The 116,550-nt window shown below is 45.6% G+C and overlaps 3 protein-coding genes across 7 annotated transcripts; 1 reads left to right on the plus strand and 2 right to left on the minus strand.

The window, feature by feature from the left end:
* The first annotated feature begins 29,477 nt into the window (after positions 1–29,477).
* Myog (myogenin) lies at positions 29,478–31,995 on the plus strand. Its single transcript, XM_046464989.2, has 3 exons — positions 29,478–29,948; positions 30,696–30,777; positions 31,281–31,995. The coding sequence occupies exons 1-3, from the start codon at positions 29,478–29,480 to the stop codon at positions 31,400–31,402; spliced, it is 675 nt and encodes a 224-aa protein (XP_046320945.1). The 3' UTR covers positions 31,403–31,995.
* A 5,070-nt stretch (positions 31,996–37,065) lies between these two features.
* Positions 37,066–87,694, minus strand: Ppfia4 (PTPRF interacting protein alpha 4). Of its 5 annotated transcripts, none has more exons than XM_046463732.2 (31): positions 87,540–87,694; positions 75,670–76,304; positions 72,023–72,124; positions 71,463–71,627; positions 71,127–71,201; positions 70,817–70,906; positions 70,057–70,248; positions 69,624–69,770; positions 69,223–69,357; positions 67,140–67,223; positions 66,695–66,826; positions 66,321–66,383; positions 65,562–65,653; positions 63,647–63,755; positions 61,624–61,832; positions 59,760–60,000; positions 59,084–59,119; positions 58,707–58,840; positions 58,245–58,411; positions 55,928–56,021; positions 55,383–55,464; positions 54,208–54,408; positions 53,455–53,517; positions 52,832–52,858; positions 50,442–50,617; positions 46,915–47,012; positions 46,218–46,393; positions 43,779–43,847; positions 39,955–40,132; positions 39,585–39,692; positions 37,066–39,336 (listed from the first exon to the last, which is right to left on the minus strand). In XM_046463732.2, exons 2-30 carry the CDS (start codon positions 75,901–75,903, stop codon positions 39,634–39,636), a joined length of 3,630 nt encoding a protein of 1,209 aa, XP_046319688.1. In that variant the 5' UTR covers positions 75,904–76,304; positions 87,540–87,694; the 3' UTR covers positions 37,066–39,336; positions 39,585–39,633. The 5 variants fall into 5 exon arrangements, with proteins under 5 accessions (XP_046319688.1, XP_058441765.1, XP_046319695.1 ...); XM_058585782.1 differs by lacking the exon at positions 87,540–87,694 and adding an exon at positions 76,463–76,487; XM_046463739.2 differs by lacking the exon at positions 52,832–52,858.
* Positions 87,695–88,979: 1,285 nt separating this feature from the next.
* On the minus strand, positions 88,980–101,870 carry Tmem183a (transmembrane protein 183A). The gene is made up of 8 exons (XM_046463759.2): positions 101,667–101,870; positions 101,389–101,478; positions 100,408–100,575; positions 98,352–98,511; positions 97,106–97,286; positions 94,615–94,695; positions 92,473–92,628; positions 88,980–91,008 (listed from the first exon to the last, which is right to left on the minus strand). Exons 1-8 carry the CDS (start codon positions 101,773–101,775, stop codon positions 90,823–90,825), a joined length of 1,131 nt encoding a protein of 376 aa, XP_046319715.1. The 5' UTR covers positions 101,776–101,870; the 3' UTR covers positions 88,980–90,822.
* Between the last annotated feature and the right edge of the window lie 14,680 nt (positions 101,871–116,550).

Genomic DNA, 116,550 nt, shown 5'->3' on the forward strand with positions numbered 1-116,550 from the left:
GGATTGAACCCAGTGCCTCACGCATGCAAGGCAAGTACTTTACCACTGAGCTACAGCCCCAATCCTGCTTTTGACCTTTTGGATGTTAACCTCTATGGAGTGTTTATGGCCCAGTCACAATTCCTGGTACGTCACCTGCATTGGTTCATTGGAACCTCTCAACAAATCTATGTGGGTAATTTCTAGTATTATTTCAGTTTCACAAATGATAAAACTGAGACTCACAGAAGTTCAGAGGCAAAGACTCTGAATTGGAGCTGGGCACCATGGCCCATACCTGTAATCACAATGGCTCTGGAGGTTGAAGCAGGAGGTTCATGAGTTCAAAGCCAGCCTCAGCAACTTAGTGAGGCACTCAGCAACTTAGCAAGACCCTGTTTCAAAACAAAATATAAAAAGGGCTAAGGATGTGGCTCAGTGGTTAAGCACCCCTGGGTTCAATCCATAGCGAAAAAAAAAAAAAAGTCCCTGTTACCACTTTGTGTACAAACTTGAGAATATGCCTACATTTCCAGGCATCAGCCCTCTCGGTAGGGCTTCATTTCCAGGGAACTTATTAAGGCTCACCAAGAAGACTCAGCTTTCCTAGAATTTTAGACAACTCTGAATAAGTACCAGACATGACCTATTGTGTGGCCTAACTCTGGACATCTAGGTGTATTTTTCTCTTTCATGAAAGGACAGAGACCCACACTAAGAATCAACAACCCAGGGATAGAACTCTGGAGCCTGTATTGAGATGTTCCCAGACTATGCACACAACATGGCTCCGTCTGTTATACACCTGTTATGGTTTACATATTAGGTGTCCCCCAAAAGTTCATGTGTGAGACAATGCAAGAACATTCAGAGGTGAAATGATTAAGCTATGAAAGCCTTAACCCAATCAGTGAATGAATCCCTGATACAGATTGAGTGGTAACTGAAGATGGGTAGGGTATGGCTGGAGGAGGTGGATCTGGGGGAGTGGCTATAGGGTATATATTTTGTATCTGGAGAATGGAGTCTTCCTCTTCTTTCTGATCATCATATGAGAGGCTTCCTTCCGTCACACTCTTCTGCCATGACGTTCTGCCTCACCTCAAGCCCCAAGGAATGGAGCGGGCTGTCTATGGACTGAGACCTCTGAAATGGCAAGCCCCCAAATAAAATTTGTTCTTGTCAGGTCTTTTAGTCACAGCAGTGAAAAAGCTGTCTAAAACAATACCTGTTTTTGTGGGCTGCACTAATGGTTTCAAAATCGACCCACACCTAGCATAGGCCTCTAAGAGAGCGCCTCTGCATACATTTTCAATCCAACTGCTGGTAACAATCCAACTTTGTTCAGTTGGCTTACTATTGTTATTAATATTTAAAAGTTATAGACTTTGGTTCTGAGGTGTAACAGAGTACACTGAATAATCCTCACAGTAAAGACAACAATAAATACTGAACCAAATATTTAAACACCTTTTTAAATGCATCAATAAACTGGAAAAGAATGAAAGGCAAACCTAGAAGCCTAAAATTATGTGAAAGCAGGCAGCCAGAGAGGAGAGCCTGACACAGATGCCATTGACACTGAGCTTCAATTTACACAACTCAGAGGGTTTACCAGCATTGGGGAGTCTGATGGAAGACCACACCCCCAGCATAAACCCAATACACCTGGAACACAAAGAGTGAATTCAAAATACATAGGTGCCCTGCCTGTCTGTCTTGAATTTGACACTCAGTAGAGGGGAGAAAACACCTCCCTTGGAATTAATTACTGCCAGCTACACTTGTTTAGGTTTGAAATCCCAATTCATACCATCTTGGTCATCCAAAAAATCGAAAGCCAGGAGTTTGCTTTCTTATAACTCTGGGCTGCAAGTGCCCTCAGTTGTCTGCAATAGCAAATAAAAAATGCTCCTGGAGAAAAGGAAAGCACCCTCAACTCAGGCATCAGAGAATTCCCACAGATATGTTCTTAGAAACCTGAACATGTATCAGAGCCAGATGGCTCACCTGATGGCCAGGGAGCTGACTTAGTCAGCTTTCCATTACTCTGACAAAATGCCTGAGATGAATCACCTTGAAGGGCTGAAAGGTTTATTCTGGCTCACAGTATCAGAGGTTACAGTCCATGGCCACTTGGCCCTGTGTTCTGGGTCTGTGGCAAAGCAGAATAGTGTAGTGGGGAGTACATGGTTGAGCAAAGCTCCTCACCTCATGGTGGCCAGGTAGCAAAGAATGAAGAAGGGTATTTTGGTCAAGGGCAAGACCCCAATGACCTAACTTCCTTCCATTAGGAACCACTTCCTAAAGTTTCCACAACCTCCTAACAGCGCCATCACTGGGGACCAAGCCTTCAACACAGAGCCTTTGGAGAATATTTATGATCCAAACCATGACAATAAACTCACAGTAAAAAATACATACGTAAGTAAATCACGAAACACAAGGAAGTAAAACACCATGAGCAAGAGTCCACTGAGGAATAAAACTGAGAGCATGGTGGTTCACAGCCCAGAGCAATTTGCCCTCTCAAGGACATTTTTGATTGTCATACTGGGCGAGTGAGTGAGATGGGTGCTACTGGCATTTGGTGCGTGAAATCCAGGGATATTGTTAAACATCTACAATGCATGGGACAGCCTGTTACACCAAAGATGTATCTGGCCCAAGACAACAATAGTGCCAAAGTTGAGAAACCCTGAGATACAAATTTATCTGCTTGTGCAAAGTTTCTGTATTGGAAAAGCATTAACTTAAGGATATAAAAGAAGAAATTTAAAATGAATAAAGAGAAAGGAAATATATATCAAGCAGATTTGAAAAAGAACCAAATAAAATTTCTAAAAACAGATTAAAGTAAAAATAATTGGGATTAAAATAATCATTTTGGAGAATAGTTTGGAATTATCTAGATAATCTATGACCTAACATTCAATGTCTAGTATATAACTCAGAGAAACTCATGCACGTGTGTTCAAATATACAATGATGTTCATAGCAGCATTGTTAAAACCGCTTCCCACAAAACAGGGGAAAAATAAACTCGAATATCCACCAAAAATAGAATGAAAAATTATAATATACAACTGAACACTTCACGGCACTGAAAATAGAGGAATCACAGATGCAAATATGGATTAACCTTTAAACATAACATTGAATAAAAGAAGCAGACCCAAAATATACACACAGTAGTAGTAGTTTACAAAGAACAAGCAAACAAAATCAGATATTGCAGACAAACTGATTTAAAAAAAAAACAAAGAAATAATGACATAACAGATAGGGTGGTAGTTTTTGCTGAAGAAGGAAGGGGTTGGGGTTCAGAAGGAAGGGGTTCAGGAAATTATACACTGTGGGTCAGGGCTGTTGTTAATATTCCATTTCTACTTGGGTAATTGTTTATAATTAATTATTGAGTTTGATAATATATAGTCAATAACATATATTCATATCTTTGCGCCTTTCTGAATTCTGTTATATTTTTCACAACTTAAAAAGTGTTTTTAAAATTAGATGGACAGTTTTAATAGCAGATTAGACAAAACAGAAGTGAGAATTATTGTACTAAAAGACAGATCTGAAGAAATTATCCAGAATGCAGCACCAAGAGCCAAAGAGATAGAAAGTATGAAAGATTTAATCAGAATTCTAGAGGACAAGAGAAAGAGAAAGGGTAGAGGCAGTATTTAAAGAGTGGCTAACTGGAAATTTCTCAGAATTGAAGAATAGATCACTGGTAGTGGTCTACTAAATTGGAAAGTTCAACTAATCACAAGCAGCATAAACAATGTATAATCCACACCTAGAACACATCACAGTATTCTAGAACTTCCAGAATGTTTAAATGTTTTTAAATTTAAAAAATAAAATATATTAAAAATAGAAAGAAAAGATGTACAGTCATGAATCACTCAAATGGTGGTACATTCTGAGAACTGTGCCATGAGAACATTTTATCATTGTATGAACATCATAACATGCCCTTACACATACCAGATGGTATAGGCCAGACCCTTGATGTGGCCTCTTGATGCACTCAAGAGGCTTAATAAACATGAGGTGTTTGAGGCTGCTGCTGGTATTCATGTGGCAAACCCTGTAAACATTTTTTTAATAAGTAGAAGGAATAAATATTGATAAAAATACAGCATAGTAAATGCATAAATAAGTAACATTTTTTTATCCAGATTCTCATCACTATAACAAAATGTCTGAGATAATGAACTTATTGAGAAAAAGCTTCTTTTGGCTTAGAGTTTTGGAGATTTCAGTCCATGATCAGTTGGTGCCGTTGCTCTTGGACCTATGGCAAGGCAGCATAACATGGTAGGAACATGTGTCAGAGCCAGATGGCTCACCTGATGGCCAGGGAGCAAAGAAAGAACAAAGAGGAGGCCAGAGTCCCACAATCCCCTGAAGGCAAACTTTCAGTGACTTAAAGACCTCCCACTAGGCTCCACCTCTTAAAGGTTCCAACACCTCCCACTAGCACCACACTGAGGACAAAGCCTTTAACACATGGGCCTTTGGGAGACACTCAAGATCCAAATAGTAGCAATAGTCATTTAACATCATTATCAAGTATTATGTATTATACTTTAATAATTATGTGTTATGCTTTTGTATCACTGGCAGCACTGCAGATTTGTTTACACAAGCATCACCACAAACTTGTGAGTGATGTGGTTGTGCCATTATGTTACAACAGCTATGTCTTCATTAGGTGATGGGAATTTTGCAGCTCCATTATAATCTTAGGAGACCATCATTGCATATATTGACTAAAATATTGTTATGCAGTGAATGACTATAGAAACAGTCAAGAATGACAATTATGCTGATTGTTTTTCATCCATTATGAAATCCCAGGGATAATGGAATAATATCTTTAATATGGTTTAATATATAAATCTCATCCTGGATATGTGTGTGGGAGTGTACTGGGATTGAACCCTGGCCTCATGCATGCTAGGCAAGTCTATAGAATTTTTATGCCTGTGAAAATCAAAACAAAACAAACAAAAACCTACACAAAAATTAAATAACTCAATGAATTAAAGAGTAAATCATAATGGAAATTCAAAATATTTACAAGACCTTAAAAACTACATGTCAATTTTATGAAATACAATTACTTACTCATAGATACATTAAAAATAAAACAGACTGAAAATTAATGTGCTAAACATTCAACATAGGAAATTCAAGGGGCTGGAGTGGTAGCTCAGTGGCAGAGCACTTGCCTAGCATGTGTGAGGCACTGGGTTTGATTCTCAGCACTGCATACAAATAAATAAAATAAAAGTATGTTGTCCATCTACAACTGAGAAGAAGGAGGAGGAGGAGGAGGAGGAGGAGGAGGAGGAGGAGGAGGAGGAAGAGAAATTAAAGAAAAGACCCAACAAATTAAACTCAAAGAAAGTAGAAGGGGGAAAGCAACTTAGAAACCAGATTAATAAAATAGAAAACAATAGAGAGGATCAATAGTGCCAAAAAATTAGCTTTTGAAATATAATTAAAAAAAAATATTGGCAAGAGTGATCAAGTAAAGAACAGAAGGCACAACTCAAAAAATATTTGAAATGAGAAGGGTGGATTAAACAAGATACAAAGATTTTAAAAGATGTAAGATCAGATTGAGAAAAACTTTTATGGCAAAACATGGAAAATTTAGATGAAATGGAAAAAATTCTTAGAAAAATTTAATTTACCACAACTAACCCAAGAAGAAATAAACTTAAGTAGCCTTATGACTAATAAAGGAATTAAGTTAGTATTTCTACCACAAATTCAAGAAACAATCTCAGTCTTACAAATACTTCTCCGGAAGTATAAAACAAGAAACAATACCCAACTCATCTTACAAACCTAGCAGAACCTTGATACCAAAATCAGATCAAGGCCATTTTATCAAGAATGTTGATGCAAAATCTAAATAAAATATTGCAAACCAAATTCAGCAACATTAAAAATGTATTACATCCTGACCAAAATGAATTTATTCAGGGAATGAAAGTTGCTCTATTGTTTTTTAAAGAAAGCAATTAATGTAATTCACTTCATTAATAGATTAAAGGAGAAAAATCATCTCATTTGTTGCTGAAAAATATGTATTTTACTAGATGTATATCCACTAAATCCACATCCTTGACAAAAACCTTTAGTGAACTCAAAGCAGAGGGAAATTGATTAAAATATAGCTTTTAAAAACTTGCAGTAAACATTATATTTAATAGTGAATTCTCTAAAAAAAATTTTTTTTTTTTTGCAGTGCTGAGGATAGAACCCAGGGTCTCCTGCATCCTAGGCAAATATTTTACCACCAAGCTATATCCCCCCAAAATTAAAATTCCAATTACTTGGAATTTTAAACAAGCTGCAGAAAAGGGGAAGGAAAATAAAGGAGGGAGGGAGGAAAGGCATAAGAATTGAGATGAAGGAATCAAAATTGTCATTTTTCATGTATGATAAGATATCTATGTGGCAAATCCTAAATAATCCACAGATAAATGACTAGAATAAATTGAAGCACTTGACATATTTACTGGACACAAAATCAATATACAAAAATCCAATTCACCAAGTCAATTCTATTTCCATGAACAAAAATCAATTCATTTCCAGTAAAAAAAAAAAAAGCCAGAAAATGTAACTTATACTATAATCATTTAAAACTAGGTAACTAAAAATAAGTCTTTAAAAAGATATGCAAGATTTCTTATGAAGAAATATTTAAAGCTTTATTGAAAAACATTAAAGAATTATCACTTAGTATAAGAAACACTTGTGGACTGGGGATATAGCTCAGTTGGTAGAGTGCTTGCCTCACATGCCCAAGGCCCCAGGTTCAATCCCCAGTACCACCAAAAATATAAAGAAAGAAACACTTCTGTAGAACCTACTATATGTCAAGTGCTTTTAATCTTTTACAATTAGTAACCTAAAAAGTCCTCATAACCGAGGCTGGGATTGTGGCTCAATGGTAGAGCACTTGCCTAGCAAGAGTGAGGCACTGGGTTCGATTCTCAGCACTGCATATAAATAAGTAAAGTAAAGGTCCATTGACAACTAAAATTTTTTTTTAAATCCTCATAACCACCCTAAGAGAAGTGCACTATTATTGTCATCATCCCATTTATAGATGAGGAAACTAGAAACTATTTCAAAGTCACAAACATATATATTGGAACTTGAACCCAGGAATCTAGGTACAGGACACATGCTCTTAATTGTGTATTATATTGCCTCTCATACTGAGTTAAATAAATGAAGACAGGCTTCCTATTTATGTTTTGGAATACATAAATTAGAAAGATCACTTCTAACCAAAACTGATCTGTATCAAAACCCCAAGAGGTGCCACAGGTTCAGGAGCAGCATCTCCCAGGATTTTGAGATTCACTTGCTGTTCAGAGGGCAAATCAAATTATTGCTGGGACCCATGTTGAAGCCAAGAACTGGACTGTCCTATATTAAGCACCTATTATGCTGCCCCTACCTGTGAAAAAAAATAGTTGGTATCAGATTATTCTTCACACCCAAGATTTTAAATGCTGGATATAACTGAAGGCACAAAGAGCAACAATTGCAGCCAGGACTTCAAGGGCTTGAAGAAAAGGGAAAATGCATTGAATTGAGCCCAATAGTCTAGAGATATTTTCCCACGAAGGCATTTGCTTAAAGGTGTATACATGAAGCAATGCTACAAGAAATCAGCAGAATTTTGGCAATGTTTATGGTTCATGGAAGACAAAACTGGAGCTCAGGATCCCAGGGCTTTCAATTTAGATACTAGAATATATTTTAGAAGTAAGGGTGTCATGGGAACAGAGAAGTCTCAACTGGATAAAGTTTTTCTAATAACAACCCATCTACCTGGTAGATGAAAATTAAATCCTTATCCAGAGGAAGTTAACATCATATAGAGCTTCTGAAATTTATCAAACAATAACCAAAAATCAATCAAAACTGATAGCACATAAAAGATTAAAAGACAAGAGAGGGATAAGAAAACTGAGACCCATAGTTGGTTCTGATTTTTTAATTTATCAGATTCAGACTTTAAAATATCAACGAGTAATGTGTCCAGGAAAATGCATTAAAGATAGCATATGTCAGTTGAGAATTAGAATCTTTCAAAAAGCATTGAATAGAAATCCTAGGACAAAAATACAATAACGAAAATTAAGAATCCATTCAATGTATTTGACAGCAGATTAGACACAGTGAAAGAGAGTATCCATAACTGGAAGATGAAACAATAGAATATATTCAGATTAAAATAAAGACCTCTAACAAAGAATGGGAAATACATGAGAGACGTATAGTTCATGGTTAAAAGCCCTACATATGTGCAACTGGAGTTCCAGAAGATAGGAAAAAAAGCTAATGTGATGCAGTATGTGAAGATACTAGTCTAGAATATTTCAAAATGGAGCTACAGATTCCAGAATATCTACAACTTCCCCCACCAAAAGTACATCATTGTAAAACTGGAGAAAAGTATCATATCAACATTGAAAAAAAGTACATCATAGTGAAACTGGAGAAAACAAAGAGAAATTGTTTACAAACAGGAAGAGTCCAGAGACATTGTTGCAAAGGAGCAACTATAATACTGTCAGATGATTTTTCAACAAAAATATTGAAAGCCAAAAGGGATGGAATGACATATTTAAGGTGCTAAAAACAAATAACCATAAATTTAAAATTCTATAAACAGCAAAAATAATCTTAAAAAGATGTAGGTTAAAGGTTCTCAAACTAAATAGAGTTTATCACCAGCCCACCAACACTAAAATACACATAAAAGTAAAATGATCCCAGAGGGAAAGATGATAATTCAGGCAGAAATGAAGAACAACATAAAGTAATAAAATGTGAGTAAATCTAGAAGGAAATTTATTACTAAAACAAATAACAGTAATGTCTTACAGGGTTTTATATATGTGTAGAGTTAAATGGAAAAAAGGAGGTACTTAAAAGAAATTAAAGTGTTGTCAGTTCCTTATTATGTAAAAAATAGTAAAAATAGTAATTGAAAGTACAGTAAGCCAAAGGCACATGCCATAATTAAAATAATAATAAAATAATACATCAAAAATAATCCTAATGGAGAGTAAGAGAGTAATGGAATAGTAAATAAATTGATTAATTCAAAAGGAGGCAAGAATTTTTTTAAAAAAGAAATGAATATGGGGAAAATAGAAAACAAAGAGCAACATGATATATTTAAACCTCATATCTGTAATTGTTTGAATAATAATGAACTGAATATCCCACATAAAGACAGACTCAAGTTTTTAAATGCTGCTTATATTTAAAACTTATTTTAATATATAAGTTCAGAAAAAGATTAAAAGTAAAAGGATGGGAAAATATGCCTTATTAGCCCTAACCAAAGAAAGTTGGTATAACTACACTAATTTCAGACAAAGTAGAACTTAAGGCATAATTGTAGTGGTGCCCCCTCCTCCACCAATGCATTTTAATTAAGCTTCTCCAGAGACCCTTACCATAATTGTTCTTGTTAACAGAATAACAGCAAAGACTTCTGCAAAAGAGCTCAGTGTGGTTAGAACTTTCTATTTCCTGTTGCTCTGTCTTGCAAAAGCTAAGTTTAATCACAGATTTGATGATGTTATTCTGGCTTTTGTGTTAAAGTGTGTAAAATCTTTGACTATTCTAAAAAATGAGACAAAATGCACTTTCTGAGAACTCAAAGAAAAAAAAGATACTTTAATGTAAACTCCTGCAAAAATGTAAACCTCCAAGTCCTCCCCTCAACAAAGTTCAAGAATTTCTAGACTCATTTTCCAGAGAGTTTTAGGCAATACCCCCTCTGGACCCTGCAGCCAATAAATCTGCTCCCTGTTAATTCTTCAGGTATCCAGCCTCATTTGTCCTACATCAATAATTTATTATCAGAAATAAATAGGTTAACAATGAAAGAATGGATTCAATAAAAGACAAAATAATTCTATGTTTATGCATCTACTAGTTACAACCTTAAAATATATGAAGCAAGCAAAAATCAACAAAATGAACAGATAAATACACAATTCTAATTGGAAATTTTAATGGGAATTTTTACCACATCTCTATTAGTAATTCATAGATTAAAAAGTCAAAAACTCTGTAGTATAGAGAAATTTTGAGTGGCATGATTAACAAACCTGACCCAAATATTAAACTTGCATAATGTATGTGCTTTTCAAGTACACACAGGTCATTTACCATAAAGTATTCCTACAAGCCTCTAAAAGCTAAAACCACAGAGTATGTGCTCTGACAACAGAGGAATTGTCTTAGTTTGTTTTCTGCTGCTGTAACAGAATACCACAGACTGGGTAAATTATAAACACTAATTTATTTGGTTCACAGTTTAGAAGCTAAAAAGTCCAAGATGGAGTGCTGCATTTGGAAAGGGCCTTCTTGCTGAATCATAATGTGGTGGAGGGCATGAGAGTGAGGAGGGAAGGGAGGTTCGAACTTATCCTTTCATCAGGAGGAGCCCATTCCAAGGTAGCAGCATCAATCCATTCATGAAGGTTTTGCTCTTGTGACATAACCATCTCTTAAAGGCCTTGCCTCTTAATACTATTACAATGGCAATTAAATGTCAATGTAAATTTTGGAGCAGGTTTTGAAATCATACAAGTAATTAAGAAAAGTAATAATGACAAAAAGATAAAGAGAATATCACCAAATGTTTAGAAATTAAACACATTTTGAAATCACCTACAAATGATAGAGTGATAATTCACAATGGAAATTAGAAAACATTGCGAAGTGAATGATTATAGAAATCCAAAATATCAAAACATTTGAGATGCAACTAAAGCAGTGTTCAGAAGGAAATTTATGTTCATATTTTAGAAATGAAGCTTTAATACATACATTACAAATAAAATCTGAAAAAAATAATCCAAACATCCAAGAACCAGTCAAAGAAGAAAAAATTAAACCCAAAGAAAGTCTAAGAAATAGTATAATAAGGATAAGAGCAAAAATCAATGATATGGATTTAAAAAAAGGCATATAACAGAAAGTCAACAAAGCCAGAAGTTAATTCTTTGTATGACTAATCAAGTTAATAAATACTTTGTGAAACTGATTACAAAGAAAACATATATTCCAATATCAAGAATTTTAAATCATATGCTACAAATGCTAAAAATATAATAAGAGGATGTTTTAAACAACTGCCAATACATTTGAAAATTGTCATTAAAGGAAAAAGTTCTTGAAATGCACAAGTTACTAAAATTAACACTAAAAGAAATAGAAATTATTATTCTTCCTATTTCTAGTAAAGAACATAAATCTGTCATTTGAAAACTTCTTATGAAGAAAACTCTAGGACTGTATGGATTCCCAAGTGAACTCTTCTAAGTATTTAATGAAGAATTGAGCACAAATCTTATACAAAATCTTCAAGATAATAGAAAGAGAAAAAATTTTCTCAGTCTGTATTATGAGGGCAACATAATCATGGTACCAAAACCTTGTAGGAAAGAAAAATTGGAAAGTTACACATCAGTCTCCCTCATGGACATGCTTGAGAACCCTAAACCTAATATTAGCTTAATTAGCTTATGAAATGCAATGCTATATCAATTACATACTATGAACTCTTACAACTTGTAAGGAAATGATGATGTGTTACAGTTTGAATCCTAATTGTTCTCCAAAAGACTCGTGCTAAAAGCTTGATTGCCAAATTGTGGCACTATTAGAAGGTAACAGCTTTAAGAGGTGGGGCCTAGTGGGAGGGGATATGGGGACCCCTGGCCTCTTTTCTTTGCTTCCCAGCCACCATGAGGTAAGAAGCTTTGCTTCACCATGTGCTCTGCACCAGGATATTCTACCTCACCACAGGCCCAAAAACATCAGATCCAAATGACCATAGATCGAAACCTCTGAAAACCAGAAGGCAACATAAAACTTTCCTACTTTTAAGTTGATTATCTCATCCATGACAATGGAAGAGGCATAATCCAATAGAAATGGATAAGATACTTGAGTAGGAATTTCACAAAGAAGACTGAATGACCAATAAACATTTGAAGAAATGCTCAACTTGATTAGTCATCAGGAACATTCAAATTTTAAGCAGGAGATACCATTTTATTCTCTCCACATATACAACAGCAACAAAAAATTTAAGTTTGACAACATCACTAATCTAGAAGTGTTAATTGGCGCAATCATCTTGGAAAACAAATTTTACATGATCCAGCAATGTTTAGGAGGCAAGGACTCTGTGACTTAGCAATTCCACTTCTCTGCACAGATCCCAAAGCAATTCTTCCATATAGGAAATCAAGCAGCATGAAGTAGAATACTCCCTGAGGCATAGTGCTCCAAATCTGGGGGGAAACTACTTTCCATAAGCAATGGAATTGAGAAATCACTAGTATGTTCACACAATCGAATTCTGCACTATCATGAAAAGGAAACGTATTGTAACATATACGATGCACAACACACACAACACAGATGAAAAAGTCGGCACAAAAGAAGACACAGGCTCGATTCCATTAATACAAATTTTAAAAACATGTAAAATCAAACAATATGTCATTTAGAAATAGAAATGTGCTAATTCAGTAAAGAAAAGAGAATTTTATATGCAAAATTAACCACGAGAGTTACCTCAGCTCCAGGAGAGAGGAAACTGTGTTTGCATATTGAACATGCTGCCATGTTCTCTTTCTTAAACTAGATGGCAGGGATATGAGTGTTGTTGAATTGTTATTCTGTACATATGATTTATAAATATGACTTTTTATTTTGAAGAACTTGGTACAGCAATTAATACTTTTCACACATATTGATTCCTGATCATGTGGTTCAAGATGGGAAAAACATGGCTGCCTCTGCACCAAGATTCACTAATGGAGCAAACCACAGTCATCAGGAAGCCCCTGATGAGATGCTCTTCCTGAGGAGAGGGCATGTCCTGGCCATTCTGTTAATGTAGTATATTAGTCAGCTCAGGCTGCCCAAACAAAATATTACAAACCTGGGTGCTTAAACAAATAAAATTTACTTTTTCATATTCTGGAGGCTTGAATCTGGGATCCGTCTGCCTATGTGCTTGGGTCATGGTGAAGGCTCTCTTCCTGGTTTGCAGTGGTCACATGGCCATTCTTTGGTATGCAAATACTGTTGCCTCCACTTATAAGGGCACTAATCCCACCATGAGGGCCCCACTCTTGTGATCTCATGTACCACTAATTATCTCTCAAGGTTACATCTCAAAATAAAATCCCAATGGCTTCTGTGCACATTGGGAGTTGGAGCTACAATATATGAATTGGTTGGGGCAGCAGGCGGCAAGCATTCAGTCCACAGCATGTAACCACCTAGAATTATCACTTTGTGAGCTGAGAGGGACCAGAGCACTTGGGACTCATGAAGAGTACAGCGGGTGGGACTGAGAATGAAGATCTCAAAGATTCTGACCTCGGTCCCCCCGGCAGCAAGGGTGAGGACTGGCTTGGCCCTGGAGGCTCAGGAAGCCACTGTTCCTGAGCTCCATTGCTGAATGGTGCCTGCCTCACAGTCCCCTCATGTTTCCTGGGCACATTCCATCCGCTTTGCAGCTGCTGGCCCCGCCAGCCACGAGCTGAGGAGGGAGCACATGGCTTTTGTGCAATTTCTTTAAATGAGCTCTTCCTTCCAAGAGAACTGTTCCCCCGGGAGTTCCCCGACACGTGCAGTGATGGCGAATCTACACGCAGGCCTGGTGTTGGGGGAGGCAGTGCAAAAAGAGGAGCTTTAAATTCTAAAGCAGAGAGAATAAAAATCCTGCCAGAAGCAGAGGGAGATGGGGAAGGATGGAGGCAGGGCTCTAGGAAGCTTCTGCTTTTGGTCTCACTATTGGGGTTTCATAGAACAGATGGACAGAGGTTATTTATAACTTGCAACATGCAGAGTTGAGATCCGTGAAATGTAGGAGGCTTGGCTGACAATGGTTTGGGCCAGGGAGGACCTGAGACCTCCACCAAGACTCCTAGAATGCAGGGCTGGGGGAGGATGGGTACCATCACGGAAAAGGTACATACAGCCCAAGCCCCGGCCCCCAGGCTGGGTGAGAATTCCTCCAGAGAACCACCACTTTCAGGAATAATCATAATCACACTAATGAAAGCAAATCATTGTTGACATTATCTATTAGCTTGCTGGGGTGCCAGGTACTAAGCTAAGTGCCTTATTACCCTGATTTTCAAAATGACCAAACTAAGGCTTGGCGAGGGTTCCTAACAACCTAAGGCCTCATAGCTCTAAGCATCAAGGTTCTCTGACTGCTTTGTGCAGGAAAGACAAGAGGCCAGTGGTCTAGACATCTCACACCATGTCCCATTAGCTCCTTGTCACCTAACAGAAACAAGGTCTCAGGAGGCAGAAAGCTGGATAAGGAACTTTGATGGTGGTGGGGATGGTGACAGGGATGTGGAGGGACCCGGGGTTTGGCAGGTCCAGGAGAAGTACAGAGGGAAGCTGAATGTGTGTGTGTGTAGGGGTATGTGTGTGTGTGTGTGTGTGTGCAGGCGCCACCCAGGTGATCACTGGCATAAAGACAGTGTGATTGGATGTAGAAGACATTAGTGTGTCTTCAATGAATATTCCTGGTTCTTGAGGACAAGGCAGGCCGACCGCTGAAGTCCAATATGGCTCACTGCACTCTACCATCTGTCACCTTAGAAAAGTCTCTCCCTCCTCCCTCGTTCTCAGTTTCTTCTTGTTAAAATGAGACAGTTGGTCTAAGATGCTTCTCAGCTCTGATAATTTATGCATCTATGAATTCACTGCGGTTAACAAGTGTGGGAGAGGGGAGGTTGGCAGTGTCAAAGGCCAGAGGTCGGTTCCCAGCATCCAAGGCCAAGAGCCAAGGCCTGGCAAGGACGGCCAGTCAAACGAAAGCGAGTCAGCAGGCACCGTCTGCTCGCCAGCCCCTGCCTGGGATCAGCATGTGGCAGGGAGTGAGGCTCCATGAGCCCACTGATCGTGCCAACACCCACTCCCAGAGCTGCAGGCGCCGGTGCCAGGCACCCCCTCCAATGGTTAGGTGGAATGTTCAGAAATTCCCAACTCCAGGAGCAAGCCTGCCTGCCTCAGAACAAACAAAGCCCCGGGCGACTTGATGAAACTCACCTACTTTTCAGGCCACAACAACCCTTTTGAAGGTCAAGGCATTTGGACATGGACTCTGTTAGTTTACAATTCTGTGCCCTTTCAAATAGCATACTTGTCTTTTCCCAGTGGATACCCCAAGATCCACGGGCCAGGAATTCACCCCAGGTCATGATTATGAGGTCTACCCAGGGAAGGAGAAATGGTCCTGAAATCTCACTCTGTGACGTAGAAGAGACTTGCTTTAGTGATGTGGGCTCCATCACTTAGCTTAGTTAATCGATAAGTATGTAGTGAACACTCACAGTGTACACTTGCAGAGTGCCTACTGTTTACACACTCTGATCACCAAGGTGATCCAAGGTCTGAGTCTGAGACCTTAGATCTTAACAGACAAGACTGTCCACTGACTCTGGAGAGAGTCAGGCTGGGTTGCTCTCTTGCCTCCATCTTCCATTAGCACCATTACCAAGTTCCTTAACCATGAGTCCCGGTCTGGAAATGCTGATAACACCCAGTTCATAGAATCATCATGGAGACTCAATAGTTAATGTGTCTAAAACATTTTTCCTGGTGCTTGATGAACAACAATGTCCTGAATGATGATGTAGCTCTAGATAACACGGTTAGGATGATCACACTGCCCCGCCCCATGCAATCCTACACTGGCCCATGGTGCTTTCCCTGGTCCAGCTCCTACGAGTGACACTGGTCAGGTGGCTCTGGGTTCAAGTATCCAAGAAAACATTGCTCCTGGCCCTAGAACCAGGAAGTGTGAGCAACTTACTAGCCAGCAAAGTAACACCTGCTTTCAAATACCTGTTTAGAGTCAAGAAAGATAGGACCAGGCAGCCAGGACTTGAAAAGACAGACCGTGTTGTGGAGGCAATGCTACTGGAATGGGGGCAGTTTCCTGAGTTCCTGTCCCAAGGCGGTCCTCTGGCACACATTCCAAGGCCTCAATGTCCCCATCCACAAATGCAGAAAAGCAAATCATAGGCTGAGGGGGTGCAGCTAGAAATCTAAAGTCAGGGCTACATCTCCACTAAGGGTACAGATCATGGCCACGAGTGAATGTCCAGCTATATGAACTCCTTCGGTGGTCTCGGGGTACCAGGAAAAGCCCCCAAGCCTGGGAAGCCAGTGCAGTTCCTCCACCCACACTCCCTGGAGGCCATCTGCTTCCGGAGGCAGAGTAGCCAGTGGGTCTTGCCTGGGGCTGGCTCAGGACCCCACAGGAAGGGGAATGCGGACTGGCCCCGAGGCTCAAGGAAAACACTCTAGGCACCAGGGTCCTGGGGGCGGAGTGTGGCGTTCCCACAGCCAGCTATGCAGGGAACGCAGCAGATGGACTACCCTGACACCAGGGAAACATTTGGTTCCTTGTCTCACACAGACTCCCTGGAAAGGCTGGTGAGGAGGGCCTGAGAGAGACAAAGGAGAAGGTCAGGGAAAGGCAGGGAAACTCAGCCAAGAAGCTGAGCAGAAATTTCCTGAGCTCCTTCCAGAGGCCTTGAGCAGGTGGCAGCAAAATACCAACACTAAAAGGCCCTTCTCGAACACTGAATCCAATTCCCTTATTTTACAGATAGGAAACTGGCCTGCAGAGAAGTGAGCACTGAGCTGTGGAAATGAACTGAGGAATCAGGGATCCGTGCACTCACCACTTAGTAGCTGTGTGATGTGGTGCAACTTCCTTAACCCCTCTGAGCCTCAGATTTCTCCTTTGTAAATGGGGAGCACATAGCACAGGCTCTATTGATATCAGTTTCCAATTCCCAAGGTCACATGGGAATTAATGGCAGAGCTAGAACTAGAATCCAGAGGATCTGACTCTTGACCCCCTGAGTTATGCCACATTCCTCATTCTGGCTACAGAAAAGAGTCAAAGAAATGACATGCCTGGGATGTGCCATTGGGGGCAGGAAGGGAGGGGGCAATGTGATGTTAGAAGGGACTTTCTCATGACCAAAGCTCAGGAATGCATTACCAAGGGTTCCATTTTGGGAGCTTATTTAAGTGTGTGCCTGGGATGGATTAAAGGCTGAGAATGAATTAAATGTCATCTCGATGACCTGTTCTGCCCGCAGATGCTAGAATTCAATTTATCAGAGACAGGGCTGGATATACGGCGCCTAAACTGCCCAAAAGAAAGGAAATGAATATGCATTCCTTCATTCAACCAGCACTTACAGAGCACATGATATGCCCAGAGAAACAGGTTTTCCTGTTAACATTTTGAGTATGAGGAAACGAAGGTTCCAAGATATTAAATGAAGAAAAGTTTACCCAGCTAGCAAGTGGCAGAGCCAGGATTCCATGCCAGCTCAGTTCTCTCTGTGCCCCTTGCCATTCTGCACCCCCTGAGCAAAAGTAAGGTAGCCTCTCCCGGAACAGTGATGTGGGTAGACAGGGGGTGTTACCCCAGCCCGCCTCTTCAGGGAGGTAGAACTGTCCCCTGGAGACTGCCTTGTGGCCTTGTTCCAGGAGCTGCTCAGCTCCCTCTGGGAGTCACTGCCTTAAGCAGGAATCCATCTGGAATCCCATGGCCCCTCACTAGGCTCAGACCTCTCCACAGAGTGAGCTTCCAGAGACGGCCCCAGAACATCCTCACCACGGTGCTGCTCTGCCAGGCCTCCTGTACCCACAGCCTGTGACAAGCGCCTAGAGGCGAGAGCCTGGGAGCAGACAGTGCCTGCTGTGGGGAGCCTCCGTTCTTCAGGGGTGATGAAGCCCTCCCCCCAGGATGATGGAGTGATAGGAGAAATACTACTTCTGCTCTCAGGAAGCTCCCAGTCTCTTGGGAAGACGTGGGCAGAAGAAGGTGGATTTAATAATAATAATAATAACAGAGCTCATGTTTACTGAGTGCCAGGCACTAAAACATGACCTCATTTAATCTGTACAGGAGCCTCGTGAGACAGGTCTTATTTTTATCCTTATTAAACAGAGAGGTAAAGTCACTTACATAAGATCACAAAGCTAGAAAGTGATATTGCCAGGATTAAAATCCAGGAAATCTGGCTCAAGGGTCTCTCCTTTAAAAGAAAAAGAGAAATGGAGCACTGGATAGTCTGGGGATGCTCTGACTACTGGTGGGCTCCAGGTGACCAGCGAGAGTGGGTTTGTGTTGAGGAGGGAGTCTGAGGAGCATAGTGTCTTGGGTCTTGCTTGCACAGAAAGCAGGCCTGCTGGGGTCAGGATGGGGGAGCAGGAGTGAGGGTGGGGGTGGGACCCCTAGACGAGGAAGGCCAGGAGGGTTGGGGAGGAGTTTCGACAGAGCATCTAAGAAAGCCAGTGAGCTGCCAAGCAGAAAGTTCACTGGGGACAGAGAGTCTCAAATGGGTTGGAAGGACACAAGGCTCCAGTCGGGGGCCCTGAGCACCAAGCCTGGAGTGGATTTATGGGCGGGGCCTGGGGAGGAGGCCAGCTCCCCAAGGTCAGAGGGTAAAAGCTCTAACTCATTGACTGTGGAATGACACCCAGACCATGCGCTTGGGCCCTGGCAAGAGAAAGACCTGAATTTCTGCTCCTGGCTTCCCAGCTGCCTACACCTCTGCATGCTGCAGATCCCAATAATGGTCATCACCTTATGGAGAGGATCAGATGAGTCACAGTTTCTGACTCATTCAGTGCAGGCCCTTGTTTTTACTTAGCTCAGTAATCAATGACCCATGAGTTGTACAGAATTATAATTTCCAAAGATTTCCAGATTTTTCCAGAAATTTATTAAATATTGATTTCTAATTTTATTCCATTATTGTTAGAACACATGCTCTTTCTAGTGAATGTTTTTTAAATTTATTGAGACTTGTTTCATGGCCCAGCATGTGACATTGATGAAAGTTTCATGTACACTTGGAAAAAATAAGTATAAAGTTATTGCTAGGTAGAAAATTCAACAGTAAAATTGATAGAGTTGCTTAACTAATTTTGTCCCATTGAACCAGATGTGGAACACCTTTAAAAACATAAATTGAGTAACAAATATACCACTCATGGTACCTTTGAAATAACTATTATGTTTTAGAGGTCTTTTTGGTTTTTTTTAGAAAAATAACAGGTGCATGATTAGAGCACTAGAATGTGTGTGTGTGTGTGTGTGTGTGTGTGTGTATATATATATATATATATATATACAAATTATATATATATTTGTATGTATGTCCACATATATAATAAAAATACTAAGTATATATAAGCTCTAGGTTATTATTTCCAACCTATTTTAATGCACCCATGTCAATTTCATTGAAATATTCACAGAATTGGAAACTTGAGAATTAATGGATTAAGTCTTCTATTTCCATATTGATTCATCTACTTGTTCTGTGAATTAACAAGAGGCATATTGCAGTCTCTAACTAAAATTTTGGATTTGACTATTTCTCCTTTCAGTTTCTTCAGTTTTTGTTTCACAGTAGATATAGAATTATATGCCTTATTCATTGATCCCTTATCATTATATAATCTACCTCTTTATCTGTGACAATACTCCTCATTCATAAATCTACTTTTTTCCTGATATTAACTTAACCACTTCAGGCTTCTTAGGATTATGTTTGCATCCCATATATTTTTCTATCCTTTTACTCTCAACCTATCCTATGTGCTTAGTTAGATGTCTTTATGTGTCTAGTTAGATCCTCATAGACAGCCTTGTAGTTGAGTGTTCCTTTTTAAAATCTAGTCTATTTATATTTAATATAGTTATGTATGTTGTTACCATCTTCCAAATTATTTTCAATTTGCCCCATCCCCTCCTCTGCCTCTTTTCTTCTTTTAGATTAATCTTGTTTTTTTTTCCTTTTCTTTGTTTAATTGTGACCTGAATGCTTCATGTGGACACCTACACATATTCATATTTGCTTCTTTTTTTTCATTTCTAGCATTTTTTGAAGGCAGTTATTTTTCATGGGTCAGTATTTTAAGGACTAGGATGTTAGATTAGTATATTTCAGTTTTGTTTTGTATTCTTTTTAAGTTTTATATATTTTTTTCTCTCACTTATCTGTTTCCCTTGATTCTCTTTCTCTCTTTCTTCTGCTAACAGCCAATCTCTATTGTTCTTTCACTCTTCCTTTAACTTTTTACTCTATCTTCTCTCCTCTTAATAATCACTTCTGTTTTCTCTCTGTTCACCATTTGAAATTGTAAACCCTTTTGCAAACTTACTGTTTTTACTGTGGGCAATAACTGATCGCATCATTTTTGCTTACTGTGACAATTAACGCTATAGATGTCATAGCAGGAACTATTTGATTTAATGCTGTATGTTGTTTGCATTGGTTGTTGTTATTATTTGTCTCCTGCTAAATGGTGAGGTACTGGAAACCTTCAGGGACACTGTAAGTCCACAGGTCAGAAACTCTACTGCCTCAGATCCATACTGTTAGATGGGTAGACACACAAATAAATTAACCATTTTTAAATACCCCAATTTATATCCAGTATGGGCTTGTTAATTATACATCTATCCTTTATTTTTTAGTATTTGTCAACAATCTGCATCTTTGGGCTATCACGGTCCATCTTGGGTATTACACTACTTACATATGTGAGAAACTTACAACAGTACACTGTCATTACACTCCCATCTTTTGTTCTACTGTTGTCAAACATCTTTTTCTGTTTTATAAACCCAATAACACATTGTTATTATTTTTGCTTTAAATAGCCAACTACCTTTTAAGGAAAAATTGAAGAGGGAAACATTTTTTTTTTATGTTTTATATTATAGCCATGCATTTACCATCTCTGCTGTTCTTCATTCTCTTAGGTACCTCTAAGTTTCCAACTGGTACCATTTTTCTTCTTCTTAAAAAAACTTCCTTTAACATTTCTTGTCATAAAGATCTTCTGGTGATGAATCCTGTCTCTCCTCTTTGTCTGAAAGAGTCTTAAGGTCACCTTTATTCTTGAAAGCTGTTTTCATTGGATATAGAGTTCTTGCTTGACAAGATGTCTTTTCTTTGAGCACTTTAAAGATGTTGTATTGTCTCCTGGCATTCATCGTAACAGATGAAAAATCAGTGGTAATTTTTTATCTTTATCCTCTCTATATAATATGCCTCTTTTTCTCTGGCTATATTTAAATTTTTTTCTGGCACTGGTTTTCAGCAATTTGATTATGCCTTGGTGTGCTTTTCTTTATTTATCCTTTTGGGAGTTTATTGAATGACTTAAATCCATGAATTACTGTTCTTATCAAATTTGGAAAATAGGTAGCCATTGTTTCTTCTAATATTTTTCTGCACCTTTCTGGCACTTTAGTTACATGTATGTTAATTCACTTGGTATAGTATTATCTCATAGGATACTGAAGTCCTCTTTGTTTTGTTTTTAGTGATTTTTTTCCCTGTGTTTCATTTTGGATCGTTCTATTGCTTTATATTCATAGTCAGTAAACATTTTTCTGCAGTGTATAACCTGCTGTTCTATTATGAAGTGAATATTTATTTCCTCTCAAAATTCATGTTAAACCCCTAACCCAGTGAGCTAGTGTTTGCAGATGGGAATTTGGGGAGGTAATTAAGTCATGAGGATGGAGCCCTAGTCTAATGGGACTAGTACCTTTAGAAAAAAGAAAAAATACCAGAGACCTTCTCTCTCCACCTCTATCTCTCCCTCTCCCTCCCTTTCTACCCACCCCCTCCATGCATAGTCCAAAGAGGAAATGTTATGTAAGCATGAAAGTAGGTACCTGCAAGCCAGGAGAAGGGTCCTCACCAGAATCTAACTATACTGGTACCCTTCTCTCAAACGTCTAGGCTCCAGAACTATCAGAAAACAAATGTTCATTGTTTAAATCAGCCAGTCTACGGTATTTTGTTACGACAGCCCAAGCAAACTAACACATACTCCCATCCATAAAACTTTCACTTTTTCTGTCTTCCATTTATTTTCTTCTCTATGTTCATGTTTTTCTTTAAATTCTTGAGTATATTTACAATAGCTATTTTAATAGTCCTAATTATTATTTCTATCTTCCCTATAATTTCTAGATCAATTTCAATTAACTTAATTTTTTTTCAATTAACTTAATTTTTTAAATTTTCTCCCCCCATGGGTCACATTTGTTCCCACTTCTTTGTTATCTACTCATTTATTATGGAATAACTGTCATTGTGAATTTTTTACAACAGGGTGTTAGATTTTATTATAATCCTTTGAAGAGTATTGGACTTTGGGCAGACAGTTAAATTTATTTGATGTTTTTGAGATTTGTTTTTAAATGTGTGTGTGGAGGGGCGTATTTTGCTAGGGATCAAACCCAGGGCCTCACACACGTTAAGCAAGTGCTCTACCACTGAACTATTCCCCCCACCCCCAGTCCTTTTAAACTTGCTGAAGGCAGATTTGGAGTAATCTTTATTGCTAAGGTTGCAATATCTGTTAAATGTTCCATGTCTTTAATGAGGTCTCGCCCTCTGGCTAGTGGAAACTGAAACAATTTCTGACCTTGGTGAGTCTAGGAATGGATTGACCGTGGAAACTTGAATGATTGGATGTGGATGATAAGAGACGCTGAAAAATTATTGGGTGGGTGGTGGTATCAATTAGCAAGAAGAGAAATACTGGAATGGAGGAGAATGAGTAGATTTCATATCAGATACCTATAACTTTAGGAGCCTATAAGACAGATAAGTAGAAATATCTACCAAAACCTTGGTTATATGATCTACAAGTCAGGGAAGAGATTGAGGCTAGAGTATAGAATTGGGAGTAATCGCTACATAACAGTTAGGAGCAGCTAACATTCTCCAAACATTGTTACACATAGTAGTTAAAACCTTGATGAGAGATGAGATCGCCAGGGAGACTATAGGAAAGATGACTAAATCCTCTTACAAGTTGGGCAGAGGTGGAGTTTGTGAAGAGAGAGTAGAAGAGAGGGGAGAGGAAAGAAAGAGGAGAAGTGGTGAGAAAAATCAGAGAACCAGGAGATGGAGGGGTCATGGAAGCTAAGAGTGAAGAGAATGTCAAGGACATGGCTAACATTGCCAGATGACACAGACCAACCAAGTCAGATTAAAACTGGGAGGTTCCTTCTGGAATTAGCACCTACGGAGGGAGTCTAGTGATATGTGAAAGAACAGTTCTAGTGACCCAGGGAAGATGGAAGCCAATGAGTAGACAATTGACTGGAAGGTGGAAAGACTAAGTATAAATCCTCTTTCTAGAAACTTGGTGAAGAAAGGAAGATCAGTGACTGAGCCATATTTGAGAGGGTTTCATGAAAAATGGATGGATATTTCAATGGGATGTTCATGGGCTCAGAGGAAAGGCCAGTAGGGAGAGGCGACGTAATGAAGTGCTCAGAGAAGACAAGAGCATGGAATCAATAGCACTGGGAGAGGTCAAGTCTCTTCAGCTGATAGTTGGCAAAGGGACATACAGTTGGCAGGGAGGGGATTACTCATCACCCCCATTTTAAGGATAGAAAAGTAAAGCCCAGAGGAAATGCCTCAAACCACACAGCTTGAATCAGGCAGAAGAGGTCCCAGCCCCACCCCTGGACACATGACTTTTTGTCCCAGAAGACCCCCTTTGCATAATTCTAGATCCCTGGCCAATCCTTCAGAGACCTAGGAAAAGCTAGATGTCTGAGTTCCAGAGGGAGAATGCAGGGAGGTCTCAGGGCACATTCTGGGAAGGGGAAGCTGTTGGGAGAGGGACTGGGGAAGAGAGGTCGGAGCCGGGAGAAAAGCAAAGGCATCTCCACCCAGGCAGCAGCTGCTCCCAAATATGTCACAACTTGTCAAAGAGGCAGAAATAGAAGCAGTTCATGGAGTGGGAGGGGGTGGAGTGGCATGCTATGGCTTCTGAACCCACAGAGAGGGTTCAGGGGGCGACTAGCAGGGGAAGGGGGACAGACAAAGGGGCTAAGTGCAGAGAGAGTGTGACGAGCACATGGCTCAGTTCTAGGTAGGCTGCAGTGGGTCCGAGAACCTTCTGGTAGCCTTTCCGTGAGTTTGAGCATGGGAAGAGAAGCGAAGACGGGACAAAACTCCTCAAGGAACACTGCCCTCTGATCCTGTCGGTCCATTCTTCAGGGCTAGGACTGGCTCAAACAGCCCTCAGAACTGCAGCGCAGGGAGGAGGGCTTGCCTAGTGTGCACGCCAGAGGCCTGGTTCAATCCCTAGCACCACAAAACCAACAAACCAAAGAAGCCAGTCCTCCTGCCCAGACCCCATTAGCACTTCCCCCACTGAGTTAGGGGGACAGAGGGTGCTTGGATCATTCAGTCCAGTATCTTGGTTTACAGATGAGTAAACAGAGACCCAGAGTAAGGACTTGACAGCAGCATGCTCTGAGTCTTTCTCCAGGGTTCTTTCCTCTGACCTAACCAGAAGTTGAAGGCCCTATCCTCGAAGGGACATGGAATTTTCTTAAGAAATCCCCACACATATTTCCAAAGCCCCCCCCCCCCCCAGAGCCAGGTCCCCAGGTCCCCATTGCCACATGTTCTGCTGAGCCCTGTTCTGGTTATTTTTAAAACCAACTCTCTGCTCTGTCTCCACCTATCACCTCTCCTTGACCCCCACTCTCCCAGGACCCAACCTCTTCGGCCTCCAGGCCCACACCTTCCCCCACCCCAAAGCCAGAGATTCTTAAAGGATGATCCTGCCTCTGAGCGCTGGATTCCAGGCAGGGACAGGATTTCCCAGTGGTTACCCGATGCTCAGTCCTCAACGGAAACAATGTGACCCAGAGGCCTGAGGCCCTCCCTTCCTCTCCACTTCTCAGCCCTGGTCCTATCCGCTTGGGACCTCTTCTCCCATCTGCAGCCCTCAAGCCTCCCCCTGGCCTCTCCTCACACCTCCCTTTTCCCCTTCTCCATCAACTCACCTGAACTCACACGACATTGGAGCTCTCAGCCTCTCACTGTCTGTCTGCCTGTGCCCCCCACCCCCACACCCCTCCTTGCCTGCCAGTCTCCCAGGATTCAGCCCTAAGGCCTAAGCTCAAGCCATCCAAGAGCAGACACCCTTCCTCCTTCCAACCCTAGTCCTCTGCACCCTCAGGCAAGTCACGTCCCTTCTCCAGTCTTGTTTCCAGTGTGTAAAGGAAAGGTGAGCTAGCTGATCCTGGAGCCCCTCACACCTCTGACATCCCATGGTGGCTCTGATCTCTTCTCACCCTGATGTAAAGTGACTGCCTTGCAAATAATCAATGCTCCCGAGCATGTCGTGTTGGTGCACCTGTTTCCTATGGGAATGCACATGTATTCCCAACACCAGGCCCCACTAGTCCTCATCAAAAACACTCAGAGAACCAGCCCTGGAAAACCAAAGTGGGACCTGTTTGAAGAAGCCAGAAGCTGCTACCTCTCCAGACCTCTTGCTTTTTGTTTCCAAATACAAGAGACTACAGAATGAGAAATCTGCTTTGATTTTAGCCGGGCAACCTGGCAGCCTAAGTCAGCCTACCTGCAAGGTCTGCAGGGACTAGAACAGACAGCTAGGATTAGGTGTGGAGCAGAAGGGGAAGGCAGAAGCAGAGGGCAGGTGAGGGGGATTTCTACCACGCAAATGAGAGGGACCCAGCATGCAAATGCAGGGCAGAGTCAAGTTGAAATATTCAGGGTAGGGAACCAACAGCCTGGTCCCCGAGCCCCGCAGGGGATAAGGGCTGCCTCCAGCGAGAGCAGGACTGCTGGAAGAAGAGGCTGCAGTCAGGGCAGGGGGCCTCTGTGCCCAAGCGACAGGGGTGGGGATTAGGGCCGGACGCCCTGCTGTCAGGTTAGAGCTGATGGATCACCGCCGGTGGCGGAGCACAAAGGCTGTTCTGTGCTTGGCATCAATGTGTCCCCGTCCATCAGAGGGCAGCTTGCAGGGGGGAGGGGTGTAAGGGAGGAAGACCAAGTCCCTAGACGAGGCTTCTCCACAGCTTTACTGAGAGAACAAGGTGGGTAAAAGGCCAATGTGCCCACTGGGGATTTGAGAGGTCAAAGACTCCTGGACACCTTATCGTCTCAGTCTTTGCAAGATCTGTGCCCCCACAGGGAGCCCTGACAGGGTCCCCAGGGGCCAGCTTACTCAGACATGCACAAACATATCCACAGACAGGGATTCATAGAGACCCAGACACCCGAGGTCACCCTAACCTCCCAGTCCTGCCCTGGTGTTAGGTCAGAGGCAAACATCACAGGACACAAGGCCAAGCTCACAACCGGCAGAGCTTCCTGCAGACAGTGTTTCCACTGCTCTCTCCCACCAACACAGTGGGGACCCACACAGAGTAGGTCCTCAGACAATATGTGTCGAGCAGAGAACGGAGCAGGTGAATTACTTCCTTCCCGGGATTATATTGGCACTTCTACCCTTCCCCTTATCACCTAACACTTTCACCTTGGATAGGTGACTTTGTGTTCTCCTCTCCCTCACTCAACTGTGAGCACAGTGACAGCAGAGACACCATGTCCTATTCACATCAGTGACCCTGGCACCTGGGACATGTTGTTCAATACATGGGCTTGTTTTGTTTTTTGATTGAAAGAATGAACAAGTGAATATGCACACATGGAGAGGAAGACAGATTTTCCCTCCTCTATTCCTGTTCCTGTGGTCCCTGGAGGCAATAAGGACAGTACAGTGGAGGATCAAGGGGCTAAGAGTGAGGGGGGTGGTCAGGAGTGGAGAAGAGGACCTGGCATTTCCAGGTACCAGGTGCCCTTTTATGCACTACAACAACCATGCCTCTCTCTCTCTCTCTCTCTCTCTCTCTCTCTCTCTCTCTCTCTCTCCCCCACACTCTCTCTTCCTCTCTCCAGACAGAAACATGCATCCTCCATGCATCCTCTCCTGGTCAAATCCACCCTCCTGCCCCTAGGTGGGTTCAGACCCTCATCATCTCACTCCTGAATACTGTCATGGTGGCATGGTGGTCTTCTTGCCTCAGTGTCCAAGTCCCTCCATGCCCATCTGGAACTCCTCCCTCTTCACAGACTTGTTTCCAACCACTCCCTGTACCTGAATCCTGAGCTCCATACAGGCTAACCTAGCCAATGCCCCTACCTCCCCTCTTCTCATCCAAATCCCACCATTCTCTGAGACCCAGCCCTGTGCATCCCTCTTCCCCAGGTCCTACGCAGAGGCCCCATCCTTGGATGGTTTTGCCATTCTACTAAACTCCTGGGACACCTCTTGATAGATCCACACATTTGCAAGTATTCAGAGCTCTCTCGAAGACTGTGGAATTAACAAAGCTCACCCTCACCTTGTATTCGAGTGTTGGGTATTCAGGGTCCATGCTGGCTCAGTAGACAGTCAGGTTTTAGGAGACATCACAAATCAAGCCCATTTTGCTTCCATTTTAGAGGAAAATGCATCATTTAAGGTTAAGTCAGACTGGATCCCAAATTGACAAAAGATGCCACTTCTAGGTTTCTATAACTTTTGATATCTCCCCAGAGTTCATGGGATTGGAGTGTGAACTGAGGCAAAGTTGTTTTAGTTTAGTTTTTTTTTTTTTTTTTAATTTTCCTTTTTGGGTGGAGGTGTGTTGGAAATAGAGATTCTTCTTCAACCCAGCTGGTCAGGGTCCAAGCAAGGTTTAGAAGCCACACTAATATCACACTGTACCTTCCACCACTCTGGTGAAGCCAAGTACCAAATTAAGGCCTTGCTGCTCTCCCTCAACTTCCTTGGGTTCTTTTATTTTCCACCTCTGTCCCCTCCTCACCCTTCTTTCCCACCCGTGGCTCCTCACTGTGGATAAAGAGAGAAGGGAACACAGTTCTCCAAACTCCATGCAGATGACCCTCCACTGAGAAGGTCTCCAGGAGTCCCTGCATGATTCTACTTCCTGTTATTGTCCTTGCTGCTGGTTTTAACTTATCAGTTTCATCTGCCATTGGGATAGGGACAGCAGGATGGATCAGACTTCGTCTACAGGCTCCTGGAAAGCATTGTGACCCAAGGGTAAAAGATTATAGCTTAAAGCTCAGGATTCCTGAAGCTACGGATCAATGGAATGGGCTGTCCTGTGACACAGTATAAACTGAACAATGGCCACCCGGAAGGGGATTTGGGTATCAGAGATTGAGATAAAAGAGGTGACCAACATGGCCCACTAGATGGTAAGGTGGAAGGTAGGGATGTCACCTTAGTTGTCCCTGGCTCTTTTAATCCCCAGCCCTAAGACTGAGCCTTGCTCACTGCTGCTGAGACCTGCCCACTGCATTGGGAAGAATGAGTCCCCCCAGACCCCAGACCTCTACTAAGAAGTAACCATGGATTAAGATGCCTGAAGATTAAATAGTCCCTCCTCCACCTGACCTATATAATGCATTTGAAACCTGCACATGGGTACAAACTGATGTCTCAGGCAGGAAAGGGCAGAAGAACCCACACAGGTGGTCCAGGTGAGGGAAGGTGTAAACTGAGCTTAAAGGGCTCTGTTTTCTCTCCTCTCCTGCTGCCATCCACCGGAAGGAGTCAGTGAGATTTGGGTGTCCAAATGGGGCAGGAAACATTTGAGGACTGAGAAAAGAGGCAGAAGGCTTAACACCTGTGACCTGGCCATGTGTGGGATGTAAGTTCTAACCCCAACTCTGACCCTACCTTATATATTACAAAGAAAACCTCCCCCATTCCTACTAAAAAAGAAAAAAAATCTCTTGACTCTATTTTCCCCCAGTCACATGATTCTCTAAGAGAAAGTGCAGGGTCAAGGCCAATTGGAAACCCAGAAATTGAATCCATTTGCCACTCTGTTTTTGTCCTCCTTTGGGGGACCCACAGATCCTCCAGATTCCAAGAAGCCCCATTCTTTGGAGAGGGTCTTTAAGAGTCTCATTGGAAGGATAGAGTATGGTTAAGGTGCTGTCAGGCAGCAGGGAGGTGGACAGAATGACTCAAGTTCCTTTCCAGCCTAAACTGCCCCCTTCCTTGTTCCCTCCTCCCCCTACACCCACCCGCTGCTTCGGGACCAGCAAGGAGAGAGCAGGCAGGCCGCCCGCCCGGCTAGGAGTAATTGAAAGGAGCAGATGAGAGGGGGAATGTGTCCTCCCCCACCTTCCCTGTCCCACTGGGGCTGCGGAGAAATGAAAACTAATCAAATTACACCCAACGGCCTCCCGACCCGTGCACAGGAGCCGCCCTGGCCATGGGGCAGGCTGGCTGGGTGGGGTGGGGGCCACGGGAGAGGGAAGGGGAATCACATCTAATCCACTGTAAACGTCTTGATGTGCAGCAACAGCTTAGAGGGGGCTCAGGTTTCTGTGGCGTTGGCTATATTTATCTCTGGTTCCATGCCAGCGGGGAGGGTTTAAATGGCACCCAGCAGTTGGCGTGAGGGGCTGCAGGAGCTTGGGGGCCAGAGGCAGGAACAAGTCTTTTCCGACCCCATGGAGCTCTATGAGACATCCCCCTATTTCTACCAGGAGCCCCGCTTCTATGACGGGGAAAACTACCTACCTGTCCACCTCCAGGGCTTCGAGCCACCGGGCTACGAGCGGACTGAGCTCAGCCTGAGCCCCGAGGCCCGGGGGCCCCTGGAAGACAAGGGGCTGGGGACCCCCGAGCACTGTCCAGGCCAGTGCCTGCCCTGGGCATGTAAGGTGTGTAAGAGGAAGTCCGTGTCGGTGGATCGGCGGCGGGCAGCCACGCTGAGGGAGAAGCGCAGGCTCAAGAAGGTGAACGAGGCCTTCGAGGCCCTGAAGAGGAGCACCCTGCTCAACCCCAACCAGCGGCTGCCCAAGGTGGAGATCCTGCGCAGCGCCATCCAGTACATCGAGCGCCTGCAGGCTCTGCTCAGCTCGCTCAACCAGGAGGAGCGCGACCTCCGCTACAGAGGAGGGGGCGGGCCGCAGCCCCCGGTAAGTGGCCGGTGCACCTGCCTCAGGGGTAGGGCCCAGAGGGAGGCGCCTGGATGGTCTCTGGATGCCATAGATGGGCTCAGACACAGGGTTGGAGCAGGTGCCAGGCAGGGCCTTGAGAGGCCACAGGACCCCCTCTTTTGTCAGGGCTAGGCTGTGCAGCTGACCTCCTGTGTCCCCAGGCTCTTAAGACAAGATAAAGGCATTGAACAGGAGATACAGATGGGGTGGGGGCCCACTGGCACAGGACTGCAGAGGAGTTTAGGAACAGGTCCATAATGATCCTAAGTGGAGAATGAATCCCCATCCCTGAGTCACAGCCTAAAAAGCCAGGCCACTACAGCCAAAGCAGCCTACTTTGCTCCTTACCCCATCCCTGTCCCAGGTATGGTTGAACAGATAAAATCCACCCAGTGTCACTGGGACCCTAGCAAGCCTGCTGAGAAGTCACCCTAGTCAGGTCAGATACTCTGCCTGGTCATCCTTATCTCCAGGTACAGGGAAGCCAGAGACCCTTTTTGCTGGTGTTCTGTGAAGGCAGAACCATCATCTAGGACGGGAGCCAGGACAGGCCTGGAAGCAGGGTCTCTGTAGTGCAAACATTCTGGAGTGGGGGTATCCCGGGCTGGAGGGTCCCAGCTTATGGTCCACCCTCCAATCCCACCATGGTTCTGCCTATTCCTTGGAGGCAAAGACACATCCAAGGATGGCTGTGCCCTGACCTTGGGCCTTGCCTCTGACTTGCAGGTGCCCAGTGAATGCAACTCCCACAGCGCCTCCTGCAGTCCAGAATGGGGCAGTGCACTGGAGTTCGGCCCAAATACGGGTGGTAAGTGAAGCCTGACTCTGGTTCTGATCCCTCCACCCTTCCCTAGGGGTTCTCCCCTCTTACCTCAATCCTTGCTCCAGTCCTCTTCCTGTGGCTTCTCCAGGGACCTGCTGACCTCAGGGCCCCAAATAGTGGGCTGGAAGGCCCTGTGCCTCCTTGAAGCCTTGACCAGCTAAAGAGTAGCAGTTGCAACCTCCTGTAGCTCCCTAGCTGGTGCCTGGTGACTGACCTCAACCACAGGAGACTGTCCCTGCCCCAAGGGTCCCTGGGAATTGCTGAGTCAGTGTTGCACAACTGGGCCCAGCAAAGGGCAATTCCAGTCTCCTGGGATACACTATCCTGGCTTCACCTTGGAATAGTTGCTTCCAAATCCTCTGCTAGGGGAATTCAGAGATCAGGCACACGCCTGAGGTGCATTCCTCTGTCCTAGTAAACCTGTATCACTCCAAAGGCCTCATCCCACTTCCTCACCTAGGTAACCCCTCCCCACCTTCTCCTTACAGATCATCTCCTTGCGGCTGACCCTACAGATGCTCACAACCTGCACTCCCTCACCTCCATCGTGGACAGCATCACAGTGGAGGATGTGTCTGTGGCCTTCCCAGATGAAACCATGCCCAACTGAGATTGTCTGCCAGGCTGGGTGTCCATATGAGCCCCCAAGCTGGCCATAGGTGCCACCACTTCTGCAGCGGTGGCCTTCTAAGCCAGGTTGTCCTGATGCCAGGAAGACAGCCTTGGGCTGCCACAGGCCAGACTATCCCCTTCCTCATCCATATAAGGTTTATGCACCTCCCAGCAAGGGAACGGATGCCCTCAGTTAGCTGACTCCTTAAGAGCAGAGGGCATCCCCTTTCCAAGGAGATACAGCAGGGGACCAGAGCGCCCCCTTGTGGATACCTCCCGCTCAGGGGGGCAAACTCAGGAGCTTCCTTTTTATCATAATGCAGCCTTTAATTCCACCCCTCAAATGAAATGGTTTGAGAGAAAAAGACAGTGTCCTGACCTGGACAAGTGTGCACATCTCCTGTCCTGGTCTCTTCCTGATGCCAGTGGCTGGGCTGGGCCTGCCCTGAGTTGAGAGAGAAGAAAGGGAGAGGAACAACCCTCTGTTCCCAAGTCCCTGGGGGGCCAAGCTTTTGCAGTGAATATTGGGAACCTTCCAGCAGTTTTATGTTTTGTTTTGTTTTGTGTGTTGTTTGTAAAGCTGCCATCTGACCAAGGTCTCCTGTGCTGAAGTTGCCAGGGACAGGCAGGAAAAGGGGGCGGGGACTCTTGGGGTGATTTCTTTTGTTAACTAAGCATCGTGTGGTTTTGTAATTTTTTTTTTTTTTGCTAACTTATTTGGATTTCCTTTTTTAAAAAATGAATAAAGACTGGTTGCTAGAAGAGTGTCCGTGATGATGTAGAGGGAGGGGGGTGACTGACAGCCCCAACCTCTCCCACTCAGCCATCCCAACACCCTCCAGGGGCAGGGCTTCCAAAGATTCCAAAGACTGCAGTTCCAAAAGCGCTGTGGGCACCCCCTTGAGAGGGTCACTAGGCACTGGGGAACCTGCTTTCTACCATTACAAGGGGAGCTGGGAGGGTGTGATTCATAGCCTGGATGAAGACCAGACTCCACAGAAATGCTTACAGGACACAGAGGAAGACCTTCTGAGTGTTCCACTGCTCTTTAACTTATAGATATTGCTCAAGTCTGCTGCATTCTAATTTTTATAGCCCAGTAGCCTGGCCTTCAATTAATTAAGCATGCTTGTATGCTCACATGCCCAGAGCACCCACAGCCAGGGCAAGGGGCGTATCACTAGAATTTGTGGGTATTTCCTCTCTAATCCCTGTCTCTCCCTCCGTTCCACATTATCAGAATCCCTATAGAGAAGTGGGAGGTGACTAAATCAGAGCAAGGGGCAAATACTCTCACTTCCTTGTTGGCCAAAGAGCACAACCCCTCATCTTCCCTTCCCTCCAGGCAGAGGAGGATTCCTGTCCCTACCTTCAGCTCAGAGATGGAGATTCTGCTGGGGAAAGGGGGTCACAAAGAACCATCAAAGGAAGAGAAGCTGGGTTTCTCTTCATTTGGGATGCTGTTTTTCGAAGATTGGCTTCCTAAGGGGGGAAGGTGGGTGGGAAACTGAGAACAAAGATTTATGGATAGAGATTACATAAGGATTATCTGGGGAGTTAACAGAAATTTAGAATTGAAATGGACCAAGAACACCTACTAAAAACTTATATTAACTCCAACTGCTTGGGGCTAAGTTTGTACGATTTATTGCAAATTATAGGTTTCAGAATCATTACAGAACAGGTATTCAGAGCGTGGTATGTTCCAGCCCCCATTCAATTCTCTGGGGCCCTTGACAACTGACTCGACCCAGTTTAAACTATCAGGTGCTGATGACCATCTGTACTTGCTCTGGGCTTAGGTGGGCCATCTCCCCACACTTGCCCTCCTGACCTTGCACCTAGAGGGGGACGGGGCTAATACCCTGACCCCAGTTTCTCTAAAAGCTCTGCCTGAGAATAGGAACAAAGCCTCAATGGAGCCTAAGAGAACTTGGGTTAGGATATAGAAGGTAGGCTCTTGCTGAGGCCTGCCTGTCCCAAGTAACAAGTGAGGGCCGCTCCTACTGGGAATCACAAGTTGGCCTAATCTGCCCCAGTGGTAGGATTTTCTTTTTGAGTTTGGCACTGAGTTTAAAGTCTCTCTAGGTCATTTCCATGACTCTTAGCCCTGACTCCCTGCCCTAGGGTGAGGAAGGCAACTAGCTGGCCACCATGCCTTGACTCTAGAATCCACATTCACCCCCTCACTACCCACCAAAATACTCAACTATGAAGGGAAGGGGTTCTTCTCCCCTTGGGTTCATTTCCTCTGCCCTGGCACCTCCCAAGCTCCTAGGGAGGATACAACCCCACTGCATCATTCAATGGTGACCTTCCTATCCCTTGTCCTGCTTCTTCCTGGGACCTAGAGCTGGCCAAGAAGAAGGGTACTCAACAACACTAAGGAGCTGATAGGCTCTGGGATTGCTGGAAGCTATTTTTTTTTTTTTTATAGTGCTGGGGATTGAATCCAGGGCTTGCACGTGCTAGGTTAGAGTTCTACCATTGAGCTACATCCTCAGCGCAGGATTCATTTTCAAAATCCATTCCTCTCCAGTTACCACGTCAGTTGGAAACTGAGGTTCATACTCACACAGTTGGGCCTCAGCAATAGAGTCAACAGGTCCTGCCCTTGTCACCTACCTACTTCATCACAGTCTTTAAGTCCACGGGGAGAAACAATTTGCTGAAGCTGCACAGGTGTGAATGGCAAACAGTGACACAGAGGAGGCCCGGCTCACTCAGCATTTTCATAGAATAAACAACTGCCATCAAAGGAGCTTTCTTAAATTAACAAATCCTTAACCTTCACAATAGAATTACAGATAAAACTCCAATTAATGAATAATGAGGTGGAGTTCTTTAGGGAAATTAGCTCAATCTCCTTCTTCAGTGGAAGCACCTACCATAAATCAAGCTAGGTTAATCAAATGTCACCTAATTATGGACATTAGGGAATACGCTAGAATGAAAAAGATAAGAATTACTTGAAATTGGCATAGCAGTTGTTAGTATGGAAACAGGAACTTCTTAGATAATTAGCGGGAATTACAGAATGCTTTAAGTACTATTTGTACACTCCAATAAACATTCTTGGTATCCAACTTCTCCAGGTAATTTATTTGGCAGGCTGGAAAACCTTTTTAATGCTGGTGTAGTCGGTGGTTGGACCAACTGGAGAGGGAGATTAGGGGGCTACAATGGAGGGTGAGAGGAGAGGAGCCCCCTCAACTCAGATATCTGTTGAAGGGTAAGACACCATCCCAACATGTCATGGTTCTTGGACTTCTTTAAATTCCTGGTTTCCCGGGCTCCGGGCTGGTGACTAGAACATTCCAGGCTGAGCCGGGGTCTTGGCTAAGGAAGCACAACCTAGGCCTGGGTGGGAACCCACATCACCACCCCTAGCCACTTGGCTGTGCCTCCTCCCTGACCTCCAAAGACCCAGACTCCCTGCCTCTCAGTCTGCTTAGAACCTTCCTAGAGGGGGAAAGACAAGGATCCCTGGAAAGAAACCTAGAGTCTTCTTTCTTTTCTACAAATCCTAAGACAAACATGATGCTGGGGGTCTCATCTCAAGCTCAGCATGTCCCAAATCAAACCCACATTTCCACATGAGCCTGCTCCTCTGCATCCCCACCCCAGTGGTTGGCAATAGGAGGAAGACATGGTTTTCCCAGCCCCTCAGAGCTCATTCCTGTAGACAGCTGGTCACCAAGGCTCACGAATTCTGACGGGAGGGGGAGAGGCCCGTATGCGCTAGGCCAGCACCTTCCCTCACCTTCCCTCAACTCTGTCTGCCCTTCCTGGCTGTGTCACGTTGCTTTGTCTTGCTCCTCTCCAGTCACCTGTGCTATGGACTCTGCCACCCTTGCTCCATCAGTGTTGGGGTACTGGTGACCATGAGAGGAGATGAGGATACACCATACATTATGCTGAATGTAAGGGAGTTTGCCATTTAGATGAACAGAGCAAACGTGGCCCCGTGACAACTGATAAGCCATCTGAGTGGCACAGGCCATCTGGGAGGTGGGGAAAGAGCTGGGGAAGCTTGGGGAAAGCATGAGTTCACTTAAAAAAGAAGCACATAATATTGCCAAGCTCTCCTGGTCCTGGGTCAGGATTTTTAACATCTGGATTGTGGTCAAGGACCCCACAGTTAGGCAGACCAAGTTTGACAACTCTCTCTTCCCAGCTCTGTGATATTAGCCTTAAAATTTCTTGTTCTATATAAATACAGGTTTGTAAAGATTAAATAAATTAATCTACTTGGTATGTGCTATGGGTAAAGTTTGTTTCTCCAAAAATTCATAGTCCCCAATGCAACAGTATTAACAGGCCTGAGCCAAGACCAGCGGCACACACCTATAATCCCAAATACTTCAGGCTCAGGAGGCTGAGACAGGAGGATGGCAAGTTTGAGGACAGCCTCAGCAACTGAGAGAGACCCTGTCTCAAGACAACAAATAAAAAAGGGTTGGGGTTATGGCTCAGTGGCAGAGAGCAGTTGGATTCAATGCCCAGCACTGCAAAACAAATCAAAACAGGCCTTTAGAAGGTGATTAGGTCACAAGGGTAGAACCCTCATGCATGGCATTTGTGTTCTTATAAAAGATCTGGGAGCCCAGTTAGCCCTTCCGCCCCTTCCACCGTGTGCAAATGTTTCAAGAAAGCGCCATCTCTGAGGACTGGGCCCTTGCCAGACCCCCACTCTGCTGGCTTGATCTTGGACTTTCCAGACTCCAGAACTATAAGGAATAAATTTCTGCTATTTATAAATGACCCAGTCTAAGGTATTTTGTCATAGCATCAGAACAAACTAAGAAAGAATGGCTAGAACAGTGTCTGGCACACAATACCCACTAATTTTCAGCTCTTACTAATATTAATCCTTTAACAACCCTCTGAGATAAGGTTGGTTCATCATTCGAATATGTACTTCTAGGAATGCAGAGAGCAATGAGACTGACCTATAGGAGTGTCCTCAGCCCAGTATGGAGATAGGCCAGGAGACCACAATGACCCTCAGTATGACAATGTGCTATGAGCTGGGGGGCTAAGGACTGCTGGTCATCTATTACGCTTGGGAGGGGCAGGCATTATCTCCCGGGTGATGCTCGAAATGGCCTGAAGACTTGAAGCTGCAAAGGCAATAAAAATAGTGGGGCTGCATTCTGGTGAGGGGCTGGGTGGACTCGAGACTGACAGAGAAGAGGGCCAAGGAATCCAGTCATGCATGGCTTCATATGGCCACCAGGAGGAGGAGCTGGGTCCCTGATTTAGAGGTGGCAGGGATTTAGAGGTGGCAGGGAGCTGCTGAAAGGGCAGACAGCAGCAGCTCTGGGAGCGCTGTGAACAGCACGAGCCGAGGAAGCCTGGGCAGGAGATTCAGAGATGAAGGAGGAAACAGTCAAGCCCGGGAGTCGGGCTCCTCACCCCTTTCTCTTGGCCTCTTCTTTTGTGGCCCAAGCAACCTAAACATGAACTTCCCCATCAATCCTGTGGTTGTATAAGTAAACAGAAGGTTATCAACTACAAGTTTTGAATTGATACTTCCTTTCCAGAATATAGCAGCCCTTGGGACTCTGAAAGGAGTTGGACCATCAAGTGAGCTCAAAGTTTGTTTGTTTTTTTGTTTTGTTTTTAAAAAAGGAAAAAGGACCAGAGGCCATTTGTACATTGTCTTAAAACCAGGTTGTTTATTGGTACGCACATACCCACACTCACACCCACACACACCCACACACCCACTCCTGATGCACTGAGCCAATACAGTACTGAGAAGGGGCCTGGTGAGACACAGGAGGCTGGTGAGGAGGGCTCGGGTCACTGGTGACTCTCAAGGAAAAAAATATATTGACTATGAGGCAAGGGGTACACCGAGACAACCGCCTTCCATCACTGTGTAGATGCCGCTTCATGGTCTCCCTGCAACACTCTTCAAGGGGCCCAGCTGCCGCCTATGACAAGGCCAACCACGACAAGGTGAAGATGCAGAGACAAGAGGCCAGAGCTGCCTCTCCTACGCTGCGAGCCATGAGACTCCCCTGCGGGAGGCAGATGGCCTTCTGCTGCTCCACTCCACCCATCTCAGGAACCTGGAGTATGTTCATAATTTCAACATCCGTTACCCAAGAATAGGGGCGTGTTCTCTCTACCCGATTCATTGTATGCTCTGTCTCTACTCCTAGAAGCCTGATGGCAGAAAGGGCAGGAAGCAATGACAGAGAGCAAGGGCAGGTGGTTGCCTGGCCCAGCCCAGGGGAGAGGCCCCTAGACACACCACTGGACAAGCTCCCTCTACTAAGAGGTAGCACCAGGCTCTAAGTCCCAGTACAGCTCCAGGTTCCAGCAGTCCTTCAGGACAGGGTGCTGTGGCCCATTACTCCACCTGCTAGCCTAGCCCTGCTCAGAGCCAAGTGGAACAGGCTGCAAACCAGCTGCTCCGGCCACCTGTAGGAGGGCGCTGCACTGGCATCTCTCCAACTAACACGCCCAGACACCCTCCCTCTCCTCTCACTTGGATGAAGCCCTAGATCCCATCAACCCATGAACTTGAGTTCCAAGCACTTTCAGGCACCTTGGTAGGATGAAGGAATGGGTAGGGAAGAGAGATTTCTGGGAATAGTATTCCTCCCAAACCGGGACCTGCAGCCCTCTGCCCATTCCCACCATGCTGATAGGGGAAACAAAATGGTGAAAGCTGGGTGGGTCTCAGAAATTTCTGGAGGTGACAGTCCCTGCACAGCAAAAGAGTCCTGAAGAGGGTTGGATGATTTAGGGACAAGCAGGAATGATTTCCTTCATCAACACTACATTTCCTAGGCCTGGGACATGATTCTCAGAAGGGGAAGCTTTTTCTTCTCAGCAGGTCAAAGGAAGAAAGCTTCAGACTGTCTTTTTCCCAAATCTGCTTTTAGGGTCAATGTATATTCAATCCACTCATCGGGTTCATTTTTAGGGGGCTGGGATTACTGAATAAGTAAGGCAGAGGATGATGGGGAAGAGATGCTGGGGTCACAGTGGGCAGAACCCAGTGGGATCTGTTCTGCCCCAGGGTTATGATGCACTCCTCCCAGCCCAGATGAAGCTCCACCCTTTGGTTGGGGCTGGTATCATTCCTACTGTCCTTTGAGCTTAAGGCTACCAGAGGTCATCAGCTCTCCTACTAGCTTGCCTGCCTACCCGGCTTACTGGGCATGGGGCTAAGAGTTTCCCCACCCTGACCTTAGCCCAAAACTGAGGTCCATTTTGCTCTGATTCTTCCCAAACTCATGTTTGGGATTCAGTTTGAGTGGGGACTCAGAATTTCTACCTCAGGTTTCCTAGATCCTCTCCTAGCCTCAGCATCCTGAGCCCCAAGCAAGTCCTCAAGGCAGAAGCTGCAAGTGGTGGTGATGGACTGGGGGAGGGTGGAGCTGAGGGTGCCAAAACCAACCCTCAGACAATCTGGCACAACCAGAGTGGACAGGGACCAAAAGACCAAATAGCCCAAACAGGACAGTGTGAAGTGCCACCTTTTTTGAAAGGGCCATCTCAGTCCTTGGCCCAGGATCCTCCTGGTGGAGGGCGCAGTCCAAACCAGGCCAGGTCCAGAGGGAGGGTGAGGTCACAGCCACTGCGGGCTGCCCTTCTCTCTTCCCCCAGAATCCCAAGCATGGACAACCTGAGTGCCTCCACAACACGGGAGACCCCAGCCACAACCACGAGACTTACAAAGGACACGCAGTGGGACTCAGGAGTAGTGGGATGTCGAGGGGATAGATGAATATATTCTGAGATCCAGGGCAACCGGAAGGTCACAGACGAGACTAGGAGCCGTGGGAAGAAGGGGAACGAGCAGGAGGGGTCAGGGCCGGCTGAGCCTGTGAAACCAGAAGGACGCCGGCCCAGGCCGTGGCTAGTCCCGGAAGGCGGAGAGCATGTGTCCGTAGAGATAGTGGGAATGAGCTGAGAGAGAAGAAAGGCACGCGCTGTGGGCGGGCAGGCAGTCCCTGGGAGGCAGCTTGCGAGGGGTCTGCGGCATGCTCCCAAGCACAAAGCGCCCCAGGCCACACGAAGCAGGAAGGGGCAAGCCGGGCAGTGCTGGCGAGCGGGGCTGGGGTGGCAGGGCCGGGTGGCAGGGCCAGGCCGGCGGCCAGGGGCAGGCGCGTGGGGCCGAGCGCAGCAGCAGGCGCCGGCGTCCCAGGCCCACTTACCCCGAGCCAGGGGCACACCCCCGTCAGACCCGGGGCGGGAGGGTGGGGGTCAGCAGGAGTAGGTCCGAACCGTGGAGGTCTCCAGTCTCTGCGCCCCCGCCGGCCCGGCTGGGAGGAGTCGGCAGCGGGAGAACACACAGAGCGCGGGGTTAGTGTGCGCACACGCTCGCTCGAGGGCCGCAGCGACACACTCCTCGGCAGGGGCTGCCCGCAGCGCCCCCCGCGGCAGCCGTTAGTGCAGTGTCAGCCCGAGGGTGCGAGGGGCCGCCAGCTCCGGCCGCGCACCCTCCACCCGGCTTGGCCCGGGACTCCTGGTCTGGAGCCCGCGCCCAGCGGGGCCTCGGCCATGCCCAGCCAGCCGGTCACTCACCTTCAGGCATGACTTTCTTGGGAGGGCCGGGAGGGGGCTGCAGGGTCCCCAGGGAGGACACGCGGAAGCCTGCCGGGAGCGTCTCTGCCGAGGTGCCCAGCATGCCGCCGCTGTGGTGGTCCCGCGGCCGGAAGCGTTTCCTCCAGGAGGGCGCGCGGCGGAACACCTTGTCCTCCCCCTGCAAGGTGGAGACACGCAGAGGCCCAAGGAGGTTGTGATTGTCACTCACTCCTTGCCCCAGGAAGGGCAGTTGTGGCTAGTTCTGGAGATACTAACTACTCCCTTTGGAAAGAAGAGACAAGGTCACTTCCCCCTTTCTAGTCCTCAGTTTTTCCACCAGTGGATAAATCTGGAGTTGAAGTGGATGACTCCCATGGGTCCTTACAACTCTCTAACGTCTCCCTGGGGGAAGAACGGGAGAGCCTTCTGGTCAGATCTGTCATCTGGCATTGGACTCTGCTTCTCTACCCACATTAATCTTCTAAGCCTGAGTTTGGGGTGCCCATTGGACTTTCAAGGTGTTCCTCTTCTCAGCCTCCCATAGAAACGCACCGGACAGTCCTCACACATGCTCTCCTGTCCTTCTGCGTCCTAAGACTATCACCCAGGTATTCTGGAAGAGCACTGTGTCGGCAGTCAGGATACCTGACTTCCAATCTTGACTCCTTCCATATTACCCGCTGTGTGCCTTTGGGCAAGTTAAGTGACCTCTCTAAGCCTCAGTTTCCTCCTCTGTAAATCAGGAACACCAACATCTGTCCAACTACTTCTCAGATTACCTATCCAACAGGATTAGATGAGAGAACCCTTTGACAGTGATGGGTGATGACCAGAGACATACTCCAAAGGACATGACTGGCAGTCCCCAGCCATCTGCCACCTCACAGATGACACCAAGTCTCCAAAATAACTATCTCTACTAGAGGGCACCAGGGCCACAACCCTACAGGATGCTACCCTGCAAAGGCCTCCCACTCCACCCTTTAGAGCCACATCCACCCTGCTTTGTAGTCACACCTCATTACCCCCCCCTCCCCGTGTGGGAGAAAGAGCCCCAGGGTGCAGGCACAGTGATCCCAGCAGGGAAAAGGACACTAACCCTTTGCTTTTCTCCCAACTACTCCTGCCAACCCCTCAGGATTTGTTTTTGTTTTATTTTGAGACAGAGTCTCCTTGCTTAGTTTCTCAGGCTAGCCTTGAGTTTGCAATCCTCCTACCTCAGCCTCCTGAGTAACTGGGATTATAGGTATGTCACCTGGCTTGGCTAAGATTGTTGTTTAAGCCCTTGGAGGCCAAACATTCTAATAGATTCTTAGCACCAGGTATCTCTGTCACAGCACTAGTTCCAGTAGCATTTTTTATGGATTTAGGAGATTATTTCATTATTTTCTTCCTCTCCTTCATTTACCTCCTCAATCCCTCCCTCCCCCTACCCTTTCACTTTATCCCTCTTTTCCTCTCTCTCAAATTCTATGCTCCATGATTGCAGAAACCGTGATCTTTTTTGTTCCAACCAATGTCTCTCCAGCTCCTGAGTAGTGTCTGGGAATACTGTAGGCGTTCAACAGATACTTGTTAAATAATAGGTGGCAGTGGTTCCCTACACAGGAGTCCATTCCTGAACTTGGCAGGGACCTGCGGCTTCCTCATATCCTGCTCTTAACTAGCCTGGAGCCCTTTCTCTCAGCCCCCATTTCCACTTTCAGCCAATCCTAAGGACTTCCTGCTGTATTCCTCCTCTGTCCCCTAAGAAGCACATGTTCTTCCTGTCCCTCCGGATTTCCCTTCGGTCCTGATCTCCATGGAGAGGGAGAACTTGCTACAGCTTTTCAGAGCCTTGAAGTTGGAGAAAGGAAACAGAACCAGAACTGACAGGACTAGTAGCAAGAGACAGCTCCAGGTTGTTGGAGAAGCACTAGACAGCTAGATAGGAAGCAGCTTCCACAGGTCTCTGCCCAGCCCCCTCATCAAATTTCACCCTTTCCCAGGACTTGGCTTCTGCTTTAAGCTCCCTGCAAGAACCAGTCCTCTATAGTCCCACATGGAGTTGCATCTCAGAAACCTCACTTTACTGACCAACGGCATCACCCACTCAATTCCATAACTCCACCCCAAAGTCTTATAGATCAGCCAGCCATGCCAGCTTCCAGTAGGTGGTGGGATGCAGGGGAGAGAGCACAGGAATCAACACACATCTATTCCAGTTCTGTTCTCTACATCTCAACTCTGCCCTTTTCCTTTTCAGTGCTGGGGATTGAACCCTAGCACATGCTAGGCAAGTGATCTACCACAGAGCTACACCCCAACCCAGTAAAGTATTTCTTTAAGCTTCAATGTCTTCATCTCTAAGATGGGGATAGTAACCCATTCCTAGATGGGGATAGTAATCCATTCCATAGATGACTGTTAGCACAAAGTGAAACATCTGGAACATTGTGCCACTCTGCCTGGCCTATCCCTGGAACACAGCAGGCCTTCTGAGTATTTCTGTAAGAACTGAAGGAATAGAAAATTTTCTAAATTAGAAGCACCGTGCTAATATATATGGGGCTCATTTTTCCAGATAGCAACGAAGAAAGCCAAGATCCTATCCAGGTGTGTGTGTGTGGGCTAAGTGGTAGGCAATGGGAAAATTAAGATCTCTGAGAGTGGGGACAGTTGGGGAGTACGAATTTATCTCCTTGATTGAGATACAAAGACACACACAGACACGCACGCGCACGCACACACACACACACACAGAGTTACCACCACCCCCACCCCCCCCACCCCCCGACAACTTCAAGGTACCTCTGTGAAGAAAGCATACCTCCACAAATTCTGTGTATTCCCCAGTGTGTCCTGTCTACTAGGGCAGGGCAATCACTCTACAAAGGTGGTTTTTAGCCTTGTTAAACCCAACTAAGAAACAATGATCTGACTGAAGATGGAGAAGCTAAAAATAAATAAATAGTCTGGGCCCTTTTTAAAACTTGTTTGGAGCCAAATCAGCTACGGCAGCCATGACAGCCAAGGGCAAGCAAGGTTGGTGAAAGGAAAGTGAGTGGGGGCAGGGAAGGTGGGGCTGAGGAGGAGTGGGTCCTCAGGAAACAGGTGTGCAGAAGTAGCATCTCTAGGGGAGCACTATGGCTCAGGATGTCAGGGTTGTCCCTAAACCCAAAGGGAAGGCCTGAAGAAACTAGGGGCAAAGGACTGTGTCTTCAGCGGCAGGAGGGCTGCAAGAGGGAAACTTCCACGTGGAGTGAAGGGAGACAGAAAAGTGCAGCTAGAAAGCTGGGATGGTAAAGCCCGAACCAGTTTTCACTGCATCAGGCTGCACTGAGGAACAGGGAGCACGGCTGCCATTCAGCAGCCTCAGCAGAGCATCTGTCCCCAAACAACCACACTACAGTGGGTGGGCTGCAGTCTTACTCTGCAGGCCAGAGACATGCTGGCTGTCAACACTGAAGACATGGGGTCTCAGAGACCAAGGCAAAGGTATGATCCCAAAGATATGACCTTGGGGGAAGACCTTGGACCCTGCAGAGTTAGGAAGGCTGGGCCCAGAGTTGGAAAATTCTAGAAGTATAATTATAGGGGCCTTCAGCCTATCAGAAAGGAGTTTCATAGACTTCTTCACAGCCCATTGCTACCCAAGACAAGCCCAGCTAAGCCTGGCCTGCCACCCCAACCCCCAACCCCCTATCATCATCTCTATCCACTCTGGCTCCCCTCCCTTAGGCTAGCCCACCAATGATCAGTCAGGGAAAGAAGAATTCATGAACTTCAACCCAACTGACCATGACCAAATCCCCAAGGCCCTGAATTCATAACCATGTACTCACATCATCCAGCTTCCGGTCTGTGCCCAAGGCCAAGAGGTTATTGAACTCTCTCTCCATCACCTGGCGGGCCTGGAGTCCACAGGGTGAGAGAAGGGAAGGTGAACAGGGCATAGTTAAGGACCTTTATGTCATCTTTCACCTGCTTCCTAGGGTCCAAGGGCAGAGATGTGGCAGGGCTTGATACACTTAGTCCTTCACACTTCTGAGGTTACTCCTCCAAGCAAACCTCAGTGTCCTCTTGGAAATGTTAAGCTTTAGGTTCTTTCATATGGTGAAAACAGAAAAAAAATGTAAAATTTTTTTAAAAAAATAGGATCCCAGAACATATGGATGGAAAGGCTTTACCTACTGGGAAAACAAGCAAATATTTTGTCTACAAGGGGAAAATCATGTCTGACTACCTTTGGAGGCGATTGGGGGATAAGTATGCAGACCACAGATAACCAAAACAACTTATCTGGATTAAATAAATCTATGTGCAAGGTTCCATATCATGAATTTAAACCAACAGCTCAGTCATGGCTGTTGGTGGCCCTGGGCTACATGATGTACAGAAGCTTTCTCTAGACCTCCTAGAAATGAACTCATAAAGAACATTGCCAGAAACAGGAATGTTTTCAAAATTTTATGCCAACAGATATTTTTGACCATTTTAAACAATGGACTCCATATTGGATCAGATAGCATTTCCCCCAACAGCTAATATGCTAAATGAATGAGTCAGGAAATAAGAAAGGCTAGAAAGCCATAGAAATGCTGCTGCTACAATTTTCAGGAATATTGCCATCTACAAAAACTGGAGGCAGCTGGGCACAGTGGCGCACACCTGTAACTCCAGCAGCTTGGGAGGCTGAGGCAGGAGGATCACAAGTTCAAAGCCAGCCTCAGCAATTTATTGAGGTCCTAGGCAGTTTAGCGAGACCCTGTGTCAAAATAAAATATAAAAAGGGCTGGGGATGTGGCTCAGTAGTTAAGCACCCTGGGTTCAATCCCCAGCACTCCCCCCAAAAGAAAACAAACAAAAAATAACTGAAGGCATTTTGAGATAGGAAGGAAAAGAAAGAGAAAAGCCCATTTCGTGGTGGATAAAATTAACCATAGCTTTCTGCATCAGTCTTTACAGTCTAATACTGTCTTTATCGGTATTGAGAACATGACAGTCCTACACATGATCTTAAAGGAGAAGCCTGATAATATTTTCAAGGATCTCATGATGTTGTTCCTCTGGGTTGTGAATGGTCAAGTGGACAGGTATCAACTTCAGAAACACCTTGCAGAACTGTATGAGTGAGCAGGAAGGTAGCAAGTGAGTTTGAGGTGGGCAAGTGTAAGGAAATTGCATTTGAGGGGACATCTGAGATCTTCTTAGAGAAGAGGGGATCTGCACTATCTATTTTGACTGGTTAGGAGGGGTACAATAGGACACACTGGCCCAGTGTGCTACTATCACCCCCAAAGGCCAACACACACCCCAGAACTACAGCACAACACAGCACCACCCTCCCTCAAGCTAAAACACATCTGCTCCCAGAATAGCCTGTGCAGCCCTGGTGGCTGAATTTCAAAAGCGATCTGACAGCTGCAAACAGTCCAGACAAGGGCAGCTAAAATGATCAGGGACAGAGGCAAGTCTATATGAGGAAAGGCTAAAAGAATTAAGACCACTCTGTCTGGAGAGACAAAGGCTTGGGCCCAGAGGCAACATACTCAGAGTTTATAAAATTTACAGTTCTCACAAAAGGTGAGAACTGATCAAATATAAACATCCTTAAAAAATCTAAACTAAGAGTTCCTTCCCCAGGGGAAGCCTGACAGGGTCATTTTTAGGACAAATAAAATCAGGAAGTACTTTATACAACTGTTAGTACTTCTAGAATCCATTATCCACAGGAAGTTAGAAAGGCCAAAAATATAAATAGGTTCAAGAGAATTTAGATACATTCTTGGATGACAGCTCCATAGTAATTATGAAAGGTAATTTAAGGAGATGTCTAATCTTTTGAGTTGTTGCTGGGCAGACAAAGCCCTGGCGCTGAAAGGCTCTGGGCTGTGCTAGCAGGTATATTTAGCTTTCTTAAGCCTGAGAGGCCAGGAGCAGGTCCCTAGGATGGCAGACAAAAGAGATATGGGCTTTCTGATCCCCATGGGGACCAAAGCTAGTTCTCCTGTAAGAAAAGTCAGGTCAGAGAAGTTGGTCAAGGAAAAGGAATGCAGAGTGTTGGCATGGAGGTCCCCCGCAGTGTGGGGACAAAAACAACATCTCCTCATGTGAAAAATCATATTCCCATGAGCCTTCGCCAGGCATAGGGACCACTCTTGGAGGTTTGAGGGCATTACAATCCCTCTGGGGCATGCCCCAGAAAAGCACCCTGCACACATACACACCAGGAAGAAAGAAAAGAAAAAAGAGTGAGACCAATTGATTAAAGGGCTGCCCACCTGGGTGTTCTGCGTGGGGATCTGGAGGACCAAGGCCAGTGTGTTGTGGTCAAAGTTCTCATCCAGAGCCAGCAGGGCACCATGGACACCACTCTCTTGCAGGTTTCCTGCATAGTCCCGAAGCCCAATAGACTGTACCCAATGAACCACCTGGTCATTGGTCCAAACCAGCACATCTGGAGAGCAGGGTAATAAAAGGAACAAAAAGAGACATAGGTTTGGCCCAACCTCTCCTCCAGGGGTTTCTTGACTCAATGTCCCATCACTCTGCTGTTTCCCACCCTTCCCCCAACCTCCCATACCTTGTCTCTGTCATCCCTGATACCTTGGCTCCTGGAGAACTAGCCCCACTTCACTGTACCCCTGCCAGCCTGCAGGACTTGGGATAAGGCCACTCCAGAGCCTCTGCAAGAATCTTCTGCCTACCCAGGCCAAAGTGGCCTTTTATTCTCCCACCTTCAAAGTCTCTTCTAAAACCTGCCTCTGTTTCTCATCCAACCCCCCCACCAGATCACCAAGTTCCATGAGAAGAAGCCCAGTCTGCAGCACTGTCCCAGGTTAGGACTGCACCTTCCTCTCCAATTGGGAGCTTCCCCGAGCTCAGAATGCTCCTTCTCTACCCCGCCCAAGGAAGGGACCAGCAGGCCAGGCTGCTCCCGCACCCTTCTGAGGCCCCCACCAGGCCTGACCAGCTTACCCTTGATCTCGTGCTGGCTCTCTTCCCGCCTCTTCTCCAGTTCCTTCCGGTCGTAATTCAGCCTCTTCAGACACATGATGCCGTACTGAAGGCTGGTCCTGCAGGCACACAACCCCCAAGCCAGACCCTCAGCAGGGCCACGTCTCCCATGGGCCCAACATTCCGCAGCAGCCACAGCAGATCCAGGCCTGCTGCCTCTGCACAAGAGTGCCCCAGCCACCTCGTGCTTTTCCAGCTGCAGAGGCCTGCATGTGACCCTGCAGAGGTTATGTCGTGCTCTCTGCTACCCTGCGTCCTCCTTCTCAGCCAGGGATTGGACCTGACTTTTAGAACAAAAGTGCTTTGAACATGTCCTTTCTCTCCAGGCACTGGAATGACAAGACCTCTACCACCCATAATCCGAGTCTCACCCTCCCTCTGGCTACTCTTCCCTTGCTCTCTCTGCTGTAGCCACACTGACACCCCTGCTATTCCTCAAACACAGCAGGCTCCCTAGGTCAGGGTGCCTCAGGGTCTTTGCACTGGCTGTTCCCTCTGCTTGGAACACTCCTCCCCAGTCTGCTGCACAGCTCACTGCTTCCTGTCCTTTAAGCATTGCTCAAATATCACCTTCTCAGCCCAATTTACCAGTCACCTTGTTCATCAGATTGGAAACTGCACCATCACACCCGGCCCAAACTCCCAATCTCCCTTATCCTTAGACTAATTTTTTTCCTACCACTTTTTATCTAGTAACTTACCATAGTTTATTGTTCCTGAACTGTCTCTCCCAGTTAAAATGTAAGCTCTATGACGTCAAGGAGCTTTGATTTGTCCACTGATTTTAAACATCTAGTACATAAGAGGCCCTATATAAACGCTGAATGAGTTAAATGGAATAATTCACATAAATTACTGAGAATACTTAAAGAGTATGAGGTCATCATAAGCACTGAATAAATAATAACTAAGCCAGACTAAGATGAGAGCTGCAGGTTAGAAGGGACCCTACAATCAACAGTCCCAGCTTTTCCTAAGGCAGGCATGGTCTCCACAGCATCCTCCAGAGCAGTCACAGAGCCAAGACCTGAACATGCCCAGTGACAGGGGACTCACTACCTTCTCAGGGGAGCTTACTAGGAGAACAGCAGATTCTTGCTTAACTTAAATACACTTTTGTCCCTCATTCTTTCTTTCCCCAACCAGAAAATAGAATAGAAGTTTCCTCCCAAATGCAGCTTTTGACTCTACTATTGAGGCACTGTAAGATTAAATTATGCAGATTATTCTCATTTTTCTTCTCAGTTCTACTCAAGAAGTATCTCTTCCACAGCTCAGAGACACCATTTCTAGGAACCCTTTTCCGGCTGAGCCACCGTTTAATGCTCAAATCACTGATTTAAGTCCTGGTCCCTGCAAGGGACATGAATACAAACAGCTCATGATGGCAAATACCCTCTAATTTTAATTTTGCTATAATTCTCACTGCAATTACTGAGACTTTGAAAGCTGTTGCATGGCACCGCAAAACCATAAGCATAAAGACCTTAAGTTTGGCCGCACTAGGTTTCAATAGCAGTTCTGCCACCTGTTAGCTGAGAGGCACTGTGCATCTGTGAGATGGGTCCTATCTCTATATTGGAGTTGTGGTGAGGACAAAGGTGAGTGACTGGAAGGGTTTGGTCCAGCCCCTGGAACATCGCAGGTGCTCAGAAATGGGACCACTGTTAGGACGGCAGTTCTGATTATTGCGTATGCGGGTTCTACCCAACAGGAGCTCCTTGGGTTCACCTGCTCAACAGAATGCCCTGTCCCAAAGAAAAGTGCTGGGTGTCAAGAGATGAGGGCTTTATTTAGCCCATTGTCACCACCTGGCTGAGTGGCCTGATAGAACTCACCCTCTATTGGGCTTGTTTTCTCTGTAAAATAGTTTTGAAATATCTCCTTCTTGTCATAAAAATCATAATGTCAAAGGCTTTTCCAAGACCTAAGAACTTGCTGATCAAAATGTTGAGTGGAATCAAAGCAGCAAGCGCACAGCTGAGGTGAGGCGTGTGGAGCTGGGCCTGTGACCATGTGGCCGGCTGGGCTCTGGGCAGAGGGCCATGGGGAGGACTTCCACAGTCCTCTAGCAACCCAGGCGTATCCCAGCTCTAGCCCTTCTCCCCAATCCCATCAATCACCGAGGAGGGGACAGGTGCAGCTGGGCCTGGCAGCCTCCTACACAGAGACAAAAGATTCCCTTTCAGTGGGGTGGGGGAAGGGAGGACAGAGGCTTCCTTCACAAGTTGGCCCTTATAAGTCCCGTGGAGTAAGGAGGGATGAGGGGTCCAGGACAGAAGTCTCTGCAGGGTGGTGGCAAGAGCACTGGATGAGTCAGCAGATTCGGTTCCACTGAGCGGCCTTGGCCTACTCCTTCCTATGCCTCAGTTTCCTCATCCACACAATGAAGAGACCGACTAGATCCATTCCAGATTTAAATTTGCATGGTATATGAGTTGAAGGACAGCCACATTTCCACACATTTTGGGGGATATCCACAGAGTCCTGAGGGAAGCCTGAAAAGCCACTTATCCCTGGTTCCACCCCATGTCTCATTATTCACTCAAGGGAAAAGACCAGACTTAAATAGCAATCCGAGCTACTTGCAGCTAGATGCTGTGAAGCACTTCATAAAAACTGTCAACTCCTGGAACGATCACCACCCACCTGGCTCTCCAACCCAAATGCCTCTTGGGACCAGGCAGGTAATTAAGTGAGGGAAGCAGGAAGGAGGGGCTGGGAAGATCTGGAGAAGGACTCCCCGGTCCTGGAGAAGCAACCACTCTCTAGCCACAGCTGGTTGTTTCCCAGCTAAAATGTACTGATAGCACTTTCAAGTTTTCAGGAGAAGCCAGAAATCCAGAAGTTTGCATAAAATCTCCTACTGTTGAAGTATTGGCAACTAAACTCACGATTTTTAAAATACATGTGGGCCAAACAAAACATATCAGTAGGCCAAATCCTGCCCACAGGCTGCCAGTTTGGGACTTCAGCCATGAAACTTTTGAACAAAAGATCCCTTCAGTAAAGAAGAGGAGAGGACTGGATACCCTGTACAAAAAGACATGAGTCCAAAGCTGAAGGGCTCCCAGCTGGGACGTTGGCAGGGCAAAGTCCCAGAAAGTTCTTTCCCCTCAACTTGGAAGGAATGAGACTCCTAAATCAAATGCCAGATTTGGTTTGAGCCTCCTCAGGGTAAGCACAGAGAATTCAGGAATCCCGAGACAAGCAATGAAATGCAGACTTAGGAAAAAAATCGCAAAGAAGATGATGCTAGCAAGAAATGACTTTTTGTGCCCTAAGGGTTAGCATTAAGAGAACCAAATCCTCAAATTGCAGGATGAGGCAAGAACTCAAAGAGGAAGACTTTCCCAATAGGAGACCTGTTACCACCCAGAACAGGCCATAGAAAGAGGTGAGAGGGGCCTCTATTCCTGGAGACAGACCCCAGTCCTTTGTCAGGAGACCAGTGTCAGGGAGGGGGCCCTGGCTCCAGCCTGGCTCACCGATGGAAGCTGTCCACCATCTTCAGGTGGACGCGCAGGTCCTTCTTGGTGAGGTGGTCCAGCATGCGTGCATCCACCAGACACTCCATGAAGTAGCTGCGGTACTGGGGGAGCCCCAGGCTGGGCAGCCATTCGTTCCCAATCCATTCATGGTTCATGTCTCCATAAGCCAGGGTCTGTGGGATGAGAAGGGGCAGGCTGTGGGGGGGGGGGGGCAGTGGGGCCATCAGATTGCGCCTGGAATACCTGGTCCAGAAACATTACTCCATCTTCCACCCACGAGGGAGGGAGAGCAGTTCAATGAAATTTCAGTTTCTTTTCACTAGGGGGCTTGTCGTGGTGGGGGTTTTTAAATGGAACTTTTCAAGATACCAGAACCATCTAGTTCCACTCACATATCAATTATCTACCCTAACAAATGGGAGCAACTGTCTAGACAGTGGAGAACACGACGTCCTTCCTGCCATCTCTGGAATGCCTGGGTGGCACTGTGCTGCCAACCTGCCTTCCCAGTTCTTAGGGAGCTTCCAGCCCACTGAGCCCAGGGGCGAGGCTGTGTTGCAGTGCCCTGCAGAGGGGTATAGGATGCCAGCCTCACTGGAAATGGCTGGCCTTGTAATCAACAGGGATGTTGAACATTAGCCAAAGACAGAAAAAAACAAAGGTCAGTGGCCTGTGTCAGAACAGCCAGTTTGGTTCTCTAAGGCTTGGTCTTCTGCTCCAAGAACTCTCCAGAACCTTTGCTCGCACCAGGCACACCCTCAACCTGGCTCTAAGCCCACACCCTCTAGACATCCCTCCTGATGTGGGCAAGCAGGGCTCTCTGACCACCCAGCTTTAGAAAGCCTTTGTTGTTGGGCTGAAGCTGGAGCTCAGTGGTACGGCAAGCGAGGCACTGGGTTCAATCCTCAGCACCACATAAAAATAAACAAATAAAATAAAAATATTGTGTCCATCTACAACTAAAAAATATATATATGTGAAAGAAAGCTTTAGTTGTTGATATCAAGCCTTCCACCACTATTCCCTTACCCTAATTGATATTTTAAGATTGAAATTTTCCATTTTGTTAGCTTTTAAAATGAAATTGTTGGGGCTGGGGTGGTGGCTCAGTGACAGAGCACTTGCCTAGCATGTGTGAGGCACTGGGCTCAATTCTCAGCACCACATAAAAATAAATAAAATAAAGGTATTAAGCCCATCTACAACTAAAAAAATATTTTAAAAATGAAATTGTTGACACTTATAAAACCGTGTGTCCCATATGTCCATTATTAAGCATAAAAATGAAGTTAACATCTGCGGACAGCATCCAAGATAAGAACCAAAACATTCTCTGCACCCACAAATCTACCCCATCCCTTTCCTACTGCTCAGAAGTACCCACCACACTGAGATTTCTGTCTAGCGTTCCTCCACTTAAAAAAATTAAGTTTTATAATCACCAATGTATTTTTTCTAAACACTATATTAGTAACTTTGCTTTTTAAAAAATTTTAACATCAAATTCTATGAAGTCACTGGGATTTGCATATTTCATTTAACATATTTCCCAGGTCCCTGCATTACCTCTGCTGACTAGTGTTCTGCAGGTGAATGTGCTGTCAGTGGCCTGCCGGTCTCCTGCTGATGGGATTTTCCCTGCAGGCATTCACAGTGCTGCTCCATGCTTCATTCTTCACCATGACACTCGTCACTATCTGATATTGACCCTTTATTTATCGGTCAGTACTGTCCTTTGTATTCCTATTAATACTGCTTGATTTTTTCTTTTAACATTTTTTTTGTAGTTGTAGCTGGACAGAATGCCTTTATTATTTGTTTATTTTTATATGGTGCCCAGTGCCTTATACGTGCTAGGCAAGGGCTCTACCACTGAGCCACAGCCACAGCCCCAATACTGCTTGCTTTTTGATATTATCCCCTTCCTTGTTTACTGCTCATGGGGCTTTGCTTCTTTACTTTTGCATCCAAAGTGCTTAGAAAGGTCTAGTACCTACTAGGTGCTTAATAATTATTTGCATACTAGAGGAATGCATGGAAGGCCTTTGGTTAGTTCACCTGTGTACCCCTGGGAAGAACCGGGAAAGGATGAAGATTCATACCAATCTAAGTCTCACCATTTGAGAAGACAGTCAGCTGAGGAGAGGGGCCAGGCATGCTGGGGGCACAGCTCTCTAGGGCTCCTCACCTGCCATCCTGAGCAACCAGAACAAGCAGCTAAAGAGGAGGTGGTGGGGGGTTCAGCAGGAAAGAACCTACATCCAGGGCTCAGGAAGCAGAGGGAAGACACACACTGGGAGTGGGAAAGTCCTGCTGGGAAGAGAACCTGCTGGGAAGATCCTGGCCTGACCAGCTGAGAGTTGGTTCTGATCCGGATGGAGTCTTACCTGAGCCCAGCTGCCCTCCTCACTGTCCTAGCAGGAACAAGTGCAGCATGTCAGGGAAACAGGCAAAGTCAAGCAACCTGTAGGCTCCTGCCCCAGGCCCCATCAGAGAGGAGGAGGAGACACCCCAGTAGCTGGGTGGTAACTGGGGAAAGCTCATGGGATGCCCAGGAGGGGGCAGCAGGATGGTGCCTGTGGCTGTGTTTGTGGTGAAACAGGAGCAAATGTGTATGGCAAAAAAAAAAAAAAATGCTTCCAAGTCTCCCAGGCTCGTCTAAGTGCCAGGCAAGATGCCAGCTTCCCCAACCTTCCAGTTCCTCCACCAAGGGTCAAAGTCAAGGGCAGGCCTCAGGCCCACAGCAGGACAAAGCCCTCTCCTGCCCAGCTTTTCTCCTCTGCAGTATTCCAGGGGCTATGGGTAAGCTCATGACGCCCAGGAGATCCCACACAGACTCTAACTCTTCCCAGTCTCACCTCTTCCCCCACAATACTCTGCCCTGAGAAGGGAACCCAGGATACCAACCTGAAGTCTACTGCCTGCCCCTCTGACCCCCCACAGTCTTCCCTTCATTCTCCTGGGAGTCATCTACCCTAACCCCAGGGTCAGAGCCAAGGGCCAGACTCACTGTTTTGGTGGATGTTGCCAGAGTTTCCATCTCCTCATGGGTGACCCAGACATTCCCAGAAGACTGCAGGGAAAAAATCTAGTTAGCCCTGGGCAGGGAGGGCAGTGTCCCAGGATCCCTAAAAGGCTTGGAGGCCCAGAGAGCAGAGCTGCCTTCCCCTGAGTCCCCCATATGCCCAGCCCAGAGCTCTGCACTGTGTCCAGCTGGGAGCAAGCTGACAGCAGAGCGGGTATCACGGTATCCACACTGCTAGCACAGTGCCTGGAGAGTAGAAAGCACTCGTAAATGTCTCCTGGACAAATATGAAAGAGTGGTGCTGACCTGAAAAGGGGCTGACCCCAGTCACAGTGACAAGTAACAATGACATTTCACCTTGGGGGTCCATGGAGTAGTCTGCATTCTTGTACTGAGGTTAGAGGTCAGGACAAAATTCATAAATGCTCTCTCGCCTCTACTTTCCCCAACCTGACAATAACACAGAACCCTGGAAGTCTCCTCCCAGAGATGAGGAATTTTTGTCAGGTAGGGACAGAGAAATGGAGCCCACGAACAGTATGTGGCAGGCAGGGAACCAGGACTGCTGGATTCTCTTAGAACCAATGCTGAACCCTCCCTAAAGAGTAGGGAGAACATTTTGTGGAGGTAGGAAGTTAAGGGCTCAGTGCTACCATCTTTCTGAAGACCAATGGGAGACTTTGCCAACACTTTTCCAGGGCTTCTGTAAATGTCCTGGGTGAGGGAGAAGCCACTCACTGTCCTGGAGGTGGGTGGGGCCGAGGGGCTGGTCAGCGATACCATCTCCTGGATGGCTAGCCGGAGCTTGAGCCGGTGCAGGGCATTGCTGATGCCGATCTCCCGCTGAATCTCTGTGTCCGACAGGGCAGACATGATGGCACCACTCTTGACGTTGGCCCGGCAGGCTGCCACGTACCAGGCAGGCATCCCCACCCATAGCTGCAGACATGGGACACAGCGTGGGGTAGGGGGTAATAATTCAGTCCCTTCCCCCAAGACCTGAGCCTACTGCCAAGACTTTGACCATACCAAGCCAGGGTCAAAGGCTAGGTCTCATCCATGGTCTTGGTATAACAAACACAGAGCAACTTAGAAATATGGAGATGACTATCATCAAACCCCCTTTCCCATAGTACAGATTACATCCCTTCATCCAACATATAGGACACCTAGAAAAACCTGTAAAAGATTACAGGATACCTATCATTACCCTACGTACATGTATGACCGCACATACAGTGCGATGCTACATCATATACAACCATAGAAACATAAAGTTGTGCTGCATTTGTGTACAATGAATCAAAATGCATTCTGCTGTCATATCTACCTAATTAAAATAAATAAATTTTTAAAAATTATTAAAAAAGAGTTAAAATGGGAATCATGATCACAAGTTATTATCCTTTTCCACTATATCAAGAATAGGCAAACTGTGGTCCATAGGGCTAATGATGGCCATCTACATGTTTTATGAATAAAGTTTTATTGGAACACAAATAACTAAATAAAGTTGCTTAATTTGAGTTTTTATAGGTATCCTACGTAGGATGATGGACAAGGTGGGGGTTACAAATTAGGGCCTGGGAAGGTGAAGGAATTTTCTTTGCATGGCTCCTGGAGCAGCCTATAGGAAGAGTCAAATTGTCTGTGGCTTCAGTTATTGGTCCCTCTTATCCAAACTCAGTTACAAAGTAGCATCAATTCTGTCCTTCAAAGTGCTATGTGTGTTGGCATGGGGCGGGGGGGGGGGTGTTGGGAGGAGCTGGATGCTTGACCTGGCACATGCAACTTGACAGGAGAGACACATGCTGGGAAAGTTGTAGGAACACCACCCGCTGCCAGGAGTTCTCATCTCGCCCCACAGAATCTTCGCCCCAGACCCCAGAGCAGGTGCCCTCAGCCAGGCTCACCTCCAGCCAGGAGACCACAGTGGGGCCGTCCCACTGGGCAAAGGGCATTCCTTTCCTGCGGGCATCCTCAAGCAGCTGGTGTCTTGTAGAAGAAGAAACAAGAGACTCAACCGGGCTGACTCCTGGGGACCACTGGGGTGGGTCAAGGGTTGGGACTCCCACTTCCCTGCTCCCCACTGTGGTCTCCTCCTCTCTATACCTGCAGCACTGCGATACCAAGAAGTAGAGCAAGAACACCTCTCCATGCCAGAGGGCAGGAGCTCTCACCATGCACAGGACCTGACACATACTGATTAGACATTCTAAACTGCCCTGCCAAGACCCATGGGTCCCAAGTCTCTCTCCCAAAGCCCCCTTGCCTCCTTCTCCCTGGGACCATCCTAAGACCCTCTCCCAACTCAGGGCAGCCCCTGATGTGCTCACTGATGGCCAACGCAGCTCAGGGAGGGCCTTGCTGTGCTACGGTTCCCAGAGCTCAGCCCCATGGTAGCTTAAGGGAAGGAAAGTGGGTGGGGCCCAAGCAGAGCCCGGCTTATGGCTCTTACTTCTTCTTCAGTCGCCGGTCCTTCTCTGCCTGGGTCCCCAGCTTGGCAGGTACCATGGGTTCCTGCAGACTGAGCTCGGAGTCTGTTAACAGAACTGGAAGGGAAGAGATGGGTGTGTCGGCAGGCCCTCTGCCTCTCCTCCTTTGGCCTGGGCAGGAAGTTGCAGAGTAGCAGCAGCAGGAGGCTCCTCAGCGTAGGTCAGCCCATGTGGGTCTGATGGGACCCCACGTTATTCCCAGAGCCTCCTCCCAAGGCCTCTGCATACAGGCAGTTTGAGAGTGGGACTGAATGAGTCATTCCCATCCAAGATGGTGACCCTTGGGAGCCCAAGCCCTGGCGGTGACCTCCAGCCAGCAGGACTAAAGTTGTCCCACCCTAGAATCCTAAACAGAACCTACCCCTTCCCCTCTCCAAGCTAAGATGCAAAGCAAACCCAGAGAGAAGATGTGAGTGGTCTAAGAGGCTTGAAGAGGATTATTCTGACTTGAGTCAGGGTAGGGAAATGGTCCCAGAGAGCTCTGTCTCCCAGCCTCTTTCTCTGCACGCACTGGCTTACACAAGCTACAGAGGGGAACACACCCTGCTCTGTCACCTACTGAGGACTTCCTGAATTCCTGCTACGGTATTTATGGCTTCCTGCTACAGTATTTATCTTACAATTCACTGACGTCCTGGTCACCCCATGGTGCACAGGGGCAGCAGGTATAGGTCATCCAGAAACCAATCTGAGTTGCTATCTTGGGTTTAGGTGCCAACACAGTATGAGGAACAGGAAATCATAAATTTTTTTGCACCAAACACCTCTGCCACTTATCAGACCTTCCTGCTTCCCTGAGGCGCCACAGCTCCCCTCACCCGGGCTGGGGAGGAGAGTGCTCTACCTCATCCCCACATCCTGAACAGAAGTACCAGCTTCCCCATCCTCCACCTCCGCCTCCTCACTCAGCCAGCTGTGTTCTGATTCACACCTTCCTGGGGTGCAGGAAGGTCTAATTATGCATTTGGGTTCAAAGGTTCCTTTCTTCTAGCTGATCAAGTTCCTCCCCTGCATGACATGCATCAATTTCATGTGGCTCCAGGGAACATCTCACCTTCTTCAACAGGCCCAGGAGGTGGCCCAATGGCTGTCCATCCTCTCCCTCCTGCCCTCCTCCTTCACGCTGGGCATACATTAGGGGGTACAGAACTCTCTCACCCACACAGCCTCCTCTCCTCACACTGCCCCCCTGTGCTGTGTGCACACACCTCTTCTGCAGTTGGCTGATTCTTGTGAGCCTTCTAGCTTCAGCTCAGGACTGTGGAGCAGAGGAAGCCATTCCTGCTGTCCCCCACTCCACAACTAGCTGCGAGCTCCACCATCATACTGGGGTTTGGAATCATCTTGTTATTTCTTTCCTTTTCATCAGACATTCCATTCTATAGGAATGAGCTATGGCTCCAACCCCCTGTACTATGCCATACAAGAGTTTTCAACAAGCCAGGCACAATGGCGCACACCTGTAATCCCAGCAGCTTGGGAGGCTGAGGCAGGAGGATCATGAGTTCCAAGGCAGCCTCAGTAACTTAGTGAGGCCCTAAGCAACTCAGCGAGATCCTGTCTCTAAATAAAATATAAAAAGGGCTGGGAACGTGCCTCAGTGGCTAAGCATCCCTGGATTCAATCCTGGTACAAAAAAACAAAAAGAGTTCTCAAATGTTTGAACAAATGACTGAACAGACGATGGAACAAAAAGGAGGGAGGGGGGAAGGAAGGGAAAAAAAGAATGGGGGCAAGGGAGGAAAGACACTTACTGTGCACCTACCATGCTTGGTACTATGTACCAAGCATGAACTTGAGCTTTAGGTCACTACAGTGGTGACAAAAGTGCACCCTTGCCCAAGCACTTTCTTGAACTCAATGTCTACAAAGCCATAATTAGGTGTCTTCATATTCTGAGTCCTGAATGTACCAGAAATAAGTGCTAATCAAGAATAGACTCCTCTGAAGAAAGACCTAAGCGCTTCCTCCTAAAATCCTCAACAGAGCGTCACCAAACCTCCAAGTTGGAAGAAAGCACCGTCTTTCGCTGGGTACGGAAATCCAAGTTGGACACAGATGCCTGACACTTCTGGGCACAGGAGCTCACCCCCACGAGGCAATTCATTCCAGCGTAAAACAGCTCACAGAAAAGTGCACTTTCTCTGGAGCTGAAATCTGCCTGCCTGCGGCTTCCGCCCACTGGTCCTTGGAGGCAGAGAAGGCCGCATGCCCACACGCCTTCCTGCTCCTGAACTCCCCGACACCCACCCAGCCCTCTGCTACAAAAGGGGCAGAGACCATGGCCTGTGGCTCCATCCCGACTCAGCTGGATCAGCCTGCCCTTCTCCTTCTTCCCAAACAGGCGGCCAATGGACGACTTGATGCCCTTGCGCTTGGCACCCTTGTGCAAGGAGTCCTGGCTGCTGTTGCTGCTGCTGGGGTTGCTGCCCTGATCCTCCAAGGCACTACAGGATGACAGCCAGGAGGGGGTGGAATAAGAAGAAACATACTTAAATTACAGCAAGAGAGATGAGAGTTAGACCTCAGGAAGAACTTAAGTGTCAGTGTTGGGGTGGGGGCAATGGGATATGCTCAGCACAGGTGACCAAGGGAGACATAGGAACATCTTTCCTGGTGATATTTCAAAGAGAAGACAGTCAAGCACCTATAACAGGTGAGATGAAGTCCCTTCACAGACAGAGGGAGGTATGAGATGACCTTGGGAACAGAGAGCCTAGAGGTAGGGCCTGCTTCACTTACCTCTTGCCTTCTTCCTGGCTCAGGGCTGGGTGGCCAAGCTTCTCTAGCCGCAGCGTCCTGGGTGAGGAAGGAGGAGAAGTCTCACATTTTATGGTGGCTTTATCCTCTCGGTTCTCTTCCCGAGACACTGGCGACTGAACAGACAGTGGAGCCGTCAGGGGATAGAGGGAGAGATCCGGGGCCTGCCTACCCAGCCCGGACGAGGCAGAGGAGCACAGAGAAACCGAGAGGCAGAGAAACCGAGGAAAAACGCAGTAGGGGGGCCCTGCAGCCCCTCAAGTTCAAATTCAGACCCCAGGGCCCTGGGGGAGAAGCCAAAAGGGAAGGGCCTGGGACCAGTTAACCCAGTAGTACCTGGGTCATTGGGCAGCACTCACCAGCAGCTTCCTCCGATGCTTTCTTAAGTCACTGGGCTGGAAGAAAAAGTGAAGGTAAGCTTGGGCTCACCCTGGCTGCCCTAAAGCCCACCCAAGGGGCACCCAAGGGTCCTAGGATGAGAACACAGGACTCAGTGCCTCACACAGGCCTGGATATAATAGCACAGCAGAAAAAGCTGGCCTGGAAAAAGAAGTTAAGCTGGGTGCGGTGGCACACCCCTATAATCCCAGGAGCTCAGGAGGCTGAGGCAGGAAGATCACGAGTTCAAAGCCAGCCTCAGCCACTTTGCGAGGCCCTAAGCAACTCGGCAAGTCCTTGTCTCTAAATAAAAAATAAAAAGGACTGGGGATGTGGCTTAGTGGTTAAGCACCCCTGGGTTCAATCCCTGGTACCCAAAAAAGTCAAGACCATCCCTGGAAGAGAGAAGCGGTGTGGACAGCTGGTGAGACTCTTAAGCATTCTGTGCTTATCCAAGGGAGAGGGTAAGAAAAATATTACAAAAGCCCTTCCCTAACCCAGAAGGACATGTTGGTGGCCTATCACACAGGGCATGCACACACCATGGGAAGAAGATGCCGTGCCCATAACCAGGAAGTAGCTTGCCCTTCCTTATAAACTCTCCCAAGGGAGAGCCACGGGAGGGAAGAGTTGTTTATTGTCTGCCCAAAGACTCACCAGGGTCATGACCCCCATCCGGTCCAGATCCTGGGCAGCGCTGCGGGAGGTGAGCTTTGGAGTGGAGCGGCCACTGAGTGGAGGGGATGCACTGGCCAGGGACAAGGCAGTCAGAGAGGTGGGGATAGAACCACGCTTGCGCAGCTGTGTCAAGTTTAAGGCCTCCATACTGCCGCTGGTCACACGCGTCTCGATCTCCTCGGCGCGAAGCTCCGTGGACTCCTTCTCTTCCTGGATCATCCTGGAAGGCAGACAAAAGGGGACCTGGCCAAGAGCCCCAGCGATAAGCAGCAGGAGGTGGTGCCAGACGCTGCCCACACTCACCACCCCAGGCCCAAACAACACAGCAATGCCTAAGGGTGCCCTGTCGTTTCTGGCATTGTTCGGATTATACAAGGTCTGGAGCTCAGAAACATTTCCCTCTCTTGTTAGTTGGCCTGTGTCCTCAGTTTAACAAAAGTAGTTGCAGAGGAGGGAGGCAATTTAGTCCATGAAACACAAAGTCCATCTATTTTTTTGTTTGTTTGTTTGTTCTGGGTATTGAACCTAGGGGTGCTTAACCACTGACATCCCCAAACCTTTTTATTTTTTGTTTTGAGACAGGGTCTTGCTAAACAACCTAGAGCTTGCTAAGTGACTGAAGCTGGCTTTGAACTTGCGATCCTCCTGTCTCAGCTTCCCAAGCCACTGGGATTCACAGACATGCATCACTGCACCCAGCAAAGTCCAAATTCTTAACCTACTACTAACAACAGAGGTGACCTCAGGTCAGACTCTTCGTTCTAAATGCCTCAGTTTCCCAACATATACAATGTCTGGAGTGGGTCTCAGTAGTTCCCAGATGCAGGACTTTTAGATGATGCCTTATTGATTCTGTTCCCCAATGGATTTTCCCTGTTCCATAGAAAAATAATGATAGTGGTTCGTTTGTATACATGGAAGATACTCTCAGTAAGGAACATGTGCACACACCCACTGGAGTAGAGATGCCAACTGTCCTTTAAGGAGAAGGATGTATCTTTATTCTGAAAGTACATCTTTCCCACTCTAGATGTTAAAATGTCCTTTTGTTTTTTCAGAATGGCTTTGATGGTCAATGGTGGTTATCTTTCTTTAATGATTTACTTTGCAAAGCAAAATGATGGCAATTCCCTATTGCTGTAGCAGGAGGGGCCGGTATCTTCTTTGTAACTGTGAAATCCAAGGCTGGGAGCCACTGAACTACATGACCTCAGCAGCCTGGAGAGCTGCACGCTCAGCTCAGATTTTTCCTGGCTGTTTATCTTAAGATTAATAAACTCACTAAAAAGCAGGATCAAGGGAAGGTCTGTCTTGACAACTTTCCCTGCTACTGGATCCTGTGTGATGCCTCCTAGGGACAGAAGGCAAGGCCCAGTGGACTGAGTTTCAACTTCAGTTTGAATCTTGGTTCTGCCACTTACTACATGGCTTTGGGAAAGTCACGTAACCTCTGAATTTCTGTTCCCTTATCTATAAAACAGAGATCATGCTACCTACCTCAGGGTAGGACTTACTAGAGTAAGACTGACAGTAACATTCACAAAGCTGTCACCCTGAGATGGCTTCAGCCGTGGAAGCTACACTCTTAGAGATCAGGAAGAATACCAGGACTACAGCTCCATGCTCCCACACCCAGTCACATCATTGGATGAAGCCTGAGAATCAGCTTCCCTTTGGGGGAAATACTGGACTAGAACCTTATCTGATGTCTCACAGAAGGTCCCTAGACTGTGGTACTAAGGTGCAGTTGTAAGACGTGAACTTTTTCTGGCATTGCCAAATACTAAGAAATGGGCCCTCTGTCCTTCAAGGCACTTCCCAGGCCCTCCGCCCCTGCCCCAACCTGATCTCCTCGTTGATGGCATCCAGCTGCTCCTGCAGCATCATGGCCAGGGTCTGGGCATCTGAATGGCCGCCAGGGGAGACAACATCAACGGAGCCCACTAAACCCCCTGGCTCATCTTCATCCACATCAGAGATCTCAGGGTCACTGTCAAAAGCAGGAGTGGCTGTGGAGGCCAACAATCCAGGCAGTGGAGATGGCTCCCAGTCCTTTGCAAAGGAAAAAGATAAAGAAGTAGTTATAGCACCCCAGAGGGCTGAGGAGCAGGACCCTCCCCACTGCCACTGGGCAGCACTGACCTCTCCTGGGAGCTTGTTAGAAATGCAGAATCTCAGGCCCCATTGCCAGACTTACTGATTCAAAATCTGCATTTTAACAAGATTCCCAGATTATTTGTTTGCATATGAAAGTCTAGGAGATTCTGCTCCAACTCAAGGAGCTAGCTAACAAAGTGATTTAGAGATGAATCCCAAAAAAATGGCCTTGCTTTGAATCTTTTTTTTTTTTTTTTTGGAGGGGGGGTACTGGGGATTGAACTCAGGGGCACTCAACAACTGAGCCACATCCCCAGCCCTATTTTTTATATTTTATTTAGAGACAGGGTCTCACTGAGTTTCTGAGCACCTTGGAGTTGTTGAGGGTGGCTTTGAACTCATGATCCTCCTGCCTCTGCCTCCTGAGTCGCTGGGATGACAGGCTTGCGCCACTGTGCCCAGCTCTTGCTTAGAATCTTGACTCCACCAAATATTAGCTGTGCAACCATGGGAAAGTTGTGTAATCTCTCTCTGCCTTTAGATGATGCCTTATTGATTCTGTTCCCCAATGGATTTTCATTTATAAAACAGGACAGTAACAGGACCTAACTCATAGGTAGTTGTGAGGCTTAAAATGAGAAAATCGGGTCTGGTACAAAATAGGCACTATATAAAGGTTATTAGTTTCTATTCATACAAACTTGCAAATGGTGACTACTTCGGGGATTAAGACAAGGTCTTGTGTTCTTGTAATTTTAGCATATCACAGGACCCTCTGAACAACCTTCAGAGGTGATGGCTTTTCAAAAATCATCTACAAACCTCTTCAACAGACAAAGGCCCAGAAGAGGAGGAGAGCACAGGAGTGGACTGGGAGAGCCAGAAAAGTCGGGGAGACAAGGAGGGGTGCCAGAGGAGCTCTAACACATAGTCTCTAGGACCCAAGTCCCCAAACTACCCCTGAGGACTCTTGTTCAAGCCCCTGCTGCCTTCATCCTGAGCCCCTGGGCAGCTGCTGTGTTCTTAGAAGAGTAAAGGGGTGAGATACAGAGGTGCCCTCACACTGCCATCAGACTAGGGCCCTAAGGGCAGGGACATGCCCTCTCCACAGACCAGGAGTTCCCTCTTCCTCCATCTATAACTTCTAAGGCCCCAGAGATTGGGGGACCTGGACTCACAAGAGAATATGACTGACAACTGAGGACCAGGCAGTAATCAGACTTCCCTGAAAGAAGGAAGGCATCCCTCCTTCCCCTCCTCTTTCCTCATTCCCCCCCTTCTCCCCAGGCCAACTCAGACAGCAAGAACCCATAGCTGCTTCTCAGAAAGCTCCAGGTGCCAAGCCCAGAGCCAGGAGACCTATCATCCCTCCCTCATCTCCCCTGCAACCACAGCTTTTATCTCAGGAAGCCAGCCAATTCCACCTTCCCTCTGCAACCCCCCCCCCACCACCACCGGCCACCAGAAACACACGCCTGCACACCCAGGCACACGCACACATGCCTCAGTGGGGCCTCAGGGACTGGCTGGCCGCCTTCCAGCCCCTACCTCTTGCCCACCAGGAGGCCGAGGCAAGGGGGGTCACAGCTGTTGCAGCTGACAATGGCCCCAACCCTGGGGCTGCAGCTGTCATTGAAATGGGGGAGGGCAGGGGAGAGGATTTGCACCACACGCCAGCCGTCCGTGTAACTGGAGCCAGGCACACGGCCGAACTGACCCCAAACTCCCCAGGAAGACCCACACACACACTCACCCTGCCACCCCCTCACCTTAGCTGAATCTTCCCTCAGTGCTGAGTAGCGGCGATGCAGACCTGGGGGCGCGTGGGTGGTTGTACTCAGGGAGAACCGCACATCCGCTGCGCTGCCCATGTGTGACCTTGAGTGGTAGAAAGGAGAGAAATGACAGGTCCTGAGGACTGAGAGCCCCAGCCTGCACACACTGTGCTCAAAGAGTCAGGGATCTTCACCTTGGAGAAGTCTTAACAGGACACACAGTTATCAGAAATGTCTGAAGGGCTACCATATGAGCCCAAGATGAGAATTATTCTCTGGTGCTCCAGGGGTCAGGATGACCCAGGGAAGAAAATTCTAGAGAGTGGCTTTCCATTTAGCCTAAGAAAAACCTTCTTATGGCAAGAGTTGGCTTACAATGCTTTTAAAAAGTCGAGCTCCCCATCAGAGAGGTTTTCAAGTGTGGGTTCTCTGGCTTTCTGTTAAGAACAGTACAAGGCTTGGGGCACTGGGCCCAGGGAAGGTGATCTCTGATGTCTTTTAACTCTGATGGTCTTTGTTTTGTGGTCTTTTCCCTAGCAACTTTTCTCAGGCTTCCCAATAATCTGGACTGAGTCCCTGGCTAAAATTTAACACAGTCACACCCCGACCCTATCCCTAGGAAGCTTTGGGTGGCCACTTTAACTACTCCAAAGGTCTAGCCAAACCTGAGATTTTAGGGTCCCAGTGACAATCTCAGGAGTGTCAAGAAGCCTCCCTGTGATGCCTCTTCCCAATACCTCCCAGCTTGGGACCCTTGAGAGAAAGCAATGCAAAGGGGCCAGGAGATTGTATAGCTGAATTGAGAGGGGAGCAGCCTAGCTCCCTCTTCTCTCAGCAACTCAGCCCCAATTCTGTGATAGGTCCAGATATTCTAAGTCAAAGCCAAAAACCCCCAGCTAGGAAGGAAAAGTAGCAGTGGCAAATGGCTTGGTGTATGCTGGGACCAAATCTTATTAATTGAAGGGCTGTTCCTTTTAGCCAATCCACAGGGAGAATCTCAGCTACCATTATATTTCTTGGTTCCTTGCTTCTCTTCATACAGTAATTCCCAATGAACTTGAAGTTGCTACTTGGGTATCCACCACCCTGGGGTTCCCACAGGCCTCTTCTCTCAAGCTCAACATTCTTCCCTAATTCAAGCACTGCCCCCCAACGTACATATATACCCCGTAACACTTCCTCATAGTAGCTGATCTCTGATATGACAAGAACATGGACAGAAGGGAGCCATGGACCTTGAGGGCCCTCTTTTACTTTACTCTCCTCGATCTTCTCTGGGCTGAGAATTGAGGACATGTTTGTGGTCTGAGTTCAATGCCAAGTGCTTCACAAAATGTGGAGAAAAATCCAGAGGCAAAAGCTCCACCTCCACCTCTTACATGCCACAACCATGAGTAACAGGGAACCTCAGCTTTCAACAGGAAGGATGTTTTTGTTGCCTCACTTCCATTCTCTCAAATGCCTTTCTGCTCACTGCCTCCTACCTGAACTCAGGTGATTCTCAACTCTCAAACAGCAATCCTAAAGGTGGTGTCTCAAAAGAACTAGAGTGGCACTCTCTACCAGAGGACCTTGTGCAACATGGGAGAGCACAGAACTCAGGCAGACAACTCCCAAGGCATACTCTCTGTTGAGGATGTAGGAAGTGTCCTGTGACCCATGTTCCAAGACAGTAGGAAAGGAGTATCATCTGATCCTTGTTCTGCACCCCTCAGAGGACAAGTGCTCCCCTTCTGAATGCCCAAGTGATAAATTGACTCTAACCAACTTCTCTGAGCTTCAGTGTCCCACCCTGAATATGAGGAGGACCCTGAGGTCCTGGGTGGTCTTTTGATGGGGGGAAGGTCTCCTTCCCCAGGGTCCAAGCAGGACCCCATCCCAGCACGCCCCACATCCCACGCTCCAGTACCTGGAGTGGATGCCATCCATAAATGGCCCCCCTCGACCCTTCAGCTGGTCCACCTCTTGGCGCAGCTTCTCAATCTCTTCAGACAGGCGGCCCTGTGCCAGGCAGACCCAGGGTGGGGTGGGGGCCAGGGAGGGGCAGAGAGGGAGAGTGGGAGTCAGAGAGGGACAAAAAGGACAGCAGAGTTTGGGGAAAGCAGAAGAATACTCTGCAAAGTTCAAAGTCAGGGGCCCCAGGCCAGGGGCCAAGAGAAGAGGAACAACTGGAAAGTGAGCAGAAGGTGGCAGAGGGGCCAGGCAGGGAAGGGTTGTCTAGGGAAGGGCTCTCCTGGAATAAGCCAGCTGACCTCTTAACACCACACAAAAGTGTGGCAAACCAGGCAGAGCAGCAAAGAACCCACGTGTCCTTCCACACATAGCTGAGGCAGGGACAATAGCCAATCTTCCCAGAGTCACCTGACTCTTACCTCACCAGGGTTTGAGGCCCCCACCCAATCTTTTGGTTAAGCCATTCACTGGGCCCTGAATCTGCTGTCCATCCTATGCCCTAGGCTTATGGCCTGTTTCTCTTTTACTGTGGGTAGTGGTGTACCTACTGGGTTGGGCGGTGGTGAAGAGTGATGATATAATGTAATGCACATGAACTAACAGAAGCTAACACAATACTGGGTTATCAGAGCAGCTGCATGAAAAACAGGCATGTCCTTTCCTCCCAGCGACCCAGGCCCTCCAGGCTGGCTGGGCTGGCCCCGCAGCTGGGTACCTTGTGGTGATGCTGCTCCTCAATCTGACGCTGGGAGCTCTCCAACTCCTGGATCAGCGTGTTCTAGGGGAAAACAGCTGTGAGCCAGGGACCTTCGCCTAGCCAGCTCCCTTGCTCCGGCTAAGGCCAGAGCCTTCCCCGGCCAGCTCGGACCAACCCTCCAGGCCTGCTTTCCCAGCACACCTACCCAGCCCGCCCTCCCCAGCGGGAAAAGCTTCTAGCTTCTGTCAAGGTAGCACTCACCCGTCCCAGCCCCGCCCCCGACTAGCTCCTCACATCCCAAAGCCCCGCCCCCCAGGCCGGCCCCGCCCCTGCTCTCGACTCAATACGCGCCTCGAGTAGCCCCGCCCCACCCCGCCCCCTAGCCCCTGCACCTTCTCCTCCAGGGCGGCCATGCGCTCCTTGAGATGGAGCTGCAGGCGCTCGTTGGACTCGCTAAGCAGCCTGTCCACGGTGTCTGACAGCCGCTTGTTGTGGTCCTCGTTCATCTTCTCCCGCTGGCGCACCTGCACAGCCGGGCCGCCTTGCACAAGGCCACCTCAGGGCCTGGTCGACGACGCCCTCCTCGAGAACCACCCATTTCCACTGGGGTTCTACCTGCCTGCTTCACCAGTCCCCTTCTTGTCCCCAGTCTTCTATCCTCCCAGGGACCCTCTCTCCAGCTCTCTCAACCACCTCCTCCCCTAGCTGTGGGCTCCTCTCACCCTGTGGGCTCTCTCCCTTGGCCAGGTCCTTCCCCGGTGCCCCTCCGCTAACAGTACCTAAGAGCCTGCCCCGAGGGCAGGGAGGTCACCCAAGAGCCCAGCCTCGTGCCCTCACCCTTGCCAACTCCTGGTTCTTCTCCTCCAGCTGCCCTTCCAGCTGCCGCAGGTGCTCCTCAATGTTGCCATGCCGTTCTTCAGCCTAGGGGCGGGGATAGGTCAGTGCATCCTGGAGATCTCTGTTCCTCCTGCTCAGGCCCCATATCCTGTGGATCCTGGTGCTAGGGCAGTCTTGAGTGATCAGGGCCTCAGGTGCCAAGGAAACCCAGCCCTCCACCTATCAAGTTGGTGCAAATCACCATCAGCACTACCTTTCTTCCCCCAGAAACTCGACCCCTGTCAGGTCCTTCCTGGGTTCCTGCTCAGAGCTGGCAATTCAAGGGTCGTGTTGAGTGGAGAGCAGGGGCGGGGCCGGCCTGGAGGGCGGGGCTTTGGGATGTGAGGAGCTAGTCAGGGGCGGGGCTGGGACGCTTGAGTGCTACCTTGACAGAAGCTGGGGGAAGCTAGGAGGGAAGGCTGGAAAGGTGTTCTGGGAAAGCAGGCCTGGAGGGTTGGTCCTAGCTGGGCGGGGAAGGCTCTGGCCTTAGCCAGAGCTGGGGAGCTGGCTAGGCGAAGGTCCCTGGCTCAAAGCTGGTAAATCCTCCCCATGTTTCCAGAAAAAAACAAAAACAAAAAACTCCATTTGAAAGCATGAGCTACCATACATCTATGTGCTTCCAGAGAGATTGGAATTGTACTTGAGAACACAGGCTCAGGTCAGGCAGCCTGGGTTCAAATCTTTCACCAATAATGTGACCTTGAACTTTCTAAGTGCCTGGTTTTCTCAACTGTAAAATTTGACTAGCAGCACCTATGCCCACTGGCCCATTTCAAGGGCTAAATGAAATGCTCTAGTAAACATTTGGAACATACTAGCCTCATCATGATTATTACCTTTATTATTAAACCAGCCCAGGTAGAGTGTTCTCCCTTCCTGTCAAGTATCTCCAGAGATGGAGACCCTATTGTTTCTGCTGACAAGATTTTCCAGAATACCACACATCTTACAGTCAGGAAAGCCTTCCTTTAACTCCTCCTGCTATGACTCACTTGAACATATTAATCACTTCAGCCCATCCCTTCTTGTCAGTTTTTGCTCAGCATCCCACACATAATATCCTCTGCTGTAACTTAAACCTAACCCTCCATTCCCAGGGGCTGGAAAGACTCTACAGATCACCAAGGCCAACAGCACCACCATAGAGGTAAGAACACCGAGGCCCAGTTATGGAGGGGTATGACTTTTCCCAAATCAGAAAGCCAGTCAGTGGCAGAAGCAGACTTGGCCCTGGGCCTACTGATGCTGTGAGTTCCAGCTCCAGAGCACCTGAGATGCCATACTGGCACACTGGCCAGCATCTTATCCTTCAAAGGTTCTGGGGTGGGTGCTTGCTAAAAACTGGTTTCTTCTATCCCTGAGTTTGGGGGTACCTATGGTTATACCCCATGAGGCCCCCAAAAGCCTCCAACCAGCTAAAAAGACTCCTAATATGTAATTACTCTCAGACATCTAAGGCCATGCATTTATTTAGCTCTTCCAGACCTAGTTGATATCTGCCTATATACCTCTTAGGAATTAAATTACCTCTCCACTAGGTAAATTATATTGTCTTTTATTCATCTTAAAGCTTTAGGCTAACGGAGTTGTTTCTAGATCTAGAATGCTTCAATTTGGTAAAGAAAGATGTGTGCAACCCTGCATCCCCTTCAGGGATATACAGACTTTGATCATATCTCCCCTTAGTTTCATTTTTCCAGAGATGAAAATCCTAATCTTCCCTCTCTATTCCTAAACAAACAGAGGTATCAACCACAATGGTGTCATGATAATAAATATACTTTGAAGCAGTGTGGTTTCTTCTCTTTCAAGTATTTTTACCCTTTCTTATGGGACCATTACATCTCTGTGGGGTGAAGAGGGCAGGAATTCCTCTTCAGACTGACAGACATGAGGTAGTGTACTCCCAGCATCACACAGTGAGCAGTTCTCTGGCTCCCTGCCCCATGTGCCCTCCACTCTGTCCACTCCCTGCCTGGTTCCACAACAGCTGGCTCCACTGGACATAGGGGACAGAGGCAGATCCCAGGCCCAGCCCACTTGCCTTGGTGAGAGCTGCGATTCTCTGGGCCAGCTCAGCCTCCACCTCTGGCAGCGTCTCTGCCTTGCGCATTGTCTGCTGCAGTTTCTGCTCTGCCACCTCCAACAGCTCCTGTAGGTGTCGGGCCTTCTCCTCACACTAGCAATGTGGACAGGGAAGCGAATCAAGAGGGGTAGCACTGAACACCCCCACCCGACCCCATCACAGCAGAGAGCAAGTAACAGATCAGAAGTTGCAAGGGACCACTTTGGTTCCTGACTGCCCAAGATGCCTGACTTCCCCTTTCCCAAGAGAATCTTCAGGATCCCAGGAGCTCCTGGGCCACCATGGGATAGTTTGAGCAGGATCATTAGAACCTCAAGGGTGAAGTACAATGCCCACTCTGCCCCATCTGGAGGAGTTACCTGGCGGTGCAGGGACTCCTTGTTGGCCAGTTCATTCTCCAGTTTGTCATTGAGGTCATGGATGGATGTGGCCTCACGCTGAGCAGCTAGGTAGCGCTTCTCCAGTGTGGTGATTCGTTCTTCCATGTCCTCTTTCTGAGCCAGAGCCTGGGTGGCAGCAGAGGGGACGAGAGGAAAGGTCACCAGACTTTTGCTGCCCTGCTCCTTTCTGCACCTCCCACAATACCTGGCTGGGTATAACCCAGAAAACATGATCTCCCCTGTCAACTCCTGGCCATAACCAAAACCCCCATTACTCCTCCCCACACCAGACCCTGCCAAGTGTTCAATCTTATACTTCCCCGCTCCTGCCTGGACCTTGCTCCACACTCTCCCAGATGCCAAACACCTGTACTCAGTGGGATGACGTGACTGAAGAAAGACCCTTTCTCACCTCTCGGAGGTCCCGTTGATGCTTGCTGCTCAGCTCCTCTGACTTGATGAGGTCCCGGCGGGCTGTTCCCAGGTCCTCCTCAAGTTCTGTTACGGTTGCTGTCAAGGTGACCAGTCGCTCCCGGGCCTGGCTCAACTCAAAGTTTTGCTTCTCCAGGAGCTCCTGCAGCTCCTCCACCCGGCCCGTGTCATCCTCCAGGGACAGTGAGCCATCAGTCAGTCAATCATGGAGGCCTAGGGCATCCTACACCCTGCCCTGCCCCAGGGAAATGGTAGGAGGGGCCACACACCCAGGACAGACCACAGCTCTGCCCTGACCTCAGAGCACACCTCCAGGTACACCTTTTTTCCCTGGGCCCCAGCAGCTCACTCCTGACAATACCCAAATACCCTGGCTCTGCTGTGTATCTCTTGAAAAACAACAGTTTTTAGTTTTATCTGTTATCTCAGCCTCTTCAACCCAGAAAGGAGCATAATTAAGGAACAAAGGCTCAGAGATAGAAGGCATCTTGCCTGATACTGATACAGGCAGATGGCTCCTAACAATTCCAGTGGACAAACATATTATGTACCTAGCACCAATAGACAGATAGAGAAATAGAAAGATGATAGATTTCTTTGAAGATGGAGGAAGGAAGTGAGAATGTTGTAGAAAGCTCTGCATTTAATTTTAGCAGCTTCTCTACTGAAGTCAGCGGGCAGGGCCTCCCATTCCTGTCTTGGGGAACACAGGCCCCGCTATACTGCTCCCCATTACCCACCTTCCACAGACGTTTCGGTCCCAGCTCCACAGTCCCCTCCTCTTCTGCCACTCCATCCCGCACCACTGCCCCCTGCTGCAGGGCAGACACCTATAGGGCACAGGCCCAGGGCAGTGTGTCAAAGAGTGCTTCCTACACGTTCCAGACCCTTCTAAGTTTCCACTTTCTGGAAAGGAGTGCCTGGCCCAGCCTTGGCTACTGACTCCAGCCACAGTGAGGAAGAATCCCATGAGGAACAGGGTGGGGCTAAGGGGCCAGCCAGCTGGACTTCCGGGAGCTGCCAACTATAAACTGAAGGTGGGCAGCTTACCTGCTGGTGGGCTCCTGCCAGCTGCTCCTCCAAGGTGGTAACGCGCTCCAGTGCTGCCCGGAGCCTTTCTCGAACCTGCCCAAGACAAGAGGAAGAAAGGGGGACTCACTGGACCCAGGCTGAAGAAGCTTGGCCTTGGTCTACCAGCGCCAGGCATGAGGTAAAGTAAAGGGCCCAACAGGAGGTAAAACCCTAGGAGGGAACCTAATAGGACTTGAAATGAGGCCCACGGTAGGAGGAGCCAGTTCTGAAGCTAGATTTCCCTAAACACTGAATGCAGAAATCTCAGAGAAGGGAAGCTTGGTTGGACAGGGGAGAGAGTAGGGGCAGGGATACCTTCTCATCCAGGGCTTTGTGGTGCTCAAACAGAGACTTGAGGGCCTTTAGCACCTCCACCTCACTGGAGACCCCTGAAGGTGACTGGGCCTGGCGCTTCACCACTGTCATCCGCAGTGACCGCTCATGGCGGGACACCAGGCACTCCAGATGTTCTAAAAGCAGCTGGCAGGAAGCAGGGGAAGACAGGAGGGAAGACTCTGAGCATGTGCTCCAGGGACCACAAGCAGGACCCACGTGATCACCAAGTAGACACAAATACAGCCATACCATCCTTAAAATGCTAACATTATTCCACTTTGGTAAATAGCTGCTCTTCAATTAAATACTGGCCTTAACTCGGTTGTCCTGGCCTCTCCCCCAGGACCCTGAGTTTCTATGACCCAGCAACGGCAGGGGGAAAGCCTAGTACTGATGGTTAAATTTTCTGGCTATGACCCTAGGACGAGAAGCAGGCAAAGGTCAAGATGGGGTGGGGCTATACCTGGCCCTGGTCCTGCCTTGGTCAAGGTACACACACACACACACACACACACACACACCCGGTGATCTCCACTTACCCTTGTGTTATTCCGTTCTGCTTTCAGCTCTGATATCTCTTCCTCCCTCTCTAGAAGCTGCTCCCGACACATGCTCAGCTCACGGGTCAAGGTGGCAAATTCCTGAAGACCCCCAAGACTCCTTAGTACATGGGATTCACCCCCTAAGCAGCATCCTCACACCTGATCCATGGGGGTCTCCTCTCACCCATCCCTTCCTCCACCTACCCCCCAGAAAGTCCCGATCCACCCACATTTCAGGGCAGTAACCCCGCAACTGGTGTGAGCTCCCCAAGAGGGCTCCATGCAATCCAGGTGTGTGTTAGGAACTGAGGAAATAGCTGCACATAGAAATGGGAAAGCCACCAAGTCTACTCTGCAGCCCCTTCCCCTGCCAGTCAATGTGACCAGATTCTGCTGACCCTCCTACTCAGCCTTCTGGTTCTCCAGCAATTCAATGGCCTTTTCGTTTACACACTGATGGAGAGGTAGGCTGCCACTGGTTTGGGCAAGTGAGGTTCACCAGAAGCTGATGGATGTTATGGGGGAAGAGAAACGTGTTCTGAAGCTTAAGTCTGACTGAGTCCCAGGGAGCTCTCTTCCATATCCTCCCCAGGGCTTTGCAAGCTGTCGGTGGCCTGTGAGACAAGTGGATTGAAGGAACCACCTACATGGGAGCAGGAGGGTACTTGGACTTGCCCAAATAGCTGGCCATGTGGCTTCAGCCCTGGCTTCCCAGGAGCCCTGCCAAATCAGGTCAGGATTTCATGCCAGCACCTGATACTAAGACCCATGCCCTGGCTTCACTGAATTCCCATGTACCAAATATCCCTTTGAGGGGGACCCATCCATAAATGTCAAGCCCAGACACTTCAATGACCTTTCCAGCTCACCTCTGCCACCAGCACGAGCATCTAAGGTGAGAGAACAGCCCCACAGCTCCAGGTCCATCATATCCTATCTATTTAATCAACATCACCTCATTCCAGAAAGATTTTCAGATGAATGGCCCAAACTCTATGGCTTCCAAAGTCTGAGAATAACTGAACAGAAGCTTCAGCCCTGCCCAGCATTGCAGCTTCCCTTGCCCACCAAGAATTCCCGATCAATGAAGAATTCCCAAAGCAGTCCCACTATCACTCCAGATCAGGCAAAAAGGTTGTAGGAAAGAAGAAGGGACTATCCCTTCCAGAGCACAAGAAATCAAGGACTTCTGACTCTATTCCTTGACTATTGCTTTTCTATCAAGGATATGGCCAAAGACAATCAAGGTCAAGCATTCCACCCTCTGGCCATTGAGGCCTGAGCCTGATGCTGTTTCACCCCTCAGTTTACACACATGCATGCACACGGTCATACCTTCATGCACACACACACACACTCACACACATATGCACATACACACAGTCTTGGACACAGAGACAGGACTTAATGGCATGCCCCCAGCCCTATACTATGACACCATCACCAAAGGGCTGTGAAGCTCTCCCTTCCCTGGCCTTAGGCTTATCACTACCTGATGTCCCCATCCTAGGACGTCTTTCCTCTCCCTCCTCAACTGACCCATCTGACAGACTGCTGCCAGGATTATTTCCAAAAGCACAATGCTGTCCACAAAGTTAAACGCAAGCTTACAGTGGTTTTCAAACTTTTCTCTCACGGTTCCTTTGCATCCACCCTAAGATCCAGTCAACCTGGGTTACTTGCTGTTTCCAAACCCCAGCAAGCCTTTCTAATGCCAACCTTAGCTCAGCAGTCCCCCTCTCACTGCAGAGCACAAGCCTCTGTCACCACCTGATGAGAAAATTCCTCTTTCAAAAAAGCCCATCTCAAAGGCTCCAGCCACCTGGGAACCGTCTAGGCTGTCCAGTGGAAGTCTCCCTCTATCCCTTGAAAACATTTCTGAACAAACATCAAGAGCACTGGGGAGTCTACCATCCAACCACAAATATATGTGAATACCAGGTCCTGTGCCGGTCACAGGGGACACAGTGACAATAAAGATACAACCTCTACCCTCATGAAGTTTCCAGTAGAGGAAGTCAGACAGGCCTGGGGTCAAATCTCAGCTCTGCTCTGGTTAGCTATGTGACCTTGGACAAATTACCTAACCTCTCTGAACCCATTCTCTGATCTGTAAGACAGAGGTAAACAGTCTCTCCAGGAATTACATAGGAGGATTAAATGAACCCAATGTACAGAGAGTACCTAGCACAAGCCCACAAAGGCAGCTATTTTTATCACTGATGTTGTGTTTAACAATCCCTTCAGGCCTCTCTTACCTTTCTCTACCTTCTCTCCTAGTCTTTTGGGCTCTTATGTCTCCTTTCTCATCTCTGAGCTCCTTGGGAGCAGGGACTGGCTCATTCACTTCAGGGCATGCTCAGGGCCTCCTGCAAAGTGAGGTAGGAGGGGCCACCTGCCCATCCCACCTCTTCACCAGGGCTAAATATTCATACTGAGAAAGCATCCAAGACTCGGCCTCCTGTCACTTTTGAGCCCTGAACCGAAAACTCACCCACCCAGGCCCAGTCCTGGTTCTTCTCCCTGCACTGGGAAAAGGGCCTGGCTCTGAGGCTTGAGGTGTTAGGCAACTCAGGCTGCCTCCCTCAGCCCCTGCAGGGCACGCACCTGCCCCAGGCGAGCTATGCAATGAATCTAGTGCCTGGTTTCCATACCCATCTGTCTCCTAAGAGGAGGTGGAGAGCAGGATGTGTAAGCAGTCACTGTGAGCACTGTGCTTGCCCCACCCCACCTGGGGCCTGGTTACCAGGAGGGTTCACGCCTTCTCTGACAAGCAGCAGGATAACTCAGTTCCTGCTCCCTTTGCCATTCCCACAGCACGCATTTGTCCTTGAATACCTACGAAATGATGGATGAGCAGGAAGCAACACAGAGCTTCTGGGTCAATGATCTGATGTGGAAATGTGGTGGTGGCTGAGACACAGCCCCTGGAAGCACACAGCTTTTCAGGGGTCAATTCCTGCATGGCCATGAGCAGGGGGTTCATTTTCCTAAACTCCATCACCATCACTTGTGAAGTAGGATGCTGGTAATAACAGTACCAACTTCATCATTCTGAAAATCTAGTGAGATAAACCCTACAGAAGGCTCAGTCCTTAGAAAATACACTGTAAAGGGTGACTACATTAGAGCTAGTAGCAATGCTGGTGAGGTACATGAAACGGGATGTTAAGATACTCAGCTCTGTCTATAATTGCCCATGTAATGTCTGTGCAATAGTGGAGCTGGACTAAGATGAGCTCTAAAGCTGCTCCCACCTCCACTTCTGTGATTCCCCCCTCCCCCTCTCCCTCCACCTCCAAGAATAGGCCTCTGGTGAGAAGCAGTCAGGGCTCTTTCTTTCCAGCCTAGGGTGCCATCTACTGGCAGACTGGGCTCATTGCAGTTGGCAACTAGGGCTGGGTTTTCTCCCTGAATCAAATTCCACCCATTTCTCCAGGTGAAGCCAATTCCAGGCTGAGATGCTTGGGAGTGACAGGGAAAGGATTTACGTAGCAAGATGGAGAGTAAATGTTCTGTAAATTCCTCTATTTGATATGCAGGTAGATACAGTTTTGCTGAGGTCCCAAGGGGTGCTGGACTCCACAGGGCTGGAGGAGGGGCAGAGGGAGGGACTGAGGGAGGCGCAGAGCTTTAGGCCTTACCTGAGGGAGGGCAGAGTTAAGGTGTCGCTGGAGCTGGTCCCGCTCATGCAGGGCATCCTGGAGCCGGCTCTGCGTGGCTGCCAAGGTTTCCTGACTCTCCCGGAGGGACTCCAGCAACTTCTCCCGCTCATCCAGCATGTTCACCATAAGCTGCTCAAAGTTGGCGTCAGCATCGGCGCCGTGGGGGGGCCCTAGGGGGTCCCCCTCATTGATTGTGGGCATCACCTCACACATGGTGGGGGTGGGCAGGGCCTTCTCAGCGTCAGGGGGTTGGGGAGGGACTCACAGGATTGGCACCTGCAGGAGGACCCAATGCATGGGTATCAGAGCAGGCAGGGCCAGGCAAGTGGATGGGTAGGCAGGGGCTTCTCCCATGGCATCAGTTGCTCTTGCTCTGAAGGGAGCCCGGGGCCTGCAGTGCCCCTGTAGACTGGAGCCAGAAGGCCTGGCTTAACATCTCAGGGCTAGGGCTGGGTGCCCTGTGTCCCCAGACAAGTGGGCAGCATCGGAGTGTGGCCATGACAGGCAGGGAGAGCAGGCCTGGGAGATTATCCTTATCTTAAACTGAGCACCGGAGTCTGGCAGAGTCCCAGCTGGGTCTAGAGACACCCATCGTTTCTGGAGGGCGGTGTGGTCTGTGGGAGAAGAGACTGCTGTGAGGACTAGCTGAAGGGAGAAGGGCATCCAGGGGAGGGGGTGGGGCAGAGGAGGCCGACCCTGAAACCAGAATGTGCAGGAGGAGAGGGAGGAGAGGGAGGTGTTGGCGCATGCCCTTTCTCAGGGCTTTACTCACTCTGATGGCGCCTTAGTTCTCCCAAAGAATGCACATGCCTACTGCCCAGCCTCTGCCGCCTGCAGCCCCTGCCCCCGCCCCCCACAGCTGTCAGAAGTGCAGCCGCAGTGGTTCCCCACCCACGTGGCTCACTGGCCAAATATAGAAATGATTCAGTCAGCGGTAGGGGAGCAGGCCGGCTGCCCAGAGTCTCTTGAGACCTGAAGGTGGGAGAAAAGGAAATAGGGTCTCTGGCCCCTTCCCCCAAAACCCTCTCCCCCTACTCAAGTCAAGGCAAGTGCAGAAGAGTTAAAGGGTTAGTAGGTGGGAGTCCCACAGAAGCTAGACTCCTGAGGGTCATAGGAAACAGGGGCAGAGTAGGTCCTGCCCTGACCACGGGCACAACATGGCTGAGGTCTTGGAGAGGCACATATTGGGCACTGGGACAGGCAGAGAGCCCTGATCTGCTACAGTGCCCCATAATTCAGGGAGGAGGTTCTGGCTCAAGTCATTTCCCACATCTAAAACCTGCCAAGGAGGACTGCAAGCAGGTCTGGCAGATAGCAGTCTTTGATTCTAGGTTCATAGCCTACCACCTTACATTGGGCAGAGCTTAAATGATGGAAAGGAACCAGGGTCTACATGGGATCACTACTAGGGGGTCACTCTCCCTGAGTAGTTTTGGTGTGGAACAACCAGCTTATGGCTGGGGATGGGCTCCCTCAGGGTGAATTCCCCATTGCTGGCACTGCCAGAAGTCACCAGCAAGGGCAGTCAGCTTATGCACAGCCTGGCTCCATGGATGCCCTAAGCCTGGCACAGGGAAGCCCAATGGTCAGAGCAAAGGAAGGCAAAACAAAGAAGGCAGGTTTCCCTGCCTACCATTAGCTTCCAACCTGCCTGCCCACTGCTGGAAGGCCACCAGCTTAACCAGTCTTCAGAGGGAGTGTCTTTAGGTCTCCCATTGCAGGAGGGCTCTGAAGGGGTGTGAAACACGAGCACACTGGTGGGGACACTGGAAGCACTCCATAAATGGTACTTTCCTTCTTTGCCTTCCACTTCCCTTTTCAAGAGACACACAGGCAGCCTCCTGTCCACACCAGTGGTGAGGAGAGGCAGAAAGGGAGGATCAGGATGGAGGAGGCTCAAGATCCAGCGTGAGGTGAGACATCAGACATGGCAGGCCTGTGGCATGGCTAACCCAGCAGGGGAAACATAGGAGGGCAAGGCTGCTTTGACCTCTCTCTAGAATTCTGGGTATCAGAGTGGGCAGTGCAAGGCAGGCAGGGGCTTCTCCATGGCATCAGAAGCCCTGATTACAGAAATGGGGGGCAAGGAGGAATGAACAGATGAAAGAGCAGCAGCAGGAAAACCCCAGAGTTCACATCCACAACCATTCACAGAGGGGCCCATAGTTCAAGCTGGTACGTGCACATGTGCGTACACACACACACACACACACACACACTCTCTCTCTCTCTCTCTCTCTCTCTCTCTCTCTCTCTCTCTCTCTGAGGCAGACACAGGAACATGAAGACCTAGGGCTGATACACATGTAGTCACACACCTGCTCCCAGACATAGATACTAGAGACAAATTCTGATCACAGGAATCCTTTCCCCTAGTTGGACACCCACCACGTAGGGCAGGATTCTGAGAGGCTACCAAGGTGAAAAGGAACGCCTTGGTCTACAGGCTACCTTTTCAATGATGCTGCTGCCAGGCAGACCACACTCACCTCCCTGTTCCTCAGAGAAGTTGGAAGTGGAGGGGAGGGGCTGCTGTCCCAGTCTGGGCAGAACTGCCATCTCACTGATGCTAACAGCAATTCCTCCCATTCTCCCATCCCCTGTGCCCAGGCCTCACCCTCCCTCTCCAAACAACAGCTGGGCTCACATTCCCTCTATTCTCCCACTCAGCCACTCATCAAAAAGAAATAAAAGACCAGAAGAGGAGAGCAGGCTAGGAAGGCCTTTGCGGCAGGGGCTATCCTTTGGAGATCAAAGTATGCTCAGGCATTCAGGTGTCCTGGGAGTGGTCTCAACCCAGCAAATTCCCAGGTAGCCTACAGTACAAGGCAAAGGAAGAAGCTGAGAGCTGGGCCTTAGGAGATCTGGGCCATGGGTCTTTCTACCAGAGACCAGCTAGATGACCTTAGGCAGTCAGGAGGTCCTGGGAAGTCATCTCAGGGGTATTTGCCCAGCTGATCTGGGATATCTGCCTTGGGCTGGTCACCACTAGTGAGGCCTCTGCTATAAGATGGAACCTGCCACCCTTGTTTTGTCTGCCTTAGAGGGATGAGGTCATTGATGAGCAGAGCTCTGAGAAGAAGAAAGCACCCCACCGTGGCAGGGGAGAAGGAATTACCTTAGTGTAGGACAAAGGCAGGCCTGTGGGTGGAGTCGAGAGTTCCTTACAAGAAAGGAGTTGGAAAAGTTCTCAGGAGGGGTGAACAGGCTGTGAGGTGCTATTTGGTCCAACTCGTTCTTCCCAAATCCTCCTGGTCATTCTGACAACTGAGAAGCTGGTTTCAAGGCCAGCAGCGCTTTCCCAGCCTCCCTGAGAACCAGGTAGCAATTCTACTTCCTCTGGCCAAATGGCACACAGAGCCAGTGAAAAAAATGAGCCCAGAGAGGGATGCCAGGCGGATACCACTGAGGCAACTGCCTAGGACCTCCTGCCCTGCCCCCACCCCCTGCACAAGCCACTGAGCATAAGGCAGCTCTGCAACAGACACATGGGGACACCTGGCTTCTTCTGGCTCCAGGGCCATCTTTAAATAGAGCAATTATCATCTCAGGCTAGCAGAAGCCTCCTCAACTCCTGCACAATTCTAAGTAACACTCACAGGTCCTGATGAGGAGGCACAAGATGCCAGCCCCCAAAGCAGGCAAAGGGCTTTGGTGGGGAGGAGTGTGGGCAGGCTGTGAAACCACGGAAGAGGGCTTGAGAGCGAGTGGGTGTAAGTGTGTGTTGGTGGAGGGATCAGACAAAAAGTAGGCCTCTGACGTTATTAACACGGAAAGGCAAAAGGTTTCCCAGGTGTCACCCCCTCTTTTCCTAACAAACAGAAGCCACGGGCACTTGGGTCTGATACCCTGGCTGACCACACACACACAGGCCTGGCTTCCTACCATCCTACCAGATGGCAGGCCCCACCACTGAGAGTGGGCATGGCAACCATGAGGCTGCTGGCCCCTGTGGAGGCCCAAGGACAGGGCAAAGCTGCAGGTAGCTGTGCTCAAGTGTGAGTAGGTCATGAGCTGGGCAAAGAGGGAGCCCTCAGGGCTAAGAGCAAAAGAGGAGTGTCATATATACCTCTGCTGGAGGAGGGTGGGGACCTGAGGAGAGAGGACAGAGGCAGGTAACAGAACAATAATAATGATTATGTTCGCTGCTATGATTTATCAATATTTACCATGTGCCCACACCGAGCCACCGATGTCAACCATTGACATCTTTCTACTGATTTTAATCAGTAATTTTAATCTTACAAGGAAGATGTAATCCTTCTTCCATCTCACAGATGTGAGAGATGGGACTCAAAGCCATGTAAGCAGGTCTCCACAGCTGGTAAAGGGAAGACCTAGGATTCAGTTGGTCTGAGTGACTCCAAAGAGGGGTAAGGGGTGGAGGAAGAGGGAGAGCAGAGATGACTTGGGGCATCATGTCTACTCCAAGGAGCCAAAGCTTCTGGACCTTGGCCCTCTCTACCCTCATCAGGGTCATGACAGCCAGAGGACAGCTGGCCATCCCTCCTCCTCTCCTCCACAAGCCTGGGGGCAGGCCTCTGTCACCTCATGAGGTGGCTACTTCCCTACTAGCAGTGACCCATCTCCAAGGCCCCATCCACCCACCCAAATTTTTCCCCTCGACCCCAGCTGGTCACATACCACGGTGAGCCATCTGAGTCCCCCACCCACCACATCCTGCAGGTACTACAGAGGCAGACGTTCCCCAAAGCCACTGCTCCCTGCACCCCGTGGATTCAGACACTAGCCAGCAGTGGCACTGAAGCCCAGTTGCCTATGTCCTCAGGCTGCCATCCCTTTCCCTCTTACCTAGAAGCTTCTCCTCCTCTGTCCAACACACGACCCCAAGAAGCCCCACTCCTCCCCTCCCCCGCAGCTTCTCCCCAGCTACTCCCCAGCCCAGCTCACTCACATGCTCCCAGAGCCCACCTTCTGCTCAAGTCCTTACCTCACCTGGCCCACTTTCCATCTCCATGTCAACCTAATGACCTGAACAGTCCTCCTAAGCTCACCTCAACACCACCTCCTCCACGGAGCCTTTCCTGATTCCCTCTAGTAGACAAGATGTGCCCTTCATTGTCCCAACATCACCTCTTTCTGGCACTTGTCTAACTTTACATCATCTCACCTGCAGACTCCAGGTTCCAGGGTAAGAACAACCGCGCCTCCTTCGCTTTGGATGCTCTAATGAATGGAACTGAACATATACATGTGACAGTGATTTTTGGAAGTTCATCCCTGAACAACTTCAAAGAAGGAGAACTCCAGAAAAGGAAACCCTGGCTCAAGGCCTGGGAACAGGGCCATTCAACTTGCCCTCCGAAAACTATAGCTTCTTGGGAGCAAGCTGCAGCCAATCCTGTCTTGAAAGGCAGACTCTGGAGTGGGCTGACGGGCCTGGACACAGGTTACTCCCTGTGTGACCCTGGGAAGATACTTGCCCTCTCTGAGCCTCAGTTACCCCTCTGTGAAATGCGGGCAATAATAGTAGCCCCTCTAGGTAGCTGGCAGGGGAACTACTGGAGTTGACATCCATAAAGTGCTTAAACCAGTGCCCAATAGACACTCAATGTCCTGTGTTACCTCTTAGCACCCAAGTATGCCCGAGCCTTCAAGATTAGGCCCACTCTAAACACAATAAGAAAATCAAAAGTCCACCTGGCTACAGGATGCCATTCCCAGAGAATAGTCTTGGAAAATCTCCTCCTAGAGTTTCTCATGGGTAGCCCCAAATCCCTTTAAAGGCATCTAGTTCTCTGGACCCCACAATGGCACTTTGCCTCGCTAGACCAGATTTCCAAATCTGGAAAATGAAGGACACAACAACTTCAGCAGCCTCACAGGTTGACATGATGCTCAGAGGAGATAACAGACAAGAAACAGTTCAGAGAAGTATGAGAGGTGACCAAAGTATAGGATGACACCAGCTGTCAGCCCTGGCACTCAGTCCGCCTGATGCCTGGCACATTCAGGTGAACACAGGAGGTATCTGCTCAGCCAACAGGCTCTCTGGACCTGAGTCTACGAAGCTCATCTTTCCAGCTGCTCCCCGGGAGTTAGTCACGGGCCACTCTTCCCAAGATACAGCCTATCACTTGGGCACCCTCTCCAAACCAGACGAGGGTGGAGAAGACACTGCTTAACAACCACACCAGGATGCAGGTGGGAACTGGTCTGTCCCTGGCACACCTAGCAGAACGGTCACCCTCACTGTACCACCCTGAGAGGGCTAACATCAAAGATCAATGGGGAGCCAGGCACAGTGGTGCACCCCTGTAATCCCAGCAGCTCGAGAGGCTAAGGCAGGAGGATTGTGAGTTCAAAGCCAGCCTCAGCAACTTAGTGAGGCCCTAAGCAACTCAGTGAGACCCTGTCTCTAAATAAAATACAAAAAATAGGGCTGGGGATGTGGCTCAGTAGCTGAGTGCTCCTGAGTTCAATTGCCAGTACCCCCACCCACACCAAAAAAAAAAAAAAAAGACCAATGGGGAAAGGAGGATTAAAAGTTTCTGTGCCCCTCCAAAACAGACACTCTTCTTTGACACTCACATCATACAACTCCTTAACTTCAGACACAGTTCACAAACTTGGCCTATGACAAAGCACCTGGGGCAAAGAAAAGGGTGAAGCAGTGTGACAAACTCAAAGGGCTTGGAACTCCCTTCTTGTACTTCAATTCCATCGACTTCAAATATGTTAGTTTTCTTCAAATATGTTAGTTTACATCTGATTAAGGGTTCATTTGTATAAAAAAGGTTCTAAATCTAAAAAAGAGGTTAGATAATCCCTGGTTTAAGGACTGTCTACAGAAATACTCAGTATACCCACCTAATGCCACTCCTTAAAATAAGCATAAGTTCTCTCAGAGAGGCAGAGTACTAGAGCCATAAACCTGGGAAGGCTACAGATAGCACCAGGGTCACCAACCATTTTCCACACTCTAAAAGCCTCATGGAGATCAAGCCAAGACATGAGGCTGCACCCATGAACACAGCACACAGCTTTTACTCAATGTACATCATAGAGAATGGTCACCCTAGCCATCTTCTACTAATCAGAGCCACTAACTAACACGAATTTTCTCAAATAATGTTTGCAAAAGAAGAAACAAAAGTAGCAAGTGTGGTATATTTGGAGACTAAAAATCTTTCAAAACCAGGGGTCTGTGTGGGACAATTACTACACAGGGTTCTCTGGGTGTTGAAAAAAATAATTGCTAAGAAGTCACTGCATTAGATGGACAGATTTGGGCGGTTCCATGTGGTAGAAAACAGTTCAGCCAGAGTGCCGACAGGTGCCAGGGCATGAAAGGTCCAGAGTACAACTGCCCTGAGAAATGTGGGTGTCATAAAATATGCATATGAATGTGGTCACAAAAGTGTGTGTGGTATGTGTGTGTGTGTTTATAAAAAGAAAGAATGTGAGTGGGGTCAATGTGTATCCATGCCACATAGCATGTAAGTATAGGGCCATGGGAAGGCATGGTGTATACATGTGGTTATAAAAGAAGGGGAGAGAGAGAGAGAGAGAGATAATGTGTGTGTGTGTGTGTGTGTTAGGCTATGCGTCTGGAGAGTGTGTGCATGAAAGTGGGTGGGCGTGTATGGCTGTGAGAGTGTGTGGATGTGTGTGGTCACAATTCTATGTCAGGGCTCATGACCACATCAGACTGTAGTCTTGAGAATGTGTGTGTGCACAGTCATGGGGAAAGAGAGTATATGGGGTCAAAGAAGTATGTGCATTCCAGAGTCTTGAGACTGTGTGTGCTCAGGGGGCCACAAGAGCTTGTGTGTACATGTGGTGTGATCAGGAAAGCGTGCTGCTGTGCATAATGAAAGTGCATGAGTGGTCTTGAACCTCTATGAGAATGTGTGAGGGATGGGAGGGAAGAACAGGAATAAAAGAAAACTCCACTTATTCCAGGTGCTCTGTCCCAATCAGGGCCAAAAGTTTCAGGCACAATGAAAGCTGAGGTCATGGACCTGGGCCCAGCCCACCCTTTTAATTACCACCTCCTATCAAGATACACTGCTCCACATCCATGCAAGATGGCTGGGGTCATCCCCTGCATCTTCCAGAATGCTCAATCTCCTGGACCAGCACAGGCCAAGCCCTGAGCCTGGCCCTACTATCCAGTACCCCACTACTCTATTCTCAGCGGAGAAGAAGAGTCATTTTTCTAAAGCAGCAGCCAAGGACCCCTCTATCCAGTAGCTCCCCCCACCTAACCCCCACCTGGAACTACAGATTCCCCTACAGTGTGTGGGAGTGGTGGCCACAGCATCTGTGAGAGCTGAGTCTTTAGTTGACCATCCCTCAGGAGTAAGGACCTCACTACTCAATGAGGAAGCCTCATTGTTACAATGAAGTTCTTCTTAAATCACATGGAAACCTATCTCCCTATCTTTGAAATGATGGTTATCTATTTGAAGATAATAACCAAGAAGGCACTCAGGTATGTGTTCAATTTATGAGAATTCAACTCTGCTGGCTGGGTGAAAAAAGCAACAAGGGCCTCTAAATGCAAACCAGCTATTTCATCTGACATTGAACTACAGAATCATATCAGGCATATGTACTCCATTTAAAATTATCATCCAATAGTATATATTACATATTTATATAATTAACAAAGAATGCATATTATCTATATATATACACATATATATATTAAGTCTCTCTCTATATATATACTAAGTGTATACTATATATATTGTTTAGGGTTATAAACCTAAACCTATAGACCATGCTTTATGAGAGATTTATGGATCTTATCTACTGACTATGGAATCTAATTCCCCCAGTGAGATATAATAGCACTGTACTGGGTCTCCCGAGGCTTCTCTGCTCCAGGTTAAATATTTCTAGTTGCAAGTAGGCCCTGTTTCATGGAGCTCAAGGGACCTGAGTGAAGACAATTCAATCTAACAATCTCTCAGTGAGTGATTTCCATGAATCCAACACTATTATAGATATGGAAGATACATCTCCATCCTCAGGAAGTTCATGGGCTACTTGGGAGAACACAAATACACATGTAATCATCTGAGAGCAATTCAGAGGAGCATAGGACAAATATGGTCTCTGGCCCAGCCTGGGGGTCAGTGCTAAGCATCACTTGGAATATAACCAATTGAATCAGCTGGCAGCAGTTTCTCTACCAGCTCTGAGAAGGAAGTGGCCCTAGCCAAGGTCTCAGCCCCAAACAGAAAGGCAAGCAGCTGCCCTGTGCTACAGCTAACTTCTTCTGGAGGAACAGAAGACACCTGAAGGAGGCCCTGAGGCTGCAGCACCTAAGCCTCTCTGCAGGCAGGACAAAGAACTAGGCAGCAATTAGTTTGTGTGGCAAGGCGGTGGCCAGGCAAGGACAGGCAGTGAATAGGGAGTCCTGAGGGTCTTGCTGGTCCTCACACCCTCCTCACTTAGAGCTCCTTGCACCACTACTGTTTCCCCCCACAAGCCCAACCTTCAATGATATCCTTGGTTCCTCCAGGTCCCTCTCAATACAGCAAATATGGAGGGTCACCTAGAAGCAGCCCCCTTCCAAGCAGAGTACTCAGAGAAGCCCTAGTCCTGGGCATATGGTCCTTGGCGTAGGATCACAGTTCCTGTGAGTACTCTTCACTCCGCTGGCCATCCAAAGTGCCACGTTCCTGTGAGCCAGCACCTTATGCCCTCCAGAGCTAATTATAGGTCAGTGAGATAGCAGGCCAGAGGGGGACAGATGGTGACTTCATGTGGCTGCAATATACACTTGTCCCTCCCTCTGACCCCACTCCCCCCTTCCATTTCTCTCAATTCCCTACCTGGGACCCAGGTTCTGAAGCAACTTCAACTCCCTCAGTCTTCCCTGCTCCTAACTCTTTTTCTCCAGTAACCCCCCATACACACACACAGACTCACACTCATGCATGCACACACACACAACTCCAGACAGTCACCACTTCTTGTTCATAGAGCAGCTCCTCTACCAACTCAACAAAATTGAGCCGAAGGCCCAGGAGAGAGTATCCCTGGCATAAGAAGGTACTAGCTGGCTCCCAGATATCTGAAACCCTCCTTGACACTAAGCTGCCTGGCCCTCCTGAGTCCTCACACCTGTGTCATTGCCACCACAGTCCAACTCCTCATCCTCCCCCCAGTTCTAGCCCTCCTATCCTCAAAGGCTCAGAACAGACCCATGACAATCCCTGATAACTCTTCCAACTCTGAGGTTTCATCAATTCACCAGGGGACTCAAAAGTCTGATGCCTGCCTGGCCCCTTCTCATCCTTCCTTTAAAACCCAGCTGCCAGACCTCTCATACTCTGACAACATGACATGCTCAACAACACACACTCAATATCATTGATGAGCTTTCCCCTCCATGCCCCCTCCCCCATACTTTTCCATCTTCCAGAGATGTGTCTCCCACTGTGCAGAGAGGCACCCAATAACCACTGGGCTATCCATCATCTCATTACTTTCAGATACTATTTATCTCAAGCAACCTCCTTAGACCACAGGACAAAATCTAAGAAAACAACCAAGGGAAATCATTCAAGCTGTCCTTTTTCTAAGGCAACTCCCCTGGGACTGAACAACCCATAGTGGTAGGGATGGCCCAGGGTTGGAATCCTGTTAGGCTCTGTCTTTTGATAATTCAAAAGCAATGTAATTAAAATGTGTGTGTGAGGGGAATGTTAACAGAGTACCTAATATTTGTGCATACATTGGGTACCTTTCAGCTGCTCCATGGCCCTAAATTGCCTTCAGAAGACCAAGCATCTAATATGGTTCCTGGACCAATGTTCGATGGATGTTGAACAAAGTACCAACAACTCTGTAAAGAATACAGGAAGTCCCTGCAACCTGGCTCCTGAAAAGACCTCTTAAGATCACACAAGGAGGGGGATCTCCATGCTAAGCAGAGGCTCCTTCCTAATCACTTGCTCCCCTCAGAGAAGAAATGAACAGAAGCCTCAACTCCCCTACCTCTCAATGAATACTACCAACATATCTCTCCTTAAAGGTGACATCAGCACCTAGTGGCACTTTGTCTTAGATCCCTCCTCCTTCTCAAGAAAACCACCCACACCCATTCCAAGTCCTCCAACCCGATCTCTCTCTTCCTACCCACCATCAAAAACCTTGAGATCTGCATCGGAAAACATCCCTACTGCGTGGACAAAAGTCAGCTCCCCATCGCACCCTCCCAGTTCAGGAATCTCTATTCCAGCTGTCTTTTCCTGTTGCGCCCACCCTCATCCCCGCCCCCACCAGGCCTCCTGTTGGCCTCTCTTTCCACCCCACCGCCCTGGCACTGCGGAGATGGGGGCATCTGGGGCATAGCTTAAGACTGACAGCTCCAGGAATGGAGAGCTGGCAATAGTAACAAGGGATATAATGAAGCACGCGGGAAGGATTAAGACCCCCAGAAACGCGAAGACCTCTGTCCCTGAGAAAAGACTGCCCCAAGGAGTGATTGGCCAACAAGCCGAGGAGCGCTATTTCTCTGATTCTCCCGGAGGGGAAATGAGGGTGCATCAGTTCACCCAGTTCCCACCCGGGAACTAGCCAACTGAGCCCTCCTCCCGCGAAGACGATGGAGCGGAGGGCGAACTCCACCCCCTCCCTGCAAATCGGCATCGCCCCCCATTCTCATCCCCAAGGGCACAGGGCACTGCAAACACTGGTGAGGGGCGGCGGAGGAAACAGTATCTGCGCCTTCCGCAGACACATCCAGAGTAAAAAGGGACAGTTTCCCAAGGTGCGCTAGACAGCGACCCCCTCCCCAAACTGTGGAGGGGAGCTGGAACTGGGAATAAGAGTCATCCTTCCCCCCAGCTCGGGCTCTGGGCGCTCACCTCTGTCTGCAATCGCCGAAGGCCCAGCAGCGGGCAGCTCGGCTCGGAGGCAGCAGGGAGCCGCCCCCGGCCGGGGCAACGAGACACGTCCTAGAAAACTGAGCGCGCGCGGAGGTAGATACAGCCTCCGCCACCCTAGCGCCCTGCCTCGAAGTCCCGCCCCCTCCCCCGCGATACCCTAGCCCCACCCCCAGGGGCGTGGCCTGGCCACCTCCCCCCCAATACCACGCCTCCCGCCTCCGGGCGCTCCGCGGTCCTGGCGCGTGACTAGGGCGCCGCTTTGAAGCTGTGCGCCATCTTGGTTCGGCCTTGAGAGTGCCAGCGAGGTGGCCGAGTGCCAGTTTTACCTGGCGGCAGTAAGGTCTCAGGGCCGTCAGTGCAGCAAACATCCCCAACCCCTGTCTTTTAACTCACCCCTGTCCTCGGTAACAATCTGTTCCCTAAATTGACAGTGGTTATCACCTTTCACACCTGCTCTCTCCCATCCTTTTAAGTTAAGAAACTTGAAATCCATATACATTTCGTAGTATACACTTAAGTAAACTGTGTCACTTGACTTCGGACATCTGCCTGTTCTAACACTGTTACTATAAAATGAAGTGTTTGTATATTGCATACACATAGTATGAAAACTGACTCAGGCCAAAATTCCTGACTTGACAACTATAGCTAAACCTCTCCATTTTCCTGAATTGCTCCCTAACCCGGTCCACACCTCCCTCACACCCCGTGGCTATTAATGCATCTTTTCCATCTGGTTTGTTAAGTTTCATCACAGTGCCTACTCAATCCTTTACAAATATCCAGTAAGCACTGCTAGAAGTGTGAAGAATTTTTATATACATGCAATGTGTACACATGCATTTATAGATATATACACATCCTATTTCAGCAGCAAAGACTGTAGTTGAGATCAGTGACACAATTTTTCACTTATTATTTTTCCCCCAATATATTTGCCACTTGGCTTAGTTTCCTTACATTATAGAAGGCAAGAAAATCTGAGTAATCCCAATTTATTTGGGGGGGGGGTGTTAAAGCTAAATTTGTATTACTTTGATCCTCAGAGCAAAATTGTGGTGGGGGTGTGTGTGTGTGTGTGTGTGAGAGAGAGAGAGAGAGAGAGAGGTAGGTAGGTGTGTGTGTGGAGGGGAGTATTAAGCATTTTTTAACCTAGAGTCCAGAAAGTTCCAACTCTTCTCTACCTGGAGTTCTTACCAAGGGAAATCCCTAAGACTTCACAACCTTTCACCAACAAAATGTGAATTGTGCTAGGCAACTTAGCCAATGCAAAGGAAGGCTGAAGCCATCATAACCAACTATAACACATTTACCAAGGGCTTGTCCATTATGAGAGAATAGATGATGAGAGAAGAGCAGAGACATTATGCAAAGTGTATCTATCATTATACCATAGAGTTTGATACAAAAACTCAGAAGTTGAATCAGAACACAATTATTAAGCTGAATTTATTCACCCCCCTTTTAAAGGTAACTCCTAAATGGGGGACACACAATCCACCAGAACAACTTCCTCCCACTCCATGGCGTCTTTTGTTTAGGGAACTAGGGACTGTGCTTCTTTCCTTCTGCCACAAAGAGGTAACTTTTGATTGTAGAGATCTGCGAGGTGCTTATTGTTCTTAGATTTATTTTTATTTTTTTGGCTTGTTTTTACCCAAATTCTGTTTTTCACTGACCCAGGCTCACTATCTATGAACAGCTTAAGTACCACCCTCAATGTGGGGTAAGGCTAGCTGTTAGTAACCATATAAGGCAGATGCTTCCTAAGAATATTCTTTAAATAGCAGAGGGTAAGAAAGATGGTAAGGGGAAAAAAAATGCTAATTTAGATATTTGGCTCTTAATGATATCTCCCCCACAGAATTTTCAAGTTTAAAAATGTCATCTTAATGCCCACTTCTTGACAATATCCAGCTCCCTGGATCATAGGGGTTGTGGGGGAGCAGCAAGGTTATCTTCTTAGCAAAAACAAAAGTCACCCACCATCCTCTTCTCAGAGTACACCAGCCATAGCAAGTCCTCTGCTCAACAGGAAGACATTAGCATCTCTACCTGGACAAGAGGCCTGACAACAGAAGCAGTTCAGTGCAGGGCAGAGCAAAGCAAAGTTACTAAGTGCTTATGGTTTAAGAGGCTGGTTTCAACATGCAGTACATTTTTTAAAAATGATCTTTAGCATAATAAATGCTTTTCTAATAACTTAATGAAAATGCCACTATCCTTCCTGAAATAACTTTCTTGGTTAGTTTATATTTTACTAAAAAACACATATTTAAAAGATTATTTCATCAATCTTATATACTTTTTAGGCTGATCAAATTTTTCTCAACCTTATACCTTTAAATCTATTATATTCTGCCTATTCTCACCACTATCTACCATAAGAAAAAATGAAACTGACTTTTTAAATTGTGGCATAGCAAAAAAGACCTGGATCAGGAAAAAAAAAAAAAAAGATCTTAGCTCTGCCCAGTTATTGGCAGTTATAGCCTTGGGTAAGTCACCAATTCATTTACTCAATTATAAACTAGAAATAGTTTCACCTACCTTGCAACACTATAAGGATTAGAATACTACATAAAGTTCCTAGTATCCCACCAAGGGCACAAAGTCATTATCACTATCAGCCTCATGCAAAAAAGGAAGGAAAAAAAAAAAAAAAAGAACCCTAAAACCCAAAACTGGCAAAACAGTATTTATGCAATAAATATCCAAAAATTATTTTAAAAGAAAGATTCACAAGTTGATCTTGTAAGATTCTGAAAACCCTGTCACCTGTTTTATTTCTGGAGAAAGGTAAAGGGAGATGAGAAAATATTCACTTGAATTTGAGGGGCAGCTACACTGGAAGCAGTAGTTATAACAATTTTAGGCCTCTGGTTCTGTTCCTCTGATCCATAAGGGAAAACTTTCTTGCTTGAAGATTTAAGAGTTTAATTTTTCCCTAGAGCAAGATCATCCATTTTCAATAGGATGAAAGAATATAGAACAATAAACTCAATAGCACCAAATGGGATTTAACACAGAAAACAGGGCCAGGTTTCTCCTTTCAAATGCAAATTTTACATTAAAATATGTTTATAAACCATAGTTGTTTTCCTCTTGATTCAACCCTTCTCCCTCCAATAATAGGAGCCCCAGGAACCAAAAGAGCATATGCATTACTAATCAGATATACAACAGAACCATCCCCTTCAAACTGAAATCTGATTACTTATGGACTAGACTCAGGGCTGCCCCAAAGGATGGGAAGCAGTAACTATGCTCTCAGGGAGAACGGATACTGCGGATGCCACCAGTCAAAGAGTCGGACGCTGTGCACTGGATCCAGGATGACTTGCACACCCTGTTCACTGCGCAGGTTCCGACCACCGTGGACAGGAGAATCTTGGAACACCAGTCTCACTCGATGATGCCGCATGTCTGTGCTCACATTAATGGTAAACTAGAAGAGAAAAACAAATTTAATACCCAATTCAAAAAAACTTGGTTTCCTCTGACTCACCCTGAAATGAAACAGTCCAGAAATAATTTATACTGACTAGGTTGCAACATTAATCTCTAAGTTATAACATCAACACCTTGGTAAAAACATTTTAAAAAGGGTAATTTTAACTTTTTAAAATTTTTTTTTTGGTTTCTGGTATCAAGGGATTGAACCCAGAGGTACTTAACCACTAGGCCTCATCCTCAACCCTTTTTTATATTTCACTTTGAGACAGAGTCTTGCTAAGTTGCTTGGGCCCTCGCTAAATTGCTGAGGCTGGCTTTGAACTTGCAATCCTACCAAAGCTACTGGGATTACAAATGTGTAAGGTCTTCTCAGCTCCATATATTTAAACTAGGCTAAAAAAAAGTCTTCCAGATGGTTGAATAAATTAGTACACATACACACACACACACATATCAAAGTCAATTAAAGTCAAGTAAGAGATGACTTGAAGGGATTTAGATAACATTGAACAAATTAAGGAAGATGCATGAAACATAAACCTGATCCCCTTTTTTTGTAAAATGAAACTACAAAATCTCCAAATATGCATATGTAGTTCTATATAGAATTAATATGAAGGATATGGAATGTGAATACATAACTAGGTCATTAATATGGCTTAACCAAGAGGAAGGAGAAAAGTACCTACATCAAAAATAGCATATATGACATAATCTCAATTACTCAAAATTATCTGAGAAAGGATATATACATGAACATTAACAGATGCATTAGAAAAACAGTTTCCAGGTTAACTGCAGTTACAAGACAGTGGAAGTCTAAGTCACCTTTACTTTCTCAATATATTTATGTATTATCTAAATTCTTTACATGAAGCATTATTTTTTACCATTCAAAAAATAATATATTTTCATTTTGGAGGGGAAGTCTGCCTATCTATGAACATAAGCCCCAAACACAGAAAAGATAAACAGCACAAACTTTCCAGTTGCCAATCCAATTAAAATATTTTAAAACATGGAAAAATTAAGACACAGGCACATACACTGTTTACTGATTCTCAGCCAAATGCTGACTAGCCAGAGCACTGCACAAAGGTAGAGCTGCTCACCCTGTACTTAATGTTCCATTTGAAACCACATGCATGCCTCGCAGTCTTTACATACAATGTGCATGCACAGGCTTCCTCATTATTTCTTTTAGTCATAATGATCATTGCACACACATAACAATGCAAAACATTCCCTGATCTAGAGAGAACAATAAGTAACAACATATTCTAATATATATTAATCCCCAACTATCTGGTTAATATACAAGCCTAATTTCAAATTTTTATAAATTATTCTTCAGGTATTTTTTTCTCACTGGTTGAATTTACAAATCTCTTTTAAACTCTAAATTTAGCAAAAGTTTATAAAAGAGCTGTGGATGAAATCCTGAGTCTCCACTTACCAGGGTAAATATCATTCCCATGACAATTGGAATAAAGATGAAATTGAGGGTGGTGACCTGCAGTAAGCAGCAGTCCTGGTCTGGGTTAGTATGAACATCTTCATACTGAATGGGAGGCTGCAATCGTTCCATACATTTGCTCTTTAATCTAGGGGACTGAAGAGAACCAAAATTAATCTAATGACCTAGAGGAAATATTTATTTCTCTAAAAGTCCATCAATGAAAATCCAACAGCCGATACTTTTCTGTTATCTCCTCTTGTTATGTTTATTGCTTTCTATGCAAAGATCAAAGAAAATCTGCCCTTTGCAAAAAGGGAAAATATATTTGGATGAGCAAATGTAGCAACGGGTTTATGCTTCATTTAGATGGTACTCCTGCCACCAGACAAATAGAAACTTAAAGTCTCTACCAGAGACATTATAATGTCTGAAAGATTGCAAACTCCTTGTGACTTATCGAACTTAAAAAAGAATATCTGATGCACAAAAGGGATAGAAGCAGAAGTGGCCTCCTAGAGCAGATGCCATTAAACCAAAGATTCCCAAGTCTCAGAACTCACAAGTATTCACTTTCCTGCAGTAATTGTGGTCTCTGCTTCTAGTTATATCTCTCCACTGCTCCTCAGTCCCCTCCCAGAAAACTCCCATGGTTCACTTTAGCAACGTCTAACAGGTTTCATAGATTTTAAGCATCTTATCTTTCTAACTGTGAACTATGGGAGCTAAATTCTTCCCCTGAACCATGTTTTTGAAAAAAACAGGAAAATATGATTTACTTTAAGAACTATCTATAACCCACCTGCCATCATTAAGGGATAACTAACTATATTTGTAATGTGTCTTACCAGTGAGCTATTAACTAGAGGAGAGATTTTTAAAATGCAGCTGTTGAGGATAAGAAAAGAATGACAAAACAGATCCACAAGATAGCCAAGATCTTATAGTTTAAGCAAAATGCAGAGAAAAAAAATGAACAAATGTTCATGTTTTATAAAAAGCCTTCTGGCAAACTCTCTCCTCAGGGCTTCCCCAAAACTATCTTGAACATAAAACTATATTAATTTTTGTTGTTTACAAATGTTTGAACAAAAGAAAACTTAAGCACATAAGTTCAGTGTATGATTATAGTAAGTTTTTCTTTTTCACTTTTTAAGTCTTCAAATATATAGAAAAGTACAGTATACTAAAGTATATATACTCCACCATTGGATATTTTGCCATATTTACTTTCCCAACTCCCTCACATACATACTTTGGGAAGGATGGAGTACAAAGCCTTTTGGAAGTAACAGACACTCCAACCTTAACAATTCAGCATGAATAAAGACACTTATACATAATCACAATACCATTACCACACATAAGAAAATTAACAGCATATTCAAATTCTGCAAATGCCCCCAAAATGTCTTCTATAGTTCTTTGTTCTCTGGTCCAGAAGCCACTCAAGGTTTACTCTTTGCATTAGGTTGTCACCTTTATCTTTCAATATAAAATAGTTCCTCCTCCTTTTTCTTTTTAGGGTATTATTTAAGTTTTGGTGTATATTATTTGATTGGCGGGGGGGGGGCATTTCTGGGGATCAAACACAGGGTCTTGTGCATTTCAGGCAAGTACTCTACCACTGAGCCATATCCCCAGTCCTACTATTTGATTTGTAATAAGGTCATTTCATGCCTAGTGTTATAGCTGGAATGCCTGTGCCCCTCCAATGTTCATTTTGAAATTTAATCTCCACTGCAATAGTAGTAAGAGGTAGGATTTAGGCAGTGATTAGGTTATGAGGGCTCCTCCCTCATAAATGGGATGAAGGCCCTTTCAAAAGAGGCTTTACACTGGGTTCAACCTCTTTGGTTTTCTACCCTCTGCTATATAAGGACAGGGTCCCTTTCCTTTAAAGGATGCAACAACAAGGCACCACCTTGAAAGCAGAGAAAACAGAGTTTTGCCAGGCACAGAACCTGCAAGCACCTTGATCCTGCACTTCCCAGTCTCCAAAACTGTGAGGAAGTTAATTTCATTCTTCAAAAATTACCTAGTCTATGGCACTTTGTTTTGATAGCAAAAAGGGATTAAGATACTTAGTGAAATTCATCTGAAGATATTACCTGAATGACAAAGCAAAGAAACATCACATACCTGTTTTTTGAACTTGAAGTTGAATTCCCACATTGGTTCCTGTCTGTTCCCAACAATCTTTCTGCACCAGAAAAGTAAGCACTATGGAAAAATAAAAATAAAACAAACTAAGGGGGGAAAACATCAAAATACACTGTAAGGTAACAAAAAATAATCAGAAAAAAACCTCTCTGTTTGACAACTCTAAAGCCAACCAGTCCTAATGCTGATATTTTACCTAGACACAGGTAGACCCCCAACCTGACACTGATGCAACATGAAGACAACCCCAGGGCTGTTCAATAAGGAGAAGAGGGACCAATATGTCAACCTCAGAGGCTATTTGAGATCAACCCCTATTGTTCTCTTCTTTAAAGACAGAAACACGGTGTCTAGAAACTGGGGCATTTTCTGATTCAGCAGGCCACTGCTCTACGTTAAAATATAAGGGCAGTGAGTAGCCACCAGGCAAGATGATAACAAGGCCATGAGGCAGGCAAGGAGAGCCGGCCCTATAATAGGAGCAAGCTGCTCAGGATCTTCTGGGAGCAGAGAGCTGGTAGAAACCACAGAGCTGGGCTAAATTCAGTCTAGAGTGAACCCCTTGATGAAAGTCAAGCTACAGCTAGGGTTAAGCACAAGAAGTGAGGTACCTCCCAGGGGATAAGGGGTGGGTCGTCCGCCGTCCTGCCCTTCAGACATGCCCTGTACGTCCTGCTGTTCCATCAAAAATAATGGGCTTGGCTTTAAGGGGAAAACACTTCTGCTGCCATCACAACGGCTCCAGTGTCCCACACAAGCTATGCTACTGAAAGAGAGAGAGGGGGATCAAATACGAAAAGCTGGAGTCCAGGAACATGGGACAACTTCCTTTAGACATGCTGGCAACTCCCTAAATGCCATGCGATCGTGGACACACTAATGGCAAGGCCATGCATGGGACACCTGCCACTTCAGGTCCCACACCCTCTTCAGAAGATCTCTAATATGGCACAAAAGAAGCAGCCAGATGATCTGGGCATATTAACTAGATTAAGATCCTGGTTTTCATTCCACTTTGGCTTTTCATAGTCTACTTTTTAAAAATTAATATACAGTGCTAAGAATATGAAGACATAGGTATTTCAGAAGCTAAGCAGTAGCACTTGCATTGTGCACTGGAGCCGCTAAGATGTGTCAAGCATGAGGAGTTTGCCCAATGCTGCTCTTCTCCCAGCAACTAATTCACACCTAGCATGGTTAACCCTGGGATGATTCCCCACCTCCTCATAGTTAGTCTAATACTATCAAATGCTTCTGGGGGAAGGGGCACTGTAAATGTGAACTGATAAACTGTCTACTCATGTTACAGGCAGAAGCAGCTGCTGGGTGAAATTCTACTCACACAGCACGCTATTCATGCCCTAAATCCATCAGCTAGCATGATATTAAATTGAGCTCAGCCAGTGGCCCTGTCTACCTCAGTTTCAAGCCTAGGGGGGAACATACTACCAATAGTATCCTTTTAATTCAAATGTTTCAGGTAGAATATTATCACCCTAGAGCTAAGCTAGGGGTGAAGAATCATTAATGTCTATGACAATAAAGTACAAGAGAATTGGAAGTGCTATAGAACATCAGACTTTGGATAGGAACAGGAATAATAAAAATTAGCTATAGCCTCAAAAGATGAAATTTAGACATGATATTAGTTGAGTAAGAAAAGGGTTGAAACATCAACTTGCCTGCATAATCAGATCTACTATACTAGTCTAGCTTGACAAAGGTGATTTCACTAGACATTTCATCAGGGAGGAGAAAAGGAAAGAATGTACCAAAGACTAGTAGACCTATTTACTAATCAGAAGAATGCCACTAACTTGAATACAATGTATGAATATAAAATACTGGGAGAACCTTGAGATAAAAATAGCCTAAAACATATATAATTTTAGAGCCCTAAAGTTTATGAATTGGAGGAACTGATGGTCTCTGAGACAACCTACCACAGAGCCCAACAACAGCCTAGCACTGAGCACTTAGCAAATGCTAAAGAAATCTACATCAGAATCCTTTAAGAAGGTTGAGAATAATAAAGGGAATCCCAGATGTCAAGATTACATTAGAAAGAGAAAGTATGTGAATTATTCAGGTTATGTCCTTATATCATGATTTAAGCACCTTTTAAAAATTATAGCATATATCTACCTTTTGAGTTATACTCTTCCTAGCCCAAACCATCAAAACCATCGTATCTAAAGTGGTCCAATGTACAATGCATGAAAATAAATTAAAATGGAATAAGGAATACACTAAAAGCACAAGAAAGCTATAGGTAAAGATAACAAGCCAGCCCAGCACAGCAGGAATATCCTAGAGAAATGAAATCTCTTTGAATTCTATAAGTTTATATTAGTCCTCTAGCAGCCTGGGACCTATAGCCCTCCCCATCAGAGAAGCTGAAAATAAGCCACAGTAACAGACTACCATACAAGAGTCTATTAGTCAAACCCCAACACAAACTCTCACTTACTTTGGAATTCTTCAATGTGCTGGGAGTGCTTTCTGGAATGGCTGGATTCTTGGAGATTCGAGCAGCAAATGGTTCATACATATGGTACAGAGAACGGATCACACATGCCCGAAGACAGCGCAGCTTCTCCATTGACTCTGGTCGCAGGCGCAAAGGCAGAGAAGCATCCAGCGTGTAGTGCCTGAAACATGACACATTACTCCTACCAACATTTGGCTGTCTCTCCTGCTCTACATCAGTCTCCTAGGACTCCTGGTCTCTATGTGAACGCCACTGCACTATTCCATCAGCCAGTAGTTAGCTAGTCCCAGTGCTCATATACATACAAATCACCATCTCAACTTTGCAATGATTTTTGATTCTTCAGCTTATAATCCTGTACTTTTTCACCCATTTTAAAAGTTTAAATCCTATTTCACTCTACAAAAGAGCAAGTCTCTGAACTGACAAAAGAATAATATACTTTAGCGGTAGTACACACATATAATCAAAGAGACACAAAAGGCTGAGAGAGAAGGATTCTAAGTTCAAAGCCATCCCCAGTAACTTAGGAAGAAAGTGACAGCATTTAGGTCAGTGGTAAAACACCCCTGGGTTCAATCCCTAGCACCGAGGGGCAGGGGAACCCTCTCCTATGGAAGAGCCATCAGGTTTCCCTGTCCGAAGTCTCAACAGGTTTTCTACTCCCTGCTTGCTACACTATCTCAACATCCATTCTAACCACAACCTTACAGACTATTTACAATCTCCACTACAATTCCACACCCTGCATCAAAAGCTAGCCCTTTTACTAATCATACAATCTACTCACTCCTCACCACTACGATTTTATATAGGGCAGCATTAAATACAAAAACTACATGAAAATTTCGGGTAACTTGAAAAAATCTAAGAAACAACTAATCCAGTGGAAAGATAAACAGGTAGCCATTTGTAGCTTTTGAATATTCTAGCTAACATAAACATCAGAGGAAAAGTCAAAGTCATTTCTTTCTGAGACCTGAAGCAAGACTTGCTAAACAAAGATAAAAAAGTGAAGAAGGTAACTGTAAGCAAGACAATTACCTGAATAAATTCATAATGTTAAATTTAAACTAGAGAGGGGTCAAAGAGTCCAAAGTTGGGTCATAACCAGACATGGAGGAGAGAAAGTGAAAAGAGATCACCATCCAGGGAGTAGCTCCAAATCACAAACAGCAATGCAATCAGCTACAGAGAAATTTGAGTGAGCTCTCTGTGGTCGCACCTTCGGTACAACCTGGTCCAAAAGGCAGCAGTGCAAGTGACAGTCCAGGCATTCTTACAAATCAAGGAAAAATTCACAATGTCCTCAGGACGGATGTAGGAGGCCAGCAATAGCCAAATATCCATGGGATACTCTTCTCCTCCAGCCTTGTCCAGGTCCTCTGAAAGAAACAAACAACAACAACAACAAAAAAAAAAAACACAATAACCTTTGATTTTCTATTGCACATATAACTAAAGATACGCAATCATTTCAATTCTCTCAGGGCTTGCACAGTTAAGAAAAGGGTTTAAATAGGTTCAAGGAAGCCCCTCAGGGTTAACATTTCCTGAAACTTCTACTGCTGAAAAGTTTTGCCTGAGTGAATAAGCCTCATTCTTCAAGCCATTGTAAAACAAATACTTACATATTATTTTGAAGTTTGTAAAGTGTTTTCACGTACATTATATCATTCAACTTTAGTAAATTTTCAACAGAAATAAGGAAAATATTATTGTGCCTATTTTATTGATTTTTTTTTTTTTTTATGTACTGGGGATTGAACCCATGGGCACTGTGCCACTGAGCTACAGCCCAGTCCTTTTAGAGACAGGTTCTCACTAATGCCAAAGCTAGCCCCGAATCTGTGATCCTCTTGCCTCAGCCTCCCTAATCACTGCGATTATAGGCATGTGCTGTCGTGACTGACTTATTGTGTCCGTTTTAGTAATAAGAAAACAGAGCCTTGACACCAAGGCAACATCAACAGAATTCAGGTTCTGTTGACTCCAAATTCCAGCTTTGCACTTTCAACCCTGACTTTGATTTTCCTTGCAATCCCTATCGACCAAATGTTTTCTTCAGTTCAGTCATGTAAAAAACAAAATTGATTTTAAATGGCATGAGGAAACTTCAAGTGCAGACTAAATTAAAAAAAAAAAAAAAACAGATGAGCGCAGTGTGTACTCAATAACTTCCTGTAAACATGTTTCTTTTTTTTTTCTGTTTTTTCCTTATTTCACTGCCAGTTTGGCCTATAATCCTGACCAGGGGTAGTTAGTCACTCCTTGATAAGATATTCCTACCTCCTCCTCCTGCTTCAGACTTTATTAGTGTTACTTCTCTTGACCCTGAGTCCACTAAATATCTCAGGTTCAAGTAACAAACACACTCCACAAAGATATATGTATATGGACTAACACCAAGGACTAACCCTTAATTCAGCCATAATCATAGAACTAAAAGCAGCTTTCTTCTTTCCTGGGTAAAAAGCCCCTCCACCACCTTCCCAAGGCTGCTTCCTGCTATAACAGCAAAGTAATATAAGTTCTTTAATATACTGATTATTTCAACAGATTTCAACAAATATAAATATCTATTATGTGATTCTCAAGTAGAGGTGAAAGTTCTGGTAGATCTGAAACCAAAAATATACAAATCATTTCTTACTTCTCAGCTTCCCCTACACCTAGCTGATCATCAGAACCACTTTGGCCTTAACAATAGCTATTCTAAGCTCTACCCCAAGAGAATCTGATTCATTAAGTCTAGAGCACAATGTGGGAATTTGGCTAATGATTTGGCACATTATATATCATTAGTTTCTGTTTCATTTAAAGGTCTTACCACCTTTAAGACATAACCATCATACACTTTTCTATTTTCCACAGTACCTATTAGTTATAAAGCAGACATTAATAACTGCACAGTACTTAGAAGTCCATGATAATATCTAACTTTATCTAAAGTAAAACTGATTATGTAAAATCCACATATTTGGAAAACATTTTTGTCACACCTCAGCTTCCTTCACACATTCAGAAATCTAGAAATGCATGTTTTTAATGTTCTCAATAATGGCTACTATCAGTCTTCTTTCTTCTCAAATGTAGACAAAAGTTAAAAATCCAGATCTATTAACAGGTATTATCCCACTATTAAGATCTTATTAAGAGCCAGGTTTTCTCCAAACTCAGTTTCCCGATGGATCACCACTTTGATCTCCTCTGGTGTTGAGAAAATGACCGCTTCAATTATCACCAAAGACAGGAATGCCCAAAGAAAGCAAACTCTGTACCTTTGTGCCTCTTGCTTTTCTTTTTTCTGGAGACAGTTCTCTCATGGATGTTTTCCTCCTGGGCATCCATCTCATCACTGCTGTCGATGATGTCACAGGACTCACCAACCCCAGAAAGAGCTTCCTCTGCAGGAAGCTGGGAGGCTTCCAAACCACAAAGAGATTTTACTAAAAGGAAAAAATGGGGAAAATGAGATGGTACCCAGTACCATCCAAAAATACAGCTTGACAAAGATATCAGCATGGGGAGGGAGTAAGAAAAAAAGCTGAAAACTGATCGCAAAATGAAATCAAATTTTTAAAATTTTAACAACAAAAATATAATAAAGCAATAGGCAAACTGAGTTCAATGTTGCAGGATTCCCTACTTAAAAGTGCTAACTTCAGCCCTGGAAAAAAGAGAATGCACAATTCCTCCACTATGAACCCTGCAGGATAAAAGCAAAAGGTGAATTCTATTGTTATTTACACAATTCTGATAAGCAGTGTTGGAGAGGAACTGGATCCAATTTAACCCTTGTCTTGGGTTAGACAGTATGTCTCATAAAACACAATTCAACCCATGAATAAAAAGCTTGAAAACAAGAGAAAGGGGAGGAGGGGGAGACACACCACACCAAGGTTATTAAACAAGGAAGCAAACTGCAAAGTAAAATATATGTGAATTACAGCAAAGAGATTAATATCTAAGAAGAAAGCAGTGGAAACTAATGAAGAGTACCAAAGTTGTTACTGTTGTCGTTTTTAATGCAAAGACAGACATACAATATTTTATCTACAAAAACTGCCATTCTTGGCACCCTGCCCGCAAAATAAGAACAAACAGGGAGGAGAGCAAACATGTTTGTGGAAAGATGCCCAAAGAACTGCAGGAAAAAGAAAAAGAAAAAAAAACAAAAAACAGAGAATCCCAGGAATTAAAACCATGAGTTCTGTCTTCAAGACCTGGGTATAAAATAAATGGACTAACCGAAAGCCTACCTTCCTGCTGAACAGCGTTGGCGACGGCTTTCTTGACCCGTCCTGACTTCACGACTGCCGGATCCGAGTTGGCATAATCCGCCACTGTCACTGAAACACAGTACCAACCCTCAAGGTAAAGGCCTTCCCGTCAATCTTTCCCACTAAGACCTGCTCACTGTAGGTTCCCGGCCCCAGTCCCCTCCCTCTTCCGGCAGGCGAGCGCTCGCCTCCATTCGGTCCAGTCCCCTCCCAGCCTACAGCCCCAGATCTTTCAGCACCGCCGCCTCCTCGCCCACCTCGACCAGAACAGGCGTCGTGGGCCCGGAACTTGAGTCGCTTTCCTCTCTTGGGCATGGCGACCGTGTCGGGGCGAGACCGACCTAGCGGGCCGGGACCCCGGGCCATGCCTCGAGCTGGAGAGCAGGTGCCCGGAGCCGCGGGCCAGCTCCGGCTGGCTCCGCGGCCATCCCGCACCCGAGGCCGCTGCTCTCGCGATGGCTTAGGCTCGGGCTCCAAATCTCGTTGGCGGTCATCGCCCCTCTATGGGAACCAATCACCGCCTGATCCAAGGAAACGTCATCGTCGGGCGCCCTCAGCTCTGGCAAGGTCTGGGTTCCAGAAGTATGGACTACTGTTGTGTTGAGTGGTGTCGTTCTTAGCACTATTTCCTATGAAGTGTTTGGTGTATCAGACCCTAAACTCTCACCCAGGTTGATTAGAAATATGAGTTTACATCTTGGTCTCCAGAATTCTTCCTGCTAACACCTCTACCCACGCTCCAAGTCCACTTCAACACCCAGATGCTCATACGTTGTCATTTTCCCGCTTTCTCTGCACTCATGCAACGTAGACTGAGCAACAGCTATTCCGACCTAGATCTGTAAGAGCCTTAACTACAATTCCATTATGAAGGCTATAAATTTCTGATTTTTTGAAATAGGAAGAAAGGTTCTTAAAAGCTTCTCAATCTGTCACCATCCCCAAGTAAAATTTCAGAAGGATCAACGTGGAATGAATATCCTCTTTCCTTTGTATTGAGAGTAATCCTGACTTGTGTTCTCCTTTGTCCTTCTAACTTCCTCGCAGCTCCCGAGGGGTGACAACCTCTGGCTTGGGAAGCAGTACTCAAGGTCCAGACATCCTATCTGCCGGATCCACTAGAGAGTGCCACTCTGATACACTTAGAAGGGGACCCTTTAATTAGCTTGTACTGACACAAAAGTTCATTAGGAGCAAACCAGGGGCATTTTACTAGCATTATATAACAGATTACCAGCAAGGGTCATGCTAATAGGCTTGAATCAACTAGGAATTTTACATGAAGCTGAACATAATTTATGACAATTGTGAAACATTTTAATTTATCTAAATTCATAATATGAAATAAGTGTATAATACTTTAAAAGAAAATTGTTTCAAATAATTTTCCATGTATACATAATTCATGTTTGTAGTTAAGTTCAAAATGCAGCTGGTAAGCACTGAGCCTTCTCAATTCACTTTATCAGTAAAAAATTCATGAGACCTTCATGCATGTGGATTTCTGCTCATGTGGCACTCTGTTGAAAACTCACATTCAAACTCTATGGGATCAAAGATGCAAGAGACATAGACCCTGTTAATATATTGTCACTATAAAAAAAAAACCTAAAGGTTTTAACTTAATGTGCTCTCAATTTTCAACAAGATAGTTACCATTTTTAAGGTACTAGAATGAAAGAAGTGCTAGTTCTGAAAGCTATTTCATCTTTGAAAATTTGAAGACTGGAAAGATCTTAAGCAAGGCCTCTTGGACTCAGTCCTGTGGCCACTTTAGTACAAAAGATCCATAGAACTTTTAGTCCTCCTTTCATTAAAAAGCAACAACTTTGAATTAATGGCACTGTTGATTTCCAGACTCAAAGATATAGGTTCTTTCTAGAAAGATGAGTTGTAAACGTTACTAAAGTTGCTATTATATTTAAATGGAAATTGTTTAACCCTGATAATTAGAAAGGAGACTGTTATTCTAAACTTTCTCCTCAACAAAGGCATTTAAGGATAATTTATGAATACATATAATAGTGGGATGCTATCTTTATATATTATGTCCACCCTACTTTTTTGCTATTAAATTGTCCTTTATTTTGTGCTAATAGTAAGTGATGGTAGGGAATGTTTGAGTTTTAAAGTCCTTTCTTGTCAAAATTTAAAATTGGCAAATCTAGATTTTTGCTAGAAATCTATATTGGTTGAATTTTAGTAGTCTGGGAAATCCTAAAGCCTGACAATCATTGCTTTAGAGACATTGGAAAATTGTTCTCTCACATTTTTGATGAAATACATGACAGTGAAATTTCCTCTTGGAGGCAGTTTAGCAATATGAAGCAATATCTTAAAAGGAGAGGATGGCACAGAATATGAAGTCATACTTGCTTGGGTTCAAAAACCTGTCTCTACCACTTATTATCTATGTGGCCTTGGAAAAGTTAAACTGTCTGAGCCCCATTTTCCTTGCCTATAAATTGGAGAAAATAACTCCTACTTCATGGGATTAATGAAGTAATTAAGTTAATAAATCCATAAAAGCATATAAAATAGCACATAATACATACTAAATAAACATCAGCTATTATTATTGGGTGATGGTGGTGGTGGTGATAAAAGTGTGGCTATTTAAAGACACTTTGGGTAACCAATTACTTTTTGCTGCTACTGCATAAAGAGATTACATGGAAGAGTCAAAGGCAAAACAGCCCATTTCAATTGATTAAAATGTTAGAAGAGGAGCAGATATTTGTTGAGTACTGTTACAGTTTGGATCTGAGATGACGCCCAAAGGCTCATGTGTTCAGAGGTGGGGCACTTGGGAAGTGATTGGATCACAAGGGCTCTGACTAATCAGTAATTTAGTTCATTGATGATTGAAAAGACTACTGGGAGATGGAACTAAGATGGAGGAAGTAAGTCAATGGGGGCATGTTCTAGAAGGGTTTATCTTCTTTGCAGACCTTCCTTCTCACCTACTTCCTGGCTGCCATGAGCTGAGCCAGCTTTCCTCTGCGATGCTCTTCCACCATGATGTTCTGCCTCACCTCAAGCCCACAGCAAGGGAGTCAGCCAACCATGGTCTGAAATCTTCTGAAACTGTGAGTCAAAATAAGCTTTTCCTGAAAAAATAAAATAAGCTTTCTTCCATTAAGTTGTTTATGTCAGGTATTTTGGTCACAGCAACACAATATTAACACAAGCTTGTAAATGGCAGGGTCAGAATTCAAACTGAAGACTGTCTTCAAAGTCTCTATATAAAACAACTATAATGTATCACCTCTAAAATAAAGAAAATCATACTAAGCCTTTACCTTATGATTGCCACTAATAGCCTGAAAATATACTAATAGCTCAAGCAGATATATAATCAAATGGTTAAAATGGAGAAAATCTGTAAGATAGAAACAACCCAAAAGGGTACTTAAAAATAAATTTCTATGATGTGCCAAAGGTGGTTGAGGTCTGAGAAGAATTTGATTCAAAATAACAATTCAGTGCCACTAGCAAAATAATACTAAATCTGGGGGAAAATGTTGTGATTAACTTCCTATGCCTTATTTAAAATATAACATATGATAAGAATAGTTAAATTGCAGTTGAGTGTGTTTCATAATAACAAAAGGAATAGCCTTCTGATAGGAAACTCAGGCTCCAGTGGCAGATCTCTAGGTTTGAATCACTGGTCTTCCTGTTAGCAGCTATTTGACTCTGAGCAAATTACTTAATCTAACAAAAATTCAGTTTCCCTACCTATAAAATGGGCATGATAATGGTACCCAATTCATTAAGTTTTGAGGATTAAAAAAATATAACATGAGGAAAGCTCTGGGCTCAGTATCTAGTATATAATAATACTCAACAAATATTAGCCACACATACAACTAGAAGTATATGCATTTAAGTCAGTAATTCTCAACCTTGACTGCACAACAGACTTCCTGGTGAAATTTTTATCAGGGACCAGTGACCTGGTCCCAAAATTTCTGGGTACCTACATTTTTAGAAGCCACTCCCCAGGTAACTTTAATATTTAGCCCATATGTTAGAAACCATTGGTTTAGGCCAAGGAACAGGAGCTGCAGGCCAAATCTGACTCCTAACTTGATTTTGTAAACAAGGTTTTATTAGAACACATATAGGCCTATTCATTTATGTTTTACCTATGGTTACTTCCTTCTCTCTTTTTTAAACAACTGATAACCAATTTCCAAAAATTGATTAATCATCTACAATTGTGATTTAAGCCTCCGCGCCTGGCCTGATGGTGATGGGAGTTATCTTCTCACTGTCTCAGAAGGACTGTGTGAGTCAGTGAGCCAGTTGCAGAGTCTCATCTGGATTCTCATGTGGATGCCTATGGGATTCTACTGAAACTTAGAACCTCTCACTACCCCAGGGAGTTTTCTTGAGAGTGATTCTCAGAATCTTGGTAGAGGTCTTCAGCTGTTCCTTTGTTTTGAGATCCTTTTCCTCTGAATCTCCAATCAAGTCAACACACATCTTTGCCAGAGGTTTTCCATTGTGACTTGTTAGAGTAATTCTAATTCAATGAATTTCCACCTCTTCTTCCACTGATTTCTTTCCTGTGTTTTTTAAAAAAAAAAAAAAAAAAACACCAGGGAATTAGAAGCCGGAGCCAGCGGATCAGAGTTCTGCTACAGCTACGAACAATTCTTCCTCAAAGAGCTATCTGCGGTTATTTTCATCTTACAAGGGCAATTGATTTGTTGTGACAAAGACCATAAGATACTCAAACTCTAAAATATTTGCCATCTGGCTCTTTACATCAGGTTGCCAACTCCTAGTCTAGAGTAAAGTCTACACCACATGATGGCAGTATAACATCAAGATTGAGGGGACTAATAAAAATTGACTGCAAAACTGAAACACATCAGGAATTACAGAATTGAGTATGTTTTTCCTACTTAGAGGCTCCTTTCTCTAATTTCCAAATATACACAATTCTTTTATGTCTTTGAAATATCCAAATAACACACACTGTACCTTCTCTACCTACTGTTTGTGACTAGTACTAACAGCTTTAACTCATGGTCTTTGTTTCTTCACCACCTAGTCATTTCTTATGTATCCAAATTCTGGCTTCAAAACTTATTCGTCCATTGAAATTTACTTTCCAGGAAAACCAATGACCTCCTAATTGATTCATATTACAGCATGAATAAAACTTGAAAATTCCCAGAGTTCTCAATTAGCTATATAAGCTGCAAATAGAGTGTTTATAGATAGAAATGTATCTCCATTTTCTATATGTTTGGTTTTCTACATCCCAGAGATCCCATGATACCAGAACAAAGAAATGAAGCAGATATTCTCAGATGGAGGAGACAACATAAATGCCCAAATGGCTCCCAAAGTTGACTGGGTCAGTAAGCATAGAATTATGCAGCTGAGGAAGATTGTGTCCATTTTCTGGCTTGCTCTGGTCTGCCCTTCAGACATGATAATACAAATTCTGATCCCATTTTGTGGTTAACTCCCGCCATGCCTCTGGTAAATTATAATATGATTCTGAAACCTCTCAAGATTAATAACAGTTTACAAAAGCAAAATCAGTAAACAGCACCTACTTGGACAGATGCCCCTCCCAAACACAGAGGATTAAGAGAATACAACTAACGGAAAAAGAAACAAAGAGCTTTCTTACAGTGAGAGGGCCAGAGAGTTAGGAAGGAAGCTAAGAAAGTGGATCCTCAATGAAATGGTTTCAAGAAGAGTGGGATCCCGAGAAATAAAGAGTATGGCTGGTAACACATTCATCAGTCTGTGGCCATTTGTTTGTTTCTTTCTTTTAGCTATTATACACAATGCAGCTGTAAACATGTAAACAGCTGTAAACAAATATGCCTTGGAAAGCCTGCTTTCCTCTTCTTCTCCTTCTCCTTCTCCTTCCTCCTCCTCCTCCTTCCTTGTCATCTTCTTCTCCTTCTCCTCCTTCTTCCTCCTCTTCCTCATTCTCCTTCTTTTGGTACTGGGGATTAAATACAGTGGTGCTGTACCACTAAGCCACATCCCCAGTTCTTTCATTTTTCTTTTGAGACAGGGTCTCACTAAGTTGCCTCATTAAATCACCAAGCCTGGCCTCAAACTTGTGATCATCTCCGCTGCTAGTGTTTTTTGTTTGTTTGTTTTCTTTTGTTCTGTTCTGTTTTTTTGTTTGTTTGCTTGTTTGTTTTTTGGCACCAGGGATTGGACTCAGGGGCATTCAACCACTAAGCCACATCCCCAGCCCTATTTTGTATTTTATTGAATGGCATTGGCTCCTTTGTATTTTATTTAGAAACAGGGTCTTACTGAGTTGCTTAGCCCATCGCCATTGCTAAGGCTGGCTTTGAACTCATGATTCTCCTGTCTCAGCCTCCTGAGCCCCTGGGATTATAGGCATGTGCCACCGTGCCCAGCTCCATTTTTATTCTTTATTTTGAGACAGGATCTTGCTAAGTTGCTTAGGGTCTCACTAAATTGCTGAGGCTGGCTTTGAACTTACAAACCTCCTGCTTCTGTGGCCACTGGGATTATAGACATGCACCACTGCGCCCAGCTTCTGTTTTTGATAGTAGCCATCCTAATAGGTATGAAGTAGTATTTCACTGTGGTTTGATTTGTACTGCCTGATGATTACTCATGTTGAGCATCTGTTCATGTGCCTATTATTTATTTGCATACCTTCTTAGGAGTAATGTCTTTCAAGTCTTTCACTTAGGTTATTCTTTTTTTGTCAGTGAGTTTTAGGAGCTCTCTATATATTACAGATACTAACCCCTTATCAGGTACATAACTAGCAAACATTTTCTCCTATTTTGTGGGTTGCCCCTTTACTTTGTTGATGATGTCTTTTTTAATTTTCATGAAATGCAATTTGTTTTATTCTTTCTTTTGTTGACAATGCATTTAGTGTCATACCTAAGAAATCTTACCAAATCCACTATTTGAAGATTTTGCCTATGTTTGCTTCAAGAGATGTATAAGTTTTATCTCTCAAAATTAAGTCTTTGGTCCATTTTAATTTAATTTTGTATTTGATATAAGGCAAGGGTCCAACTTCATTCTTTTGCATGTGAATATCTACTTTCAACATTTGTTGAAAAAAGACTGTCCTTTTCCCCATTGAATGGCATTGGCTCCCTTGTTGAAAATCATTATCAGGCTGGGGTTGTAGCTCAGTGGTAGAGTGCTTGCCTAGCATGTGTGAGGCACTGGGTTCAAATCTCAACACCTGAAAGAAAGAAAGAAAGTCCACTGACAACTAAAAAATATTTATTAAAAAAAAAAAGAAAATCATTACCATGAACATTTACTTCTGATCTCTCTAAAGATTCTGTTGGTCTATATGTCTTTATGACAAGACAACGCTGTTTTGATTACTGAAACTTTATAGTAAGTTTTGAAATTAGGAAGTGTGAGTCTTCCAACTTTGTTCTTTTCAAGATTGGTTTGCCTGTTCAAGGTTCCTTGAAATTCCTTATGAAATTTAGGAAGGGTTTTTCTATTCTGAAAAAAAAAAATGGGATTTTTAATAGAGATTGTGTTGAATGCATAAGATTATGCAAAATTTACATCTTAACAATTTTAAGTTTTACAATGATCGAACATGAATTATGCGTTCTTTGATTTTATTTGGCAATACTTGTAGTTTTATCATACAAGATTTCATATCCTTGCCTTATTACTAATACTTTATTCTCTTTGATGCTATAATAAATAGAATTCTCTCCCCTTCTTCTTTCTCTCTCTCTCTTACCCTCTCTCCCTCTCTCTCTCTCTCAGGCTGGTCTTGATTTCCTGGGCTTAAGTGATCCTCCCACCTAGCCTCCACAATGTTGGGACTGAAACCACAGGCTTGTGCCACCATGCCTGGCTTTTAATTGTTAGTGTATAGATTTGCAACTGACTTTTTGTGTTGATTTTGTATCCTGCTAATGTGCTGAATTCATTTTTTAGGTCTAACAGGTTTTTAAAAAACATTTTGGGTTTTCTACTTAAAAGATCATATCACCTGTTAACAGATCATTTTTTCTTCTTCCTTTCCCATTAGGATTCCTGTTATTTCTTTTTCTTGCCTTATTATTCTAGTTGGAACATCTAGTATGATGTTGAATAGAAATGACCAAAATGGTCATTCTTCTCCTTTTCTTGAGCTTAGAGGAAAAGCTTTCATTTTTCTCCCTTGAGTCTAATGTTCACTATGAGTTTTTTTTTAATCTATGGCTTTTATCATGTTAGGTAGTTTCTTTTTATTCCTAGCTTGTTGAGTGTTTTTATCATGAAAAAGTATTGAATTTTGTCAAAAGCTTTTAACAATCTGCATCAGTTGAGATAATCATTTGCCTCCTCTTCATTCTGTTAATGTGGTATATTACATTGATCACTTTTAATATGTAGAGCCATTCTTGCATTCCAGGAGCATATCACCATTGGTAATCACGTATAATTCATTTTTTTTCCTTTTGGTACAGGGATTGAACTCAGGGACACTCAACAACTGAGCCACATCCCAGCCCACTTTTATTCTTTATTTTGAGACAGGGTCTCACTAAGTTGCTTAGGGCTTCACTAAATTTCTTAAACTGGCTTTGAACTCTTGATCCTCCTGCCTCAGCCTCCTGAGTTGCTGGGATTATAGGTGTGCGTCACCACACACAGCCCATGTATACTTCTTAAGATGCTGCTTAATTCTGCTTGCTAATGTTTCATTAAGGGTCTATGCAACAGTGTTCATAAAGAATATTGGTCTGTAGTTTTCGTGTGGTGTCTTGCTGGCTTTGGTATCAGGGTATTAGCAGCCTCACATGATGAGTTAGGAAGAGTTCCTACCTCTCACATTTTTTGGAAGAGTTTGAAAAGGATTGTTAGTTTTTTAAATGTTCAGTAGAATTCACCAGTGAAGCATCAGACTGAAGGATTTTCTTTGTCAAGAATTTTTTTTAATCATTGATTCAATCTCCTTACTAATTATCAGTCTGTTCTTATTTTCTCTTTCTTCATGATTCAATTACTCTATTCATTATTGAATGTGGGTTATTGGGGCTGGGGATATAGCTCAGTTGGTAGAATACCTGCCTTGCATGCACAAGGCCCTGGGTTCAATCCCAGCAGCACAAAAAAAAAAAAAAAAAAAAAGAAAGAAAGAAAGAAAAGAAAATGGGTTATTTAAGTCTCTGAATATAATTGTAGAACTGCTTATTTCTCCCTCCAGTTCTTTCAATTTTTCTTTATATATTTTGATGATCTGACATTGGGTGCTTACAAGTTTGTAATTATTATATTTTCCCACTACATTGAAATTTGTATTAATATATTGTAAGGGTCCCGCGAAACGTCGGAGAAAGAGACCACCAAGTGACCACTCATGCAATTGGCAGAAGGGGATTTATTGAACCAGCATGCTGGGCTCCGTGCCCACTAAAGAAGGGAAAGCAGCCCAGAGCCCCGAGCAGGGGCTGAGCACTGCTTAAGTACACTTTTTGGGGAGGGCGGAGGGCTTTGTATACATCAGAACAAATCATCATGAGGCGCGGGAAAATTGAACAACAACTCCTAAACATGATTGGTTCATTCATTGTCGGGAACAGGTCAGGCTGGAGTGATAGGTCATTCCTAAGGAGGGGGTTACATTCAAACTGATTGGTTTTAGGGCCTAAATGACTACGTGACCAGTTACACAGAGCCCTTCAGTTATTAAACAACCAAGTAGTCAGGGGAAATATTTACTGGGCCGTTCCAAGCATTGTCTTAACAGCTACAGAAATTTCAGGTTTTGCAGGTAGCATAGAAACCTAACAATACCTGATCCTTTACATTTTAACTCAGACCTTGCAGCTTAGAAACTTTACAACACCCGGTCTTTTACCCTTTAACTTTTACGCTTTAACTTCAATTTCTTTTACCCTTACAATATAATGCCCTTCTTTATTTTTAACTTTCAATCTATTTGACCTAAAGCTGGTCTTTTCTATTTGTAGGCTGCTTTTTATTCATTTTATTCATTGATTTGTTCATTCATTTTACAGTAATAAGAATGGGAAATCAATAAATATAATTCATCACATCAATAGACTCAAAGATAAAAATCATATGATCATCTCAATAGATGCAAAGAAAGCATTTGACAAAATACAGCACCCCCATCATGTTCAAAACACTAGAAAAACTAGGAATATCAGGAACATATCTCAACATTGTAAAAGCTATCTATTCTAAGCCCCAGGCCAATATCATTCTAAATGGAAAAAACTTGAAAACATTCCCTCTAAAAACTGGAACAAGACAGGAACGCCCTCTTTCACCACTTCTATTTAACATAGTTCTTGAAACTCTAGCCAGAGCAATTAGACAGACAAAAGAAATTAAAGTGGTATGGATAGGAAAAGAAGAACTCAAGGGGCTGGTATTGTGGCTCAGCGGTAGAGCACTCGCCTTGCACATGCGAGACCCTGAGTTCGATCCTCAGCACCACATAAAAAATAAACAAGTGAAATAAAGGTGTTGTGTCCAACTACAACCAAAAAATTAAAAAGAACTCAAATTATCACTATTTGCTGATGATATGATTCTATGCCTCAAGACCCAAAAAATTCCACCAGAAATCTTCTAGAACTAATAAATGAATTCAGCAATGTAGCAGGATATAAAATCAACACCCATAAATCAAAGGCATTTCTGTATATCAGTGACAAATCCTCAGAAAGAGAAACTAGGAAAACCACCCCATTTATAATAGCTTCAAAAAAAATACAAAATACTTGATAATCAACAAAGAGGTGAACGACCTATACAATAAAAAACTACAGAATGCTAAAGAAAGAAATTGAAGAATACCTTAGAAGATGGAAAGATCTACCTTGTTCTTGGATAGGAAGAATTAATATTGTCAAAATGATCATACTACCAAAAGCACTCTACAGATTCAATGCAATCCCAATAAAAAGCCCAATGACATTCCTCATAGAAATAGAAAAAGCAATCATGAAATTCAGTTGGAAAAATAAGAGACCCAGAATAACCAAAGCAATTCTTAGCAAGAAGAGTGAAGCTGGTGGCATTACTATTCCAGAAGTTAAACTATACTACACAGCAATAGTAACAAAAATAGCATGGTATTGGCACCAAAATAGACCTGTAGACCAATGGTACAGAATTGAGGACACAGAGATAAACCTACATAATTACAGTTATCTCATATTAGACAAAGGTGCCAAAAACATATTGAAGAAAAAAAATAGCCTCTTCAACAAGTGGTGCTGGGAAAACAGGAAATCTACATGTAACAAAATTAAATTAAATCTCGATCTATCTCCATGCACAAAACTCAAAGTGGATCAAGGACCTAGGAATAAAACCAGAGACCTTACGCCTAATGGAAGAAAAAGTAGGTCCAAATCTCCATCATGTCAGATTAGGCCCCAACTTCCTTAATAAGACTCCTATAGCATTAGAGTTAAAATCAAGAATCAATAAAGGGGATGGATTCAAACTAAAAAGCTTCTTCTCAGCAAAAGAAACAATCAGTGGGGTGAATATAGAGCCTACACAATGGGAGCAAATCTTTACTACAAGCACATCAGTTGGAGCACTAATCTCTAGGATATACAAAGCACTCAAAAACCTTAACACCAAAAAAACAACCTAATCAATAAATGGGCCAAGGAACTGAACAGACACTTCTCAGAAGAGGATATGCAATCAATCAACAAATATATGACAAAATGTTCAATATCTCTAACAATTAGAGAAATGCAAATCAACTGTAAGATTTCATCTCACTCCAGTCAGAATGGCAGCTCTCGCAAACCACAATAAGTGTTGGCAAGGATATAGGGGGAAAGGCACACTCATACATTGCTGGTGGGACTGCAAATTGATGCAGCCAATCTGGAAAGCAGTAAGGAGATTCCTTGGAAAACTGGGAATGGAACCACCATTTGATCCAGCGATCCGACTCCTCAGTTTATACCCAAAGGACTTAAAAACAGGGGCTGGGGATGTGGCTCAAGTGGTAGCGCGCTTGCTTGGCATGCGTGCAGCCCGGGTTCGATCCTCAGCACCACATACAAAGATGTTGTGTCTGCCGAGAACTAAAAAAATAAATAAATATTAATAAATTCTCTCTCTAAAAAAAAAAGGACTTAAAAACAGCATACTACAAGGACACAGCCACATCTATGTTTATAGCAGCACAATTCACAATAGCTAAATTGTGGAACCAACCTAGATGCCCTTCAGTAGATGAATGGATAAAAAAATGTGGCATATATACACAATGGAATATTACTCAGCAATAAAAGAATAAAATCATGGCATTTGCAGGTAAATTGATGGAGTTAGAGAAGATAATGTTAAGTGAAGTTAGCCAAAAAAATAAATGCCGAGTGTTTTCTTTGATATAAGGAAGCTGATTCATAGTGGGATAGGGAGGGGGCATGGGAGCAATAGACGAACTCTAGATAGGGCAGAGGGATGGGAGGGAAAGGAAGGGGGCATGGGGTAATTAATGATGGTTGAATGTGATGATCATTATTATCCAAAGTACATGTATGAAGACACAAATTGGTGTGAGTATACTATGTATACAACCAGAGATATGAAAAATTGAACTCTATATATGTAATAAGAATTGTAATGCAATCCACTGTTAAATATAAATGAAAAAAATTTAAAATGCTTATTATAAAAATATGCTTTTGTACATCTACAACTAAAAAAAATTTTTTTTTTAAGTATTTTGGGCTAGGCGCGGGGTCACATGCCTGTAATCCCAGCAGCTCGGGAGGCTGAGGCAGGAGGATCACAAGTTCAAAGCCAGTCTCAACAATGGCGAGGTGCTTAGCAACTCAGTGAGACCCTGTCTCTAAATAAAATACAAAATAGGGCTGGGATGTGGCTCAGTGGTCAAGCACCCCTGAGTTCAATCCTCAGTACCTGCCCCCACCCCCAAAAAATTTTTTTGGTTAAAAGAAGGAAGAGGATAAGGAAATGTTTTGTTTTGTTTTTTAACTGAGAAGGAAAAGTGCCCCCATCTGCACAGCTGAACCTTAGAAACCAGCAAGGGGTGCTAGGGGATTAAGGACAAACACTTACAGAGAGAAAGCTGGGACCAGGTGTGACATGGTCCTCTGATGGAGGAACAATGACCCAGAGCTAGCTCAGCACATTTATTATATAGGTTTTATCATCAAAAGGCTTTCTGTGGAAAAGTTTCTTCAAAGCAGGCATGCTTGAAGGTCGAAACTCTTGCAAGCAATTATAATTATCTAGTTACCCTCCTAATTCTCTATCCCTGGCCACTGTGCCTGAACTCAAGGTCAAGACTGATACAATTCCATGCCTTACACAGAACTTCCTCAGGCTGAGCATCACCATAGCAACTGGGCAAATCTTGTCCTGCACCTTTGCACGAAGGGTCCCAGAGCAGCACAGCCACAGCCCACAGGCAATCAAAGACCATGAACCAAGTCACCATTCTCCACAGAAAAGAATGGAGGAAGAAGCAGGAAAGTAAAAGGAGAAAAGAGAGAGGAAGAGGAAGCTTATTTCTTAGTCTCAGATAAGCCATGACCTATGGCATAAGGCTGTACTTTTAAACATGAGCTCTTAACAAAACAATACCATCATCAAGTAAAGTTTATCTATAATTATCATATTTATTGTTCAGAATTTAAAAGTTGAATACAGGATTTCTATTTTGGTAACTGCAAGAGGGCCAGGAAATGTAGGGGAGCAAATGGAATCTTTGGAGAGACTTCCTGTCTCTGCCACTACTAGAAAACTAGTTTCAACAATTTGTCACCACCCAAAGGTAACCTGCACTTGCAAACAGGTCTTACTGTGATGGTGGGGATTGGGAGCTGCCTGTTCCCCATTCAGAGAGAACAATGGTTGCCACGGGGTGTCTCTTGGGGAGGATGATCATGTTTGGCTATCTTATTGCAGCCATTGGGTGGCCTCAACCTTGCCTATTTTCTTTTTCAGTTTCAGAGAAATCCCTGCTCTCTGAGGAACTTCTAATTCCTTTTGAGTATGTGTGATCTGAGAGTCATCAGATAGACACCACCACTCCAAAGGACTTACTGCTCCTGTGATGGTAAGGGTTCTCATATGGCTAGAAACTTCTTTTTACTTTCCATTTTCTTCCTACCTCAGTCATTCTGGGAGAATATGGTTCTTGCCATGAAGGACTTGTATTCTACTATATTTACTTGACTATAAACATCCTACCATCCCAACCAAACATGAGCTTGGAAGGAGATATTGAGTTGAGGCTTGAGAAATCAGGCAGCATGATGGATGAGAAATAAGGAGAATCTAGAAAACCCCAAAGGCAGCTCTAGTTTGAGTGGAAGATTTGGGAATACTGCAGAGTATCTCAGCACTTTTCCTTCTTCTTTGGTTTCCTTTGTTTGGTACAACAGCCTTTCTGGCTGGATACCAGCTCCAAAAAGGTTTTCTCTTCTACAGCATGCCCTATCTTTTTTTTTCCTCACCTTTCCTAAGAAGTATCCTCAGCTTAACTGGATGAATGAAGACAGCTTTAGTTAACTCCCTGTCATAGACACTAAAAAATGGCAATATATCTGGTCATCCATGCAGAAGGTACAGAATGTAGAAAGTGAATAAAATCAAGCCCCCTGCTTGGTCTTTCTCATTTTAAGATGGCAAAAAGTTGGGGTAAGGGGTGTCAGTATAAGGGGGAAGCTCAGGAAAGAATAAGACAGTGATTTCTTGAAATAGAAATGGAAGCAGGGCGTAGTGGCGCGTGCCTATAATCCCAGCTACTCAAAGGAAATAGGATCACAAATTCTAGGCAAACCTCAGCAACTTAGACCCTGCCTCAAAATTCAAAAATAAAAATAAAAACGGTTGGGGATGTAGCTCAATGGTGAAGCACGTGCCTACTGGGGTTCAATCTCTAACACAACACACACACACACACACACACACACAGAAATAGAAGTGGAAGGAGAAAGAGCATCCTTGAGCTTCTCTGAGGAGAAGGTACTTAAGATGCATATTTCTCTTCAGAGCTACATCCAACACTAACATGTACTGGAAATGGATCATAGTAATCATGTTGCTGGCCCTCGTGAATATCTTGCTCTATGAGAAAATCTACCAGAGTGAATATAAGCATTTTGG

Source organism: Marmota monax, unplaced genomic scaffold (assembly GCF_021218885.2).
Source record: "Marmota monax isolate L192 unplaced genomic scaffold, Marmota_monax_Labrador192_F-V1.1 WCK01_AAM20220418_F8-fsc00099, whole genome shotgun sequence".
In the NCBI taxonomy this organism is placed as follows: Eukaryota; Metazoa; Chordata; class Mammalia; order Rodentia; family Sciuridae; genus Marmota; species Marmota monax.

Excerpts from the sequence above, each read along its gene's own strand:
- Ppfia4 (XM_046463732.2), bottom strand. The coding sequence starts at position 75,903 with ATGTGTGAGGTGATGCCCACAATCAATGAGGGGGACCCCCTAGGGCCC. Across the intron at positions 61,833-63,646 it reads TGAGGGAAGATTCAGCTAAG|GACTGGGAGCCATCTCCACT; the intron begins GTGAGGGGGTGG and ends TCCTTTGCAAAG. Across the intron at positions 52,859-53,454 it reads TGGCAACATCCACCAAAACA|GACAGTGAGGAGGGCAGCTG; the intron begins GTGAGTCTGGCC and ends TGTTCCTGCTAG.
- Tmem183a (XM_046463759.2), bottom strand. The coding sequence starts at position 101,775 with ATGGCCCGGGGTCCCGGCCCGCTAGGTCGGTCTCGCCCCGACACGGTC. Across the intron at positions 98,512-100,407 it reads GAAAAGCAAGAGGCACAAAG|AGGACCTGGACAAGGCTGGA; the intron begins GTACAGAGTTTG and ends TGTTTCTTTCAG. Across the intron at positions 92,629-94,614 it reads ACTTCAAGTTCAAAAAACAG|TCCCCTAGATTAAAGAGCAA; the intron begins GTATGTGATGTT and ends GGTTCTCTTCAG.
- Myog (XM_046464989.2), top strand. The coding sequence starts at position 29,478 with ATGGAGCTCTATGAGACATCCCCCTATTTCTACCAGGAGCCCCGCTTC. Across the intron at positions 29,949-30,695 it reads GGGGCGGGCCGCAGCCCCCG|GTGCCCAGTGAATGCAACTC; the intron begins GTAAGTGGCCGG and ends TCTGACTTGCAG. Across the intron at positions 30,778-31,280 it reads GTTCGGCCCAAATACGGGTG|ATCATCTCCTTGCGGCTGAC; the intron begins GTAAGTGAAGCC and ends TTCTCCTTACAG.